Raw genomic sequence first — 101,578 nt, forward strand, 5'->3', positions numbered from 1 at the left:
CCATTGTGCACAGCACAAGTACAGAGGGGTGCAGTTGGTCGTCACCGGGGTGTGGAGTTCAGTAGGGTGACAGACGCAGGAAAAAAGCTTCCCCTGAACCTACTGGTCCGGGTGCGGAGAGACTTGTAGCGCCACCTGAAGGGGAAGAGGGTGAACAGTCTGTGGTTGGGGTGAGAACAGTCCTTGACAATGCTGCGCACCTTTCGCAGACATCGCTTGATCTGGAGAGCCTCAATGGAGGGGAGTGAGGAGCCGGTGATGCGTTGGGCAGTGCTTTCCAGTCAGATGGAGAGCAGTTGCCATACCATACAGTTGGTAAGGATGCTCTCGATGGTGCAGCGGTAGAAGTTCGCCAGAATCTGAGGAGACAGATGGACCTTCTTTAGTCTCCTCAGGAAGAAGAGACGCTGGTGAGCCTACTTGATCAGGGTGGAGGTGTTGAGGGTCCAAGAGAGGTCCTCGGAGATGTGGACACCCAGAAACTTGAAGCTGGTGACACGCTCAACCTCCATCACGTTGATATGGATGGGGGTGTGTGTGCCACCATTTGACTTTCTGTAGTCCACAATGAGCTCTTTGGTCTTCTTGGTGTTGAGAGCCAAGTTGTTGTTGGCGCACCACACTGTTAGGTACTGGACCTCCTCCCTGTAGGCCGACTCATCTGCACCTTTAAACTGTAAAATGTCTGGCCTCTGTTCCATATGAATCTCTGTCACAAGTGTTTGATAACCATATTTGAGGGATCTCAAAAGGGAAAATGTGTGTTAATGTATATATCCTGAGTGTAAAATAATATCAGCCAATATATCAATATCGGTATCAGCAACAGCCCCCGAAAATCCAGTATTGTTCATGTTCATGTTGTGTATGCAGAGGTAGCTTCTCTATAATGTTACACTCAAAGACTAGCATGACTTCCATGTGACCAAGAAACCAACTGTCAAGAAAACAGCACTTTATCACTCTTGCCTCATCCATTTCATTCCATTTCTTGATTGAGGACCAAAAAGGCGACAAAGAATGATATATAGAAATGGTACACATTTTTCTCCAGTAATTTTTTTTGTTATGTTATGTTTCCAGTACCTCTAATTGGAAAAGCAAAGATACGTTAACTATTGAGTCCAACATCCTAAGTGAAGTAAAATGTAAATATCAATAACTGTAAACAACAGATGAATCAATAAAGTGTGCATATCACAGTTCCCTTCTCTACTCCAGTTCTCATTCTAGTCTTCGTGGTTGACTCTGTTGTACCTGCTTTGTAAAGTAAATCATCAGATGTTCAGTCATCTGGCAACAGCGCCATTATCATCCATCACAACCAGCCTGGGACAAACTCCAGAGATGACTTGTCACACATTAATGAGTCTGACCTCTGCCGTAATGAAGCGCTCAATTAAACAAATGTTTCAGGAGAGCAAAAGTTAGAACCTCTCTTCAAACAGTTCTGTCAAACACAGCCAAACTACAGAGAGAGGAAACATCACGCATTTCTCTTATATTTTGGTCTTCTGCTTCCACTCATTATTTCCACTCAAAGCAGCTCCAGGTAGCCTCAGGGGTGCTGATAAATGTGGTTGTGTAGAAGATAAGAATATTTACTTTGAAACGGCAGGAACAGAAGTATTACAGACAGATTTTAATGTTCATTACAACACACCAAAGTAGGCAAATGAATGTACTTAGCACCCTTTGTAGTCTTTAATTAATCCCCAGTGGACCTGACCTCAACACACACAACTCAGCTATTGATCCGTGACCTATAGATGATTTATAATGAGCTGTATGTGAAAGTCTGTAATAAATACAACCGTCTCCCCCCACTGATCCTATTCTGACAGTCTTCATGGTGTTCGAACAGCAAAGGACAATTTACCTTCACCTTCATATATCTCTAACACACTAACAATGATATTTTGTTAAGTGCTCACAGGAAGTTGTCAGAATGCAAAACACCAAACAGTTTAACAAAAAACAGGTTTATTGAAAACTAAGTGGCAAATATTTAACATCAGAAAAATAAATAATGGAACATGTTTCAAGTTTTGATGTGATGAGCAGTCAGATGATGCATGGCAGTATCAGATACCCTTTGAAATGGACGTGGGTTCAGTACACAATGATACAGTATTTTACAATAGCTTAAAGGGACAGTTCACCCAAAATCAACATGACTCATCTTCCCTCTTACCTGTAGTGCTATTTATCTATCTAGATTGTTTTGGTCTGAGTTGCTGAGTTTTGGAGATATTGGTCATAGAGATGTCGGCTTTCTCTTATACTTATACTTATACTCAACTTGTAGTGCTCAAAGCTCAACAAAAATATATCTTTTTAAAACTCAACAGCAATGTCTTTTTCCAGAAATGATGACCCGGTTACTCAAGATAATCCACAGACCTTGTCGGGAGCAGTTTCATGCAGGAACCATTTTCCTTCCGTATCCCCACGCATCGATGGGAGGCTTGTGCTCCTGAAAGCACTGGATGCAAACATTAATGGCGTCCTCTTCGGCTGAGCTGCCATGTTGGTTAGTGAAGTTTGCCAGCCTCTCATCCATCAGTAGATACATGCCTCCTTACGCATGGTGATACAGTTGGCAGGTGTAGTTTAGTAGACAGAAAACTGGTCCTTCGTGAAATTGTTCACAACGAGGTCTGTGGATTATCTTGAGTAATCTGATCATGATTTCTGCAAAGAGACATTACTGTTTGCACCACAACATGGGTGCCATCTAGTTCCATTTATTCCAGAAAAGGCAGATATTTCTATGGTGAATATCTCCAAAACTCAGCAGCTCAGACCAAAACAATGTAGATGTATAAATAGCACGACAGGTGAGAGGAAAAATATGCATTTTTTGAAATTGGAGTGAACTGTCCCTTTAAGCAAAGTTTTCACAAAGAGTTTCAGAGTGCAAAAATCTGCCAAGCTCAATTTTTGTCTTACCACAAATGTTGTGGTTGCAGAACAGAAAGTAGAACAGAAGTAAACTGATGCAGTGAAGTAATTATCCTTTAGCCTCGTATGAATACAGCATTCAAAAAGTCAAATTAAAGTTACATTGTTACTATACTACTATAATATTAAGGTAACGATCACTGCAGACAGTTTTGATGAGAATTAGTTTGTTTTGAAAGCATTACATCATAATGATAATTGTACTTTAAAAGGCAACAATGATTAAAAATCAGTGATAAACATATAAAATACTGTAATGCTTTCATTAGCCTGTGCATGTGAATAGAGAGAAGGCATTTTAAGACTATTGCACTCTGAAACTTCTTTAACAACAAAGCTTTGTATCCCACCGTTATCTTTTAAGCGGTCCTCAGAAACCTGCATTTCATTAATTTTCTTCAGATTATTGATAACATTTGCCAGAGCCCAACCGATATATGGTTTGGCTGATATCATAAATATATCAGTATCGTATATGTTGTCCAATGGATGCCAGAATGAAAACTTTTTTACAGAACATAATGGAGAAAAAGATGCTTGGGGTAATTTATAATTAGTAAATATCCAGTGAAGTTTACCGTTTCAGTGCGCTGAATTCATTTTGGACAATAAAGTTAAAAACATCCTGCCTCTGTTCCATACAATGTTTGTCACATCAAATGTTTGATAACCACATTTAAGGGGATCACTGCAAAATAAATTTGTTTATGTATATGTTCTGTGTTTATAAGAATATCAGCTGATATATTAATAGCTTTAAGAGGCCAGCATCAGTCAGGCTCTATAGTTTGCATTCAGCTATGTCTAAATCTGACCTGAGGAAAATATAGCCGTTAAAAAAACCTCCCTGAAACCTTCACAATAAATATAACCTGAAACTCTCAAAGCAAAAATTACCATAACACATTCAACTTATTAAAGGATAAGTATATCCAAAAATGAAAATTCATTCATTATCTAATCAACGCCATGCTGACGGAAAGTCAGGTGAAGTTTCATAGTCCACAAAACATTTCTGGAGCCTCACAACAAAACGGCCCTGCAGCATTCTCCGAAACAACTGAACTAGATGGGGACTTGTTTTAAAATGTAAAAAAACAACCAAAAACAACATAAAATGGCTTCAAACAGCTCAGTTAGAGTAATCCAATCCTTTGGAAGCCCCATTAACCTGAATAGATTTGAAGAGATGTTATTTACACCTGTTTAAGTCAAAATCTTCACTGTCGCTGCTAAGCTACAAGCGTTAGCATGCACCCTGTCTGAAGTGGGTGCGTGAGCGAGACTGTGCATCAAGGGTGCAAATAACATCGTTTGAAATCAATTTTGGTTCTCTGGGCTTCAGCAGAATATGCTGTATGGAGCCATTTTATGTTTTTTGTTTGATTGTTTTAGTTTTTCCAGTTATTTATTGTTTTAGTTTTTCCAGTTATTTTTTGTTTTTGTCTCCATCTACTTCAGTTGTTTAGGGGAATGCTGCAGCACCGGTTTGCAGTGAAGCTCCAGAAATGTTTTGTGAACTATGAAATCTCACCCTTTCCATCGACTTGGTGAGAAGACTGAATTTTCATTTTTGGGTAACCTGCTCATTTAAATGTTTCACACACGGCTGCTTTCAAACAATAAAAGCCGCAGTAAATAATTCAGTGCAAACGCATCCCAAAACCATGTTCAACACTAATGATATGTCTCAGTGCTCCAAGAAGACATTACTCTGTATAATCAAACCACCCTGACAAATAGATATGGATTACTGAGGAGATGATTTGTCTTGTTATAAATTAAATATTCTGTTTAGCAATACAGTCAAATTAGAAAGTATTTAAAGTCCTTCTCTGGTAATAATGCCTTCGAAACGTGTGTACAGTGCACTCTGAGGTTTCCCCCTTAAGTAACATGGACATACTCAGTAATCAGATCCCGTCATCTGAAAATATTCAAGTATTACCTGCCAGTTCCTGGTGGATGTAAACAATGCAGACGATGGCCAGTAATGGAGGTTAAAATACAAATGTTCAACAATGTAAAGGAGAAGCTACATGATTGCGTCACACCCTGAGGATGACAAATGAAGAGCTGAGCAAAACCCCGTTGGATTCTACTCACTAGGCAACTAACGCAACACTTGAAGGGTTTTTCACCAGATCTGACCCCAATTAATGCTGTCTGACACACATTTCACAGAGTTGGGGTAATTATCCCGTGGTGTGATTAGTCATAGAGCCTTCGCTGCAATCAAAGAGTCTGGCCTGTTCACTTTGCTGCTTAATTAGGTCAACAACTCTTTTTGTGGTGGTTCACCTTCAGGACAGCAGAATCACAAACTATTGTGAAGTGATGTCTGTGAAGTGAAGAGCTTTTTGTATAGCTGACATTCTTTTACTGGTGTCCTGCTGTAGATGAAGCCAGGTACTTGACCTGTTGTCTAGCTGCCAAATGCTAAAATCTCATTTAGTTCGTCCTTTGGGAAAGTTTTTAGGACATTTGATCTTCAGATGGTAACTGTGATCCTTCCTCATCTGCATATTTATTAATGTGACCCTCCTTCATATGTAATCTTCTTCCATTTGTGGTTCGATGACCTGAAGTCCTTCAATAACTCACCAAACTTTGTGTTTGTAACCCTACCTACAGTTTTCTGCCTCTGCACCCTTCGTCTCCACTGGGATTGTTGTGTCAGGGTTAATGGAGATTGAACTGCGTTTTAGCCTGCCCCCTGCTGGAGATTCCTGTCATAGTTTTCAAGGCAGATGTGAACGCGCTGAGTGAAGTAGCTCGGGTCAGAAATGGCCCGAAGAAGGTCGGTCTGGACCAGTGTGATGTCATAGAGCTCAGAGGTGCAGGCTGTACGAGTCTCAGCACTGTCTGGGTCCAAGAACACCTGAGAAGAATACACACACACACGCAAGCATGCACACACACACACACACACACACACACACACACACACACACACACACACACACATACACACACACATTCCCGCGACACAGAGAGGGAAAAGAGAGAAGAGAAAGTTATGCTCTGAACCAGCAACAGTCTCGCCAAAACATCTGTGGAAACTTGCCGAGTCTGATTCCAGTTATGGGGAAAGGCTGCATTAATTCTGTTTGACAAAGTCCAAACAAACTCCTTATAAACATAAAAGTATCTATAGAGACCATAGCATGAACAACTCACTGACAAATACACACGCACAGCAGTAGAGAATGTAAGAAAAACTGGATCATGCATTAGACTAAATGGATGTTGGGAGATGGTTTGTTGTGAAATGCTGTCAGGGAGCGTCTGTCTTCACCAGTGCCAATTGCAGCTCAGACGTATTCTTGATTAGAAGTTGTTTAATTAGCGAGAGTGGTGGGAAAAAATGCTACTTTATCAAAACAACAGTTTGTATGTTTGTGAAGTCTTCCTGTTTCCCTTTTTGAATGACGAATGCAGACTACCTCCACCTGGTGGTATGGACATGTATTTTACACAGGTGCAGAACAGACCAGCTAGTTGGCTGTTGGCTGTAGTCTTTGTGGTGTGTTCAAGTGCAGCTTTTGGGAATCACCCTAATGGCCTTTGTTACCACTTGTTCTTCATCGGTTCGGTGTGTCTAGGCTCTTAATCATCAGCTCCGTATAAAGAAGCTAAAAGCAATGTATTTACTTTTTTCATATTTAAATAAAAATCTAAATGTGTTTGCTCTGCAAGAAGGGAAACCGTATGGCCAGCTGCCAGCGAGGACGAGCCAGGCTGTGTTCAAGTGAAAAACAACTTCAAGTGATAGACAAGAAAACCTTTTGGTCCTGCAGCTGACTGCTCCAGAGTTCACTAAAGAACACCAGAAAAAAATCCTCTGCCTGTTAACACTCTGCAAAAACAAAGAAGCTTAATGCATAATGAATGCAGCAGGGAGCGAGAGAGAGAGACAGAGAGAGAAAGAGAGAGAGAGAGAGAGAGAGCGATCACAAACAGAGTGACTTCCTAATGTGATGATGAAAGAGTATAATTATCTATTCCAACCAGTGATCATGACCTGATCTACAGCTTTTTGAGATGTCATCTGATCTCCTGCCAACAGTCTCCCTGAGTGGGAGACAGAGTGTTTTTCACTGCACTAAAGCATGTTTACATGTTGATCTCTTCAGCACCCGTGTCTCACAGATTTAAGCTGTGCCAAAAACCTGTAGTTACAATTTAGTAACAGTCTGTACAGTTGATGTCCCTTTAAAAGTAGTGACAGTACCTTGGGTTGAACTATGGTATCCTCGTCATTCTGCCGAATGTTGTCGTCTATGAAGATGTGTTGAACGTTTTGGTCAAAGGGGTCGACCCACAGCGGCTTCCCGCCACGAATGGAGAAGGTATTACTCGCCCACCTGGAGAAGAAACACGGGGCACAGAAGGATTTGGTAAAGATGAGCAAAGGGATAGAGGCCACAAGGAGAGGCTTGAGGAGTGTGGTTTCATACCAGTCGAAGTGGTCCTGAAAGCCTCCCAGGCCCTGGACTGAGCTCAGGTACTGGTAAAGGCCTCTTTCTCCATCCCGAGTCGACACTCTGTCTTCGGCTCGGCTCAGGACGATTCCCCTCTTGCTGCAGCGGATCTTGCCCGCAGTCATATTCACACTTAACTGAACGGAGAGCGACAAGAGGAGTGAGAGTCAGAGAGAGAAACAAAGAGGGGGGACTGCTCTGAACTCTGTGATAAGCAGAAGACCAAAAGAAACTTGTGGGAAATGATTTTGTTATTAAATCATGGCCTCTGGCAGACTTGACCTAAATTAACTGTCAGATCAGCTTTTTATTTTCTCACACATTAAAATAATGAGCTCAATAACCCTGTAGCTTTAAAATAGAGTGGATACTTTAGAGAAAACACCATAAAACTATCCAACAGCATGAAAATGATTCTTGACTTGATCGTGTCATGGTGGAGTTTAAAATAAAAAAAAAGGCCTCTGGCAGTTTTAACTTAATTTGACACCACAATTTTAGTGGTATCAGCTGTTCATCAGTTGAATTGGTTATTTAACTAAAAGACTCTCCATTGCCGTGCTACTGCAGCAGCCTCAGGATAGCAATGTTAATCAATACTTGGTTTAAGACCGAACATCTCCAAGCTAATGACGCTCCTGTTGCTCCTGTTAACAACAGTTGTGTTTAGTGCTACTGCTCGGGTGTGTAACATGGTGTCCCTCTGGTGCTCTTCAGTTTAGGGATCCCACTAGTTTGAAAGTGTTGAAGAAGTCTTAGGCACTCGAGAGGGTAACAAGTTAAAAAAGCCTTTAGTAACTCATGGTAATAACATGCCTACACATTTCAGCCATTAAGGTCTTCATCAGGATAAGCACTTTAATGGTGTTGGTGGTGTAGCGATGATGTAATTTTGAAGGCTAACCCGGAAGTAAACATCGCCCTGGTTCCCTCGATACTTGGATTTTGGATTTTTGGCATGTGAGAAAAAATAGCAAAAGGCATATTCCAGGGGTCCACATCCACTGACACAGTCTGTTTTCTCATTGAATCACACCCTGAGGATTTTAATGTTCTCTGTTTTATCGAAATGTGATTTAACACTGCTGCCATGGAGGTTAGAAAGCTTAAACCATCAAGTTGGGCATTTGCATAAAAATCTAAAATGGACAGACTAAGTGAAAAGTGTTTCTTGAATGGTGTAGTTATTATGGGCAGTGCCAGTTTACTGTGTTACAGCTGTAATGCATGGACACTTACACCCCAACATGCATAATACAGATAAAAGATTAGCATGGAGGCAGTGATGTCTTAGCTGGAATTAATAACCACTACTGCACTGCTTTAATTAGGCTTGTTTTCCCTCCTCACCAATCTCCAACACTTGACAGTAATGATGAGGCTGGAGCTGTTGCACCCAAAAACTCACTGATGCAGGAAAACAAACAGCTCAAGTTCAGAAACTGAACAATCACATTATGTCATGTGATTACCTACCCCCCTGCTCTTTCCTTTCTGTCTAAAGCAGAGATAAATAGCTTCTGACAGGACTGTTTGAATAAGACTTCCACTGTGCTCTCCTCCAGACAGCTCACTGTGCCTGACAGGTTCACCGTCTGACATCTCTTCCACCCCTCGCCCCATCATCTGTCCATTCCACTCTCTCCACTGTTCTCTCAAAATCAATGTGTTCCAGCCCATCAAGCTAACAGGTACAAAACCCTCCGGGAGTCAAGGAGTTGCGTTGTAGGGTGCAGAAGGTCATGCTCTTCAAAAGTACACTTCGCAGTCAAATGTTCATCAAAAGAAAAAAGAATGAAAGAATGAAAAATAGGTGGATCATCATTCTTTCATGTGTTAATTTTACAGAGTTTAAGTCAGAAGTTGTGCATATTGTGGGGCTGTAACCAACGACCATTTTCATTATCTATTGATCTGCTGATCTTTTTCACAATTAATTGCTTAGTCTATAATATGTCAAAAAATAAATCACAATGCTCATTACAATTTCCCAGAGCCCACAGTGACGTCTTCGAATTGTTTCTTTAGTCCTGCCAGCAGTCCAAAACCCAAAGACTCTTCAGCTACTAGTGTAAATGACAAAGAAAAGCAGCAGAGCCTGATGATTTAATTCAAATCAAAATCGCTGGCAACTCATTTTATTTGGATCCTCTTATCGATTAATTGACTAATCATTGCAGTTCTAGCATACCATCACCTCCACTGTTATTGGATTGCTTAGATGTGGGTTAGCTGAAAGGTCCACCTTCAAAATAAAGATCAAAATTTCATTATGATTCTATTTTATTTTTTTCAAACGTGGTTCATTACCTGGAGCCCTCTACTGACTGTGAGCAGGTCTGGTCACAGTCATCTCATTTCATAACCTATTTATATCAAAAGACATGGTATTGTTTCAATGCATTTCCATGCTTCATTTATGGTTTTCATTGTCTTTTATTGTGTTTATTTTTGCTGCTCTGAAGCACGTAACCCTGTTTTGAAAATCACTATATAAATAATGTGTGACAGTGTGACTTTAGTGTGCACTGCTGTAAAGCTCCCTCAGACAGTGTGTGGTATGTGCAGTAAATTAACCCCAATATATCAGCTTTGTTTGATAGTTTCAGGGCATCAAAATGTGTTGTGTAATTTGCATGAACTGATCCTTTAATTAAAAGACAAAATATTGTATTTCAGTGGTGTGAATGTCAAATTTTAACTCATGCATGATTCTGCTTCACCTTGAGATCAGGCAGATCAGGGAACAGTGGATGAGCCCCTTCATCCACTGCTTTGAACATGGCTCTGAGCACTCGAGGTAGGTCGGATCCAAACGTACGAAAAAGGATAGCAAAATCCCTTCCTTCCTGCGCCAGGTCTTTGAGCAGCTGGAAGAAGGAGGGCAAGATCCAGTGGTACAGCTGACCATCCTCACCTTTGACAGCCAGCTCTCTGTCTCCCTGCAGGGAACACAGTGAGGGCGGTCAGTAACACATCATTTCACCAGAGAACAAGGAAGCTGAACAGGCTGTGAGTTTACGGTGGAGCCACTTTGTGAGTGAAAAAACTGATTCACAAGCACATCCTTAACACTTTGATGTGCATGACTGAACAGGTCCTGACAAGTGCAAAATCTACAGAAGTAGAAAGTCATTTTGTGTGTACAATTTAATGTCTGGAAGTCATTTGTGAAGGATTCATTGAGAAACAGCTGATTATCAGTTTGTAAGCATTTACTTTAGAAACAATGAAAGCTATCTGTTCAGAGCTTCTGAAGGCAGAGCAGCCAGAGGGCAGCAGAGGGAACGCCAGAAAATATTTTCTCAATAAAACATGACCCAGTCTCAATCAAATCAGTGAATAAAGTTGTGTTTCTGTACAGTAATCGATCACGTCCGGTCCATAGCAACACACTCCTCTGGTGGCACTCTTCTTTTTATACATCCGTGGCAGCATCATAGAATAAAGAAAGCGTTTATTGGACAAATAATTAATATATGCTCCCAGGTTCAGGATGAGCCATCAACACTTTTACTGTGTTTCCATGAAGGTAACTCTAAAATACCAGTAATACCAGTTAAAAATTGCTTTTTGGCATTTTTGGGCCTGATGCTTGTGTAAAGGTGCAATATGAAGCAAGACATCTGTGATTTTAAAAAAAAACAACTTAAACTGCAATTTTGACTTCATGGGAACTTTAACTAGAAATCTATTTCAGCTGATGCCAATAACTGATAATTACCTACGCTTCATGGCTGATACCGATAAGATAATAGACAATTTCATTTTGTTTTTTAAAAAGAAGCTCCTAACCTTTAGGGTAAGAAAGGCTAAGACGTAGTGAGCAAAGATGGATGATTAATATTCCACAGCTCTAATAAGATGTGTGGTGTTAAAACTCGTTCACTCATCTCTGAACCCTTGTGAAACATGTATTTCAAATTGCAGTCGTGTTGTCTTCCTCTGAAAGTGTAAGAAATGTCCATACCGAAGATGACGTGTTTGTCTCTCTAATCTACACCCTGGTGCAGCAATGTGACATCATGAGCACAACGGGCTGCACTTGTTCTCCTCGTTTCTCTTCTTGCAAATGCTGCACTTGTTAAGCAATTTGGTTTCATATTATTGACTCCATTTATCGGCTAAAATTTCACTGATACCAATATATCACACATCCCTACTCTAAACAACCAAAACAGATTAGGACTCGTTTTAAAGATGTAAATAAAACAAAAAGTCATGGATGAGCTTGTGCACCCACTTCAGATGGGATGCACGCCAACTCGATTGAAAGATTTCTGCTTTAAAAAGGGCGTTAATAACGTCTTTTCAAATTTATTTGGGATCCCTGCACTTCTTGAGACTTGGCTTACATTGGATGAGCTATATAGAGGCTTTTTTTTCCTGGTAATTTTCCCCCCCATCTACTTCAGTTGTTCAGGAGAATGTTGTTTTGCTGTGAAGCTCCAGAAATGTTTTGTGGACTTCGAAACTTCACCCAACTTTCCATCAGCATTGTTGTGAGTCGCTAATAAAGTTATCTATCTATCTATCTATCTATCTATCTATCTATCTATCTATCTATCTATCTATCTACCTACCTATCTAGTTGGGTGAACTGTCCCTTTAACTTATATACCTCTGTATACATTACCATAGAAATTTTGCATTTTAAACACATGCCAGATGACTGGTTTGTCTAGTCTCTGGCTCACAGGAAAAAGTGACATCATCAGCTGGTTTTACTAACTGTTGAACAGAGGACAAAAGATCAGCTCCTACAGACGTATGTCTCTGTGTGACCTTCATGTCAAATTTATATAGGTGTTTAAACTGGAAAAGACTATTGTAACTTCAGGGTTTGTAACACCACAATGCTCAAGGTCGCTGGAAGAAATAAAGGTTTAGATATGAATCCGAAGATTTACAACCTTTGTAATAACAATCTTCTGGGAGTCGAGTATCATGTTCAGTTTGAACATAAAGGTTGAAGCATAATGGGTAATAGAGGAAAATACAAGCAGAAGCTGAATTGAAATCATCCATTTTCAAATTCATTTTGTTATTACAGGCTGATAAAGATGAACTTCACATGAGAAAAGGTGCCTTTTTGAAGAATTTAAGAGTTCTAACTCTGTTTAAGTCATTGTTGCACTTCATTCCTGCCAGGTGCCAATGTTTTGTCATATCTGCTTTGTATATATATGAAGTTATACACAATCTAAAAAAGTAGTAGTGATCAGAGGGGAAGGATTTCTCTCATATGAACACTTAATATAAGAAACATCATACAGACACTTTCCAACTGGCCTTCCTATCCGTTCTCTCTTATTTGATGCTTGCCTTGACGCCATCGGGCCAGCGCAGTAGATCCAGATGCTCATCCAGAATCCCACGGAAACGTCGCCCTGCAGTGGAGGTGAAACCCGGTATCCGTCCAAACTGAGAGTAGTAGCTAACAGCATCATTGCAAGGTGGGAGCAGGGAGGGCGCGTCACTCAGCCATTCCCACGTTCCTGTATAAAAGTGTTTGTGAATCATTTTAAATGAAGACACACTAAACAAGTGATCACAGAATGAGTGGAGGATGCCAGTGCAGAGCGCATGATATCATGATTTAATTGCTCCATCGTCTCTGATGACTTCATACACAAGTCAATTTTCTGTACAAGCTTAATTAAGTATTATCACTGTACTTACATAAATACATGGGGATGTTGGAAGAAAACACATTTGATTTTGCTTCATTAAACAGATCAAGACCATATTCTGCCAAACGTTAATTTAATGTTTACTATCACATTAGTATAATGTGAACATCATTAAGTATTACTTTATACCTCTGATACATGTATATTGATGGTGTCCTGCAATTCGCCATATGTGTGATGTCAATACTGTGTTCAGTTTCACTAACATCTGCAGTTGTTTTGATTCGTTCGCAGCTTATTCTTACTTGTATGGTCAGAGAAGTAAAGCAGGAGAAGTCATTTCAATTCACTGATTTCTAAATGGAGTTTGGTGTTTTCTTTTACCACAACAGGAACAATAACTTGCCTGCCATCACCTGACTGAGCGCACAGACACACACACACACACACACACGCATACAGTCTATGGTACACACACATTCCCAGCATTCCTGTGTGATACTATAAATTACTGTCAAGTCCATTTCCAGTTTACCGTGTTTGTTCATCTTCCCCCAGGTGACAGTTGTGAGGAAATAGTCCAGCGCCGCCACAGTCCCCTGACCCGTCACGGCGTCCGACACCAGTATGGTGTTGTTGAGGTCGACATGCAGGACCACCTTTTTCCTCTGCTCATGAATTGGGGGCCACGGCCCCAGAGGGACCGTCACCGAGGGGTCACCTGTCCCGCACAGAGGCTCCGGGACATTTCTGCTGTTTGTCCCGTCATGTTCTTCAGCTTGGCGGCCGCTGTTCTCACCGAACTCCGCCATGACTGTAAAACAACTGACGACTGGTCTTGGTTTGAAATAATTTCAACAAAAAGTTGCTACCTAACCGGCTTAGCTGTGTGACTCATGGCTGTTTACCGGTACTTCCTCGTCCTCCACGCCATCTTCTTCTTCTTCTACGTGCTAGCTGTTGTACACCACGACACAGAGGAAAGAGCGCCATCTTCCGGCGCTGTAAGACACTGACAGATGTACAGCAGAAGAAACCTGCTCACTCCACATCATCCACACAGGTGGTTGGAGCTATCCTGGACAATCAGACGTCAGGTTGAAAGGCAGGATGAGAACAAAGAAAGTCTGGTTGATAAAAAAAATAAAAATAAACTACTAGCTACTTTTCACAAGCACATACAACTTTCCTCCAGATATTACTGAACAAAAAGAAAGGGATGGAAGAGGCGATACGCAGGTGAGTTACTCTGCTATTTTACTTGAGTAACTTACTCAAGTAAAATAGCAGTAACACAGTTAAAGTAAAGAAGTATCAGCATCAAAATAAACTTAAAGTACCAAAAGTAAAAGTGATCATTTTGCAGAATGGCCCATTTGTATTGTGACATGTATGATGATATTCATTGATGTTGAAGCTACTAAAGATGCGGCTAATTTTAATAACGTTATATAGGCCTACTGTGTAGCTTAAAAATAATATAATAATAAATCAAATTATTCATGATAATGTATTGTGCTAACAATCTATAAAGTAACTAGTACCAAATTTCAAATAGGTCTTTGTATAGTGGAGTAAAAAGTACAATTTGTCGGCTCAAGTATGAATACCTCAAGATTTGTATTTACTTGTTTTTGCACCACGAAAAAAAGATCCATTTCAAACAAAAACAGTTTATCTAAGATTTCTGACTGAAATTAAGTACTCCTTCTACATATTCATTTATTTCTATTCATACTGTATTTTGACAGTTGATCTTGAGAAATGACTTAAACGATTATCAACATTTTCTGCTGAAAGATTAATCGTGTATCATCTTTCCAACCCTAAATGTAGCTTCATTGTTCTCGCCAGTTAGAGGATCACCTTTCCAGTTAGTTTGTGATTATTCAAGTTAACAAACTCATTTCCATAGAAGCACACTATCTGCTTAAGTAGTCTTTGGGCACATGCAGTAATTGCCCGTAAAGGCTCTAATCAGAATAAAATAGTTTAAACCACCTGTAGCCTACAGGTGCTTTGGCTCATAAGAACTGAACAGGCATCTTTCAATGTATTTATTCTGGATGCATGATGTGCATTTTTTTCAGCCAATACCAATAACTCCCTGCTTCTCATAGCTGATACCATTTAGATAACCAATAATTTCACACGTTTGTAATTTTCAAATGATCATAACCTGTAGTTTATTCATATTGGGCGCAAAAGAAAGGCTAGAAGATAATGAGCAAAGATGGATGGTTTTAATTTCCATAGCTCTAATAAGATTTGTTGTGTTCTCCCCTCCTGTCTGAAGCCTTGTGGAACATGTACTGTAAATCTCAATTGTGTCCTTTTCTGAAATGCTGCACGGCTCTACCCAGGTGCAACAGTTTGACATCATTACAAAACAAAGGTGTGCTTCTTCCTTCCTTCTGTATCGGTGTGTGTAGATGCTGTGCTTGATTAGTCAATGAAAGCAATTTCACTCCTTATCGTCTCTATAGCTCGAATTTCACCAAGACTGAAAAATACCTGATAATATAATTTTCCCAATATCAGGACGATAATTTATCAGGTCATTACGTATCGTTTGACATGTTTAATATAACCATAAAAAAAAAAAAAAACACTAATGTCAGCAGTTCCCAAAATTGTTTTATTTAATTTATATTAACCATTTATATGTATCCACAGCAGTATTCTTAATGATCCCCACTTTATATACGCGGTCCATTACAAAGGAGGGGAGGGGTGAGACTGGACAACTCACGCAAAACTGAAATAGTGAAATGTAGCAAAGTTTCAGGGGGAGGGGTATTTCACAGGGTCCGGGGTCACAGCCTGTATGAGCATGCAGTCATGCACATTTCAGTTTATACTGAAGCCTTTTGACAATTGCATCCACAGGATCGAATATCTAAACAAGTACAAAAAAAACATAATGAGAGAAATAATAACATACACTACAGCAACAGAAGCCAAATGAAGTTTATAAAGCGACAAAAGACAGAAAAAGCGTGTGTCCCTCGATATTAACAAAAAGTAGCAGGTCAGCACCCGTCTCACGTGTTTTACTTTACATCAATTGCTACAATTCCAATCCATGTTACAGAATTGCCTGCCACAAACAAATCAAACCAGGTAATACGTCAAAAAACAACAGAAAGATAAAAGGATTTACACACATTACAACAATCTTCACTCCCCAAATTTAGCCTAATAATCGACCGCAGCTTTAGCCACGGATTAACAGGTCAGGTCAAGGTTAGTGGTCGGGTTTTGAACCGAAACCAGACCACAAGGTGCGTTGGTGCGTGGAGGCCTGGCCGGCTCCCCACTGATCTGTCAGGTGGTTGAGTTTGAACTCCTGTAGCAGCAGCTTACGATGAGCTGCCAACAGGAGCTCAGAGGTCACAGAAGTGTGTTCGCTTGTGTGAGACTATATGCACTGGATGAATATTACTACATATACAGTTCGTTAAGGGTTTATCAATAGGTGAGTACATTAATGTGAGTATATTTGATGATGTGTGTCTAGTTAGTACACATCTACATCTGAAGGTCTTTAACAAGTGGGCGCAGTAGAGTCCTCGGAGCCCACCTCCAGTTCTGACACTGCAGTGTTGTGTTGACACCAGATTCAGAGTCGTGTAACTAATGAGCACTGATGTGTCTTTAGCTGAGGGGCATCTTCTACTCGGGACCTCCGTGGATCAGCCGCTCTGATCTGGACTCCCTTCAGTCCTCACCATGACTAGTCCACCTCCTCCATGTTGCTGTAGGATGGCGCCGTGCACTCCCCAGAGTGGGCGAAGAGGTCAGAGGGAACCTCTGGGGTCAGCGTAGGTGGTCCTTCAGGATCCAGGTCTGTCCCAAATAGTGACTGGCTAGAGGCCTGTAAAATAAACCAGTGTTGACAATAAATCATGCTGGTTTAGTATTCTGGGAGATTTTATCTGTTTGGAGAAAATGGCGAGGTTGTAACATGACTTGTAAATAATATACATAGACTATAAACAGATGGAGATTTTATTTCCAAAAGGAGTACAAGGTTTAATATATTAGAGAGCAGCATTGAGGTGCAGATATCTAGATACATTATTGCAGGGAAATTCAAATAGGTTATGATTTTTCTTTTAAATACAGTACTAGTACATAGACCTTAGATCAGTTCATTACAAAATACAAGATTACTCTCTCTAACATTTTATAGTACACACACATACATAGTTATAGCTTTCATTTACACCAAGTCAGCTTAAAGGGGAATTCCACCAGTTTCACACCTCAAAGTGTGTTAACAGACAGAAAAAGTAGTACAAAGCCTTTTGTGGCTCCAGAGGAAGCTGCATGTAATCTGATAAATTCCCTCCAGTAATGTCAATGGCTGCTGCATTGTGGGAAAGTAGGTGCTAGATTTTGAAAAGCAGTCCACTGGTCTAGCATTGCATATGCAAATGATCAAAACTGATACAGCAGAACCAGGGATAACAAGTTTTAGTCCAAAACCTGACACCTGCATTACCCACAATGCAACTAAGCCACTGAGTGACATCACTGGAGGCACTGCAGTGAAGAAAAAAAATCATAACACAAGCGGCTTCCTCTAAAGACATCAAAAGGCTTTAGGCTACTTTCTTCACATATACAGTAGTACTCCAACACCTGTAAACACACTTAGATGTGTAAAATTGGTGGAGTTACCCTTTAACAGCGCATCAGCACCTGTAGTTTAAGAAAAGCTCAGCTTGTGCAGAAAACACCCTCGAGTTCAACTTCAACTGTCGGGACAATTTTAACATCCACTGATCCCACTGCTGCCGTTTATGATGGGTACAACGTAGTAGTGTTTGATGGGCTATAACAACTCAACAGACTTCAGTCTTGCATATGTCTAAGTCAAGTATACACAGTCTGCTCTGAGCTATGGCGAGCATTTAAGGCAAACGCAGGTCACTGTACACCGCATTGATACCAGAAGAGCTCTGGAATTTCCCTGAGTCTCACGTACACACAATCACTGCAGCAGCAGCAGAGGAAACACATGATCTGTGGACAGTTTCAGAACGTATTCAAATATTTTAACTGATGATAATGTGATAAAGTCTTTTCAGGGCTTTAAAATAAGAGTTCTTATGTGTGATTAAAAAAACAACTTTGTTTTAGATTTTTCTGAAGACTAATTAGGATATTGAGTAAATTCATCATCAGTTAAATGTTCATCTCATATGGTTTAGAGAAGTCCAAAACTGTATATAATCCATAACTCCACTCAAAACAGTTGAACACATTGAAAAACATTACATTCAGAAGTGGACGGTAGTTCCTTAATGACTGCAAATTCCTAGTTTAACCTGGCTGTGACAAGACTGCATGGTCAAAAAATGCAGGCTTGTCTCAACGCGACTGTCATCTTATTTTGTGCGATTTCACCACTGGATCACTGTTCACTACATTTCATCCTGAGAATTTAAAACCCTCACCTGGCTATGGCTTAAAAGAAACTAAAACATTCCAATAGAAACCAAACATACAAAAATTATGGGAATTAAAAAATGACAGTGAACTACAGTACATATTGACAATCAAAAAATATAATGGAGGCAGGACACAAACAGCAATTTTAAAGGTCCATAAATCAATTGACATCAAAAAGGCTAAAGCAATTGGTCACACAAAACAGAGGCTTCTCTTTGCGTCATGATATAGTATTTAAAATGAGTCACCGCTGAAGTGCCTCCTCACACAAGCTCCATTCATCCATTTGCATTTTCACTGCTGGAATTTGCAATCATATTCTCTTAAGAGTGTAGTGCAATAAAAACAAAAGGCCTTCGACAGTGGTTTCATCTGCAGTTTTCTTTTTGTACTAGAATTATTCTATCATAACTGTCATCTTAAAAGCATTTCATACATTACTGTACAACTATGTCACGAAACAAATCTTAATTAAAAGGCTCACTTACTAGCTTAAACCACATCTCATGGTCTTCAATTTTTTTTTTCTATAAAGATCAAGAATGAACGTCCACGCTCGACTATGAGCTCCAGGAGGTCATTAAGGCTGTCAGAGCTCATCATCTGAGAACTACTTGCAACAAATGTGACACTAAAAACTGCAAATGTTTTGAAAAGCTATCATTCACTGGAAGCAAGAGTCCATACAATGCATAGAGGCAATGTAGTGAATAGTGAATAGTATTCTCAATATACTGGAGCTGTGTGCTGACAGTATCACTGGACTGGAGCTTTAACTACACAGTTTTAAGTGTCATATAATCTCTGAAATAGTGCCAAAAGTATTTTAAAGGGTTGAGCCATGTAAAGTTGTACACTTCAAGTGTTGGATAGGATGCTGAACCATTTTACTAGCTGAGGACCAATGGGTGACAGTTCTTACTGAAGAGTAGTGATTTAGTCGTTCCATTAAACCTCTCCTTGTTTGACCGACATATTTTCTCATTTCTGAAGGCGACGGCCAAAGTACGTCCCCCTCTAGCCACCTCTAAATTCCACTTTGTACAGAAGGGGGTAGACCAAGTTGATAAACAGAGCAAACACGGCTGCCAGGGTGCCCAGAACAAAATATCGCACACAGTCATCGTCCTGATAGTCCGACATCCTCCGCCTGCGGCGCCGTCGCACCGACCCTTCACTTCTGTCTTCGTCTTCCTCATTTCTGTTCCTCGACGTTTGTCCCCTCCGCAGCGCTGATCGGAACAGTCCACCTTCATCGAGCCCCTCCTCATCTTCCTCCAGTTCTTGCCATATTAGAGAGGCCTGCGATTGGCGGAAACCTGTGTCAGCTTCTGGGAAAAGGCGTGGTCTAACAAATACTAAGATTACAACTGGAAACATTTAGCAGGTCTGCCTGACAGTTTCACATCAACCATGGTGATTATGGAGATTTGTAAAGAGTTACTAACAGGCCTTCTCTGTTAGTTATTTAAAATAAACTGGGCCAGTCTGAGAGGCTTGTTTCTCAGAAATCAGATGGTTCAGTGTGGAGGAAATTTACATGATTTAAAAGTCAACACACAGTTGAGTAAAACAAAAGAAAATCTTCAACGTTTTCCTCAAGCCCTCTCCTGCCAAACCCCATTATAAGAAATGTAGGTTTTACCCATTCTGTCTATAACAGTTACCATCATCGTACATATCAGAACAAAAAGTTAAAAAGTTAAGGCATATGGTTGAGGTTGACTTTGGCTTCAATATTTACTACAAAACTGACATAAAAATGTATATTAATACAAATGAATATGCCTTTAAAATAATTGAATAGAAGTAATGAGAGATTTTTTTTGTTTGTTGGTTTAACATGACAACCATTCATCCCATAAGATCACACACAGTCTCATGTCATCATCAGCATCGCAAGGTTACACCTGACAACCTACGTATGCGATAGAAACTCATAGACCAAGATCTCATCTGGATACAGACAATAAAGTGCATCTCCAGAGAGGCAGGAAGTAGGGACATCAAGAGTAGAATACTATATGTAGTTTTTCCCAACTGAACTTCTTAAAGTGATAGTTGGGGTGTTTTGATGTGGGGTTGTATGAGGTACTGATCCCTAGTCAGTGTATCACCTGCAGTAGATGACTTTCCGTTTCTGTCTGTGTGGAGAAGCAGCACGTAGCACCAACAGGGAAGCAGAGCATTGTACTGCTAAACGTTACCAACATTACAGCAAAGATGTATTTTAGCCACCTTAAAGAACGCACACCTACAAAAATATATATCTGCTTAAATGCACCTGACCCGGTTCCCTCTCGGCCATCTACTGCAGGTGATACACTGACTAGGGATCAGTACCTCATACAACCGCACATCAGAAGACCCCAACTATCACTTTAACTCCTTATGAATTACGGAGGAGCATTGACAGCCCTCTCTCTGTTAGTCTCATCAATTAAACACAAATTTTTACATTTTATCAAGTTAAAGCTGCACAGTTCACTGAAGCTACAAAAAGTAAATTTCACAGGATGCTAATGCTGCCTGACAGCTGAGCTTCACAAGTATCTCAGTGATGGATCTTTCCATTATGAACCCACTGAGCTGGACTTATTAAGCATCCCACAGCACGAGCTCCAGTCAAGACTAATTGAAAGGGGCCATATGTACTCAGAGACACTTAAAACACAGACATCTCAAATAAGAGCCACTAAATACTGATCATTCCTGATGAGTAGCCGACACATTACAATTCACAATGCCTGGAGAGATATCGGCAATCAAGTGTCAACTTAGCAGGTACAATCTGATTCTATATCATGTATAATAAAAACATGTGACTGTAATGGGATGCATCTGCAAACATGTGCTCCTATTTTATTTTTGGAATTTTTCCAAAACACCCCAAGCTAATCCATTTATACACTGTCCATTTAACTATGGCCTAAACTACAACACCTCACACTAGCATTTCAAGGAGTTATTGTCGCCTCTATCAGCCTGATAAATTGGATTTGAATCAGCAGACATTGTGTGTACAACAAAAGTCAGGAAGGTGTGAAATCCAAAAGATATCTGGAAAGAACTGGATATCAGGAGTCTCACCCAATAGTTAGAGTGTAGAAAATATGAGTTAGCTAAGAGATATCCTAACTTTGGATAAAAAATTCCAATGTGAAAAGCTCTTTTCACAGACCCCGTCTCTTATTGTTGTGGCGCCCTCACCTGGCTGGCAGTAGCTCCTGCAGAAGTGGGCGACTCTGCTCCTACAGGCCTGAGGAAGCGCGGCGGCCTCTCCACGGGGGAGTTTCGTCGTCGGTAGAACAAGACGTAGGCGTAGCGCGTCACCACTTGACTCTCCTCCACCATTGTCACGGTGCTGTCATCAAAGAGACGCCAGCCTGTGGAGAAAGAGGAGGAGGAAGAAAAGAGGTTGGCCACAGAGCGGTAAACAAGCACCAGAGAAAAATGTAACACTAGTGAGAGCTACTAACAGTTGTAAAAGATGGGAATAAAGCTCAGTGACTGCACACTCACCAACGTCACTCCGCTGGCTGTTCTTGTCACTTGGCAGGCGAGCATAGGCCGTGTAGTGGCCTCCAATCATTCCTCCATAGTGGTTGATGACTGCATACAGGTCGTAGATGGGCGGTTGTTGCATCTCATCCTTCTGGCCAATACAGAACTTACTCAGATCCAGATTCCTACAACACAACATTATATCAGAGGCTCAGCTACGAAAATGTGTACACACAGTACTCAAAGGGGTTTCACCATCAAAAAGTTGTTTTGCATGTGAAAAACATATCTTTTTACATTAAAGTGAGTAAAGATAAGTGGTGTGTTGCAGAAGCATAAGTGGTGGAAATTCTGCTTTTTACTGTGCATTTACCTGACAGGAAAGTCCACCATGTCGTTGATTTTATCCCTCCAGATGAAACTCCTGAAGGAGAAGCGTTTGAGCTGGATGATCAGAACGTTGGGCAGACGCCACAGCAGCAGCTGTTTGGAGGCCTCTCGGTGCTGCTGGCACTTTGGACAGTACCTTAAAAAAACAGACAATGTTAAAGACCATTATTCTATAGTCCCTGCTCTCCAATGAATAAGAAGGACCAAAAACTCTACACTTAAGTGATGAAATGTCTGAAGTACTCAGTCGCTTTCAGGTTGAAAATAAATAAATGGCATGCATTACGAGACTTTCACGCAGGTGGGGTACAAGTACCTGATGAAACAAAAAACCTAGGGCGCCCCGGCTTGTATCAACCGGGGGTCAAGGCCATCATGGTACATGACAGAGTAAGTTGGTTTATTATGCGTTTGTTTGTATGCTCAGCAGGAGACGACCAATTATTAGAAATCAAGGAGACAGATAACTGATAATAGCAAGAGATATATATTTGCAGTAAAAATAAAAATCTTTTGTGTCAAAGTTGAGAATAACCAGTGATGGAATGTAACTATCTACACCTTACTCAAGTACTGAACTTAAGGCTAAAAATGCAGATACTGATAACTGGAAAAATGGTGACTACTGCCCTGATGTACCACTAATGCTCAGGCAGCCTAAGCCTTCTTTCTGATGTGTATGTGCCCATCTGCCTTTGTTGGTTAATTCATTTTTTATCAGTTAAATTCTGTCCCTACCATGCCTCCTCTGGTGCCAGCACCTCTGGCTTTGTGAAGAGGTTGAGGCACTGCTCCAGGGTGAAGTGTCCTGCTCTGGCTGTCTCGCTCAGGGAGCCGGGGTCCTCTTCATACTCCAGCTCCTTGGAGCTCACCAGGACATACTCCTTCAGGCGCTCATTGTTTTTCCACACCAGCTCCAGGGTCGCATCCTCTGGGAGGTCGGCCAGCGCGTCCTCTGCAGAGTTTGGGGCGAAGTGGGGAAAAACAACGCTGGTGTGTTAGACTCACTTTCTTCTTAAAAATGAACATGCAATTTTTCTTAAATCCATCTGATATAGAAACAGGATGACTGGGAATCTGACTAAATATCAGTAATTAAGGTATTTGTGGTCAAACCTCTCTCATCCAGCCTCTGTTCCTTGTTGTTAGAGTCCAGCAGAGCGATGTAGAACTGACTGGCATGACCTGATGCTGACTCACTTGGATGCTGATAGCCTGTTACTGCAGCTACAAAAAAATTGAGAAAATGAGGAATAAAAGGCTGTAGAGACTAAAAAGAACAGTGACAGGAATACTAAAGCATCTGTCCATCAAACGTTTTTACCTTCTGGCCGCACTGCCTTCTCACAGGATGTCTCTTTTTCAGCATGAGGGTCCAGAGAGCAACAGGAAGCGGAGGAGACAGGCTCAGAGAATCCTGAATCTGTAGTCCGCGTTGTAGGGAGGGAGGTCTGGGAGGAGGAGAGGGAGTCTGACTCCCCAGATGGGAGGGCCGAGGCCTGAGCACACTCTGCCTGGGACTCAGGCAGCTGAGAGGGGCTCTCCAGCTCCACATCGCCTGCTCCTTCAGCACCGCTACCGCCCATGGCCTCATCCCTGGGCCCAAGACTGTCAGGAGATCCTGCTGGCATTGAAGGGAGGTCACCCCGGCACTGAGGTGTTTCAGGGGATGTCCTGCCTGACTGGAAAGGGGGCTGGAACACATTGACAGAGAACCTGTGCAGACAGAGATATCGTGGAGATAATATTAACAGCTTATATAAATGGCTGACTCCTTACAGGGATGGGCTTCGTCATCCAGCTACCAAGAACCACCAGGTGTCACAATGATGGCTGAATAAAGATTTGCCCTCCTGAGTGGAGGATGGACAAAAAACAACTAACAGTTCCTCAATGTTGTAACACACAGTTGAAAGCAGGTATTGAAAGATTGGTGTTGGTGCTTTATCTTTTAAAAAAACAGCGGTGAACGGATAGTGTCTTTGTATCCCGAGTTGTGTTTAGACACTGACACAGGGCCTAGAATTATGTATCATTAATACTCACACTTTTTGACCTGCACCTCTCAGTGCAGGTCAAAAACACCTGTTTTTGACCTGCACTGAGAGGGGGAAATGTATCTTTAAAAAAATAAAAATAAAAATAGGCCCATGACTTCTTTCCCAGTGCCAGGAGACAAGTTTGCCTCTCTGTTTGCTTGTTTCTTTTGAAAAAGCAGCAGATTAACCTCATTAGACTTCACCCAGAAGGCGTTAAACTCATTTGACAGAGACATTCTGAATTAGACACATGTTTTTTTCCAGAGCTGATGATGGAAGTTAGACTGCATACCTGGAGTAACCCTCCAATAGCTGGGTGAGGCGGGCGTAGGAGAGTCGAGACTCGGGCACGCTGACCAGGAAGGGCAGGCCTACATTTTCTGTGTTGGGTCGACACAGACCCTTGTGATTGGGCCAGTGGGTCCTCTGACACACTCTGGGAAGGGAGTAACCATGTTCATATAGAAGTTAATTGATGTAATTCCACAAGAAAATGAAAGATGACTCAGTGTACATTAAAGCCTAACAAATGTGTTTCTAACAATCTTGATGCTAATTCTTTTGGTGGAACTCACTGATTGCAGTAGCCCACGCGATAGCAGCGAGTGCACCGCTTCAGCTTGTCTTCCTCAGACACTGGAGGCTTCAGGCAGGCAGCACACTTGGAGATGGGGATATTGGGGACCTGCAGTCTCTGTAGGTCACAACAATGGGTAAGTAAGGAGCACCCTCTCAATATCAGTAAACACAAACATTTTTTACTGTTCTGTACAACTGAATGATTCAGGGTTGCATTACCTGCTGCACTCTGAGCAACACCACTCTCTCTTTGGCAATGTCTTTGGAAAGCACCTCAAAGCAGAACAACATGTCGGAGGAGGACACTGTGTCCAGGGAATGGGACGGCAGGAACATGCGCTGGAAGCGGTTCTTCGCCACCTGAGAGAGAGAAAAATAAAAGTGTCCTCCAACTGTTCCAATTCTGCTTCTCTATTTCTGACTTAAATAGAAATTTCTGTCATAGTATAAAATCTGAAATATTGTAAGTATCTAACCTCTGCCAGCCTGAGGTTCTCTGGTTTGACCCTGACATTCCTGGAGATGGACTCGAGGACTTCAGCAGTGCTGGAGTTCTCCTTGCTCACACTCACCAGAAACTGACACACACATAAACATAAGAAGTATTTTAGAAAGTGAGACACATGAAAGGAATCTTTAAATTATCTCAAGACAAAGCAAAGTCACATCTCTGCAGTTCACTGTAAACTGACACTGCGAGTAATGTGACCGTTTACACTTACCTTGATGGGTTTTTTATGAGGTTCCTTAGCATAGTAGAAAACTGAGAGCACCTTTTGTTTCTGGGGCAAGGGCACAGGCAGGTAGAGGAAGGGGTCAAAGGTGATGGACACCTGAGGAAGAAGACATACGTCACAAGAACATGAAAGTAGGTTATTCATCACTGTAACAAGGCACAATTCTCAAGTATTTATTTTAAAGTAAGTCAAATATTTTGTGGAAAAATAATTGTGTGTTACCTTGGAGCATGTAGGGCACACGAGCTTCGATTTAAACTGGCCTTGGAAGAGGTCCACTATGAAGGAGTCATTTCTCATCTTGTGTCTCTGCCACGCCTCCTCCGCTACCACCTGCACAGACAGACAAACAATATCATCGGGTCAAGGCTTGAGTAGACTGTAAAAGGAATGGTAGTGGTTATTTAAAAATGAAATATCCCCGAAAGAAAATTTCTGCAAAGCTTTTCCTGCCAGAGACTTTAAACCCAGACCATCTCTCTAGATATATCATAGGTGAAACAAACACCCACCTCATCCAGCCGTCCGTCAGAGTCGACCGTCTCTGTGTACGGTTTATTCTGGATGCGATTCAAGTCCTCGTGAAGCCCGTCCAGTAAGAAAGCCATGAACTCCTGGGCATCGTGCTGGGCGTAACCTGTAAACTGACTGGCTTTACTGGCCACGATCGCCTGCACCGACACAAACACACAACAGAAAGGAGGGAAACGAGGAAATGAAAACACTGATCGTATTCTCTTTGCTATGTTTTGCATAAACAAGTTTCTGGGTGCTGCTCGTATACCTTGAGTTTTGAAGGTTGGAAGGCATGATGTGTTCCTTTCCAAAGGGCCCTGAGCAGCACAGCAAAACCAATGGCCAGCCTGCCTCCTGTTCCCAGCGGATTATTACAGTTAATTTCTGCCTCAAATGCTCGATCTGCAGGGGAACAGAAAATACAGGTATAAGATAACGAGATAGACATCAACCACAGAGTTAAAGTCAGTACTGAAGTCATAGTTCAGTCAGCTAATCATCCCTACAACATTAATTGTTTATCCACCCTTCAGCTGAATAGATCATGTCCAAAGAACTGGGTGGCCTAGATTTTGCAGCAACTATTTCAAGTTTTTAAATGCTTGAAGTGCAGTAAATCTGGCTTATGCAGAGAAAACTAGTGGAAGTTTAATGAGTGGAGTCCTCATTAAATTTACCCCTGTGGGCCACTTGGCACCACTTTCATGTCCGTGTTAGCAAGCAGAGGCAGCCAACACAACTAGAGATAATTTGGGCAGTAATTGCTGTGATAGCATTATCAGTTTATCTATGTACCCAAGCACTAACTAAACACACCCAGTTTCATCTCTTAGCAACATTACAGGTCTTTGGCTGTAATCGAGAGCAGTTTATCACAATTGCATGTTACTTTACCATGGAAGTAATCCCTGAGTTCTCTGGTGTTGGACAGGGATTGGATGACACTGTTCATGAAGCAGGTGTTGCCCAGGTTGACCAATCCTGTAAAACCAGGCAGGCACACCTTCTTCTCCTCCTCTTCTTCATGGCGCTCGTTGCTGGCAGGAGGTGCGTGGGTCATAGGCTGCACCATGCATGTAGGTTTAGGCTGAGACAGGAAAGATTTGGACAAAGATTCTACAACTTCAGTTCCATCGTCATCTTCACTTCTGCCTCCCAGCTACTGGACAACACTGCAATGCTACTATCCAAACATCAGGTTTTAATTGTTAGTACTGCTTCTGTTCCCACCTTTTTATTCTTAGACTGATAACAATACGTTGTCAAACCAGCCATGGTACAAAAACAGAACTTTCCTTTGCCTCATCTCTTCAGTTTTGTTAATTTTTTTATATATATATATATATTTCTACTTACCGTGGTAACAGTGGGCTCTGTCTTGGTGATGGGAACATGCTCAGAGACAGTACGAGGAGCCACAGTTTCCAGACCGCCATCCTCCACTCTGGATGAGGCCTTGGGGGCCTTGGGTTTCTCCTCCCCAACCCTCGGAGGCTCCTCCTTGGCTGGCAGGCTGTGCTGGCTGCTGCCAGGCTGGCTCTTCTCCATGCATGCAGGGCCGGAGGGCACAGCCACTTTGGCGCCCCCCACTGCACCTTAAACAGAGGAGAATGCCGTTTGTGGTCAGTAAATTAAGTTTTTTCAGGGCATACTTTAAAAAATAGAAAAAATCCCTCAATTTGGAATATTTTCATAAAATGTAATGAATGTACACATTCTTTAGTTAATACAATACAGCTGACAAATTACATGTTTTCTGCTATTTCAACAATCAGTTAATTGCCATATTTTTGCTGGGCTGAACTGAAATTTTGGTAATGTTTATTCTCCAGGTCTGTCATTTCCAGAGGAAATCTGTATGTCAGGTGAGTCATTTAAGTACCAAATATGGTGAAAAAGGAAATTCCTTGAAAGAAAAGCTCCTTTCAAACCCAAGAATAATTCATTCAGTATTCAGTAATTACTCTAAAAACTGAGAATATTTTGACTTATACAAATGTTTTCATGTTCAGCTGACCTGTGTGTTCCAACTGAATACTTTTCCCCAACAGTAATTAGAAACAAATTACACAGGACTTTATAGAAAAGTTCTATGAAAATTACTAGAAGTAATTTGGAATTCAGACCATTTCATGGGTTCACAAGGGCACCAAGCCCTGAGGGGGTTAAATTCACCTCAGCCTCAGCCACACATTAGCTATATTGTTAAAAGATATAGTTTTAATAGCATGCATAAATCACATGTTTTCATATTCATGTTTGTGAGTATATCATATAACTGTATCTATAGTGTTAGCACTGCATAGATGTAGACCTTGTGTTGCAGGTGCTTCCAGACCCCCCCAGCGCTGGCTGTGCCTCTTCTTCAGCGTGATGTCCAGTCTGGACGGGGTGAAGGAGTAGCTGCACTGCTCAGGCTGAATCAGGTTCCTGTGGCACGGGACAGAGATTTGTACACATGTCAGACTGACAAGAGGCTACAGCTCAACACCAATTATAGTTATTATACTCAGAGGTTAATTTTTATCATTTTAACATAATGATTATTAAATGAATGAATGAAAGATACTTGAAATGACACACAGGCTGTCAACTACCTTGACTTTCCTCATATGGTAAAAAAGCTCAGACATTAAGAGCTGCTCCTTTGAAAATCATTTCATTTCATTTTGAAATTCAACCAAAGCATAATGAATGGCTTGATGAGTACTTTAGTAATATGGCACAAGTGTTTCAGAAGAATCTTTATGCCTTCTACACTAACCACATTTGGGCCAAGTATTTAAAAACAAAACAACAAAAAAAAGTAAAGTATTTAAGGAAATTAAGAGATTAGAAGCACTAATGCTTTGGCATAGTTTGTATATTCATGGTTCATGAGGCTTCAATAAGTGCTCCATAATTTGTTGCTGATACTAAAGATGGTGGCTAGATTTCCTGGAACGAATTAAAGTGGAAAAAGACAACTTTTTTGCTTAAACTTATCATTATGAAGTAAATACATGGTAATGGATGTAGAAAAATGACACCATAAGTGTTTAAATTGGTTCTCTGTATGCCTCGCTTTCATTATGCTACTCTGTCTGCCACTGGGCTGGATTTTTGCCGGAATAATTAAGGCTTTTATTAACAGCACAAGGTTAAGTGCTTCAGCTATTACGCAACCAAAACAGGAGGAGGATTAGTTTTCCACAGTAGCCATCAGTCGCTATCCCCGGGTATATATAGTCTAACAACCGGTATAACTATAGAAATTCTATATTCTATTCTATTCTATTCTATAGAAAGAAGGTAAAGAAGAGAGTGATAGAAACTGATGAAAAAAAGAGTGAACAGACAGGCATTCACTCAATGGAGAGACCTCCAGTGTTGTGTCAAAGTCCGTTTCCCCATCAGTGCGTGTTCCCTCTTACTAGCAGGTTCAAAACCGGCATTCTTTCCTTCTTTCAGTAAGTAACATTACCTGCCTGCTCAAATTGGGACAAATCTTACGCTTATTGTTTTTGCTTTGGACACTAGCCAGGCTGCTAGCAGTAGTCATGTTGGTAATGCTACCACAAGCCAATGCTAGCAGCCAGAAAATAAACAAGGAGCCACAAGAAAACCAGGAACAAAAGAAACATTCCCATGTTTCTTAGAAATTCAGAAAGTTTTTAAGCACTATGTTTCCACTTAAATTCAGTCCAACTGTTCAGATACACAATTGTACAGGAAAATATCTCTGCAACTGGCCATTTAAAGATGACTTTTTAAAATTTGAAAAACACATGACTGGTTACCTGAGTTTGACCTGCCACTTGAAGACTGTGTTCGGTCCACAGTCTGAATGAAGCCGCAGAAAGTTGGTATCACTGTAAAAGGAGAACACAGACAGATTATTCACTGCCTGTTGTTTAAAGTTTGCTGAAATACCATAACCATGCTTTATTGGTAGCATGTTCACGTTCACTACCTCGTCTGGAAGATGAGGGTGAAATCCTGTTCCCTGAACAGGACCCTGGCCGTGTCCCTGCAGATCCCCTTCATGTAAACATTAACCACCATCAGGTCCGTGCCCTTTTCGTACGAATCATTCTTCATAAATTGCAGGTTAATCATCGGCTCCGGGGCTGCAGGAAGTTATTACATATATTAACAACTAACAAACAATTAACTCAAAATGAACTGCTGAAAAATAGTGCTGACAAACCAAACTATGTATATGCAGTACTAGGTTATATCTTGATCTAGCTACACAAATTGTATATACATAGATTTTGTGTCAGTGTGACCGTTCATATAAATCCAATGGAAAACAGTCAGTTTACAATCAAACAATGACAATTTTAACATCAACATGTGCATGATAATTCAATACCAAGTTCTTCTGCATTCCCAAACACCTTCTTAACTAACCTTCTTGTTGCTTTAATTCCAGAGCAGGCTCCTCCTTCGACTGGTCCCTCTTCTCCTCTCCGTCACAGCTGCCCTGCCTCAGGGCTAGACTTGGTGACTGGCCTCGCTTGGCAGCCGCTCCAACAGCTGGTACTGAACCTGCTTCTTTTGACCCAAGCTGCTGGCCGATCAGAGTATCCTGCTCTGATTCCTGCTCAACAGGCTTTTTCTCTGGCTCTGAGTCAGTTCTATCTCCAGACGTTTCTGGAGAAGCCGAGTCCACCTCGTTGTTCAAGGAGACAGGTTTTAGGCGGTCACTGGTGCTGACGGGAGCTGCTGGTTGGCTATCACTGCCATGTGCTGTTGCTCCGGAGCTGTCTGACGACTGGCTTCGCTTCTCTGCCACCTGAATCAGAAAAGACAATAATTGTTACTCTCTAGAGCCTTGTAGGCACTGGAAACCAAGTGAGCAATGGATTCTTCACATTTGGCATGGTTTCTGCAACTCCCAGACAGCTTGATTCTAGTTCAGACAGAGGCCATGTACAGTACAGGATCAGTAATTCTTTCAAAGCTTCGGCACAGTTGACTTTCAACACTAGATGCTGTGAAGTCACCTCAAGCTACTGTGTGAACAAACTGCAAGATTGGTGACAACCAACAGGTACGGAGTTCATTTGCGAAGCAGTGATAAAGTCTGAGTTTTTTTTATTAATGTTTAATAAAAAGGCAAGTCTCTTCCAAGCTCTTGGAAACTTAAAAAGGCAGAGCCCACACAGGCCAGATGGTGTTTTTGGCTGTAATCTCATAAATCATAGTGCCGAGTGATATGAGGACATTATCCAATTATCATTTGTTCGTCATAAATTAAACTCCAGCCCTGCAGTCGTGGGGAAATATTGTTTGAAACAAAATATGTTTAGAACCATTTCTAAATCAACTGTATCAGATAAAATAATGCAGTCGCTTGTTGTTGAGGTTCTTACAAGGTTCAAACCAGTCAGTCAGTCTTAGATGAGTCTACTCTAAGGAAATATTAAAACCATTGGTTAAACCATTTAAACCAGGTAAGCCAACATTTATTAACTTATTACATAAATGGTATAAATAAAATTACTCAACCTACAGTTTTAGAGCTGAAACAATCTTTAGTCTCTACCCTACATTTAAAAATGATCACTTCGGCAAAAATAAGTGGAAGGCGTAATTATACACACATCATGTAGGTGTGAGGCTGTCAGAAAAAAGGGTAATGGTAAGGGGAAGGTAATTTTCAAACACTGAATCTGAAAAAGATCCAAGAAGGACCAAAATGTTGTCATTATTTAACTTTTGTTGCATGTGTGCGGGCATTGCCACAAATTCTCTGGTTCCATCTTGTCAAATGTTAATATTTTGTGGTTTTCTCAGACCCCTGAGATAATAAACGGAAAACCTTTGGATTTTGGAGTTTATCATTAAATAAAACATCATTCAACTGCAGCAGTCCAACTCCAGCTGCTTAAGTAGTTTTATAAGTTAGTTTTTTAGAGAATGATTTGACTACAAGTTAACACATTCAAGCACTAATATTCAGTCTTCATGGCCTTTACTGAAATCACAAATAAGCTTAATTATATTGTTAATGCAAAACAAATAATAAAAAAAGGACATTTGAACATTCCAAATGAAAGCAAGCAAGTGTGCTCAGATATCCAACAGATCATCTGTCACACCAGTTCTCACCTGAGTTTTGTTGGTATGGCTGGTAGCAGCTGCTTTCTGTTCCTGTCCACTGCCAAGTCTTTCTGCTTTGTTGTCTCCATCTCTGCGTTGTGTTTGTGGGCTCCGACCAGCGGGCAGGTGTGTGTGAGGAGCTTTGCCATTGGCTACTGTAGACTTGACAGCATGTGTGTCCCTGTCGACCGGGGATGCGGCCTCCTTGGTGGTCTTGGGCGGCTGTACAATGGTGCGCTTGGCACTGGGTTCCTGAGGCTGCTGCTCACCTCTTGTGACCGTAACGGGCTTGCTGGTGGTGGCTGAGGCATCTACAGCTCCACCTTTCGCCCCTACAGAGTCCGTGGTGGCCTTGTCGCATGCAGTTTTGTTTTTCATGCAGCGCTTGACGCCCCGCTCAGCTTTGCCACCGCTGCGCCGAAACTCGCTGTGTGCAGGTGAGGAGGGCGGCTGGGGCTGGAGTTGTGGCTGCGAGGGGGACAGTTTGGGTTTGTCTGATGAATCCAAGGCAACAGGCTTCATCTCCAGCTCCTTGTCATTTTTGGTCTCTGTGGGAACTGCCTCCTTTTCCTTCTTGTTTGACTGAAGCAGAGCACACAGAAGAAAAAACATTTTTATCATTTAATCAAAAGCAGAACGAGTTGAAGACCCTGTTTACCATGTGATGCCACTTAGGTGCCACCCATGATTAATGAGACATTTTCATGAAATAATATGCAAAAATACTACATTTATTATTCGGATACAAACAAGAGACAAATGCAGTCCTGCAAGGACAAACAGAAAACATCTCTCTTTATTATCTTATATAACTCACCTTAAGTGAAGGCCAGATGTGAAAGGGAATCTTCTTCTGCATGATGACGTGCAGCAAACCTCCCTTCTCTTTGTACTGGACTCTGCTACACGAGGCCTCAATTTCCTCCTGCAACTGGCAGCTCCACTCCCGTCCATCTGAGAAACGCAAAAATGCATACAGATTCTATCAGAGCTGAGCAGGACTCAGTACATCAAGTCAAAATAAATAGTGAGACTGCAGCAAAGACCAGATACACGGGTCAAAAATTTTAAGGCATACAGTATGTTTAAGTTAAAACACATGGTTAACATACAAACTATTGAAACGGGTTCAACTTCAATGAGGCCTAAACCCAAATGCACGACTGTGCCTGTTCCTTTGTGATTTTACATTTATATAATTCAACCAAGTTTTATTCATTTACACTCGACGGCAGTAGTTCCTGCTAATGTTACATGCGTTATTATGACTTACCCGGGAAGCACACATGGCAGTGTGTATCAGTGAAGGTAGTGTTGATATCCTCTATCCTCTGCACACCCTCCCCACAGCGCAGTCTCACAGTCACTTCATTGACATTCTGCTTCCAGTCCACAAACACATCTGTCAAACACAAAGGAAGGGACAGTCACATGGAGGAACTTGACAGACGGCACTTTCCCTTCATATCATGATTATGGGAACACACCGATCAGCCACAGTATTACCTGTCAGTACACAGGTGAAGTGAATAAGATTCACTCAGTGTTCCAATCAAACTTTTAAGTAAGAGCAGTGGTGAACACACTGTATCTCTACTACCCTGAGAGAATATAGACACACACTCTGAAATGCACCTGCTCACAAATTCACATTGGGCATACCGCAGCACTCACATGCCCAAGTGGGTCAGTCCAGAGCACTGAGGCAGAGACTGAAGCACTCAGTACAGTGAACTCAGCAATCACAGATGGGACATCTAAAATTATCCGCGCCACACAAACTGTACACTAAGTAAACAATTGCATCAAAGCAAACGATCAACTTACTTCACAAAATATGCTACCAAGCCATGAACATGCTTTTCAAGGTAGAATCAAAAGCAGAAACTTTAACAAAATATATCCAAACATGAAAAACAAACTTGTACCATTTTTCATGGTGGCCTCAAAGTCGGAGCAGTGGTTTAAAATAAAATGTCATCCAGGTAGTACGAAAGCTACATTCCCTGCCAGCGAAGGAGTCATGGACACAGTTCAGTCTTCAACAACTAACTAGAGAGACTCAACTTTCCCACCGCCACTTCTTCACTCTCACCCTTCTCTCTAACTTAATCGCTCCAGAAAAGGTCACAGGCAACACCCAATCCCTTCCAGCTGGTGGCAGTTGCATTTCTAGGAGAGCCACACCACAGTGCACTCTCATGACTGGGAAAACTCCACACTAACGTTCATGATATTAACACATCGAGAGTGCAAATGAAATATGTTAGTCCTCATGGTCACGCATGTAGATTTACAGAATTTATGCCAGAATTATGGCACAGAAAAGGCAAGAAAAACTGTCATTCTAATACTGTGGACCATCTGCACACTGAGGTAAAAGTGAATAATGAGAGGATAATTATTGAAAATGCATGTCAATAAAAATACAGTACAATAAAGTACTCAATTTGTTTTTATCATCATAATAACCATTAAGGATAGAACAATTATTGGGGCAGGTATTTATCTATTTATTTATTATTGATTATTTGTATCATTTTTTTGTGCGTCTGTTTGTCAATAAAATAAATTAATTTAAAAATGCAATACTAAGGCTCTGATGCAGCATCCTTTCTCTATCTGCAGTCACCACTGGTCTCACTCAATGTCACATCCACAACACTATCTTATTGGTCACATTTCACGAGTAATAGCCTATCAGCAGTGAACAACATGAGTCTGCAAAATAACTAGTAACTTAAGTTATCAATTATATGTTGTGTAGTGGAAGTATGAAGTAGCAGAAAACAGAAATACTCAAGTATCTTGAGTACTTTAAAAGTTACACTCCATCAATAGTTATTCTAAATTTTTGACACTAGGATTTTTAATTTGACTACAAGTGTATATTGGTTCCAAATATAGGTTACCAGTGTCCTTGATTACTAATTATCAGTGTTGGAAGTGAAAAACCTATCAGTCAATCCCTTAGTATTATAGCATTATCCAAAAATAGACACATAATGCACCCAAGAATGTTTACATTAAATCAGTACACTAATCTAATGTTCCGTCCAAAAGATATATCTAATGATTGCATAGGTCTGCATTAAAAAACAAAACACAGCCTGGTGTTCTCATGTATCGTATTCACTGCATTATAAGCCAGAAGTAACCTAGTATTTGGCAATGTTCAAAATGCCTTCTGGTAATATTCAGCGAGGCAACACAGACAACAAACAGACAATCCAGCCAAAGGGATGCCTTGGTCCAGTATCAGGTATCCATGTGTTGTCATCAACACAAGATCTATTATTAAAGGTTTACTTAAGCCTCTGGTCTAATTCTATTACAACAAATATAATCAGGTACATAGGGGTAAAAAACAGATACTACCACAACTTTCACAATTTTTTTTACTTCAAATTTTGCCCCATTTCTGACAATTCAACTTGATGAAATGTGTAAACCGGGTATGTAACTTTTGATTAACAAGGGTTAAACAAAACAAGGCATTCACATCTCTGATCATCTACTATAATCAAACACTGGGTTGATCCGAGCTTTACTTTCAACTGTAAACTACTACAGTCACTTTAACAGCATGTGATTAGCATTCAGTATTGGCAGATTTTTAACAAACCAGTTCTGTGGCACAAAAATTAAAGCACAACTGCTTTGTATTGTTTGAAAGACTTGTGTCCCTACCGACTTCAGATTTGTATGGTGTGTGACTCATCAGACTCTCTGGTCAAGGGCTTATAGGTAATGTGATAGCCCCTGTATCAGCATTTCTATCTCCAGGGATGAACCAGTGTCAGGCATATCCATCACATGAAGCAACTCAATTACAGTTGAGGGTGTTTTTAGTCATGTACAATGTGATCACAATATGGCAATGATCACTGTGCAGCACAAAAAGGATGTGGAATTATTATTTTTTTCCCCCCATTTGAACACCTACGGGGAGTAGCAAGCAGAACACAATGTGTTTCAGAGTAAATACAAGGATATACCTAAAGCTAAGGGAAACCACAAACCTTATTTGCAAGTGTTGTGCAAGGATTATGCTGAATATCTTCAGCATGACAACCGTAATAAAAACTTCAATGGTCAGGCAAGACGATCTACAGTTCCCTGTTAAAACTTAACTGAAGATTTATCCTGAACACAAAGCAGGGTTTATCACTAGAAGAAAATGTTTTTATTGTCAAATGTTTGTGGGGGGGGCGTTAAAAAACAACAACAACAACAAATCCTCTTCTTAATGACCGTTCTCTTCCTACAATGCACATTTTGACACAAGAACTGAAAGGCATGAAACCTCATAAAGAAAGCTATAATCCGCATCCACACACCCATAAGTAAGAGTAATGAAGATGGAGAAAAATACTTTTGATGAGACGTACACGGCCCACATTAAATGACACAGGAGAGTACATACAAAGTGTTGAGTTCATTAAAAAAAAATTTCAGGCAGCAGCATCGATTGCAACCGAAGGAAATGATAATCACACAACTGTGAAATAAAAAAAATAATTAAAAAAAAATGTATAGACAAGAGAAACTACTGAGCAACTCATGTGACATGAGTATATCTTGTGTAAAAGATTGTTCAACAGGTCAACAGATGCAGAAACTGCTGCATCAACATCTAAAACAATTCGTATCATAAACGTGTTAATGAATGACAAAATAATCTATGGTTGGCTCGGCACGACGCAGCCATAACACACCCATAACTGATCTCCATGCAAATCCATTTGACAGACAATGATTCCAAATTATAGGCCAAGCCTTTATACAGCAGCAAGTTTATGTGACCTACATTTAGTCCACACATCATATTTTAATATAGGGCAACTAATGACTATTTTAGATTCCGATTCTCATTTTCTTGATCAAATGGCTTAATCAATTGGTCTATAAGTTTCCAGAAAGTTGTTTGAAAAAATGCCAAACACATTACCCTGTAAGCTAAAATGATTTCTTAAAAATGCCTTGTTTTGTACCAACAGCCCAAGACATCAAGATTGCAATCACATACGACAAATGACATGCCGTTTTTCTAACAACCATGCATTGTTTACATCCATGTATGCTAGCTGGCATTATTCTTCTTCCTCGTCTTTGTTGGCAAATTGCAACGTTTCTTGGAGCGCAGCAGGATGTGCATGTTACAAACAAAATAATGACCCACTTGTAAAAAATACTGCCCCAAAGCACTTCTACTGGTCATCCTGTGTATATTTTTGACCACTCAGTATCATGCATGCAAACAAGGACACATGCACACGGCAAAGAAACAATCCTGCCTACAGGACAGGCAGGCAGACAGACTGACAATTGGCGGCTGCAACATACAAAGTAGTGTAGCAATGCACCAACAAAGGCAGGAAAGAAGAAGACAACAACGACAACAACAACAACTAAATATTTTATGAGATAGGCAATGCAATAAGTATGTTTGTCGTATGTAGACTTCAACTATATGCTTATGCTTATGTCTTGAACAAAGAATGTAAACATGACTTTGTTTATAAGAAAAATCAAGTTATCCAAGGTGATGGGGCACCTTGGATTCTTATCTGCTTACACAGGTGTGCTACAATTGTCAAACAGGTGTGTAAACTACAATATAATGCTGAAATGCACTACCATATTGGCATAATGTATATCCATTTTATAATATATTAAAGCATCTAAACGGCAGTGGATTCATAATGTTTCATTCCATTTTTATTTTTTAGAATGACAGTTTAACCTGACAAATAATTTTCATATTCATCATTAACAAATATTGTGTGGGTTGCACAACACATCTGGTCCTTCTTACCTTTCTTGACCTCTGCAATCACCCCGTCTGCAGCTGCTGCTGCCCTCTTGGCTTCTCTGCTCTCTTGGTTGGCCCTGTCCTTCTGCTTCTTCTTACTGGTACTGGAGGACAGGTCTGAGCTGTTGTCCCGACCTCCTCTCTGCTGAGCCCCACCACGACGGCCCACTGTCTCGTTACCACCGCTGCTGGCCATCTTCAGGCACTTGGCACTGACAGGCCGCCCGTCGCCAGAATCACTACCGCTGCTGGGGTCTGGATCTGAGGTGTGCCTCTTTCTGCCTGGCCCGGCTATCTTGGCGATGATACTGGTCTGAACTCTCCCAGAACAGAATCAGGAAGGCTGCTAAGGGATGGGGACCTGAGGTGGAGGGCAGAGAGACATTTAATAATCAAGACTGTAATCTGTTTGGCATTATCTTAATTATCATTCTAAATCTAACAAGAGTGTTAAGATAAACAACTCAGGTGATCAAGACAATACAAACACTCACACAAGAGAGGGACAGAGGTTTACTGTTTAAAAGTAATAAGGAGCTTAATTTAAGTAAGTACAACAAAGCTGAACGAGACATGGACATGATGTTTTACAAAAGGAGGCATATGACTGCACATAACGTGCCGAACTAGAACGACGCTGAGCCGTGCCTCGTTTCCTTAGCATAGCAACGGCAACTGGCTAGCTTGGACAGTCAAATGACAAACAAAGGACAACAGCTAAATCAGCCATTTTATTCGGCGGTCAGTACATTACATTTACTAAAAACATGGGTAGTGAGCATTAAGATAGCTAGCAAGCCAAACAATAGCTTCTCGTCCCCAGAGTTGTTAGCTTGGCAACTGGTAAGTTAGCCGGCCAACTGCAGAGGTTCGTTTAATTTAAGACACAGGTGTTTGCGGCGAGTCATGTGCCCGTCGATATGTCCCTTTCTTTCACGTTTATCTAACGTGATATTACCGACAATTATTCTTGTCAACCCTATTTATTGGAATAAGCAAATAGTCTTCATTTAATAACATAACCGTTATATGAAAGCATCTTAATGCTAGTCCTTGTTGGGGTGTTTGGGACAATGCAATCCTGAGATGGTACATTAGGACTCGATGTAACGATACTGTATCCAAGTTAGCGGTCTTGGCTTTATTGACCAGAAATAACCACCCACATTTTTACTGCATAATGGCAGAGGACATTTTATAACTCGCTTCTCAGTACGATCACTGGCACTATCTCTAATCTATATGTTCCGGCAGAGCGCAGGACAAGTCGTGCAATCAAACGCTCCTACAGTCTTCGAGAAGCTAATGTCATTAGCTACATCAAGCTAAGGCTAACTGACACGAAAGGGTTGATATACGGCTCCCTATTTACACAACCAAAACAACATGACATCTCGTGACACCTGATGCCCGTCCGTGATTAAAATACCAAATCAATATTTACATAAAAACAGGAGACTTACGGGGCTTCAATTTGGCGAGAATTGAATGTTGTTCCTGCCACACACACGAGCTGCTAAGCTCCTTCACGGCCGCGGGCCGCTGCGCTCCTGCCCGCACTCGAAACCCCGTAGTCCACGGTGTTTCTGGAATGTTCTGTCATTTATCCAGGACCCATTTCTGGTAACTTGAAAGCAGTTATTTCAAAGAATTAAACAAAACACAGCATTTGAAAAGGCGCTCCGTCTGGCGTCAGTTTGGTGTCATCCGGCCTCTGCGGCGTGGGTCCTACTTTGTTTGGAACAACATACACTGCTGCCCGGCCAAACCTGAAATGAGTGCGCGCACAGGCCACTTCCTGGCTGGCGCGTTCACGTGATCTGTAGCTCTTCCTTTACCCCCACATCCCACCCCCCTCTCAAACACACACACACACACACACACACACGTAAAAATACACATTAGTGTTTTTTTTTTGCTGTAGGTTGTTTACAAAAAATGGATTGTCAACAGTAGAAGAAGGAAACTCCCAAGGGCCAGGTCAATGTGCACCATTTGTGTGTTTACCTAATCTTGAGGCCCTATCTTGTTGAGGGGGCCATCTGTTCAAAACTCATTTTGATACCCTAAATATCTCTTGTGAATACATTTCCTTTTTCAGGTGATTCAAACTAACAGACACACAGCAGACCCAGGATAGCACACAAGTGCAAGAATACTGGTTGGTTTCAGGCGCTCTTGGCAGGGCCGGCTGGGGGAACTTCTGCTTCAAATAAAGATCATCCCAGATCCACCACAGTCAAATTTCAATGGCACTCACGTGTCAACTCTTTATATGGGCCCATATTACCATCTGAGGAGGGGCTGACAGGGCCATAATACATAGACAGCCTACTATTTTTAGACATTGTCCTGAATGGCACTCTGAACCCTGTTTCATTCTCTGAGTCTTCACTTAAATGTTGTTGACAGTGATGATGCAGACCAGTGGTGGTATCACCATTCTTATAATTGAGGTGTAGAAATGGTAACGTACATTAAACACCAGCAAAACACTGATTTACTTAACAAAAAACAATATTGTATAGGCGAAACAGCAAAAGTAAATATTACTCTGAAGACGCCTTCCTGATCTCCCTAAAACGCACAATATGTCATTTCTGCTGCTTTATGGGTCTTTTCATCAAAGCACAACTAAAGACTGATGTGTTAGGAGGCTCCGGCAGGGCGGGGGACAGAGCTGCTGCTCAGTGAGAGTCAGGTGCCGACCCAGACCATCTGGGGGAATAAACACCATGTGACATCAGATTCTGCTCTGAACCACAGCTGTTTACTGACAGGAGGGCTCAGAGATTACTTTTTAGCTTTTGGAAAGGAAAAGTGGATTTATCTTCACTCCTGGTTATCAGCCTGACTGCAGCAGTGATCGGTGGAGGTGACCTCCATATTCAGGTGTTCCTGTTCTGTCATCCATTTTTGAGAGTGTATCGAGTGTAATGTTGACTGCTGCCTGGAGCTGGAGGGGAAATGTACTTTACTTCATGAACATAAAGTTGCAGAGAGGAGAGGGGGGAAAGAAGAGAGAGAACCAGAGTGTCTAGTGAGCGCTGAGTTTAGTGAGAGGTTGATGCGAATTCAAACACACAGACACTATGTGCAGTTAAGTAATCTGGCTGTTTGGGGCAAAAGTAACAGGAACACTCATCTGTAACATCTCACTGGTGGTGAACACCATTTCACAACCACCACTGCTGATGAAAATCCATCTGACATGACTCAGGCAGAAATGTTCACAGATGAGGTAATGTTTTACTGCATTCACATTATAAGTTTAGTCTTGTTAGCTGTCCTCCCCCACCCAGAAGTAGCAATATGCGACCGGGTGAAATGCACCGTGGCCTCAAGAAAACTTTTGGATAATGTAATTACGCACCCAAACAAATATATTACAAAGGTATAGGCGTTTTTAGACATTTTAATACAGAATTCTAACATTATGTCTTTAACTCTAATGTTATTCCTTTTATTTTGCACCCCCCCTTCCATCTGTGTCTTGGGGCCTGTGAAGGCCCTGCCCTGATAAGATGCAGACCTTCTCAAAGGGCATATCATGGACTCATGGCAGCGCTCAATGCACCCTTGCAGAACACAAACAGTAGCAATAGTAACAGCAAATAGCAATAATCTTATGCCCCTGCAGACTGCAGCGGGCCACAATATAGCAAGGTTAGTAAATGGGACAGTATGAATCACGGAGGTTTTTCAAATGATCTGTACAAGTATTCTGATTTCTAACAGACTCGTGATATAGATGCTCAAAGAAGCTACTTCGACAGAGAAAAATGTTAAGTTATCCAACCTTTATTCACAAAACTGTACACAGAAACACTTCACACATGCTCCTTTTGGTACTTTTGCTTTGGTAAGTTATCAAAATCATTTGGCTGCCAGTTGATATGTGATCTGAGAGAAGCATGTGTACAAAGTTAGAGTTTTTTGGTTTGTTTCCTCAAACACAAATTGTCAAGCAAGTAGTACATGAGTAAATGTCCAAGACACTGGCATATTATAAGGCACAATTAAACACTATGCATACTGTAGAATACTATGTCACTTCAGTGAGGGATCAGTTACTGCAGACCTTATATTCTATTTGATAAACAGACATCCACAACCTCTTCATCTCAGGTTTGGCATTCATAAAATTGAATCCCAGTGATGACTGAAACCATAACAAACATAGCAAAACATTGTGGGAATTACACTTATTTGCTTTCCTGCTGAGAGTTAGAGGGGAAGATCAATACAACCCTCCAACATCTGCTCATTTTAGGAGACAGTTAGTTTGGCTTAGTATAAATACTGGAACCGAGGGGAAACAGCAAGCCTGGCTCTATCCACATCTTGAAAAGCCTGCCGACCAGCACCTCTAAATCAACACAATATGTCTTGTTTAATCCATCCAAAAACACAAAGTATGGAAATGTGGTTTTACAGGACTATGTGCCGGACTGTTTCTTAGGGAGAAGCAGAGACGGGGAAACTTTGCAGTGACAAGCAGGAAATCATAGATAATCTGTGACATTTGAAGGTGCTGGGAGGCGTATGTATTTATTTATTTATTTATTTATTTATTCATTTGGGTCTTTGGCTAGTTGTTTTCTCCTGATTCCTGTCTTTATGCTGAAATTACAGGCTGCTGGCTGTAGTTATCCAACAGTGTGGTATCAATCTTCTCATCCGACTCTCTATAAGAAAGCAAAAAGGCCTAATTCTAATGCCATTTTGTTACCTAAATCAAACCTCAGCCTGTCACGCTCAGCTGGACCATAATGTCTTCTTGTTTCATCAGCTCTATCTGACAGCTGTTGAGATATTTCACTCTCCTCCCACTTCAGGCAGAAGTGTTTGTGGCTGGTTCTATCTATTTACTTGCAGTGTCAAACAATTCATCTATCTTCACATAAAAATGATCATATAATTTGTTTATGTCTTCTATGTATAAAACAGACATTCAAAACTATATTTCTCACACCCACGTTGGCACAAATTTTATCGAATAATCCTTAAATTTAAAATCTATGATTGCAAGAACTCAGTTTATTTCTTTATCCGACTGAAAGGGTATGTCCTCAAAACTACACAGGGACAAGGGTCTAGTGACTGTACCCTCATCTCTTTATTTTGGCTTGTTTGATAATAAGCCAAAACTATTACAGCCTCATCATTTTAACCATGAAACACAGTTCTGTTTGAACGGACGTTCATTCAAACTTTATGCACCCAGAAGTTGTGGTGTTTTATCCTTAAAGAAGACACTGTCCACTACAGTTTGAATGAAGTCCTCTCTTGATGAGCACAGCTCAGAATATACCTCCAATAGTCAAAGAGACTTCATAGAAAAACAGGGAGAAAAGGATATCGAGCTGCTGATTATGCAACAGTCAATAATACAATTAATAAATGGTTAAACTACAGATATTTGAGATGCATTATTATTTTTCATCCACATCTGTGTATTAATGACTTTCTCAAATACAATTTTCTTTTTCCATGTTCAAAACTAAAATTCAAACAGACACATTTCCAGATTGTTTTAGAAATTAGAAAAGAAAATAATGTACATAAATTAAAATAACATAGGTGATATCAGACAACCTTTACGTAAATATATCTCACACTGCACTTAGTCCAGAGCTAAATGCATTCTTAGAGCCTTCGTAACCCCAGGCTTGCAGTGTCAACTCTTTTTGTTACTTTTGCCCCATTTCAAACTGGCATCTTTAGCCCCATGTTTACTCTTTTTCTTTAGGAGATAACCCCACAGACACGGGGCTTACCCTGCTCCAAAACAGGGCCAGCAAGCCCTCGGCTAAAGTCGGGGCTAGCCGACTTGTGCTGGTGTGAAAGGTTAGCCTGGAGCTAAGTAGGTTCGAAGAATGCTTTTAGCCCTGGACTAAGCGCAGTGTGTCAAGCCCTTACATATGATAGCAACCGTCTTAAATACTTACATAAAATACAGTTTGCCCACGAACAATGTAAATTCACTGTCAGAGTGATCAATTAACCACCCAGCCCTCCTTTTTTATTCCTTTTCCAGTAAGTACAGTTACTGTATCTGGGGGAAATGAACTGTTTTCTTATGACAAAGACTGCTGAGTTACTGGCATGTGTTGTAGATCTGGATCTGTTTGTTGATGTCATTGAGGATGGATTTCATCTGGTCCTCCAAGCCATCCAGCTGACGAGCTTTCCCCTCCAACTTCCTCTGGTTCTCCTCATAGTTTTTCTCCAGCTCTGTGGGAAGAAGGGATTTCAGGAATGGTTACACAGCCAGGCATGAGCAGCATTTGGTGCCTCTCAGTCATTCTTTAATCATTCTACTTTATCTGGGTGCTGATTTTAATCACCAAATTCTTTTTTAATAGACTGCTGAAACACATCGGCCTGTTTCAAACTGCTTTTAACTGGCTGCCTATTTACTTGGCACCACTATCAGCTGCTCCAGGATATCTCTCTCATTGGCTATTGAGAAAGTCCTGAAGTAATGACAATCATAATCATCCAGATTTTAAATATGAGACTTCAAACAGGTTTGATATTAATCGGGGTGCTCCCTATGAGCCTGCGAGCAGTTCAGGAGGATTAAGACTGGATCTGTAAACCCCTAAATTATCAGGGCTGAACATTGGTACCGACTGAGGTCCCAGACCAGACTTCTCCTCAGATTGTTGGGAGAGGCAGAATCAGGATTAGATTAGCTCCAAACTCCTGCAGTGTGAGCCTGGCCATAGTGAAAAAGCAAATGAGCTCATTTCTCAAAACATGGAATTTCTTTAAGGTTTGAGGTGTATGTGACTGAATCTGGCCATTTCTCTGGCTTGGACAAAAAGGAGAGAACACATGACACCTATTTAAAGTTATTTTATTCTACAAAATAGAATTATTATTCTACATTGGTTGCTTGTCGCTCTCAATATTGATTTTATTCATTTTTTTACTTGCGTACAAAGCACATCATGGTCAACCTATTTGTCTGTCATGCTTGTAATGTATGGACCAGTGAGGTCAGACAGGGAGGTTATTTTACTGTATTCTTGTGTTTATTGTCTTGTATCTATTGTGTTTTTTTAAAATTGTTTTTTATCTATCTATTGGTTTTATTATTTCCCCTTTTATCATTTTTATGTTTTGTGTCAATTAGTGCCCAAGAGTTTACATGTGTACTATATTTTTATCAGCTTGTCAGTCACCTGTAAAGTGCTCTGAATTGCCACTGTAAACAGCAAAATATAATTGAAATTTCACATAACTGTAACAGATTCTTAACACTCTACTCGTTGCAACAATTATATTTCAAAATATAAACTTTTCTTCCTCCAAACATAAAAACACACAAACCCTGTCTACATCTTCATAAACACATAGGCACACACACATAAACCTTTTAATAAGCACCTGCTAGTCTCCGGAGTTTGTTCTGGGCATCTGTCAGTAGTTCTTTTGCTTCATCTCTGAGGCTCTCCGCTCTTTTCTTGGCATCCTTCACAGCTTTGGCCTTCGTGTCAACCCGCTGCTGCACTTCATGGTATTTATCTGTCAGCTGGCCGTCTAGAATCTGAGCATCAACACAGGAGAGATGTTTTTCTATAACAGCTGTGAACGCTTTTAAAGAGACAAAGTGTGTTACACACACAGACACACACCTGCTTGGCTTCGTTTGCCTTGTCTCGTGCCATGGTGGCTGTCTCTTCGGCTCGGGCTGCTGCCATGCTGTTGTTGGCACGTTTGGTCTTCAGGGCATTGATCTCCCGTCCCAGTGTGCCCAGGCGGTCCATGGCATCATTCAGGTCCTTCTCACTGTTGGATGTCTCTGACTCAATCTGAGGAGAGCATGAGGAAGTACAGTGAATTCTAATCCTGATATATCATAAGTGCATGCTTTGCTTTTGTTGGATTATGTTTTCATTAGGTGCCAGGGTGTGATTTCTCCAAATGGAGTCCTGGATGTTCATGTAATAAACCGTATGTGTGTGTGTTTTAAATGCACACTGATGATGACATGACATGACGACAAACATGGCTTTCATTGTTACAGTATAATGCTGTATAATAGTTATTTGAGCCATTTGGCCCGTGTCAAAAACCCTTAGCAAGCATTGAGTCATCTATGATTTTCATTCATCTTTAAAGTATGGCAGGCCTGTGATTTAAAGCTGCATTTACACATTTTTTTGCCACTTGGATGCAATGGAGATGCACTGAACACTGAAATATCACCATTTTTAAAGGTGAAATGGCTAACGTATTTACACATCCAACAGATATGGAGCATCTTCATTTGGAGTCGTATTTTACAAATTTGAAAGTCAGTTTAATATTCACCCTCTAAGTTGTGTTACAATGGTTCTTTAGCTGCTAAATGTTGCACTATTCTCACCAGCTAGTTGCTAACTGTGTTTGACTGCTGGGCAGGTACAGTAGTGTACAGTGGGTTTATCACAGCTTTCTTTGCAAAAAACAGCATCCTTCTGTGGCTGAAAACAATGCTGATAAGAGCTTTGAGACTGAACCAAAACAAAAAGTTAAAACAAGTTATAAACTTCTGTGGGTTTGTCATTGCAAGTGGCACCTTTCAAAGTGAATTTTGCCATTTAATGAAGTGAAGGGATAACATGTTTATAACCACATATAACACTGAGCATTCACTTTTGGGCTGATAAATAAAATGTCTTGCAACAATGATCCAACTTCAAAGCGGAGCCAAAAGTCTGAGAATTGTTATTCAACAATAACCTGCCCAGATACTGATATTTGTACAATGGGGTAAATTACTACAGCTTAATGTCTTCTTTTCTTTGCATGGTTTGTTACCTGTGCCAGTCGGGCCTCAGTGTCCCCGATGTCAGCTTTGGCTCTCGCTATGGCCTTCTCTGCTGACGTCTGGGCCGTCTTAGCATCCACCAGCGCTTGTTTCACCGTCTCTGCTGTGGTCTTTACCCCCTCAGCACGATGCCTGAAAAACAACACAGTGTTTAGAACAGTTACCTTTAAGAAAGGATGAATAAATATAGAATGCTCTTTTTAAGTACAAATAATTCTCTCTATCCTGACTACCTTGCCCTCTTGGCATCCAGCAGCAGTTGCTCTGCCTTGCGGACATCATCCTGCGTCTTCTCCAGGATGGCATCCACATTTGAAAGGCTGCGAACCCGTTCCTTGATTTCATCAGCAAGATGTCTGATCTGGAGGGGTGAGGCAGGGATGGAGAGCGCCAACACATGGTTTGCCACTGCCTCGATGCTGTCCGGGTCTGCACCCTCCTCTGGGTGAGGCAGACATGAGAAGAGGTGGGGTTGACATAGTAAAGCTAGTTAAGAGGCAACTATTCTACTGACTATTACTGACGACTATGACTGTCCTACATGTTCTTGGTAAACTTGCATGCACATGAAATATACAGTATCATAATGTATAAACCAAGCAGACTGTCAGACTCACGAGTGAGGAATTCTCTGATCTGTTTGATGAGGTCTCTCAGGTCATTGTTGGAGCGCTCCACTTTGTTCTTGGTGGCGGTGGCTTTGTCTAGCGCAGCCTGGGCTTTACCCTTGGCCTCCTCTGCCTTGCTCTTGGCCTCTGCCACCTGAGCAGAAGGCAGAGATGCTTATGAAGAAATCACGATAGCTGCTGTCTTCAACTTAAGTTACTTAACAGTGTTTTGTAAGAATTGTTTAAAGTTTTATTTGTATTGTATAAAGTCTTCTGGTTTAGGTATTTTAGTGTGCCCTCTTTAAATCAAGTCTGTTTTTTCTAGGAGCACATATGTCCCACAATGCAGCTGCACTGCTTACTTAAATCACACAGACTGACTGACATTTTAACTGGCAAGAAATTAAATAACGCTCAAAAAAGAACTGCAAGGGATTCTCCTTCATCTGGATTAGGAAGGGAACATTTCTGGCTACTGGTTGAAAAAGAAATGGACAAAAAGCTTTTCTGCCTCCTTTACATAGACCTTCTTCCCATATTTAATATTGTTGTGAGGAAATATTTAAATAATTTGACACATAAACCAAAATATCACTAATTTTTCCATCTGAACAGATGTGATACATTTGAAACAGCTAAAGTACAAATGTAGGGTACAGTAACTATAGTCCTGTTATGCCTCTGTACCTTTGTAAAGAGTCCCTCCACCTCTCCCATAGCTTTGTTCAGCTCCTTCTCTGCGTGTTTGGCTCTCTCCAGGGCGTTGTCAGCTAATGATACAGCACTGTTACAGTTCAGGCCTCCACAGTGACGGTTCCCCTCATCATCACGACAACCTGCACCCCCACAAGGACTTTCCTCACAAGGAGCATCACCTGGGGCGCCGCACACCTGTCGGGACAGACAAACATGTACTTGTATTTTTATGGAAATGATCAGGTGTATGTGTAGAGAGTCTTCACTCCTCGACTGTCCTACAAAACCAAAACACAATAACTACAAATGGTATTTGTTCAACATTGAGTAAAGACCAGACTGTGACTTTTGTCTGTAACATGACTGGCTAAGTTGAGCTGCAGTAACTACCATCGCAGCTTCTAACTGTGTGGAATTCCTGTTATTTGGTGTGGTCAAAGGTGCAATATGTTAGAACTGGCAAACTGTTGAATTCACACTCTAACCAAACAACCAGAGTAACCACTCACTGCTGCTTACTCTAGCTGTTGTTAGCTAGTTGGCTCAGTTAGCCATGCAGCTACCGTAGCAGTCCAGACTGGGAGCTCGGGCACCAGGGGAGTGTTGGGGTTAACATAGCTAGAACAGGTTTGTTAGCATGCTAACATCAGTAGATATTTCTAAAATACAATACATAGATGTTATAACGTGAAAACTGTTGTTTCTGCACACTCTGAAATTTTGAATGTTTTCAACTAAAATTCTTACATATTTCACCTTTAATGAGCAATTTTTATTGTTGTGAATTCTTCAGTTATCTCGTAGTTACTTCTCCCTGCTTATGCATGGCTGTATACATGAATGCTATCAAAATCAGTGCTAACAGCCCTTCAAAAAAAGAAGTATGTGATCATACCTTCTCATTGATCTTCTTCATGTCCAGGCCCTGTGCTCTGGTGTTGAGTTCTCCGAGCGCACGCTTGTTAGCAGAGTTTTTACGGTTGAAGTCGTCCTTCTTGGCGTTGATAAGGCGCTCGGTACGGCGGCGAGTGTCTGCGGATTGGCTGACTGTGCTGGGCCTGGTGGTTGTTGATTCATTGGCACGCCGCTCCGCATCACGAGACTTGTTGTAGGAGGTACGGATGCTGTCGTATGCACCTAGAAAAAGAGGAGGAAAGGGAATTTCCACTTAGCGCATTTCAGATTAATCGAACTGATGCTGAAGTAAATTTGAGAATTAATAAGAGAAAGTGAAAATGTGTGAATAGTTGAATAATCAGGATCTATCCGCCTTTTTCTCACCGAGGAAGTTGGAGTTTTTGAGGACATCTAGTTGGTGGTGCAGCTGCTCTGAAGTGAGGTTTAGCTCTTTAGCCTCTCTCTCCAGAGCGCTCAGCTCTTTGCTTGCCTCAGAGTTGCCATCCTGGACGATGGTTAGGTCTCCTTCCAGGCGGTTTAGGGTGTCCGTCGTCTCACCAATCTGCGCTCTGCAGGGCAAGATAAGCGGATGTTGGGGTGTTAATTGTAATCCTGATAACATATCAATTGAACTTCAATGGGCAAACTGAATAAATCTGCTGAAACTCCATAGCAAAACATTTTTCCTAAATAAAGAAACATAATTTGCATACTTATCTATAATGGGACTGAAAAAATGACTTAAGATGGATATGTTCACATGGGAAACTCTTAATGTAACAGTCGTACCTAAGATCTTCAATAAGCTCCATCAGGGTAGCAACGGCTGCAGCCGTGGCGTTGCGTGCGTTGACAATACCCTGAGCTTGTGCCAGTTTCTCCTCCAGGTCTCTGAAGGCCTTCTCATAGGCCCCTGTAAGCCCAGTGGTCTGAATCTCATGGGCACGTTCTGCCAGAGTCTTGGTGCGCACTGCCAGGTCCTGGTGACAAAACAAAGTTTTTAAGAGAAAGATTCAGCTTGACTCCTAATCTATAGATTAAATATAGAACCCCCTCTTTAGCATCAAACTGCACCTGCACAATGCGATCCCAGTCCCCGAAACACTGGTGACAGGGCTGACAGTTGGGGAACTGGCCAGAGAAGCCTCTGGCACACTGGTCACAGCGGACACCCGACACCCCCTGCTGGCAGACACAGTGGCCCGTCACCCTGTTGCACTGGGAGGTCTCAATGCCTCGCCAGTCACAGTCACAAGCTGGAGGGGAGACAAGGAGAGTGTGCAGTGAATGTGGAACAACTAGAGCTAACTTATACAGAGAAAATCCCATTTGTCTATGTTAACTGCAAAATTGAGTGTGTTTGATAATGAGGCGGCTGTAAGTCCTCACACAGGTTAGTTGTGTGTTGTAATTTGGTGACACATTATAATAACCATCATTAACAAATGGTATATTTTATGTCAATTAAACTTTAGTTAATATGTATTTCACTGTTAACAAACAATGGAATGCTTTATAAAACATTTTTTAAGCTGCTTTTGATTGTAAAGTTGCAACTGATGTTTATGAACCTTTACAATTGATTAATAAATTATTTAAAAAGCATTTCATTGTTTGTTAACAGTGCAATAACTATTAACTTAGGTTTACTTAACTAAAAATTCATGATGGTAATTATAAAGTGTTATTTTTTGTGCAATGCTTTAGCACCAGCTATGAAGCCCAAGATTGCTTCATTTTTGCAATAAATCCTTTGGTCTCTGCATCATTTTCATAACATATACACTGTTTACAAAGAGCATACAGTACATTATGTCTTCATGTGTCTAACCTCTGCACTGTGTCTGAGGGTCTCCCCAGTAGTTCTCCTGACAGTCTGTGCAGGTCTTCCCCCCGAAGCCGTCACGACACTGACACTGCCCAGTGAACTGCAGGATAGAGATCGGAGAAACAGAGGCATGACACATTTTCTTTTGTTTCTATCAATGTGAACGAAGGCGAACATATTGACGCTTAAATTGAATCATGAGATGTGCGTATCTGAAAGTGTTCAGGTCGAAGTGTTTCCTACCTCATTACACGAGGAGGTGACTGAGTTGTTGGGATCACAGCCGCAGGTTTCGCAGCCCCTCCCGCCGGCCAGGTTCCAGTGGTTGGGGGCGCAGTGGTCACATGTCAGGCCGATGACATTGGGTAGACACTGGCACTGCCCTGTGGTACGCTGGCACACACAGTCCTCACGCTCCATACACTGGCTGCGGTCAGTACCCAGGAAGTTGCATGTGCACTCTGACGGGCAAAGAAAACAAAAAAGAAACAGGCATAATTATAATTATAATTAATATTAACATAATAAACATGTTTTTGTAAACTTTTTTTAATGAAAGTGCCCCTCACTTCTGCAGTTGCGTCGGGAAGCGTCTCCAAAATATCCACTCTTGCAGATACCACAGTTGGGGCCCTCAGTGTTGTAAAGGCATTTCCTGCACTCTCCGGTTTGCCGGTCACAAGAGCCCATGTCTGACATGTCTATGTTGTTGTTGCACTGGCACGGCTGGCAGCGGCCTCCGGGCTGAGAGGGGTTGCCGTAATAACCCGGGGCACATTCCTCACATCGAGCACCTAAGTGGAGAGAAAAAGCAAAAACAGGAAATAGATCAAGAGTTAGAAAAGGAGGAGATATTATATTGGCATAATTGCTACGTGTATTTTAGCTGAGATATATTTACACTACGAACGGGTGAAGTGCGCTACAATTCCAAGCTGTTTTTAGGGTGTATGAAACAGCAGGAAGCAGGAAACGTGAATTTACAGCAGGTAATCAACAGGTAATCTTGTTTAAGAGACTAATGAAGACCCTCCTCACATGACTGGATTTTGCCAAGTCCTAGACTGAGATTTAAATGTTTTCAGTGGACACTTCTATTGAAAGAAACATGGTAGTCTAACACTTGGCTTAACCCATCTATTTATTAATACAGTGATGTTACTAGAATCAGTTTTGTTACTTATCATCACTCAGTGGGGTTGGGTTAACCATCTCTCATTAGTTAACTGTCTTTGTCATTACACCCTTCCTCAGTATGCAACACATTATTATACTTGTTGATTACATAACAGACTGTCACATTAATCTGCAGGATTCTAGCCTGATGTCTCAGTCTGCCTCAACAATCTCCACAGAAACAGCTGTAACCGCTACGAACATATCCTGGTTTGCACACTGTGCTGTGCACTGTGTTTGGCTGCATCTGAGCTATACTTGTCATGAACCAATACAATAGCACTGATTCCAAAAAAGTAAAAAAACTAAAACAAAACTAAAGTGCATGGCCTAGCCTGTAAACCCACTTCATATGGGGTGTGCTGCGTTTTTAGCTTAGCAGCTACAGTGAAGATTTCGGCTTAAGAAAGGGTGTAAATAACATTTTTTTCTAATTATTTGAACACATTTTCTCAGGGTTTCTGGGGACATGGATTTCCCGACTTTCGGCATGAGTTGATAATGTCTGAATTCTCCTTTATGGGTGAACTGTTCCTTTAAATATATTGTCTTTGTACTCTTTTCAATTGATTGTATGTCAAAGAGCATTGGAAAATTATCACATTCTGTTTTATTTATATTTAACACAGTGTTTCAGCCTTTATGAATTGGGTTGTATAAACTGAACCATACAGCCACGACAATAGTCAGATAGAATAATGGATTCTTTTGACAGTGAACCATTTTTCCAGTTTAGTTAGGCTGTTATCACTGTAATATTTCATTTGCTGTCCCTTTAGGTTGGACTCAAAAGAAGAAATACTTGGCATATTTGAGTCTAGCAGGAAAAGGAAATTAGAGAAAGAAGGAATGAGAAAGTGGGGAGAGATAAAGAGCAGGGCTGTGCTGGCAGGGTGAAATCTGAAGTACAGGGAGGATTAGATGAGAGGAGAATAGAAAAAAGCTGGATGAAAGTCAGGAATGAAGGAGAGAATGGGCAAAGGGAGGTAGATGCAGTGATGAACAAAAGGAGGGAAAGTTGAGTAGAAAGCAAATGTAATAAGCGAGATTTCAGGTCCACTAACTCTCTGTTCCAGTATTCTCCATTGGGCTTTATCTGAAAAGCCAGGCTGGTAAAAAAAAAAGATTGCTCAACCACCTAAATCATTCGCTAAAACATTTTCTTACTGTTGTTTTTCATAATGAAGGGTACATTTGTCGAGTGGCAAACTTTTGAAACAATCACTCAAAAATGATTCTGCGTCAAGTAGCTGTAATGGCACCATTTATACAGACCCGGTTCAAATATTGCATTAAAATAATTTAATCACTTACAATAGAATTTTGATACAATATTAGGGACAATTATTTGTCCTTTTAATTCCACATAAAACATATTTAAAGAAGTATTAAAAAGAGTTTAACGTTATTCTTTGAGCCAGGTCTCACACATGGTCTCACACGAGTGCACTGTGGCACAGCACCGCTGATGAGAGGGGTGCTGAAGCCATGCATGGGTAGGACTGGTAAAGTGGAGGGTTGGTGGAAAATAGAGGCGGGGGAGAGGGAGGAAGAGGGGGGAAGGCACAGGGGTCAACCGTCACTACTCACGCTTAAAAATGGTCACCCCGGAGCGTTTAACAATCCCTGTGCCAGTAATACAGGGAGGAAGGAAATGACACAGGTTACCATTCACTAGAGCCCACGGACAAACACCATCCTTACCTTAGTTATATCCTTAGTGTTGTCACATAAGATAGGAGAGTGGAATTTTAGTACTGATATTTTTGAGAAATGATATTAGGGATGGATATTCATGGTCACCAGAGTATGACTACTTTTGATTTAGATGACCTTTCTTCAAACACCACTATCAGGTTAAACCCTTTGGCCAACATTTTGTTCCATTAAAAGTATCTTAATCAGTGCAGAGCCATGCTGGCAGCTCTGTGAGTCTGTATTTAGAAACAACAGCAGTCAATAGTATATTGCTTGCCAACTGTGAATACACTTGAATTGTCTATATGTTTTAATTTTATTTTGTCTTTTATTATAATGATTTTCATTTTTGCTATATGTCGACATGGAAAATGAATAAAAAACTGTTAACAAAAAAAAGAAACAACAGCAGTGCTTTGAGCTAAATGCTAATGTCAACATGCTAACATGCTCACGATGACAACTGAAGCATGCTGATGTTTAGCAGGTATGTTTATCATGTTCACCAATAGTGAATCACCATTTCGGTAAATTAGCATGTTAGCATGCTTACATTAGCAAATTAGCACCACACACAAAACCCAGGGGCTGATGGGATTGCCATCTGTCAGTCTGGCTGTACAGACATTCACGGTCCCCAGAAGATGAAGCCTTCTGACTTTGGTGATCCCCTGACTTTTCCTCTAGCCCCACCATGAAGTTGACTTTTTGGTTGTTTTTTTTTGTTTTTTTTTGTTTCAGATATTGAAGCCCCCCTCAGAAAGAGCTGTTGGTGTAGTGCTATCATCAGATCAAAATTTGACATTGCCCTTCCCAGCTTTATTTTGTGTAGTGCTTATTAGCTAAGTAGCAGCATGCTAACATTACAAACTAGGATGGTTAACATGCGAAACATTACCAACCAAAGTGTATCCTCACAGAGCTGCTAGTGTGGCTAGCTTTGTTTTCAGGTTCATGTCAATCACCGAAGTTATTTATACTGTAAAATCGGCTCTTCCTTAAGCAAAACTCCACCAGACGACTGATGCACTGTAACTACATGAGATGAAATGTCACCATCTAGTTTTTCTAAAACACATCACAGACACAGTTACACTTCATACATTTGACTCAGAAGAGGTTTTTGACATAATGTTTTCAAACTCAAACTGACACAAAGTGGATCATGTACATCTGTACACAATGTTAATGTCATAAGCATCACTTTCTGATGATAAAGAGGAGGAACAAAGGAGAAAGGGAGGACTGATGAATGAGGAAGTACAAAAAGAGAACAAGCATGGTCTTTTGTTTACCTGTGTAACCCTGGTTACAGTTGCAGATAATCTGTCTGCTACGGTTGTCCTGGTAACAGGAAGCAGCAAAGTGACGTCCACTGTTAGGCCCATCTGGACAGGGGCATGGACGACACTGACCACCGGACACTATGCCTAACACTGGGTTACCATAGTAACCATTGGCACACCTACAGAAATAACAAAGGGGTTTGTAGCATCAGGTTAAATTAAAAAATCAAAAGTCGAAATTGATTTGAAGCTGTTCTATAACTGACACATTTTAATTTAATAATTTAAGTGATGTTTTACACACAAACAATATAATACACCAATGTGCCTACTAACTTTGCAATAACATAATGGGAGAATGCATATTGCAATTTTTAGTTGTATCAAGACTTGCTAGCTGTTTTATGATCACAGGTGTGATCATAAAACCAAGTAAATAAGAATGGAGGAGTACGTTTTCTGATTAACACAAATACAAAAACATGTTCTTCTCCAAAGCCTTTAAATCTCTTTCTTTACTCCCACATCCCCGTACAATATATGTATAAACCAAAACTGATCTCATGCAGTTTGGTCACCTTCACACTGAAACATCACCTGTCACACTTGTCTCCTCCGGTGTTGTCCCTGCAGCGGATGCAGGCTCCGGTCCTCTGGTCGCACTCGTCGGTGTGTCCGTTACACTGGCAGGGTCGGCAGCTGGGAAAGCCCCAGTGACCCGCCTGGCATCCGTCGCATCGCTGACCAAACGCTCCCGGACGGCACTGGCACTGACCGGTGAACTTGTCACAAAGTCGAGTCACGGAGCCTTCCAAGCTGCAACCGCAGGCTGGACAGAGGGAGGACAGGGATGAGGGGTGTACAGGAAGGAGCAGAGCATGAAAGGAGGAGGTGAAGTGGAAAGGAGAAGAAATTAAAGATTGAAATAGAAAAGCGGGATCAGGAATATATTATTCAAGTAAAGAAGCTTGGGATTTCTGTGTACTGAGAGACAGTAGAGGGCGCCAGCATCATAGCATTTACCTTATCAAGGGCACTATACATCATCATCATCATGTCATTTTAATTCCTAAATGGAATAAAAGATCAAAGTGCAGCGAGTGCAGTGGTGTGTGAGCCCCAAGAGATTTGATGCAAGTGTTCTTATTTCATTTTTTATTTTCTTATTGGCTGTTGTACTGTCTGTAGTAACCCAGCCAAATTAGGGGAGTAAAAATACAGAAAATGTTATGTTACATCTTATTCTCAATAAAAACCTCTCTGGATTTCAAGGAAAATTTAGAAAGGGCTAGAGTTTCTCACCTACGCAGCCTGAGGGTCCAAAGCCGTAAGTTCCCGGAGCACACTGGTCACAGCCTCGACCAATCACATTGGGCCTGCAGCGGCATTGTCCCCCACGGACATCACACAGGGAGCTGATGGACCCCTGAGGATCACAGTTACAAGCTGGAGGAGGAAAGAGAAGCACAGGCATGAAGTCCCATATGGGAACATCCACATTGAATTCTGGGAACAAGAGGAACAAACAATATAACTGAACATGTCTTTATGACTGCAGTATTATTACAGGTCACCCAACTGTGTTGCATAGATTTACAGCTTCATTTATTCATTACATTTATAAGTATGTTCAAAATGTTTCCATTACAAAATACAAAAGCTTAAATGAATATAATGGTACCTGAGTATTTCTGTTTTCTGCTACTTAATACTTCACTCCACTGCACTTTGGAGGCAAATACTGTACTTTTTTTCTCCACTACATTTGTTTGTTGACTAAGTGAGAAGTAGTGCATTTTTAAATAAATTTATTTCATCTGCAATCGGATGAAAAAAAACAAAAAAAAACCCAGAAAAATCATCAATACTGGATCCAACATGTTTATACATGTGAACATATGAATGGTTTACTTTAATAGTTATTTAAGTACATCAGTAAGTAAAACAAATAAATCAAATTAAATCTTCTACCAATAAATACATTTCATATCTCAAAAATATATTTAATCATGTTAACATCACTGATCCAAATGTTGAGGCTATGTGTTCTTTTCCCCCAGAGGCAGGTCAGAGGTCAGAGGTCAGGGTAAAGGTCACATAACCCTGCAGCCTGCTGCACAGCAAATATCATACATGTCATTCAAACAAGGCAAAAACATTTAATAAGACTTCTTTCACTCACGCAGAGCCCCGTCATTTATAATGGCCGACATGCTGGTGATTAGCTTAGCACAGGTGTCACTCATCAACGGGCGGGTCACACTCTTTGCCCCTTCATGGCAGCGATATCGCTCATAGGTCTGCTTCCTGTTGTTAGAGGCTGGATCCCCTGCGTTGAACATCTCCATGGAGGAGTGGCGGGGCATCAACGCAATCTGGAAATGTATGAATTTTGATTTAGGGAGATGTTTGTGAGTGGACTCAAAACTACAAATTCTTCATAGGTCAGATGTCTATTTTAGAGGACTGGAAAAAGAAATTAATCTCACAGAGTCCACAAGGAGGACAGCGTTGGCCGCGCCATTGAGGATACTGTTGGCGTCCTGATAGCGTCTGAACTCAAAGCGGAGGGTGTAGGTCACACCTCTCTCCAGACACACAGGATGAGGAGGGACCACAAACCTGGAGCAAAGCAGCACACAGCTGGCATTTAGTGACTGTGTATGTGTGAGTTTGAGTGTGTGTGTACATGTGTCAGTGATCATGTTTTACTATTGATATGGGGACATACTTTTACAGAGTCACATTGTGGGGACTTGCCTTTCTTACGGGGACAAAATGCAAGTCCCCATAATGTGACTGTAAATCATTACATTTTAGGGTGAAGACATAGTTTAGATCAGGGTTAGGGTTAGGCACGTTGTGGTTATTGTAATGGCTAGGGTAAGTGTCCAGTAAATGAATGTTAGCCTATGTAATTTCCAGTGTGTCAGTGTGTGTGTGTGTATCTATGTTTGTATGTTTGTACCACAGACCTGGCTCCAGCAGGCAGGGAAAGAGTGAGTCTGTCATCATCTGGGATGGTGTTTCCACAGGGGCTGCTGGTAGGAATCGGCCCCGGACGGATCACTGTTATACGCACTTCTTCCCAGTCTCGAGGCATCTAGGCAGAATCAGCGATATATGGTTAATATGCAGTCAAAAGAAAACTGATCATAAAATATGAGAGTAGGAAAATTGAAGTACAGTTACGAAGTAATGCCTGAAGCTTAACATTTACATAGTATACAAGATTTCCAGGCAAAGGGCTGAAACAATGGCAAAACCACTAGTCTGCTCTTTTGTTAAGAGTCAGTGGTGCTTTGTCTGTACAGGACAGGCAGCATGTAAGTAGAGATAAACAGTTGTGTGAATTATGCTTATTCACTCTCCTGCCGAGAAGATCAATACCACTCTCATTTTAAAATATGAAGCTGGATTCAGGAGATGACTGGCTTAGTTTGTCATTATGTTTAGAAACAGGGAGAAACAGCTAGCCTGGCTATCTCCAATGATATGAGAATCTGCCTACCAGCGCCTCTAAATCACTAATTAATATGTTATATTTTGTCACATTATATTTAAACAAAGTCAAAGTGCTAAAACTTGTGGTTTTACTAAGGGTTATGTGTGGGGCTGTTTACTGTCCAGGCTTTCTGGGGTCACTTCACTATCTTTTTAAATACAAATGAATGAGGTTGGTATCCATCTTCTCATTTAACTCTTAGCAAAGGAGAAGAATAAGCATACTTAAAAATGATTACTATTCCTTACAGTTTAATCTGATGAGTCAGTGATGATAAAGGCACATGTACACACACACACACACACACTCACGCACACACACACAGACCTGTGACTCATAACGGATAAGCAGGTCATATTCCATGGAATAGGGGATGCTACTGATGAGGAACTCTAGGGTGCCACCCTCAGGTACTCGAGCAAACCCAATGCCCGTCCATGTGGCAGGGCGACCTGGCTGGTGCTCCCTGGTCTCCAACATAGAGCCCTGAGAACACAGACGTAATCAGACATAATTCGAAATATGTTTACATACAGAATCACTCCAATACAAGTGCTTGCAGATAAAGAATAGTGCGCTTACCTGCCCCATTTTGGCCAACTCAGCCTCATAAAGGAAATGATCCAGAGCAATGAAGAAATATCCAGACTCCACCTGTGTACACTGGCGTCCTGTCATGTGACTGCGACAGCGACACTGACCACTCTCCACGGAGCAGCTACAAAGAAGACACAAACAGCTGTATTATTTTGCTGCCATTGTTGCCTGCTTAGCCTTATTTCCAGTCATGCAAACAATTTACATCTATTTTTACAGTTAATCTTCATCTACCAAAAAATCCTCACCAAAATCATGACCACTTTATACCAAGACAAGCTAACAACAAGAGTCTGCTGTCATGCTAGCTGCTCTGTGAAGCCATACATGCTTACATCAGCACGCTAAAATGCTCAGAATGACTATGCTAACATGCTGAAGTTTAGCAGGTGTGTTTACCACATTCACCATCTTAGTTCAGCAGGTTAGCATAACTAAAATGAGATAATTTGCACTAAACTCAAAGTACAGCTGAGGCTGATGAGAATGCCAGACGTTTTGTCAGTATTCATCATAAAGCAAAGTAGAATTTTGAGCTTGTGGTGAGATCACCAAAGTGAATAGAGTTCTTCTTGAGGGGAACATGAATACACCAAATTTCACTGCAGTCTATCTAACAGTTGTTGAGAAATTTCACTCACAACCACAAAAGTCAACCTCATGGTCATGGCCACTTAGCTAGCATGGAAATCCAGTCTATCATCAGGGAACTGAATTAAAGTTTGATGTTTGAAAAGAGGATGTCACGTCTCACGACACAGAAAAGGAATCCATTAAATAATTAAAATGACTAGAGGTGTAACAAATTACTGCTCGCAAAGTTGCAGTTGCTATTTTAGGGATAGTAATTAATTTCTGAGTGTGAAGTCTCAAGACAAAAACATCTGAAAGGGGCCTACATGCAGTTTAATTTCATTTGTAACAGCCTCGTACATGATTTGTGACCTGTGACTCAGGATTAAAGCTACAGCGTCACTCACTGGTTGTCTAGGGCTCCTCCGATATCACACTCGCAGCCCCGGCAGCCGTTCAGGTCGTGGCTCAGAGCCCAGTGTTCTGGCTAGAAACACAGAGGGACAGACAGAGGGTAGTGTGAGTGACAGGCAGAAACACAAAAGGGCAGAGCAACCACTTAACAGCTGAAAAGTTATCTCCAGACAGACATGATGCATCACCCTCCATGCTATTATAAAGTGAGAGGGGAACTTCCCCTGTTATACATGAGTGTGAGTCATACTCTCACTATCTATCTAACTCTCTAATCCAATAAAACAACAGTCATAGCTTTGGGGCATATCATTACTGCCAGTTTTCCCTCAGTTGACAGTTGTTTTGCTCTTAAAAAAGAGCTGACTTGACATTGAGAATAATGGATTTTTTGCAGTCAGCAATTTCAGTGTTTTATCTTGAGTATGTTTTGGCTGAAGTATTTGTACTTTGCTAAAAATGTGTGGCTTCTCCCTTAGTATTATATAAGAATCTGGTCACTTTATACTCTATTTGCATGAATCCAGTTCGAGTTTGTGGACAAACTTCCATCTCTACAGTTCAGTGACAGTGGTCTGTGCCTGGATGTGAACAAGAGAAACTGTAAGGCAGTGATGACATTACCTTTTTCTCTTCTTTAAGTGCACACTTAAACCGGTATCTCTTTTATTGAATTTATTTTATTGTTAAATACACTTTCGCCACAGTGAGGTACTGTTTCTGTCCACTGTTAACATCACACTATCGCTACTAAAATGAGATTCATCAGAAGACAGGATCCACTTTAGGACCAGGTCCAGACCCTGACCATTTTAGGCCCGCTGTAAACTACACCAACCGGACAAGCCTCAAATCCCCCGGTTAAATTTAGACACAGGGCCCAGGCAGGAGCTCACATTCCTGCCTACACTATTCCTGGCTGAGTAGGTTTCGGAGAGGTTGAATTATAACAGGAAGCTGATCATCAGCTAACATCCTGGGCTGTTGAGCAGAAAGGGTGGGAGGAGAATGAGAAACAGGGTGAAGAAGAACAGGAGCGGTAACATGGAAGCAAAGAGAAAATAAGGAAAAGGGAAGAAATAATTTATGTGGACCATTAAGTGAACATCGGACATCAAAGTAACAGAAAAACACTGTTATCTATGGGTAAGAAGGTCATCGGGAACAGGTTTTTTGTTCACTGTCATATTACCACCAATAGGGATTGTTGCCTGTTGAGTCAGTGGTGAGGAGAGAGAGATGGAGAAAGAAAGACATTTTCCGTCAAAGCCAAAAGGTTTTTCTGCACTGTCTTACCAAACACTGGTCACAGCTGCGTCCAGTGACAAGACGCTTGCAGAAGCAGTCTCCACTGACTGGGTCGCACTGAGAACTTCCTGACACTGTTCCTCTATGGTCACAACGGCAAGCTGGTGGCACAGGGTGAGGGCAAAATTGATGAGGTTTCCAACAGACAGTTAAATAGTTACTGGAGCACAGGGAAAAGCAGGGTTTTAAAGTAATAAATGAATAAATGTTTTTTAAGCAATTTCTAAATCAATTTCTATGTGACCCTGGTTAGCAGATCAATTATTACAACGCCGAGTAGGCAAGGGCAACATTTCCACTGAGACACATGCTCACTTTCCACCTCGCACCACTTTGACATTGTTCGATTCGGTCACAAATGTTTTTAAACTTAATAAAACTTTATAAGCAGCTGTAAGTCATTTGTGGACTTTTCTTGCTCTTTTGCCTTTTAGGAAACATTGAGTCTACCCTCTCTTATGGGAGGAGGTTGTTGGGGCCATATGCAGCCTGAGAGGAAGACCGGAAGATGCACTACTCAGGGCTAACAGAGTCCCCCACCTCTTTTGCATCTTGAAGATGGGGAAGGTTTCATGAAATGAATATTAATCAAAGACAATCTGTGCCCTTTGGACTGCAGTAAGGATTGAAATATGACACTATTGATTGCATTAACAGGTTCATTATTTATGCTGGAAATAGCAGGCTTTTAAATCAGTTTGGGTCATCAAACCATTACTGTTTGTGTGAGCGATAATAGAAACTGTACTCACGCTGGCAGCCCTGGGGGTTGTCAGCACTCAGGCCGAAGAAGCCGGTTTTACACTTGTCGCAGCGCGGACCCTCCACATTGGCCTTGCAACGGCACTGACCTCCCACCATGCCGAGGGAAGGGTCCGTGTGGCTGTCGCACATCCCTCCATTCTGGGAACCATCTGGGTCACAGTCACAAGCTGCGGGACAGACAGGTGCAGTTAGAATTTTAATGCATGGAAAGGTAAACTTGATGCATATCTTTGCATGTTATGAGTTGGTGTGTGTTACAATGTGATTTTAATGTAGTGTTAACGTGGTGACTGGACCCCAGGAAGAACAGCCTCTGCTGTGATTAGTTTAATGAGGGTCCTGATAAAATAAATAAATAAATGAATAAAATGCTCACACATGCATACTAGTTCTTGAACACACACCACATACAGTATGCGCACACAACCATACACATTACTGTACACTTTCGTATCAGTGAGAGCACTATGCAGCTTTTTGATACATATATTATTTGAGATCTAAAACATTTGATCCAATCCTTTGTGAATGGTGATCTATGCGAGTGTGGATAAGTGTTAATATCTCAAATGCTGCAAATGCTCATGAAATCCTGATTGGCACACATACTTTCATGTCATATCAAACATGGTGGCACTATGTGGCCAGTTATAAAGCACTATGCATTTTGTCCATTTAAATGTGAGCCATCAGGCGTAGAAGAAAAGCAACAAAAGCAAAACACTTTGTTGAATCTTCTCCTACAAGTTTCTTTAAATCTCTCATTCTATTTCCATAATATTTTTCATTTTTCTGTCATTTGTTACTAAAATGTGGTAGGGCTCACAAAACTCCAGTGACTAAATTTGGGTTGACATTTACACATAACTGGTGTTATATCATATTATATTATATATTGCTGCCATATATATATCTTAAGTATGAGCATGTGCAACTGTCAATCTTGACATACAAATTATCACCATTAAAAGGTGAAATTAGATATTGGCTGGTCCTGTCAGCAATGCAGACATGCATGTACAGACAACTATCATCCAGTGACAGATTGGTACTGAATCAAACTTTAAAATGTGATGATTCTCAAACAGGTTCTGGACCTATAAGGAGCATCTTGTTTCTATTATTTATAAACACATTTCTGAAGATGTATTGACAATGGACATCAGGGATAATGATTCGAAAGTGTAAGTCAAGTTTGTTGGAGTTGTGTTGTACTGTGTTATTGCACTTTATTTGTTAAAAAGATAATAAATACAGTTTTAAAAAAGAAAGAAGGTGTAAGTCCCACTGAACAATGTGTACTGTATCATGTGTGGGTGCTCAGATTTGACAGTGTTATGAGTCAGAGAACTAATCAGCAGGCCAGACTGCAATAACTAACTTCCTGTTGTGGTCCCTTTAACCTCATGGAGTATTTTTGCCTCATTCAGAAAATGCCATTAGTATATATTCTAAGATATTCTCTGATATGGAAAACAAACACACACTCACCTATGCAGACTCGTGGGTCCCTGATATCCTTAAAAGGGTCTTTATAGTAGAAAGGTTTGCACATCTCACAGTTGCGTCCCATGGTGTTGTGCTGACAGTCGTCACACACTCCTCCACTGACGTTTCCAGTGGCCAGATACACCGCCATGTCGAAGTGACACACACTGGAGTGGCTATTGCAGTTACACTCTAGAAAAAAACATTCATTTTAAACTCATATGTTCATGTTTCTATTGTCATTCTGATATTTCACTTCCACCGAGTGTTTACTGTCCACACAGATGCAGCCCAGGTTATATTTCTAGAGCTGTAAATATCCCAGACTGTCAATCAGTGAAAGCCTGAAGACAAATAATCGAGTGGCAGTCTCTATTGGCTCATAAATCTGTGATGTTTTCACACTGAACTTAATTTCCCCTCATCTTCCTCCTCTGTACTCACTCTTGCAGGCGTTGGTGTTGCGTCCCTCTGCTGGTCTCCAGGGCAGGTCGTTGTAAAAGTCATCACATTGCTCACAGTTCAAACCATTGGTGTTATGGTTACACACACACCTGCCGTGAACCTTAAAAAGAGATGAGACCAGGAGTTAAGGCAATCTATATGGGATGAAGAACCAAGAGCTTTGAAATGATCAGAGTAAATTACATGAGGGGAAAAACTGCTGCTTAAATGTCAGCCCTGTAACTGAAGCCTCATCACTCACCATTCCTTCTATATCATCCCTGATGCCATCGATGGGGGCGCACTCCGAAGCATGGCCGTAGCAAAAGCAGTTTCCGCGTACGACAAGCTCATATATGGCGTAGTAATACTTTTCTTTGATTTCAGCTCTGGGGTCCAGCAAGTTGTCTCCCAGTGTGTGAAGCTTGGTGAAGTTCACTCTCAAGTTGGTGATCTTTAGCTGGTCTGTTGGGGGAAGGACATGAAGAGAATAAGTGAGAGAGGAACAGAATGCAAGCTTGTATTCAGAATGAGTAGTTTAGTTGAAGTTATATGACGACTAGTAGTTTCAGAATGTATGACATTGTATGACACAAGTCGGTGAGGTGAAAGATGCTAAAAAAATGGGTTTGAAATCCAAACAAACTCACACACTGACATACATACACACTGCACAGAACAAGACAACCTCTCACACTGCCCATTTGCCCCAGCAAGAGGAAGTCAAGGCCAGTGGAGTATGACAGAACTGTGTGTGTGTGGCGAAGCATTACGGGTGAGCAGGATGATCTGAGGATTAGTTAGTCCTCAGAGTTTTGGGGCTACTTGAGGTTACATTGAGTAGCAGATATAATGTTTTCCATGTTCACCATCTTAGTTTAGTACATTAGCATTTACTTATTTTCACTAAAGCAATTCAACTGAAACTGATGGGAACAGTGACGGAATCAGGATGTTTGCTGGGCGGGGAAGCCGTGATACATTTATAGTGAAGAGAGGGCACTTCAGCACGTTTTGTCCACTGGAAGGGCACCCTAGAGGGCACTTTATCTTGTTTTATCTACCACAGCGGCATCCGAGAGGGAGGTTTCGCAGCACCAGGAGGGTGCACAAATGAGAGTTCAGTTAGGAATAACATTGGACCAAAGAGAAAATAAAACATGTGTTATTAGGTGAACTAAACATTGGGTTGATAAACTACGCCTGCACATTGCTCATAAACTTCATGTACAGTTCACCATGGGCTTGGACGCAGATGCATAACCAGCAGGAAAATCACTTTTGTTAAGTCCAGACTTTGCTCATAGATAAGATCATTACTGAAGAGTCATACTGAAGACCAAAATTGATTCGAAGTCTGTTTTATAAATGAGGCCCCAGTAATGGAAAAAAAAATTCTCAAGGCTGGGTTTATGGTTCCATGGTAATCATTCCAATCCATAGTTATTGAGCTACCGACCGACCAAACAGACAATAGACCGACCAACCATCGTTGCCACCTCAAGAGTCGCACCACTAGAATTGTCAATAAAAACCCCAAAACAAAATCTGAAACTTCACAACTTTCAATGTGCCAGTGATTGGCAACCTGGTTAGGAAATGTTGGATTGGACAACCTTCTCTGTCTAAATCTGAGAAGAACCTTTGTCAACCCATTCAGAGGCAGAATATTAATAGTTCAGGCAGAGAACTGAAGTTGTGCTTGCATCACCTGATTGGCATCAGCACTTTTATTCATGTTTCAAAATCACTGGCTCATGTGTTGCTATCAGCTGATTTGTCACATCCAATGATATTGATGTAGGTGTGCAGCGCAGCCAGTAAAACTGGCCCCTGCGATGTTGCTCTGCTTATACCTTCATGGAAACAGTGTTTGTTGCTGCAGCTCCCTCCACCACCCAAACCTCCTCCTTACGTGCCACATTTTTGCCGCTGGTATTAACTCAAAGTGTTTATGTATGCAGTTGTTAAAGAAAAGCTCTCCAGAAGGATCCTCGCTGCTGATCGAATTCTTTGAGCGCTCGCTGCAGAACCTTCTCAGCCAAATGTTACTGTAGCACCACCTGCTATAAATAGTCAATTCCTTGACGTAGGTGTCTGACTGAACTTAAGAGTCTCTCGATATACCAAGCAAGATGCCATTTGTGAGTTTCAGGAACATTCCCACTAAAGGGAAAATCCGAAAAGGATGGACATTAATGGAATGTGGTGTTGAAATGGGTCTTCCCACATCCTGCCTCTCAAACCATCCTCACAGGGAGAAAATTCCTAAGAAGGAGATAGATAATGCCTTTCCAGGGAGATTTGTCTATCTCTTCGTCCTGTCAATCTGCTGGAGTAGGGTTAGGGTTAGTAGCCACCGTCAGAACCTCCCTGGCTGTTACAGTCCAGCTGTTCACCGGTAGTCATCCACACACACAAAACCTTATACAGCTGTGCCAAAATACCCAAGAATACCAACACACTTCACACACATCTCTCTCTTCTGTGTCATAACACGGTTGTGCTTCTTATGTGCCTACTTTCCCATGCAAAGAGCAGAGGAAATATGCCAACACTACTAAGATTAACTCTAACAAACAGTAGGCCACAGAGTGAATACAAATTACAATCAATCATACTGTCTTCAAAACACTGGTTTAGAGTGGAAATAAAAACAACTCTGTTTCCAACACTAGGTTAGTAAATGAGGCAGATTATTATATGATCATCATGATGAATATAATTATTAGTTTTATGACCATTTGCATCAGAGCAGCTACAGCCTGCATTGGGTCCTCTTCAAACTCTTCTTGCTACTCTAACTTAATTCAACATCATTTAAAAACTTTAAGCTTCCTGAATGACTTGTCATTTTAAATCCTGCTGGAGTTGGAGCAGCAGTGTTACGGTAAGATGGATGAAATGTTTCATAGGCTTCATTTTTCAAACTGTGACCCTGCCCCGCTGACTTTATCTGCAGTAATAGAATCCCTTTCTGACAGACAAGAGCTAATCCCTTCAGTTCCACTGCACTGAGACGCTGTCTGTTTCTCCTCATGCTGTAATAGCAGCCTAGAGAACAGCCCTACGTCTCAGCCAGCAGCCAAACAGCAGCTTTCAGGAATCAAAAGGCTGAACCTGAGACTGACATTTATTAACAGTTCTGTCTAACATAATGTATAAAAAGAGGCGAGAGAAAAGGGATTTGTGACCCAATCTTTTTTTACAGTTTAAAAAAAATAGAACTTTGACATCAACTAGTTTTCTGCTGGGTTGTAATGAATAAACAGACTTCCTGAAAACCAAAAACAGGCATAAAAGAGTCGCCAGTTAAGTCATCAGCTCTGTCAGACTGTATTTACTGTAGGCACAGCGATGCTTTGAGCTACATGCTGATGTTCAGCTGATGTAATGTTTTGCATGTTCACCATCTTAGTTTGGTGTTTCAGTATTCTAGCATTTCCTAACTTGGAGACAGAGCTGCGTTTCCGTCTACTACTTTTTCTTTTTTTCAGTTTAATGAGACTGTTGTTTGTAAAAGGAGAAGTTCAAAAATGTTTTTTTTCTAATCTGAGACAGAAACATGCTCACACCAACAAAAAAAAACCTAATTAGGATCCTCATGGTGAGTCAGCTCAGTCACCAGTGTAGCTAGCTGTCCAGACCTGTGGAGTGTTAGACCAGGACAGGCTGGGGCTAGATGGTTAGCATGCTAACTTCACAGATAACTTTTAGTATGTTGCATCTTTAATTCAAACCATCAAGCTGCAGGGAATAACAATGTAATAACTTCTTCCCAGTTTGTTCTAGCACAGAGAACCCAGAGAGCACATTCATACAGAAAAATGATTCTTTAGGACTTTTTGTTCTCAACTGAGCCTCCATGACACGCTTTCTCTGAGGTTGTGAATAATCCCTAATCCCTACTCTACTAGTAAAATGCTTTAGTTTATAAATGGTTATGGTTAGAGTCAGAGTCAGGGCTGAGATGTGGATTATTGTTTGCCAATCAGTGATGTGTATAGAGGAAGATTCGCCTGGCTAAACTCTACGAAATGACTTCAGATGTTGATTCATTGTCTTGACAACAGCAGACAGTCAATATGGATTGTTCAGCTGTGAGGGGGTCAGGGGTCTTCACGTGGGTCAGTTCTAGTGAGACATTTACCAACAGAACAAGACAACCTCTGCTGCTGCATTGGAAACCGAGCTCGGGTTTCTGGGAAAAGCTCTCATGTCCTGCCAGTCTAAACAGGAGAGCTCGGACAGTGAGGCTGTGTGGGAGAAGAACAGCTGCTTTTCACATCTCTTATGTCTTCCACACAGCAGGGCCATGTTTCACACCCCAGGGAGAGGGGCTGTTACAGCCTGTAATGTGTTACAGCTGGATAAAAAGAGCTAATTGTGACGACTGGAGGTTGATTTATGGTGACCAGTGCGACTATAGCTTGCAAAGGAAAATGATAGAAATAGACCATAATGATGCAGCTACTGAATATTTCAATAGAGAATACAGTATGTGTGGAAACATTTAAAGCTTCAGTCCTCAGGGTGGCTGTTTCTCATCGCAATGTTTGACTGACGCCTGAGGGCCAGTGTTACTAGGAGACACTCCATCCACTTCTGTTTTGCACTTCTGACTAAAAAAAGCCTACACATGTTGATACAAGAAGTTCTCTTCAAGTTTCAAGTCCACATAGAATTGGGTATGTCTGTTTTAAGATGTCTGCCCCTTTACAGAACTCAACATTTTTGTTAATTATGTGATCCACTCGGACACGTGGAGGCTAGTTAGTCAGCGTAGCTTGCTAGCATTAGCAGTGATTCCCAACAGACTTTGTTTTTTTGTGATTCAGCCCCTGCTAAGTCATTGGACGCTCCCGCACACTCGTTAGCTGTCTCTGATTCATGGATTCAGATGTGGCGATGGAAAATAATCAGTCAGAACTCACAGGAACGGGAAGCCCTGAAATCCACCAGGTACATTACTAGATTTGAGTCACGACACAGAGTAACATAAGGAGACACAGATGTTGCACCAGTGAAATGAAAGCAGAACAAATCTTCATAATGTAGGAAGGTCTATCATTGCATAGAAACAAATAAAATATTTTTTATCTTTTTTTTAGGTGACCACCAAATAAGTACACGTCAAATACACATCAATGAGCCTTCTGCCTGCTCCGCAGCATTGACACACCAACATGGACCCACATAAACAAGGTATTCATGCTTGTCAAACATGAACTTGGTGTGTTGCATAACCCTGTAGTGTTATATATCATCATTCTGCTGTTAAAAATACGAGTGTGACCTACTCTGGATGTTCGGGCTGTATGGATCCATAATCCTGATGGCTGGATCCAACACTCTGTAGATAACCTAGGCCAGGACACACATATTATACAAACACATGAAATATTTTAACTTTTTGAGACTTGGAATAATGATAAAATGAGTATGCAGCATGAGTGTGAATCAGACTGTACACTTAGTGGTCTGCATGCCTGAGCAGTATTCAGTGTGTTCACTAAAGATTTTGGTTGTGTTTTTTACATGTACTGTGTTTTTTGTCCTCTATGTCTCTTTGCTTTCAAATGCAGGACCTGGAAATTGAATAAGAATTGAACTGGAAATGATCATGTGATATGCTACTCAAGTCAAGGCTTTAAAGGAACAGCTCAACAGTTTTGAAAATAGGCTCCTTTTCGCCTTCTTGCTGAAAGTTGGATGAGAAGATCAAAACTCTCTCATTTCATTATGATAAAAAGCCAGCAGATGGTTAAGCTTAGCTTAGTATAAGGACAGGAAATAATGGAAACAGCTTTACCTGGCATTTGTCTATCATTGTCTATTTCGGGCTTACTTCAACCAATCAGATCAACAGTAAGAGAGCTACCACTAGCTGAGACGTTGGTAAATCAAACTCTTGCCAAAGTCAGTCAAGAGACGAGCAAAAACATGTTATTAATCGAGAAAGTCAGTGCGGTTCTTTGCTCTTCTCTTAATGAAATGTACTCTTCTGTTGTTCTCTCGCTGGTCATCACACCTAAACTACACCTGCTCGTAGTTGCCAGTAGGTCCTCATAGTACACAGGCTGGTGTATCCAGGCACAAGAGCATAGCTTTTAGTAATTAGGAAAATATATAGCGTTTGTGTAATTTACTCACAACAGCAAAAACAACAAAACAAGAAGAATTTGGTTTGGACAGAACCAGGCTAACTGTTTCCACCTGCTTCTAGTATTTATGTTAGGCTAAGCTCATCTACTGAGAGTGCTAAGACAGGAGTGGTTTTGATCCTTTCATCAAATTCTCAGCAGGGCTGGGACAGGCTGTACGTGTATAGTATTTGTGGGGCCACAGCCAACAAAAAATAGAAGCATGTCTGAAAAAATGTATTCTGAAATAAAATGATTTCTGTTCACTGAAGTACAATAAGCTTTTGTGACCTTGACGCTATTTTGGGTTATTCCTTTAATCAATCACTCACCTCTCCCTCCGTCGACGGCTCAATGTCAGAGTAGCGTGACTCACAGATGACATCATTAATGTTACGCAAATGACCCTGGGACACTCCAGGAAAGGTAGTAGCGCAGTCGTGGGAAAAGTAGCGGTAAATCTGCCAGGTACGACCAAAATCTGCTGACCGCTCAATCAGCATGGCCGCCGGACGGAAAGTCTGCAAGAGAAGAAAGTCTCAAACAAAAACTCTTTGTGGTTTTAAAAAGAAAGTACAAAACAAAAGGAGCTATCAGTTACTGTTTCCAGCTACTACTTAATACAGCTCAATGAGTTGATGACAAGAACTTCTATCCTACCTTGAAGGTCATAATCAGGTGAGTGAAATGAAACTCTGCTTCCAGATCCAGCTGGATAAAGACATCCGACTTTCCTGGGAGAGAGACACACACAGTCAGAGATGTTAAGTTCATATAAAGCCAACATTTTACTTATAATAACTGTCACTTAGATTATATCAATAATTCACAAACCGCTTGTACTCCTTGCTTTCCATCTCTGTCATCAATTTCTGACAGATGGATGACAGAGAATAATGGCGAGCTGCAGTAAGTGGAGTAGCAACTGCGCTTTTGGCTTGAGGTAAGACATCTTGACAGGAAAAGGCATTCAGTCTTGGCAGGAGAAATTTAGAGAGCATGTCGGAAAAGCCCACATACTTCCTGAGTTGTAGAGCACCAAATGTTATGCCACGTTACTCTAAGGACCACTTTCACTCTTGTTCTTCTCTGTGTTTTTGTATTAAACACAGAGTACAAAGCCAAGAGGAATTTCCCATTCCTGCATACTAATGCACCACATGAATTTTGTATAACACTCAACAGCTCTATATATTTAAATTGGTGATCTGAAGACAAACCACACCACAGCTTTTTCTTGAAAAGAAAAGAAAGAGAGAATTTAGTTTTGATGCCGTCTCAGTTACATGTTTTGCAAAAACACATGTGCCCACACACATCCACGTATCCTGGGGAATCACCTTAATAACATTTACAACCCACAGGTAATGACAGTGTGATGTGTGCGGCTCACAGTACTGTCCTGAGGCATGTTAGTAGAAGCCCCCCAGAGTTGGGGAGTATTACGAAGCAAAGGAGAAATGCAGTAGATAGTATCCCATGCTAGCTATGTGGCCAACCAACCTGTTAATAGGAGACATATAGCGCTCATTTTTAGGTTCATTATTTTATTTTGGGTTACTACTAGAATAGGTTTACATGCTTTAGTGCTCAAAAAACATCAGTTTTCTCATACTGTCCAGTGCTGCAGCTCTCCATCTGAAACGCTCTGTTTTAGCTCCTGTCTCTTTAAGGCTCCCCTTTTGAATACCAAGGCTGCTCTGATTGGTCTGATGAGGTGCTTCAGGTACAGTTCCATGTTGATGAGACACTGGCTAAACTAAAAATAAGTAAATCAAGTAAATCTTAACTTTTCCAAAGATGATCTGTGTCATTTTAGGTCGTTCTTATCATCCTGATGTTCGAGAGTTAATTATTTTCTGATCAGTTTGGATTTAATCAGATTTCTGATGCTATAAAAAGGACTTGACAGCCGAGACCTGCTCATGACTGAATGGGCGTATGTATGGGCCAACACCTGGGAGATTTTAGCAAAAAAATGTTTTGCAGTGGGATGAAGTGGAGAAGCGTCATCCATAGTTATATATGTTAGTGAATGGGTCAGTCTTCGAACCTAGAACAACAAATGCATTCTCACATAGCTAACACTTCCACAATCAACCACAAATCAACAGCTGACAAGGCACAGGAAGGAACAAGAAGGAAAAGAAAGAGGAGGAAGGGTGTGACATGGCTAGAGCCGAGGGAAAGAGAGAGGGAGAGTTGAAAGAGTAAATGAACCCCGCTGATGGAGAAGTTTGTCAGGCAAATCATGCATACTAAACTGTAATGTAATGTACAAGGCACACGACCAACACACAGAAGGCACCTGTTTAGCTGACACTCACTTTCAGTGCCTTATAATGCCAGTCTGTATGCTTGCATGTATTCCCATGAAATTCCCTTATTCAATAAATGGTGCACACAATCAAACCACTGTAACCCATATCAAATAGGCTCACTGTGCCACTACCACCATGGAAATACCACAAAGATGCCATGGAAAAAGCAGTAGCAACTAGGGGTAAAAATAGTCTCTTTGCTTCCTGTCCCCCTTCTTCATCATCTTCTGTTTCTCTCTGTTCTATTCCTGGTCTGCTTCTGCTGCACAGTGCTGTCATCAACAGCACTCCATTACAGTGGCATGGCCTACAAACAGCTGAAATGAGCCTTGTGTCCGACCGAGCCTTATTCACGGTCACTCATTGCCATTGTGTGTGAAAATACCTCAGTTCAGACTGGTCCCTCTCCCTGTCCCTGTTCCTTTCTACCGTCTCTCACTCAGTCTTGAACATCGCCTCACTTTTATCTTTCCATCAGAGCTTTAACATTTCTCCTCTCCCTCTCATCCCCCTCCCTCTCTCTGTTGAGATGCCAGAGCAGGGCCTACTCTGTTATTAAGCCCATCTGTAGCTGGTCAGAGGATGGTGGTCACAATGTGTGTGTGTGTGTGTGTGTGTGTGTGTGTGTGTGTGTGTGTGTGTGTGTGTGTGTGTGTGTGTGTGTGTGTGTGTGTGTGTGTGTTTGTGTGTGTGTGTGTGTGAGAGAGAGAGAGCGAGAGAGAGAGAGAGAGAGAAAGAGGGACTGTTTGTGTGCAAACTTAATGCTGCTTTTAAAATTCTCTATGGTTACCAGTTACTTACTGCTTGTGTTTTCAATTAACTTTTAGGATTTTGATGGTTTTGCCATTTTTTTTCAATTGAAATATTTCTGCCTTATATCCATACATAGTCTTATCGTAGCCCATCAATTTCTCCCTTCTATCCTGCTATCGCCAGATTCTTCTCTCAAATATTAATAGCTTTAATTTTTAAGTTAGTCACATAACCAACGTTGGCAGGGACAAGGCCGACTTACAACATATAGTAAGAGCAGTTTCTTGTTTTGAATGAATGCTTTTAATGCAATTAAAATGAATTATTTCAGCTTTAATTAAAGGGTCAGTAAAAATGTGTAGCCATGAAAATGAAAGCTGAAATCACACTGTATTACACATTCTGTACATGGATTTTGTATCTCAGCTATCGACACTGTTATTAAAATATATATGGGGATCTCTGATGTCTGATAGCTTTTGTTTTTACTGTACATTATATAACCATTTTGCACACTATTTTTTAAGTTCTTTTCTTATCATTTGTATGCAGGTTCGCTTCTGTTTGCTGTGCAATGAAAAGTAGGTTACGCCTACACACCTGCTCCATGCCACAGAAGTGAAATAAAACAACATTTCAATTCCACTTGGACCTTCATCAGGCCAACTGTTTGACCTGATGAAGATACAAGTGGGATCAATACACTGTCTTCACTAAACTTCCTTGGCATGGAGTATGTGTGTAGGCGTCACTTTGTCTTCGTGATAGGCTTGCACCTATGTCAAATGCCTATTAGAAATGAATGGACTATATGGACTATAATCTATTTATAAGGGATGCATTATAAGAAAGTGTCACAGAATATTGGTGGTAAAACTGGGTTTTGCTGATCACACCAAGTACAAGCAGTGTGTGAGACAGGTGAGCTAATAGGCTAAGACAAGTTAGGAGCTATTATTTTAACCGTTAGCATTTTAATTTTTATTAGAACTATTTCTTTAAGATATTTTTATGAGCTGCGCAAGATTGCGTGTCAGCGCAGAACAAAAGTGACCACAGGTCTCCTCACCATTCTCAGACTGCCACCAGGACTTCTTGCGGTGAGGTTTAAAGGCGGTGATGACGTTCTCTATCCGGTGATTGATGGTGTTGTACACGGGGTCATACGGCCGTCTGGAGTCACAGTCGAAACACTTCTTCTCATCCTGCAGCAGGACAAGAAAAGGTTACAGTCAGAGGTGAAAGACTTCAGGGTTAATGAGAAACCCAGAACCACATATAGAATGGAAAGACAGAGGACACAAAATTCCATCTTTACTTCATATTACAGATGTGTTCAAGCAGAATGACACATGCAAGCGTGCGCGCACGCACACACACACACACACACACACACACACACACACACACACACACACACACACACACACACACAAACAAACATACATACACACACACACTGACCTGCAGATGACTGACAATGCAGTATGGCTCTTTTCTCCTCATCCCACATGTGGATGAGGCCTTCAGGTTCTTCTCTCGTCCAATCAGCAAGTCCCCTGTTGCTGGGTAACAGCTGCCATGGGCGCAGCCGTGGCTGTGGTCAGGCTCCTGGCCAACGGCGGCAGCCAGGACTGGAAGGAGGGAAACAGGAAATTAATTACAATGAACAGGAAACAGCAGTAAAGCATGGCATCATTCTCTAATAGAGCACCCATTCACTAGTTTCTGTTGGAAAATTAAGTCGACATCAAATCACTACCCATCTCTCTGTCCTAAAAAAAGAGACAGCATCAAAAGCTCTTATCGCTTCCTGAGGAAGAAAGACTACAGAATGGGAAGGAAACTCAAGAGCTAAATTTGTGGGTTGTTCTGAGTGAAATGAATTCTGTTACAGTGATACCAGTGATACCAGTAATACATATGTAATAAAGGGAACGTTATCACAGCAACACTCAATATTTTATTATTTACACTCTACAAGAAGTGAAAATCTTTTCTATTTCTAGTTATTTTGTTTAGATATACATGTATTTGATGGTTTCATTTTATAGGATTTATATCCCACAAAAAGTTTTTAGTGAAAAAATGTTTTAATAAGACATCTATATAAACCACTTTAATGCAGTTGTGCTGCCTTGCTATATGTATAGTCCCTAATTATTAACTATTTTTCCTAATCTGTGCATGGAAAGAAGAATTGAGATCCTTGTACCAGTTTGCACCTTAACAAAACAAAGGGAAAAAGTTTGGGCACTCCTGCTGCAGAGCTTCAGAAATGATCCAGACTAGTATAATGGTTGGGAGGAAGGTTTAACGAAGGGGCTGGAGGACTCATGGGGAACCATCTTTTTGGAAAGAAGGTGTATTGCAACATGGTGTAGCTTTTCCTTTTCTTACGTGAGCTCACCGAAGCCAACTCCTATCTAGAATGGAACTTTCACAATTAGGCAATCTGGCAACCCATCAGCTATTGTCTGATGAGGATTTACGTAGCTCCTGGTAGAACAGCCAATTTTTTGCGACTTGCCAGTGTTTCCTGCAGATTTTCAGATAACGCATATGCAGGCCAACTGACTTCCTCTCCTGTGCGCTGATCATTGTTTATAGTCTGATTAGCAACTTAAGATGCGAGAATAGAGATGGAGTTTAGAGACGACTCTTTCATTCATCTACATATATACGCAGATACATTTTTAAAAAGCTAATAAAAAGCTAAATCGTCATCAGATAACAGTTGATGATTCTCAAGATTAAATTTCGGCCAGTGTGTCCTGCCTCCTTTGTTCTCCACAGACTGTTTACCTGCATACAAAAACAGTATGCACAAATGTGACTGGTCAATACTGCTTGGACTACAAACTATCTAAAAATGGACACCACAACTCTGTCCATCGCCAACAGATTCTGAATTCATGTGCAGATATCTGGTTATAGAGAATGGGCTTTTAAAGAAAACAATATGAGCCACTTTATTTCAACCTCCTAGAAATTCAAACCAATATGATACATAAAAACTAATACTGTCGCTGTCCAGTGAAAACCACTTATCTCCAAATCTGGCGTTTTTGAATTTTTCAATAAAACTGAGGGAGGCAGTGCTCCTTTATGAGCTGAGACAATTCTCCTTTTTCTTAAGCCTAACAAACCATTTACAAAGCCACTGAATTGTTTGATGTAGTTTGAAGTAGTTTTCACAGGACGGAGAGGTTTGTTAAAGGCAAATTTTGTTCCATTATCATATTTGTCATGGATTATAGCTCTTTGGAAAATAATTTTCTACAAACTTCCTTTCCAAAGGTCATGGACCCGCCCACCCAACTAGACAGCTACTTCTAGATCAAGGGCTGAGTCAGTGTTGAGAAAACATCCAGTTGGAGGGGGATTACCTCAAGGCAACCCCACAGGTTAACAGGCTCTGCTGTCTGCAGGGGTCCCAACAGGCTGATCTGACAAGAGGCCCCAGCTACAGGCTAAACCTGGACACTAACCAATGCAGTTCATACAGAGGTCAACTAAGACCAGCACCGGTTGGAAGTATAGCACCAACTGACTGAATGATTATTTATTCAATGTTTAATACTCAAGATCTAACAGAGAAGCTTGGTTTATAGCTTTAGACCATGCAGTGAACACACAGTGTGTCATTCTGTGATACATCACTGGACTCTTGGTGTGACTGAATAGCCATGCTATGTGTGGGAGTTAAAATAGTCCTTATAAACCTTCATGACAACCAGCAGCAGCCACCACACATTCCACCGGACATTTTGACGTGAATCTCTCCTCCTACATGCCACTGGGACCTGTGGTGTGAGTGTGTTGCTATGAGGAAATATGGTATGAGGAGAGTGGAGACCCAGGGGTCCTGCTATCAATCTACAGTCTGTCCACAACAGGTGTTTTCAATCCTCCCTCCATATGTGCACAGTGAACATGGCAACATGTAACGGCTCCACAAAACACTCCTACACAGCGCATCCACTTCAATAAGCTTTGGAAACAGGGTTCATATCTTAGTGTTTTCCTGCATCAGCCTGCTTTAGATTAAAGGAGCAATATGTAGAATTTTTAGTTGAAAACAAAAAATATAAAGAAATAACAGTTTTGATATTATGATGTCTATGTACTGTGTTGAGAGATATCTAAAGTAGCATACTAGCCAGCTCAGCCCCTGCCCTGTCCTGAGTTCACAGTCCTGACCACTAGCTGCACTACAAACTGAGCTAACTTGCTAATGGCAGCCACAATTAGCAGCATTTAGCGATTATTCATGTGATTCATATGCTGCCCCCTACTTGTTTTGAGTATGAATAAATATCGCACCTTTAATACAGCTTTAAACATTTACACCTGGGAGCTACGCAGCACAACACACACGACTTCCCCTAAACATCTGGGGGCTTCCCGCCTTCCACGAGTGAACTTACTGCGGCAGCCACTGCTACTGGCATTACTGTATATTTACATATCTCATAGAGAAATTATCATTGCACAAAGAATAATTTGATTTGAACAAACTTCGCTAACTTTGACCAGATAAGCAGTAGCTAACTATGCTAATTGGCTAACTTGATAATTGCTACTGAGTTTTAAAAAAGTGAGGGTTAAATTATGAATTATTTAAATGGATTACATTAATAATCATAAAGCCTTGGAAAAGTAGCTGGCATGGCAATTATCAAGCCAGCCAACTAGCTTTGAAAGCTACTGCTTGTAGAAATTAGCTAGCTGGTAGGCTACAGACTAGTCTTGCATAGCCACAGCACTACAGTATCAGAGGAGAAACGTCTGCCTACAACCAATCACAATCGTCCTGGGTGGTGCTAAACCCAGGATACAGGGACGGTTCCCCATGAAAAACATTTTTTTTTTAAGCTGAGCTTTCTGTGAAGAAGTAATTAGGTAATATCCTGTTTCCCTGGCTCACGCAGTCAGTTATATCTCTGCTGTTATTACTTGAATCACATAAGGAATGACTAAAGGCACTGATCCTTCACTTGTAGATTTAAATAATATTAATTTGATTGTTACTGAACAAATCTTAACCATGTGCGCCTGCCATCATGTCAGCCTTCTCCATAACTGGGTGCCTCTGCTGCCCACACACTGTACAATAGTGAGATTTCATAACTTTTTAATGCTGACAGGTATACAGGGAGACTGGTTGCTGTAGCTGCCAGTGTCTTGACGCTCTCTGCAGGTCTACACTCACTGATTAAGGCAGACAAAGACAGTGCATTATCACAGCCTGACACTGCTATGAGGCCAGCTGTAGACAGGAAGCCTGCTGGGAACAGTGCAGAGGAGGATTTCACATGGACACTCACACACACACACACACACAATCTTGACACTCACTCTAGAGGAAACCTGTGTTTGCCTGGCATCTGGACAAGTCTCAGGTTGGTGCCAGCCAAGTGAGCAACAAGCAGATATGAGGTTAACATGCTGTAAGTCACAAATACACAACTTCAGCTCAGGCTCGTACATTATGTGCACCTGTGCATCTATACAACTGAGGATTCAATACAGGCACATAATCTTGTGCAAATGTTCTAATGTTCAAGTGAATGTAAGCATCAAGTATGTGCTTGTTGACTACACAGACGACAACTATTAGAGGATTTGTTTAAGTATAAGGTAAAAATCTGAGCTGCTTCACATGAATCACTATCAGCGCAGACGATGGCTGACATACTGGCCTGTGATAAAACAGACCTGAAGTCATTCCCTTATCCTTTATCTGCCTCTGAGAGAGAGGACGTGTGAAGGAACACAAACAGAGCAGGTCAGATGGATGACATGATGGGGAGAGAAAAAGAGGAGAGACACAGTACAGAGCCTTTGTACAGAGGAAAGACGCAACCAGACACAACTTGAGATCTATTCTGGAAAATATTGGCACGCACTCAAAGGTCTGTGTGTGTGTGTGTGTGTGTGTGTGTGTGTGTGTGTGTGTGTGTGTGTGTGTGTGTGTGTGTGTATGTGTGTGTGTGTGTGTGTGGAGGGAGGGTGAAGAAGTGCAGCACTTCTGATGTGTGTATAATCACTAGGTGTCTTGTCATCTTTTATCTTTGCGTGTTTCTGTCTGTAGTTGTTTGTCTACTACACAGGCTTCACACCTCTGCTCACAACTCGAGTTGCGCTGACATCACCTCTGTCTCATGAAAGCAAGATGTACAGAGTCATTGTATATAATTTATTATTACAAAACTAAACAGCGCTAAATGAAAAGGTGAGCAAATTGGGCATTTTAAACCACTTGACTTCAGTTTTTTCAAATTTGTAATACATGTGTTTCTGCATTTCACTTTTAAACTACTGTTCTGGGGGCTCTCACCTGGCAGAGCTCGTACACCACGTACTAAGGGGCAGAGAGGGCATGTACTGTGCTCTCTCTCCCCTGTTTCCTGTCATTCTTCAGCTGTCTCTATCAATAAAGGCAAAATCCTGGAAAAACCCACGAATCTATGATTATTTTCATAATTACTATGGTGTGACTGACAATCCAAATATCAAATGATTATTGCAAACTCTGCACATGATCATGCTTTTCTTGTTATTCTCACACTGAAGCTGTAACAAATAGGCTGAGAATGATGATGTCAAAGCCGCTGCCTTGATGAAAACCAGGAAAAGAAGCAGAGCACAGTGGAGGATGGGAGGGATGCAGGAGAGATAAATGGATCATTTGGTAGACACTTGAATATACTTTCAGTGTAGAGGCTCTAGCTGTGTTTTTGCACAGAATGTGATGAGAAAATGAAAAATATGAAGGTGGAAAAAGACTTATTTGCTGACTGTTAGATAACGAGTCTCATGTCTATTAGTTAAAGCAACATTGTGCAGAAATTGGCCATTTGTGCAGTTTGGCGCCCCCCACAGTTTCTGAGTGAAACACCACTGTCTAAAATACAAATCCCAGTTCTGTCAAAATTTGTCAGACTTAATGTAGGTGTTACTAGGCTGTGATCTTACACTCTCACTGAATATTCATAGAGCGGAAACAAGTGTCCGTAACAGTTCAAACAGCACCAGTGTTTGCCTATAGTACGACACGCCTGCTAAGCGCTCCTCTCATGTTTTTCTGGCGTTTTTTTTAGAAATACTTTCAACTATTCAGAACAATGAACAGAGTCGCACTGCTTTTTCCATTAATCACATATGATGGCTGGTTGCACACTGTTTTGCCTTGTTTTTGATGCAGCAGCGGCTGTAGCAACGAGTCTGTGTGATCGCAGTCTTAGATTTTGGATATCATTATATGGTCATGTGACATAAGTGTTGTCTTTTCCTGGTTTTAAAGGCTGCATAGCTGCATAGTGATGTCATTTTCTGAACTTACCAGACTGTTCTACTTGTTCTAATACTCAGTCATAGTCATTATATCCAAATTACTGATGATTATTTGTGTTAATATTTCGTGTATAGTCATCCCAACAATATTGGAGGCCATATGGCCCACTTAAGCCATAACCAGGCGTGCTGTTTCCACTGCTCTCAGTCTATATGCCTGGTCACAGTATGCTAAGTTTATTTAGTTATGGACACTACTGCCGTTTTTCCATTAGCACTTTTGGCCACGATCAGTCAAACCGAGCCACACCGATTTGCTTTTCAGTCACCAGTTGTACTGCACCGAGTTGATGGCCTGCTCAGGTCCGCCTCCAAGCAGGACTCACGGTTGCAGCCAACCCGTAACAAGCACCTGTCTCCCTCTCCAATCGATACTCAACTCATGTCTGTGCAGGAGGCCTGAGAGAAAGACGTTTTTAAAAGTCAGTGTTCAGCTCTCAGTATTGTCGTAGCTTCTAACTGAATCTCTTTAGTTTCTCTCTTGCTGTTTGTTCTTTCAATCATCAGCTGTGTTTTACAGTTTCGTTCTGTTCACTTTCAGCTGTTTCAGGAGTCATGTTTAGTTACTGCTGCTGAAAACGCAACATTTCCTGTAACGCTGCTTCATAATAAAAGCTTTTAAATGACTGAGGGCTTTTATTGTGAAGAAGTTATAGGAAATTAAACGTGTTTGTAAGTGAATTAGCGGAGCCACTTTTTAGCAGTGATCCTTCAATAGTACTGCGGGGATCGGGACAAGCATGCCATTGGACACACCTTCAAGCAGGTAGCCCAGTTGTGGTGGAAACAAGCAGAGTCAAACCTAGTAGAGCCAGGTACTCGCAAGATAGTTGAAAATAATGTTAAACAATTAGTCTGTTAAGCACCTAGGCAATCGACAGAAATCAGTCAAAATTTGTGGCACCAGCATTTTTATTTCTGTCTACATTTTTAAGGCCCGTGGAGACTTTCCAGATGCCTGACTCACTGTGGGTGAAATGTGGGCAGGCAGTGAACCAGCTGAGGGGAAGTTTAAAGAATGACATATACTACTCTCCCTCCCTCTATGTGAGAAGTTAACAGTTGTAGCTTTGAGGACAGAGGTGATACAGTGGTTTATTAGACATCACAGTTTCTTTCTTCCTTTCCTCCTTCTTCCTCTGTGGCCATACATGGTGAAGCAGAGAGGAATGCAGGCTGACAGCTGAGAGAAGAGAAGGGGGCTGTGGTGGTGGCGTTGTCAGTGTATGTGTGTGTTTGTGTGTGCGTGTGTGTATGTGTGTGTTGGGGGTTCTCAGCTCACAAAGCACTGCTGTTCAGCCAGCCATTGGCCTGTAACAGCAGGCCATGCACTGTAGCCCTGCAACATATTGTGCACTATTCTACTTGTTCAGCCACTTGTAGCCACACACGACATCAAGGGTTTATTACCGAGCTGCTTTTAGTGTTATACAGGTGACAATAATAATTTCATAACATGTCATATATTAGGAATGCATCAGTCATGCTGTTTAGGACGTCAAGCACATGACAAAAGTGTCCACTGTAGTTAACCTATTCTGGGCTAACAGTTAAAAGAGGCATGATATCATTATGCTCATGCCAAAGGACAGTGAAATCTGACTCCGAGCCAACAAGTCTTCCACATGAGGCAATGCTTTAACTGTCAGAGGCAGTGATACAGAGTGCACGGTGCAGTCTGCAGGGCATGCCAGTTTCATTCCCTCAAATGAAATCCACCCCCGCCCCCTTCCCACCAGGTGAGCTCTGCTTTTATTCCTGGCTTTCATCCCTGTCTTTGATTTCCCCTCTGCTCTAGACCCGTCAGTAAACACAAGGTAGACCAGTGTGGCCTGTAAGAAACTTTTTAAGATGTGCCTCAGTTGACAGTATGACAGTGAGGGAGACGGACCCAACCTGGGCCGTTTTTTTTTTACTAAAATAGCCATAAAAGAGACGGACATTCCTGCAGAGCACACTGTTAGATGGAGACCAGAAGATGTTTCATTTGCCAAGTTAGCACCTGTGTCCTGCTCTTTAATGGACTTATAAAAATTCTCCTGGTTGTAAGACTCCATAGTTGATCCTCATGCTCGAGGCTTTTTCTTGTGCAAAATGTAACATACTGGATTGTTTAAAATTACAAATGATAAAGCGCCTTTCTATCCACAGGTTGTTTATTTAAGTAACTTACTAGATTGTTTACAATCTCATTGTCTACATGTTTCATCAACTGGTGACAACTTTTTACAGTACCCAGACTGCCAGTGTGTTATGGTTTGCATGTTCAACTCTCTTTTGTCTGGTCATGTTTTTATTAGAGTCAGCTGAAATCTTGAAGGAGGCAGGAGGAGACCGCATTGCCAGCTAAATCAGGGAGCTGATGCTAGCTTGGGCTGGCTTTGAAAAATCGATCATTGGGACCATCCGTTATCTATACATTATGTAGAAATTGGCATTTCGGTGTCCCCCACAGTTTGAGTGCAACATCACTGTGGTGAATACAAATCCCATTTGTCAGACAAAATGTAGGTGCTCACTACAAGCAAAACTCATTACGTCATAACGATGTTATGTCTTAAAAACCTGTATCTTGAAACATATATGTAATGCTGTGAAGCTACCGTCTCACTGAAGTTAGATAGTGCAGACACAAGTGACAGTACTGTACTGTACACTGTACCATCAACATGATTCTGAAGGTAAAAAAGTTACATAATGTTGCTTTAATATATGTCTTTTCCTGTGGATGCGTGACAGGGTCATGTATGATGGTTGTCCACCATAGTTGCGGATAAATGTTTGTACCAAAGCAGTCATGTGATTAAAATCTATGCTGAGAGTCTCTATCACATTTAGTGTCATCTACACCATGCTGCATCTGTCGTCTGTCTGTGTCGACAGAGACTTCATGGTGCATTCAAGTGCATCTCTTAAACTCTTAAATCTATATTCAAATGGCCACAGAGATTGTTCAATACAGAAAAGTTTTTTTTATTGTTTTCCTTTGTTGAAACACATAAGCCTACATATGTCAATACTTTCTTGTTCTTTCATTGCAGCATTGCAACACCCCATTAATTTCTCCATAGGCAGATTTAACCACAAATCTCCTACTTCATTTCATTCAGTTCTTAATGTAAACATTACCATCTTTAACAATGCACCAGGTTAGAAGGTTCCTTGTACAACTTACAGCATTAGTTCTTAGAATTTCTTTCATATCCAAGCAAAAGTGGTATTGTAGCTGAAATATCCCAAACTGAATCGAAATGAATCGTACTGAATCAAAAATGAAATCGAATCGGGACCTTGTGGATGGAATCAAATCGACTTGGGAAATCAGTGGCTTCACCCAGCTCTAATGTGAGCTACAGCTGATAAAATCAGTCAGTCGCAGACTAAAAATAAAAGGCTGCCTATGCCTACTTCTGTCTGAAATGAAGGACAAGCTGTTTTAAAAACTACCATGAATTTTGAGTGATATCTACCACTGCTGTAACTAAAACTTCATATGTGCCGTACTATAACTGAGGTCTTCACTGGTGTAGCAAAGGTGATTAAAGGAAAATAAAAATACACCTATTTGTTTTTATGCCAAGATTTAGATGAGAGCGTGGCTGTTTCCTCCTGCTTCGTTGTGCTAATATGTTAGCTGCAGATATTCTCATATCTCCTATCTCATATATTAAGCATACACTGTCATTTTAAAAAGTTGACTTTACTGTAAAAAAAGCAAACGGAAATCAAAAAAGGAAACTGATTACCTCAGAATTACCAAGGGAAGTAGACTATTAAATTTAAGTCGTACAAGCTTAAAATGATCAGCCTACTCAAATATTTTGAAGTAAAGTCATTTTGTCAGATTTTACAGTGTACAGAGAGTGATATCAATCTTCTCGTCTACCTCTTGCTGATAAATTGAATACACATACAGAATGTAGTCAGACAGAATGTCTAATTAAATGTCTGTATCCATCTAATCCCACAGAGAACTAACTTCTCCGGTTGGGGGTGGGATGTGGCATCAACTTGACACATTCCACTGGGACCGGCTGGTGAGACACAGTTTGCTGTCACCTCCACCAGCGTAAACAATGCAGGAAAGCAAGACAAGCAAACAAACAGTGCGTGGACACACACACACGTTTGCTCAGACAGGAGGAGCGTTGAGAGTAAAACACAACAGATTGCCAAGAATATTAAAATGACAGCCTGGTCAGATCCAATATCAGCTTGCCCAAACAGTGAGCAGACAAGAATAGCATCATTTTCAGACTGGCAATGAGCTGCATACCTGACCTGAGTGAGTGTGGGACAAATACTTCTAGCACTCAACATCAGTCAGCTACTTTAAAACCCGGGCAGAGAAAAGTCAACAGCCTTTTATTCTTTACTCCTCCTGGCTAATTAGTTTACATTCTCCCTCTCCGTGCCTCCGTCCTCTCTTTGCTCTGCACTTAGCTGATGGATGGTCAACTCCCACAGCCAAACATCCAGCTGTTCTCCTCCCTCCTCACCTCTTTATTATTAGTCAGCTCTTTCCTCCGATCTCGCTTCTCTTCTCGTGTTCGCTGCACCTCGGCAGCTCTGACTCCCCTCTCTGCCCTGCCGTTCACCTTCTACACTTCTTTCATCCTCCCTTCCTTAATCAGCACCGAGGCCCTTGCATCTAAAACTGATTGCTGACCGTATTGTCCTGTATCGTGTCCTCAAATGAGAATTCCACAAGGATTAATTTAATCATTAAAAAAGCTTTACTAAAGAATAGTCCGCTGTACCCAGGCTTGGGCCACATAACATTCCTACTTTAGGAAATGACAATTTAATTTTAGCACTTTTATGTTACAAGTCACACCAATTTTTTTCACAGGACAGCTATTACACTCATTTTGATTACTTAAGTTGCTGTTCACAGGCCTTCCCAGGTACCTGATCAAAGTTCTACAATTGCTTCAAAACACTGCAAAAAGGATTCCCCTTGTTGGATTTTAAGGCTAAGCGCATCAAAAAGATCACTGTGCTCTGTTCCACCAGAGTAACCGCTACTTACAGCTAACTGTGGCTGCCCTTAGCTAGTTAGCTGTACAACTAGCAGTTTGGACTGAGAGCTTGGGGACCAGTTAAGTGTTAGTGTTTACACTGCTAGCACAGGATCTTTAGACCTGATTGGGGCTGGCTGGTTAGCATGCTAACTTCAGTAGATATCTCTGCAGCACAATAGACAATGTTTTCAACTAAAATATTTACATATTGCCCCTTTAACTTGCTGACTAAAGCCTGAAGTGAGCTGCCTTTAAGTTTTTAAGTCCCCACACTCTTGAACAGCCTCCCTGTGAATTTAAAAACGTGCACCTCACTTACAACCTTTACAGAAAACTAAAAATAAACCTTTTAAACTTGATTTAACCAAGAAACACTTCATTTGTTTGACCTCACCCACAGTATTCTTTGTTATCAAATGTCCATTTCATTCTTTTCAATACATCTTTTGCTTGTCTTTAAAATTCCTGTTTCTTTAATGTGTATTTTTCTTATTTTTGTGATGTCGTTGTATTAGATCTTTTTGAATGATGTTTATATATTGAATATTAAAGGGTAAGCATCCTGGAGAATACTACCGCACATGTAAAGAATAAAGTAGTATAAAGTCTTTTGTGGCTCTAGAGGAAGCTGCATGCAATCTGATAAATTATCTCCAGTGATGTCACTCAGTGGCTAAGTTGAATTATGGGTAATTTAGGCGCCAGGTTTTAAAAAACTGCCCACTGGTCTAGCATCGTACTCCTACAACACTGTTGGACTAATTATGGACAGTTTAAAACCAAATGATCAAGCTCAAAACCAAGATATCGCCTTTTTTATTCAACACATTCTTCTTCCTTTACAAACCCCAGAAAACTGAGCCTATTTAAAGCTACTTGTCAATTTTCATACACTTGGACTGTAATCACTATATATTTTGTCTTGGATGACATGGTCTCTTCCTCAGCTGTTTCTGCGTTTGTCACTGACCGCCTTCAGGGTTTCAGTAAGCCTAAACAGACGCTGGTCATTACACAGGCTGTTAGATTAACAAGGCATGTCACTGGGAGGCAGCTGGTCTTACTAGAGGAGACATTCACATTCCTGTGCCATCCCGGAGACGTCTGAGACACTCCATGTTGGAGAGGAAATATCAGCAGCAACAGGTGGACGGTGGAGAGTGGAGCTGGAGGAAACCTGCACAGCGCAATGTTTGTTCTTAACCTAATGGGGACAGCAGACATGTGAGGCACATTCATTCCCCATCCTGCTTCAGCTCAGCCTTTACTCCCACATATCTGCAGTAAAAAGGTGACTAACTGATATTTTTAAAGTGAGTTTGTATCTTCAGATCATCTTTGAAAATTGGAAATCACTATTTTTGATTTCCTGCTCTGCTGAAAGAACTATCCTGAAATGCTGCTGATTGTCATAAAAGTCCTCAACACAAACAGTGTTGCAAAAGTATAAATTGTATTCATACATAAAATACCATCCAAAAAGTGCCTGCTATGCTGCCTGAAGCTGAAATCCATCCGATGCGGCACACATGGCCAACAGATGTTGGGTGCAGCCTGCCCCGCAACCAGCTTGTCCACCAGCCGAAGAGAGTTTCTGCGGGTTTGGTTGGTGATTACGGTGCTGTGTGTTTGCCCTGGTGCTCAGCAGCTGCTCTGGGAGACATGGAGCGCTGAGTAGGGTGCAGATGTGTTCACTGTAGGTGCTAATCAGAGCCCTGACAGAGAAAATCTGGCTGCATTTAGAGGGAAAGCTCAGAGAAAACTACAGCACACGTGGGACTTGTCATTAGTTGAGGTAATTTGTGTTTAGATGTGTGTTTGGGACCTGTACCCCTCATTCATTCATTCATAATCTGCCTAATGTGAACAGTAACATGTACTTTTCTGTCTAATGGCTTTGCGCCTGTGTTTTCACTAACTGTAAACAGTGCATTTGTGTTATTCAGTATGAAAGCTTGCATGGTCCTCTGACCAGCACTGAGCTGCACAGAGGCAATTATATTGTAATTATATTGTGTCTGAGTGTTAAATGTACAAATTGCTTTCATGTGTAAGAGACTTCTGTGTGGCCAAAGGCAAAGGTCAGAGACTTGGACTATAATTTAGAATACACAGGGGAGTGCTGCATGTGTGTTTGTGTGTGAAGTCATTCTTTAAACTTTGATTTGAACTGATGATGACCCTGTGTGTCCCCTGAGAGAGGAGCCAGGGGAAAGAGAACCGGAGGAAACCAATCTGCCCAACAATGCTTGAAGACTTCTCTCGTTTCTCTCCAGGTATCTGCAGAAGCTTAGATGATCATATCTGTATGTTGGCAAGTTTAACTTCAAATCATGTGGACATTTTCCATACATTTTCTTGAAAAATCATTTAATCAATTAATAGACTCTTGAAACTTTCTGATGCTGTGTACTTGAGGTGAGCATCATATCTGAATCTAGATTTGTGTTGCGGTCGGCTGCCTATTCACTTTTTCACTGAAATCAGGCATGTTTCTAGAATGTGCTTGTTCTTTTTCCCGCATATGGCAATAAATGGAAACTGCCAGGAATGAATGGTATACAAAATTGATATAAATTTTGATGGTACGGTCAGCCAATTGTTTAGTTGTGATATACATGCAGCTGTAAGCATTGTTACAGTCACCAGATGTCCGTGGAGGTGTTATCACCAGACATAGCAGCAAACAGGAGGATCCCGCTCTTTGTGTGTTCACGAGCACACTGGACCGCCTCTTTATGGAGTTCTCTGTCCTTATTGGATAAAGTGGGCAGGGATACCAGAAAATGTCTTTTCTCTTTTACTGCATGTGCAGGAGGAGACATTTTACTGACCAAACACTCTATAATACTGCTTTTCCACCAAGGAAACCAGGTTAAAAACCACCAGGTTTTTAAACATGGGTACACCCACCTATTGACCCCATTCCCACTTCCCGCAGGCAAGGCAGCATTCTGTGATTTTTATCTGAAGCGTCACGTTGTACGTTAATGTACATTTCCGCCACGAATGTGCCTTAAGTTTAGATCAAAGCTGAGCCGAGCCATGATAAAAACCTGTGTCTACTGCAGGGTCAATTGACCCGGGTATAAATGCAGAGTTTACACATTCCCATTGCACACAAAAGCCTGATCTTAGCGGGTTTAAGTGGGATTTTTGACCAGTGGGAGAGGGGTATATCACTGATTACTGTTGGAATATAGAACTATTTAAAACTTATTTTCCTAAGAAAAAAATGCTTTCAGCAGCTTTAAACAGAGAAAACATTTTTCTGTTTACAATCAATTTAATTAGTTCATTGCTTTAAATATTTTCCACCAGGAAGCTAAATAATGTGCTGGTACAACTACATTAAAAAGTTAGGCACACCTATGCAACCAATGTAAAAAGTTAGTCCAGTCCAGGAGCACTGCAGTAAATATAGTGTTACCCTCAAAGTCAGGCCTCTCAAAACATGTACTGACTGACAAGATACTGACATATCCCACGCATGTCAACTCTAGCCTACATGATGCTACTCCAGGTAAATGTTACACTACACCGTTAACAACAACACACAGGATTTTTGGTGAACTCTCATGTCACTATCGTTCAAATACATTAGACCTGGAACATGAGACAGCTGGCCTACATTTACAAGCCAAGAGGTTTTATCAGACCATTGTGTGTATATGTGTGTGCCTGTGTGTGTGATTGCAGGGCTACAACAGAGTCTTCATCAGAAATATCTCAAGAAAACAATTATCACATTAATTGCATCCTTCCTTCCTTTCTTTGTCTCTATCTCCCGTCCTTCCTCTCTTCCTGCCTTCTCTCCTTCCTTCCTTATGCCTCCTTCCAGCCTGACATGCTGCAGCATCACTCTGTAATTGCTGCTTGTCTGCCATTAGATAATTAGAGGTGTGTGGGTGTTTCAGACTGCTTTTTAACAAGGTGCGTAACAGGAGCTGTTATTAGAACTGCTCTGGGGCCTGTAGCAATAAAATCAATAAAAGCACAGTCGTTGAAACTGGAGGAAGCTGTTACTCATGTATCCTGACTCACTGTGTGGATGATCAAATGTCTACGTTTGGATACAACTATGAGTAATAATGTGTCTTCTCTATCCTCTGTTCTCTTGACATGGGTTTACATTGTCTTCCACAGTGTGTTAAAGTACTCACAGCCTCAGCTCAACTTTCAGACAAAATGTACAGTACAGATTATAAACAACTGCCATTTTTCTAAAGAGACAATTCACCACAAAGTACTAGAGTGCTATTTATCCATCTAGATTGTTCTGGTGGTCTGGAATCTAATGGAACTAGATGTCACTCAAAGCCCCACAAAAATACATTTCAAAAATCAACAGCGATGTCTCTTTCATCGTCGTTCTTCCAAACTACACCCATCAGCAGTATCACCACACAGAAGGAGCCAAGCATCTACTCATTGTTGAGAGGTTTGTGCTCATGACAGCTCGGGATGTTTTTTGAACATTAAATGCATGGTGAACTTGGGGTGAACCGTCTCTTTAACACGTGTGCCCTTGCTCATACAGCAGTGGGAAACACTTTTGGCCTAAATAAGTCAAAGTGATCTCACCTACATCTTACATTCATTCTTTATTCATTTATATTCTAGAAATCCTCAACCACAAAATCAAAATATTGGTGGGAGGGTCCTTTTTATTTTTCATCAGAGAAGTTGTGACAAAATCTACTGGCTTTAAGAATTGGCCACCTTACAAATCTCAAAACAAATAGGGGTCAGCATATCACCACAGTAACCGCTAACTACTGCTAACTGTAGCTGCCCTTAGCTGGTTAGCTCTGTTAGCCGTGCAGCTACAGGTTTAGACTGGGAGCTCGGGAGCAAAGGAGCTTTGGACCGGGACGGCCAGGGCTAGTTGGTTAGCATGCTAACTTCAGTAAATATCTCTGCATCACAGTAGCCAACATAGACATCATAATGTCAGAACTTTTATTTATTCACATTCTGTTCATCATTTTTGTTGATTTTTTTGTTGAAGTTAATACATATTGCCCCTTTAAGGTCCAAAGCTAAGTTAACAATAGTTGTTGTTAAACTGTAGATTTTTATCTCACTATCAAGTATTAGGATTACAATATGAAATTCAGTAATTACATTACAGTTACAAGTCCCAGTAATCCCAAAATTTGCAGGTCAGCTAGTTCGCTGTGATATCAGGATTTAGATGGAGGGTTGATATCAGTCTGGTCTGATATGTGTCTGTGTGTGTTCAGCGGAAACACTGTTACAGAACATGTTAGCTTGGTGCTAGGGCTCAGCTGTGCAGAGGCCATTAGCCTTGATGGGTCCAACTACAGTGACTGTCTTTGCCTGTTCACCTCAACACTGTAAGCACATGGCCGCTCCCCTCATGTCTCCCCACTGTACCAGCCACCTCATTGTTTTTAATGAGACCATCTCCATTTCCCATTCCTCCTCCCTGCCCCTTCATCCTCCCCCTCCAGTCCTCCTCCTCTTTTCATCCAGTAAAGCCCCTGCCAACAGGCCGAGGAAACCTAACTCACCGTCCTTTCATAGAAACAAACCTGTTCCCTCTCTCTGCACACCCCTTCCCCCTGTGCCTGGACTCTTTCTCTCCCTCTTTTCTCTTTGTCCTCTTCTTTCACTCCCCCCCTCTCTAATTTTTCAGCCTCTCTCCCTCTCGCTCTGTCTCTATTGCTGGTGGTTAGTGGGCTTTACTGCACCATTGTTCTGGTATCTGCACATTTCCGGAGGCTGTCGCTTACAAAGGCTTCGGGGGAACACACTCTCTCACTCCCACTGCCGAATGCCAGCCTTCACCTGCCCACACACACACACACACACATCTGGGGGGGAACGCCAGTAGTTCAACAAAACTTAATTCCTACACACACACACCTCTAAAGAAAGGTGAATTACAGAGGATTTACCTCGATCCTTTTTCATGTGAAGTTTTCCTTCCTTGCTTTCTTGCCAATTCCTCCCATCCTCCCTGCCTTCCTCCTCTCATCCAAAATAATAATGAGTTGCTCCCTCCATCAGTCAAACTTAATCACACACTTCATTAAGAGTTATTTGATAAATGACTTTAAAAGCAAACGCTGGTTTAAAAAAGTTAAAAAATCTTGAAGAATAATGGTACTTTAAATAAAAATGGTTTTAAAAGGGACAGTCCTTTTTTGCCTGATAAGGTTTTTACTCCAAATTAAAAAGGCTTAACACACACACACACACACACACACACACGAGCAGCTTCCTTCAGGTCCTCCTTCCACCCCCACAGCCCAGAGAAGAAGAATAGAAATAGAAAGTGAAAAGAACAAGAAAAGAGAGGAGGCACTGCTGGCTCTTTTGTCCGTGTGATCAGCCCAAGTCCTTTCACTCTCTCCTTCCCTCACATACACACATTCGGACACACACCAATTAACCCGGTCTCTGACCTGGGGGTTTGGACACGACCCTTGACCTTGGAGCTTGTGCTCAGAGGCGTCAGGAGTCTGAATGGACAGCTCCCGATCTCTTTAATGACACTGTGGGAAGTTTATAGACACACACAGACACACACTTCATGTCAGAAACACTTGTTCACCTTTCCACTCTGAAACACACGTCTCCCTTTTTCTCCACTAATTTTCCTCCAGAACACTCTCAGCATTTTTACTTTTTTCCTCTCTTGATCCCTCCAGACCACTCAGAGGTTGCAACTCTTATTGAGTCTCTTTACTTGGCATACTGTAAATACTAAGAGAGGAACGGGCTTCTGAGTTCAATGTTGAGGTACGAGATGACAGTTGATACGCGATAAAATCGGATCCAATGACGTTTTTCATAAGATTCTGATTCACAATTTTAAAAACTGTTGAAGAAGATGCTTGTGTGATTAATTTTTTTTAAAGGGGTTATCTTCTTCTTTTTAAGGATGGTCTGTCAGATGCTTTAACTGTTTTTGCTGTCCATATTAGCCCCAAAGCTGTTTCAATAAATACTAATGACTAAATAAGCAACAGTGAAAGTTAGACAACCTCTTTAGGAATTACTTCTTAAAGGAAGGGCTCACACAAAAATGAAATTTCAGTAATTATCCACTCACCTCATGCTGATGGATAGTCAGGTTTCGTAGTTCACAAAACATCAGTGTTGCAACATTCTCCTAAACAACTGAACTAGATAGGGACTTGTTTAAAAACGTTTCAAATTGATTTGAAAGGGTTTTATGTTTTGTGTTAACGTTTTAAAACAAGTCCCCATCTACTTCAGTTGTTTAGGAGAATGCTGCGACACTGTTTTGCTGTGAAGCTCCACAAATGTTTTGTGGACTCTGAAACTTCACCTGACTTTCCATCAGCATGAGGTGAGTAGATAATGACTGAATTTTCACTTATGGGTCAACTGTTCCTTTAAATGTTTACAGACAGCTAACCTGCTTAATCAGAACCATGTGGCTGTGGTTTGATCAGATTTAACTGACAGGGTTACACAACCATATCACCCTTCTGAATGCTGCTTAATCCTGATTGGTGCACAGAAGTTTGTGACATCAGTGACAATTCAAGTAAACAGAAAGCTGCTCGAACTGGCAGGAAAACTGTCCGTTTCTGTGGGATTCCATCATTTACAGTAAAAAGCTGAATGAGGAAACACATTTTAATCAACTGTCAAGGTTTGCTGTGTGTCCTGAAAACTACCTCTGAGCTCTGCTGTGATCAGTGACAATGTCTGAGGGACACCCTGGGTGCTAACAACAGGTACTAATAGACTTCAACAGGAGCAATAAGCCCATTGTCTTCAGCTGCAGGGAACAATACATTTTATTGAGGCTCATTACTCAGATAAATCTCTGTCAGCTCACTGATAATACTGACCACACAGCTACTATACTTGGAGTGGTGCAGGTGTCAGACAGCAACACAACTTTTCACAGTCATGTTCAGGCTTTAAATGAGATAAAAACAACTGATCTGGTGCAGAGAAGCCCTCATTAGACATACACTAGCGTGGTATGTGTTATTTGGTCTAAATCTGTTCATTTCTCAGCCTTCCTTTATTTCTGTCACCCACCCACACACACACACACATAAACACATACATACACATATACATATACATGCAGCGCTGGACACACACACGCATCCAGAAGGGTTTGGAGCAGTGCTGGAGGTGTAGTTGTGGAGTGGGTGTCTCTATTTGCGGATTCAGCTGGGCTTTTTTAGGAGGACCATAAACAGAGCGACACCACCCACAGAGAGAGGCCGACAGACAGAGACAGAGAGAACAGGGACGACCCCGGAGACCTGGAGGGCACCGGGGGCCCTAAAAAAGACACGTCGGTTATCTTATCTCTGTGAAGGGGGGGGCTTTTCTCCACTGTGTTACACTGCTGCCTGCACTGAATGTTGGGAAGTTGATGCGACCGACAAAGAGACACATTATATGAGTGTATTTTAATAAATATATTTCATAAGTGTTCTTTTGGCCTTAATATTAAAGTGTTAAATACATGAAAATGTAAGTGTAGTTTTGTATTGGAAAACAAATATCCAATTCAGTTAAAAATCATGAAGGTAATGAAGGCGAATGGATCGTTTCACAGCAAAAATGTTCATCTTATAGGTCAAACCAGCCTCTTAACCTCCCTTATACTGAAAAGAACATTTCTGCCAGTGTACTGAGGTCAAACCTCTTTCCAAAACACAGTCACATGCAGGGACCCTCTGAACAAGTGTCAGAATCCTGAAACCACCTCCAAGAAAATAACTAAGACTTCAACATCCACAGATTTAACATGAATGGCTCCATTTTTCCAGAGGAAAATCAAAGGAAGCCCGGTGACCTGGAGACTAGTGTTCATACCCGCTCACTGAATCACTTCTGAGGATTTGTTCCGGAGCAGAAAACATGGATGGACTTGTACAGTCTACTTACCGCAGACGAGCAGGAGCAGTGAGGCTTGCATCTCTGAGCGCACATCAACCGGCGGGGCTGCTGCACACGACCTGCGGCGGGCAAGAGTTTGTGTTCAAGGTAAACACAGAGACATGAGACGAGCACCTGAACGCAACGTTGCTGCAAAGTTTGGGTCGGGGACGCCCAGGGGTCCTTTATAAATCACTGTCAGTTTCCACGATATATACATGTGTTCTTGTTAATAAAAACATCACTCCTCTCAGATAAACCTCCTTCTTTAACTGTCGGCTGCGTCTTTTCATTCAAAAAGTCAGTAAGTTCAACATAAAGCGAGACTACACTTACCGTTATTTCGGTCCCGGTTCAGATGTTCGCTTCTATGTTCGGGTCCTGTCTCCCTCTCGGTCCACTTGCTGCGGAGTTGCGGGACAGATGCGGGGCTCAGTGGGCAGCGTTAACTACGATGAGGAGTCCTCAACTCCTGCGCTTCTGCGCTGGAAACCCCGGACTGGACCGTCGGAGCGGAGCGGGGGGAGGGAGAGGAGGGGAGGGCAGCGGGGAGACAGACGGTCCTGCTGACAGGAGGGTCTGTAGAATAGTCACTCTTTACCTTGTTTTTTGTTTGTTTTTTTAGTTATTATTGTATTTATTTTTGTAAATGTGGCACAACGAAACAGCATTTTTAACGGTACCATTTTTAAAAAAGAAAATAATGAGCTTCCAGGAACCAGCAGCCATTTTCTCTGTTGCTCAAGGTGGGAAGTTCAAATGTCCCCTACAAACACAGGAAATCTGACCAATCATTATTATATGACCGCTTCCTGATTGATCAGCAACTGAAAAGACAATGGATAGCAAAAATCTGGAGGGACATCAGGTTATATTTCAAGGCAAAACATTTGAGAACATTAGCTTCTGTTTGAAAACAGCTGACGTTAGCATGCAATTGCTTCCTAGCTAACATTCGGCGTTTGATAGTGTTACATTATATGAGAGGAAAGGTGTGAATTAATTTTGAGATATGAACAAACACATCTTAGACGCATTTATTTTTCGACCTAGGAATGAAACACACTGGATGTAATCAAACGGTAATGCTAGCTAAGAAGTGGGTGAATGCTAACGTTTGCTAATGGGATTATCAAATATGTTGCTTTACCTTGAATTATGGCCCAATGTCCCTCCAGTCTTTCTCCATCCATTATTTACTCAGTTGATGGTCATTTGGGAAGTGTTGAAATGATAACAGCTTCTCAGATTTCCTACATTTGTACGACCTGCGAACACAGCTGCATGGCATTACAGTATCACCATTTGAGCTTCCCACCTGAGTGATGTCAGAGGAAAATGGCCACCGGGTGAATATGGCCTACATTGTCTACATTAAAGTCAATAAACAAATGACAAACAAATTTGAAATAGCACATAGTCTTATGGAGCAATGTGTAAAACCCATATATATATATACATATAACACAAGCAGATGATTTAATAATCCTCTGTGAAACACTTCATGCAAGAGTGCTGATCTGGAAGTGTCACTCTACATATATACCAAGGCAGGGGTTCCCAAACTTTTCCATGCCAAGGCCCCCCAAACAGCATTAACTTCTGGCCGTGGACCCCCAAACCCACAGACAATGCTACAAAATATGTAAAGAAACATCAACTTTTAGAATGCATTTTCTTACTTTTATTCACTATTCAATAATTATTACATTTGTTGAGCATAAGAAAATTATTAACGACCATCTTTTCAGCAATGTATATTCCCACTGAATAACTTTTGAAGTTTTGAAGTTTACTGAATAAAAAACCTGTCCATTTTGCGCTAGCTAGCTACACGCTAGCTTGAGGAGCAGAGCAGCTTGATAACAACCGCCAGGTCTACACAGATTATGACGTTGTCATACCAACCTTGCAGCTGAACTTGAGAATCCGATGATTACGGCAGTTTACGTGTTGTACGGTTCAGGACAAATGGTTATTAAAAAAAATTTTAAAAAAAATTTTGCATTTTTTTTTCTTATCTTCCCTCCAATTTTCTGAGGCCCCCCTAACGGCCCCCACTTTGAAAACCACTGTACTAAGGCACCAGATGTTTAATTGCCAGGTGCTTAGGTATGGTAGCACATTGCTGCTATGCCAGAAAAAGAGCAATGGATCATATCACGTGAATACTAATAGTTATAACATGGAAGGTTTATTGTTATAACCATGTTTTTCACATTACAACAGTAAATTACGCCCATGGCTAGCTGAAAAAATATTATTATAACCATAAACTTTTTGCGTTATCATGCTACAATGATTTTCTTTTCGTGATGTGGCTACTATATGCTTCCGTACATTCGCCTAGCCAGTGATATAATGACCAAAATGTTCATTGGAACACTACAGTAAGGGTTGAATCAAAATTTTTAAATAAAAAGCTGCCATAAATGAACCACAGAGTGAGATATATTTCATGTCATCACAAGAGCTATAGAAAAAAAACACTATCCCTATTATGGTCTGATTGTAGAAGTACTGTTGTGAGAATATTACAGCATTATTTTGTAACTGTAACTTGAGGAAAAATAGATGTATATATGAGCAGGCTATGACATGAGCTACAGCATATGGGCTTATAGGGCATAGGTGTTACGGGCACACTGCTAATAATATCAGCTCATTAGTGTCATTTTTAGTGAGACAGACAAAGAGGTGACAAGACCAAAATACAATGTTGCATGATAAATAGTGAGGATATCTGAACAGAGTCTGTTTGATATGAGTGGTCAGTGAATAAATGAGATTTTTGATGAGAAATGTTGGTTCCTCCACAGGTTTTTCTCTTCAAACCCAGCGCATGTTTTCCGGCAAGCCCCCGTCAGTGTGTCTGGGAGCAGGAATGCGCGTTCCCTGCTAGACGGATTAGATTCCCTTTGATTGCACCCAATGAGCGCGCACAGATCCAGATCCCCTGACTGCCTGCTTAACCTCAAAACATCAGCCTCATCCAACAGGTGGTTGGGATGATTTCCATGCAGACTTACAGTAATGCAGTGGGAAACACAAGTCAACTCCATTTTAAGGGGGGAAAGGCCCTCATGTAGCTTCTGATTGATTGAATCAGTAGGTTATTGACCAAACATATGAAATACAATCAATAACATTGTGTACATTTGATCATATCAGTACTTTCTTCTGGCTCACTCTTTAATACAGCATGCCTGATGTGTACAGGTGTGTTAGCCTCACTGCTGAACACTGCCTGCTGTAAATCTCTGTCATATTACACATTCCCTGTCCAGCAGGAGGACAGCCTCTCTTTGTTAGAGCTCAGGATCCAGTGCCAGAAGCCAGCAGAGACTAGCACAGCTCCTTCATCCTGACAACAGGAGGGCAATGAATGGAAGCGGGCAGAGTGAATGAGTCACTGCTGCTGTATGGTCGACTACAGGTAAATAAATGACTCAGGAATCTGTAAGTGAACAGATCTGATGGTCAATATGTGTGGACCCTGTATATCCACACAGGTGTTTTCAGCTGTCACCTCTGCTTGGGCTGAAGTGTGGCTGCTGTCGACATCCTACAGACTAATAGGAATGATAAAGGTATAAGCAGCGGTGCTAAGTAACTAAGTATGTAAATATGCCTCTACATTTATTAGACAGCCATTGTAACTAGTAACTTTACAGATTAGGATGTTACATTAAAATACATCATGATGTTGTTTTCAACATTTTTGACTTCTCTTTACCCTCTAAACATTTTACCATTGTTTAATTTAAAGATATAATATGTAACATTTCTGCATTAAAATAATGTGAAAAAAACTTTAAAACACCTCGTCCAATTACATTTCTGCTTCTGAGTAACGTAGGTGGAGTTTTAATCAGCATAGTGGATGTTAAACAATGAAGACAACAACTTACACTATGATGATCCCACACTTCTTTGTCTTTTGTTTTGATTGAGGGACATCTACTGGCAGAAATCACATACTGTGCTTTTAATGGTCCAAAATATGAATTCAAATCTCTTCTCTCTTAACTGATGAATCATTTCACGAGCCATCAGAATTACCTTTTGGCAGAATTTTATTCTTGGCCACTTGGGGGCAGCAGATACACAGCTGTAAACACAATGCTGACATATCATCACCTTTAAAGGGGCTCTGGATTTGTTATGTTGTGGTGGAAGTCAGTCATTAGTTAATGTTAGCAGACTCCATTTCTAATCTATCATGAGATACTGTTGTGCTCTGTTGCTCTGTTAGCAGAGTGGAGAGAGACACTGAGACAAGGCACTTCAAAACGTGAATAAAGTCACTTCCTTTGGACTGTCATGGAAAATCCATCCAGAGTCCTTTACAAATAAAACCCACAGGCTAGCAGCATCAAACAACTTAAAGAAATCATTCACAGGTGTGTATAGACAACTGAGAGAGACGGGGAAGGTCTCATTTTTCATGTCACTTTACAATCTGCTTACATATGGCCAATAAGAAAGGAATTAATACATGTAAAATGCTACAAATGGTTACATAGAGCTCCTAAACAGTCCAGTGTGTCGAATTTAGGAGGAACTGATGGCAGACAAAGAATATAATGTTTATAATTTTTCATTAGAACCTTTTATAGCCATAGAGAGAGTAGGTACTCTCCACAACATCAACAGCCACCACAGGGGAGGGTGAGGTGAGGGGTGTTCAGTTGGTTGCAATCTACAACCACACCACTAAATGGCACTAAATCCTACACACTCGACTTTGATATGGCATCATACAGTTGATTATTTACACACATCCAGAAGTACAGAGGAGCATTAGCATTTATTTGGAGCTGTGTTTCTGGTCACTTGACGAATAGAAGTGCAATGTTCACGATCTTTTAGCTGTTTGTGGTGTATACCGACTGCAGATAGAAACATGCTGTGGTCAGGCCCCTTCTTAAAAAAGCCTAATCTTGACCCCTCAGTGTTTCCAATCTGCCCTTTCTTTCTAAGGTTTTAGAAAAAGTTGTTTTTATACAATTACAGTCCTTTCTGGAAGACAACTCTGTCCTTGAGAAGTTCCAAAGGTGCACAACGATATTGCTCTGTCTGTGGATGCCAAGTGCCCCGTTGTCTTAGTGCTGCTTGATCTCACAGCAGCCTTTGACACGGTGGACCATTCACTCCTGTCACGTCTAAGTAATCATGTTGGCATCCGCGGCACTGCATTGGAGTGGTTCACATCTTACTTGTCCAGTAGAACCTTCTCCGTTATGGTTGGTGACCTGTCCTCTTCCAGTGCTCCTCTCTCCTGTGGAGTCCCACAAGGATCTATTCTTGGTCCTATCCTCTTTTCACTGTACATGTTACCACTTGGGTCAATTATAGCCCTGCACAACCTTTCTTTTCACTGTTATGCAGACGATTTACAAATCTATCTGCCAGTGAAGCCAAATAGCAACAGTGCACAATGTTCTTTGTCTGATTGTATTGCCGATATAAAGCAGTGGTTGGCCAAAAATTTTCTTCATTTAAATGATGATAAAACTGAATGTATCATGTTTGGGAATACTGTGACGGCTGGCTTTGGCACCTTTTCTTCAAAACTCAGTTCAACTGTCAGAAATCTGGGAGTGACCTTTGACAGTCATCTGAGGTTTGTCAAACAAATCAATAATGTTGTCAGGACTAGTTTTTTCCAGCTACGTCTCCTTGCCAAAGTTAAAATGTTTTTAAGCCGTCACGACCTTGAGAAAGCTATCCATGCTCTAATAAGTTCAAGGCTAGACTACTGCAATGCACTTTATGATGGTGTCTCCCAGTCTTCTCTTAGTCGCCTTCAACTTGTGTAAAACGCTGCGGCCCGTCTTTTAACCAACACTAACAGACGTGTGCACATCACTCCTGTTCTTAACTCCCTTCATTGGCTTCCTGTCCTTTATAGAATTGATTTTAAACTTTTATTGTTTGTTTTTAAAGCTCTTAATGGCCTCGCCCCTTCGTATTTATCTGAGCTTTTCACTGTCCGTAATCCTGGTAGAGCTCTGAGGTCAACCAATCAACTTTTGCTGGAAGTGCCCAGGTCAAAATACAAACACTGGGGTGACCGAGCCTTTTCTGTTGCTGCCCCCAGGCTCTGGAACAAGCTCCCCGCCGAAATGCGTCTTATTTCTGACCTGGGCCTCTTCAAATCTAGGCTAAGGCTACCTATTTATTTAGGATGGCTTTTAATACCCAGTAGCGTGATGACACTTTTATCTTATTTTTTTTATCTTTGATTCTGCTGTATTTTTATTGTTTTTAATTATTCTTCTTTTTATTTATTACTGGCTGTAAAACACTTTGGGACACCGAAAGGTTTGTTGTAAAGGGCTGTATAAATAAAGTACATTTACATTTACATAGATGGATTGGAGATGGGTTTATGACCACAAGTGACCTGTTTTACGTACAAGCAGTCATTTAAATCATTGTTAATTTGATAATCATGTCGGCCACTCTTTACTGTTACTTAAGTAAGGTCATGGAAATGATAATGAAGCACAGTCAAAAATATACACTCAAGTCTGGAGAAGTCTAATTAGTCAAATTAAGTGAAAACACCTGTGTAGGGTTGTTCAAGGCTACTAATAGCCCCATTTTCTCACATCAAGAAATACACAGCTCTAACTTATAACACTGATGATGGCCCTGTTCTATAAACTATCCTACAAGCGATACTAGTCAGTGAGCATGCTCAGTGCCAGGACCCTGAAACTGGCTCGCAGTCATCATTAATGTTAT

General features: G+C 41.2%; 3 protein-coding genes across 7 annotated transcripts; all 3 read right to left on the reverse strand.

The window, feature by feature from the left end:
- Positions 1–1,966: 1,966 nt before the first annotated feature.
- On the reverse strand, positions 1,967–13,996 carry LOC311264602 (uncharacterized protein). The gene is made up of 6 exons (XM_084365612.1): positions 13,617–13,996; positions 12,774–12,946; positions 10,172–10,390; positions 7,425–7,585; positions 7,199–7,331; positions 1,967–5,845 (listed from the first exon to the last, which is right to left on the reverse strand). The coding sequence occupies exons 1-6, from the start codon at positions 13,891–13,893 to the stop codon at positions 5,669–5,671; spliced, it is 1,140 nt and encodes a 379-aa protein (XP_084221738.1). The 5' UTR covers positions 13,894–13,996; the 3' UTR covers positions 1,967–5,668.
- A 1,704-nt stretch (positions 13,997–15,700) lies between these two features.
- Positions 15,701–40,018, reverse strand: usp19 (ubiquitin specific peptidase 19). Of its 5 annotated transcripts, XM_084367067.1 has the most exons (27): positions 39,675–40,016; positions 38,215–38,572; positions 33,670–33,798; positions 33,214–33,350; positions 32,406–32,978; positions 30,702–31,086; positions 30,259–30,415; positions 30,086–30,157; positions 28,621–28,736; positions 27,663–27,901; positions 27,201–27,393; positions 26,575–26,708; positions 26,303–26,461; positions 26,013–26,123; positions 25,776–25,886; positions 25,530–25,631; positions 25,273–25,413; positions 25,050–25,168; positions 24,767–24,910; positions 23,760–24,151; positions 23,552–23,662; positions 23,174–23,390; positions 22,419–22,571; positions 22,064–22,230; positions 21,752–21,927; positions 16,813–16,958; positions 15,701–15,980 (listed from the first exon to the last, which is right to left on the reverse strand). In XM_084367067.1, exons 2-26 carry the CDS (start codon positions 38,405–38,407, stop codon positions 16,818–16,820), a joined length of 4,572 nt encoding a protein of 1,523 aa, XP_084223193.1. In that variant the 5' UTR covers positions 38,408–38,572; positions 39,675–40,016; the 3' UTR covers positions 15,701–15,980; positions 16,813–16,817. The 5 variants fall into 5 exon arrangements, with proteins under 5 accessions (XP_084223193.1, XP_084223192.1, XP_084223191.1 ...); XM_084367066.1 differs by having other exon boundaries at positions 15,701–16,958; XM_084367065.1 differs by lacking the exons at positions 15,701–15,980; positions 16,813–16,958 and adding an exon at positions 17,075–19,843 and having other exon boundaries at positions 27,663–27,895; positions 39,675–40,018.
- Positions 40,019–41,996: 1,978 nt separating this feature from the next.
- lamb2 (laminin, beta 2 (laminin S)) lies at positions 41,997–96,142 on the reverse strand. The gene is made up of 35 exons (XM_084366333.1): positions 95,162–96,142; positions 94,835–94,905; positions 75,000–75,169; positions 74,605–74,740; positions 71,122–71,195; positions 70,794–70,982; positions 69,619–69,682; positions 64,581–64,783; positions 64,319–64,439; positions 63,878–64,066; positions 62,374–62,553; positions 61,610–61,722; positions 60,307–60,386; positions 59,312–59,447; positions 59,057–59,215; positions 58,200–58,327; positions 57,714–57,846; positions 57,407–57,599; positions 56,527–56,670; positions 55,822–56,053; positions 55,234–55,403; positions 51,634–51,858; positions 51,308–51,525; positions 51,068–51,164; positions 50,311–50,492; positions 50,026–50,216; positions 49,621–49,805; positions 49,235–49,476; positions 48,331–48,534; positions 47,653–47,797; positions 47,269–47,476; positions 47,026–47,167; positions 45,858–46,034; positions 45,610–45,769; positions 41,997–44,448 (listed from the first exon to the last, which is right to left on the reverse strand). Exons 2-35 carry the CDS (start codon positions 94,863–94,865, stop codon positions 44,312–44,314), a joined length of 5,358 nt encoding a protein of 1,785 aa, XP_084222459.1. The 5' UTR covers positions 94,866–94,905; positions 95,162–96,142; the 3' UTR covers positions 41,997–44,311.
- Positions 96,143–101,578: the final 5,436 nt, after the last annotated feature.

This window comes from Pagrus pagrus (assembly GCF_965226575.1).
Source record: "Pagrus pagrus genome assembly, chromosome: 11".
Taxonomy (NCBI): domain Eukaryota; kingdom Metazoa; phylum Chordata; class Actinopteri; order Spariformes; family Sparidae; genus Pagrus; species Pagrus pagrus.

Excerpts from the sequence above, each read along its gene's own strand:
- LOC311264602 (XM_084365612.1), bottom strand. The coding sequence starts at position 13,893 with ATGGCGGAGTTCGGTGAGAACAGCGGCCGCCAAGCTGAAGAACATGAC. Across the intron at positions 12,947-13,616 it reads GGGGAAGATGAACAAACACG|GAACGTGGGAATGGCTGAGT; the intron begins GTAAACTGGAAA and ends ACTTTTATACAG. Across the intron at positions 7,586-10,171 it reads CTGATCTGCCTGATCTCAAG|TTAAGTGTGAATATGACTGC; the intron begins GTGAAGCAGAAT and ends CTCTCCGTTCAG.
- usp19 (XM_084367064.1), bottom strand. The coding sequence starts at position 38,407 with ATGGCCAGCAGCGGTGGTAACGAGACAGTGGGCCGTCGTGGTGGGGCT. Across the intron at positions 32,979-33,213 it reads ACATCTGGCCTTCACTTAAG|TCAAACAAGAAGGAAAAGGA; the intron begins GTGAGTTATATA and ends GCTCTGCTTCAG. Across the intron at positions 26,124-26,302 it reads CTGACGGACGGCTGGATGAG|GTGGTAGCGGAGGAGGCGTG; the intron begins GTGGGTGTTTGT and ends CTGTCTGTGCAG.
- lamb2 (XM_084366333.1), bottom strand. The coding sequence starts at position 94,865 with ATGCAAGCCTCACTGCTCCTGCTCGTCTGCG. Across the intron at positions 48,535-49,234 it reads TGAAGAAGATCAATGAGAAG|GTGTGCGGCGCCCCAGGTGA; the intron begins GTATGATCACAT and ends CTGTCCCGACAG. Across the intron at positions 47,168-47,268 it reads CTGGATGCCAAGAGGGCAAG|GCATCGTGCTGAGGGGGTAA; the intron begins GTAGTCAGGATA and ends GTTGTTTTTCAG.